General features: G+C 45.7%; 1 protein-coding gene across 1 annotated transcript; it reads left to right on the top strand.

The window, feature by feature from the left end:
* The first annotated feature begins 369 nt into the window (after positions 1–369).
* On the top strand, positions 370–67,078 carry UBE3D (ubiquitin protein ligase E3D). The gene is made up of 10 exons (XM_054162493.1): positions 370–434; positions 955–1,154; positions 3,172–3,262; positions 8,474–8,705; positions 17,030–17,099; positions 21,563–21,632; positions 22,939–23,047; positions 33,002–33,171; positions 66,148–66,286; positions 67,070–67,078. Exons 1-10 carry the CDS (start codon positions 370–372, stop codon positions 67,076–67,078), a joined length of 1,155 nt encoding a protein of 384 aa, XP_054018468.1.
* Positions 67,079–121,896: the final 54,818 nt, after the last annotated feature.

Raw genomic sequence — 121,896 nt, 5'->3', positions numbered from 1 at the left:
AAACAGGCTGGCGTGGCAGGAGGACAGGAGACGTCAGGAAGGTGTTAACACACAAGAGGTTCATGTTAGGCGTAAGAAACCCCGTGAGGCCAGCTGAGTGCTGGAGCAGGGCTGCCCGGGCAGATTGTGCAAGTCTCCACCTCAGGGCTTCGGCCACCCAAGCCCGACCCGACAGCCGCCGGCGGAGCGAGTGGAAGCAGCGGGGCAGCCACTCCGGGGCACCTTGCCACCGCTGCCACCCGGGGCGTCGCGGGGGCCGCCGAGCTGTAGGGGTCGCTGTGGGGAGCGGGCGGCCACAAGCTGCTTTCGCCGGCCGGCGGAGGAACAGACACTTCCTGCGCGGGCCGCCGGAGCTGTTTCTTCTCCGGCATGGCGGGAGGGTTTCTGCTGGAGATCAGGCGGGGGACGCAGAGCGCCTTGCTGGTTATCCGGTAGTGTGGCAGCGCTGCCTGCCTTCCGCCGCTCGGAGCGGCCAGTGCTGGCGGGGGGAGGCGGGCCTGGGTTTTAGGGTCTTTAGCCCTGAACGGCGGCGGAACCCGGGTTATGTACCTGCGCTTCCCCTTGCCCTTCCCTTTTGAAATTTGGAAAAGGCCGAGTTACTGCCTAAATAAATGCTTCCTGAGCACGGTGGTTTATTTCTCTCGTCTGCTGCTCACCTTGGTTTACCGCGTGGGGCCCGGGGCGCGACTCGGGCCGCGGGGCAGCTGCGGGCCCACGCCAGGCTCAGTCCACCGAAGCCTCGGGCTGCAAGCGGGACGCCCCACGGCGCTTCACGCAGCCCTCGCCTTGTGTCTCCATCTGCCATAGAGCTATTACTGCGTTGGGCGAGCCGCAGCACCGCTCCGGCGCCTTAGCGCTGAGGCTTCTTCCCCCCCGTCGCGGTCTGCGTGTCTAAAACAGCAGCTCGTCCTGACACCTTTTTTCTGAGGTAAACCCGTTCCTTTGCGTCCCCAGCGAGAGGGATCTCCCGGCGTCGCCAGTGGACGTTTGCCTGAGCACGGACCGTTTGGAAATAAGGAGCGGTGAGAGCTGCGAGGCGGCGGCGCTACCGCCAGAGGTCAGGCTGGCGCCGTCCTCCTGCCGCGGCTTGCGTTGCCTGCCTGGCGACGGCTTCCACCTGCGGCTACGCCTCCGCCGCCCGCTGCCCAGCTCCGGTAAGGCTGCGCTGGAGCCGCCCTGCTGCTCGCTCGGCGCTGAGCGGGCGCGGGCAGGGTGCGTCTGTGCTTAAAGCTTCGTTGCTTTGGGTTACCTGAAACCGTGCTGATTTAAGTGGCGTGCAGACAGAGACTTTAAAGTGCAGGCTCTGCAGCACACACACACCCCAACCCAAGGAAAGCAGCGGGAGTTCCCGGCTTGCGTTGTGCATATGGTGGTGTTCTGTCTAAAAAGATCTCTTTAGCTCCGAATTGGTTTAGATAAGGAACTGATAAAAAACTAATAAAACTGTCAGTTTTGAAAATCAAAAGTGCAGGAAGTGGTATAATGAAAGAGAAACACGATTGCTGAGTAAGTCCTGTGTAGGAGTTTAGAGATCTGTCCTTGTTTCTTCCCCCAAGCATTCCCATTTTACTTCAGAATGATATTATTTCACTCAGCTTTTTATTGGGCAGCAGGAAATGCAGCAATATGATTCATCGACCCTATCACACTAAGGTTGTCACTGACCATGTAATCATAAAGGATTGTGATTTTGTGCTGGGGCTTCTTGTTCTCACAGCCTCCATTTGCGGAGGTTAATGTTGCAGGCAACATCTGCAAAGTTACCTGCTTTATTTCCATGATGTTAATTCAGGTTCAGGATGTATTTGCATAGATAGGAAGCATGGTAATAGAGCTGGTGCTTGCTTTCATTCAAGCACAGTACATTTAGATTCCTATAATAGGATGGGAGACATACATTAAATGACATAAAATTGCCATTCTGTGCTTTTAAAGTAGAAATGACCACTAAAGTATGTGCCATAATGGTTTCAGCACCAGAAGTGCACTGGAGTACTTTGTTGATTTGATGATATGCTGGGGTTGCTTCTGCATGTTGAGCTGTAATTATGCACTTTGCATATGCATTTTGCATTATACAAAAATTCTTTAATGTGGCTTATTAATGAAACCTACTTTAAAAGATCAAAGACTAAGTTTTAAGCATCTACCTTTGAAAGCTGTGCAAATGAAAAACACGTATATGAGCCACATGGTATACATTGCATAACCTTAGTTACCCTTCAATGTCTTATATTAGTATGCTAACCTGGTGTTTAGCAACATATGATAAATAGTTGTTTCTTGTATTAAATTCTGGAGGGTTTAAAAGTATTTTCTCATTTGTGTTTGCAACATAAATCTCAGTGCCAGTGCCAAGTATATACTTTGAGTCTTAAGTTTGAGAAGGTGAAAAACAAACCTAGAGCTAGGCTTACAGTTTTACATTTCATAGAGTCATAGAATCATAGAATCAATAAGGTTGGAAAAGACCTCAAAGATCATCAAGTCCAACCTGTCACCCAACACCTCATGACTACTACACCATGGCACCAAGTGCCACGTCCAGTCCCCTCTCGAACACCTCCACCTAATCTCTTCCACCTAATTTTTGGAGGCTTTTGTTGCTCCCTTTTCCATTTGGAAACGTTTTCTGAGCTGGCTTTTGTGAGGCTGTTAGGTGCTTTACTGGCCTGCAGAGGGTATTGCTCACTACCTATTCCCTTGACTGCTACCACAGTGGGTGAGGATGTCTTACCTGCTTGAAAATTTCCAACTAGTGCTCCCCGACTCCCAACTATTTTGTGTGACATATTGGGGTGTACCCTCGCATGGCAGAGGAACTGATTAGCAGAAATAGCATTGCAGCAGGGTGGTATTTAATTTTTATCTATACAGCCTCTCTAATGATAGCAATACCTCAACTCCCCCTGTGGAGATTTCCACCTTGAAAATAATTATTCAGATATAACACCCCTACACAGCAGTATGGGGCATAAGGTGGAGATGAGAAGTTTTCCCCAAAACTTAGTACTTGGCTTCTGGAGAGGAATAAATTAAGGTTGTCAGCATTTTGTTTTGTTTGTTGGATCCTCATCTTGTTCGGAGTCAGACACGTGGCAGGATTTTTCTTTTCTGTTTGAGTGACTGAAAATCTTGCAGAGTTTTGAGTGTCTCTTCTTCTCTCCATAGATTTGGTGTTTAATTTGAGAGAAACCCTGAAACCCCAGAAGAATTGTGTCTTTTACTGTCAATCCTGTGGTGACATCATAGTAAAAGGCCGGTGAGTACTGCAGTGCCTTGTATTTTTAGCAATAAATGCCACAGCGATTGGTATTCGTGTTACTTTGTGTACTTAGACAGCTAAAAGGTATTTATTTTGCAATGGTTAGATAAAAACACTTCTGAAGCATTAGGAATGACTAAAAGCAAAATTGCCTGAAACAGTTTTTCACCTTGTATTTGTGTATTCTTGGTTTGATTCTGGCTGGAAAGGAGAAGTACCCGACAAAGGGAGTTTGGTACATTGCCTTGTAAGGTGGGAAGTCTGGATTCTTTTCCTGCTTGTCTGCTATGCTTTGATCAAGAGGTTTTGTTTTGTAGCTGGGCTTCCCTATGTGTGAAATGTCTGCTTTGAGATCTAGGCTTTTTTTCTTCCCATACAGAGTCTCTTTGCACTCATCATAACAGCTTCTGATTTTGCTGTGCAAATAAAAAGCTGTAACATTTTGGCCTGGAAAAATGTTCATCGTTTTCACTGATTAAAAAAAAATATTTAGTCTTTCAGTAGCCTACATCTTTGCTGTGTTGAAGGGAAATGACACTGAAAATTTGAGCCTAGACTTCTTCCTCTGCACTTCAGGGGGCCTCTTCAGTTCTGCTCAGGCTTCTAAATACCCTTCAGAATGAGGATGTTGACCACAGCTCCCTTTCTGTTAGGCAAAGCCAAACTCCAGTGCAGTTCAGGGATGCTGAATTCAGAAAGCACAGGACCCATTTCTTAACTGTGTGACTCAACCTTGTTCTTTAGAAAGACCTCATTCTTTAGACCTCCACTCTGTTCTTTAGAAAGTCTGCAAGCATTTTAATGAAAAGCTCATGCAGTTTCTGTCTCTTTCAATCCTGACAGCTTCAGGTGGATATATAAGGATTGTTAGAGATGCACATGCAGCCCTTTATGATCTGTGTCACTCCTAATACTCAAAATGGGAATACACATGTGGCATATGCTGTAAATCCTGTTACTTTCTTGTCATACATATGGAATTATGGATGGCTTGAATGTGGCTGAATGAGGATTTCCTGGCTTTCTCTTCTGAAATGTCACATCAGAAAGTCTAGTAATAAGTCTTATTTTTGATACATTCGTTGAGTAATGAAACTGCTGATTTCTAGTCAGTAATATTTGATTTCAAAAGACATTGCACTTTTATATTTTTCTCTCTGAGTGTGTGTTTGCCTAAAATTCAGTGCCTCAAATTCATATGCATGAAGTTTATTTCATTTGGTTCTCTATCCTATAATGTGATGCAGTCAGAATTGTTGAGGAAAGGAAAAGAAGGCATGTTCCTGTCTCTTTGCTTGGCATTTCTCCTTGCAGGGAACTTCTGAGCCCCTCAAATTTATCACTGAAAAAACAGTGATTAAGACAAGGGTTAGGAGAGTGGTGTTGCCAGCATATCCAACACCTTTTGCTTCAGCACTTCTGAAAGGAAGGCAGCAGCATAGTCGAATGTTCTAACTCCAGAATTTGTATGTGTGCCTCTGGGCAGAGCCGAGTGTGACATAGCAGCACTGGGTGGGGATTTATTGCAGTGTGAATTTCTGGGGAAGGATCTGTAATAAGAAAAATCTGAGACCTAGAAGATGATACCTTTGAGAAGAAAGTGAAATAAATGGCATTTAGTTTAGATAAGGCAGTAGAGAAGACATAGGACTCTTCCAGTATAAAAAGTTGCTGCAAAGAAGGTGGCAGCAATGTTTAGTTGAAGCAAGAGGAATTCTTTCTATCTACCTATCTATCTATCTGTCTATCTATTTATCTATCTATCTATCTATCTGTCTATCTATCTACCTGTCTATCTATCTACCTACCTATCTACCTACCTACCTACCTACCTACCTACCTACCTACCTACCTACCTACCTATCTAACCAAACCCCAAACTCAAAATGCTACAGCTTATTTTTAACTATTAGAGACTACATTCAAAGCCATAATTTTAAAGACTTGATTAGAGAAATATGTTAGGAATAGCTTAAATGTAAGTGCTTCCTTGATGCAAGAAAATGTAGTCTGAAATCCCCTGGCTTGGTCTTTTTCCTTCCATGAATCTGATAGCTCTTCAGAGGTTAGGGTTTATGCTCTGACTCTTCTCCATTACTCTTGTATTACCCCCATTAGAGGAAGTGATTAGACTGTGGTTGGGTTTTTTTTCCTTCCATGATTTAAGAGCTGCAAAGTATTTGCTATACTTTATTTCTGCTTTATTTCCTTCCAGTTAGGCTACATGTAGCTCAGCTATAAAATAATTCTTCAAGGCTTTATTTCTGTCAGGAAGAAATTCTTAAAGGCTGAATGCTGTGAAAATTAAATTGACTCTGAAGCAATAAACTTTGTCCTTAGCCAAAATGGTAAGAATTTGTGCTGTGTAAGTATTCTGTTGTAAAACTGACAGGAGAGAAAATCTTCTAATTGCATGTTTCCTTACATAAATAGTTTTAAGCATGACAATTAACCCTCAAGCTGGTCTGCTGAAGATGTTTCAGTAAGTAAATAAGGAGGACTGCTGTTAAAGAGAGAACAGAAGGATTATGTGTTTAAAAGTTAAAAGCCCATTTTACTTCCAGCTTTCAGAATTTTCAATAGATAGGCTGATAGTACTGGGTTCTCAGATACTGATGGTGTTAGAGATGATCTTTCTTAGTCCAATCTTAAATGGGTCTCTGTGGTTGAATACTTAGCTTAGCATGGGAGCCCTCCTGAGAATTGTATCTTATGGCAGGAGACTTTTAGACTAGTATTGAAGTTAAAGGGTTTTAAAATTAGTTACCTAGACTTCTCTCTTTGGAGATAAAGCTATCTCCAGAAGGACAGTCAGCCTGGCTATATTGGAGGTCTCAACCTAAGAACTGTTTGTTTCTCCTTGTGAAGACAGCTTAGGTGGCTATCTTGATGTAGAAACTCAGAGCTAAGTCCCCTGGGTTTATCGTATTTAGCAGCCTCAAGTTAGTCAGCACTCAATAAACTTCACATTTCTTGGGTTTTTATGTTTTGTTTTTCTGGAAAGATGTGTTTTTCCTAGTGTTACATTTTGTCAGTTCTAGTGGGTGATCCAGAACATGTGTTCCTGCCTGTGAATGCTAAAAGCCTAAAATACAGTGGGAATGCTGTATTTTCTGTATAGCTCAGACTTAGGAGGAGTTTGTTTAGCAAATTCCTACAGCTTGGAGCAAGTGCTTTTTGGGGGCAAGAATTCAAGATCTTGATGCTCTAGGCTGTGAGGGCAAAGAAGAGCTGTAATGAAACTGGACAGCATTATTCTGCATTTCAAAGTAAACTGTCTTCCCCCTCCCCTTGTATGTAACGCCATTTCTGAGCAATACCAGGTTTTTGATGCTGTAGTTAAAGGGCCATACATAGGAATGAAGACTTCTTTTTTTCAGTGTGAACCCAGGCATTGGAACTCATTGACAAATTCATAGGTTCCAACCCCCGTGGCATTGTCATTAACAGTGCTACACCAGGTTGCTCAAGGCCTCATCCTTATTGATGTCTACAACTATCTTTAGGGAGGTTGTAGCCAGGTGGGAGTTGATCTCTTCTCCCAGGCAACCACCAACAGAACAAGAGGACACAGTCTCAAGCTGCACCAGGAGAGGTTTAGGCTGGATGTTAGGAAGAAGTTCTTCATAGAAAGAGTGATTGGCCATTGGAATGTGCTGTCCAGGGAGGTGGTGGAGTCACCATCACTGGAGGTGTTTAAGAAGAGACTGGATGAGGCTCTTGGTGCCATGGTTTAGCTGATTAGATAGTGTTGGGTGATAGGTTGGACTTGATTATCTCAAAGGTGTTTTCCAACCTGATTAATTCTATTCTATTCTATTCTATCCTATCCTATCCTATCCTATCCTATCCTATCCTGCCCTGCCCTCCCCTGCCCTCCCCTGCCCTGCCCTGCCCTGCCCTGCCCTATCCTATCCTATCCTATCCTATCCTATCCTATCCTATCCTATCCTATCCTATCCTATCCTATCCTATCCTATCCTATCCTATCCTGTCCTGTCCTATCCTGTCCTATCCGGCCTTGACAAATCAGTCATTTGGCCAACACCAGAATTAAGGTCCCACCATGGCAGAGATGTGGTTGTATCTCTGACAATACAGAAGACCACAGAGGTTGAAGACAGCTCTGGGTAGTGCCAAGAGGCAATCGTTTAGTTAAGGTAAGGCTGGGTCAGAGGAGGAGCTATTCCAACTTTTATCTGCAGGTGGGGCAAGCACAGTTTAAAATGTATTGTTGAGCTAGAAAGAAAGTTTTTATGGAAGATTTTACTTTTCATCCACCCAACAATACAAAAGGGCACAGGAAACTACAATGGGAAGAACTGGCACCTTCAGAAGAGAATAGTCTGTGAACTGCAAGAAAGGGACTGTGTCTAACTGCTGGCTTAGCAGCTCTGTGTTTATTTGTGAAGCAAAGTTGTATTTGCAGATTTTAAGTAAGCAGTAGAATCAAGAAGCTCTGTCCCTTGCTGTTTCAAGCAACAGCAGAAGAAATAAAGGAATCAAAGGAAGTAATCAAGGAAATTAGGAAGAGTGCAGAAAGCAATGAAACCCAAGAAAGTAAGTTACAAACAATGCTGATAACAAAAGCAGAGTCTTGATACTGCCTGGAGCAGCCTCCTTGGTCCATGCAGCTGCCTGGGAGAAAGGGATTTAGGTTATTATGGTATGTGGCTTCTGAAAGTTGAATCTGACTCTAAATTAAGATTACATTATCCTTTTCTTTTTTAAATGTTGATTTAGCTCTTTCAGTGTCTGCTATCTGACTTTGAGGGACTTTAGGGGACATGTTCTCCCTTGCTGTGGCAGTAGTCTGTTTCTGCTGGTTTTGTATCAACATTTGGTGCAAGGGAACTCTGCAAGAAGTGGTAATAAATATAATTGCAAATGCTTCCAATACTTCTCATGACTGGATAGAACTCTGCCACATGATTCCTTCCAAGAGAAGACTATGCCAAGTTCTGCCTTACAGTCATTGGAGATTCACCTTTGGGAGATGCTTCATCACAAACTTGGCAGGAAACACTCAGCCACTGCTTTTTTTCAGAATTCATCCAAAGAAAGTACCTTTGACTGAAAGGAGCCAAGCTCTTCCTTTTGAGAAAATGCCATACCTCCCTCCCTTTTTGTGAGGAATCTAAGCTCTCATTTAGTCTCTTAGGAAAGAATGACATGTATTGAAATACAGTTCTCCTTTTTCCCTCCTAGGAAATTTCAGAGAGTTCTCCCTCTACCAAGCGAAGACTGGAGTGCCTTAGTTGAAGAGTGGTGTTGTCACCCTAACCCCTTTGCCAGGAGCACTTTGCACCCTCAGCATGATGACTGTTTTCTTGGAGATACTTTTTTCCTGCTGAGTTCAGAAAATGAATCACATGGGCCTAAATCTTCCATGTGCTGCCCAGAGACTGGGCACCACGTGTCTCAGAGTGGCTCCAACTTGGTAAAGTATTTTGTTTAAGTACTTCTTATTTGGACTTTTCTCTTGTTGTTGTAAAAGGCTTTTTTTGTGTGTGTCACTGGTCTATTTGTCTTGTATGTTTTACAGAGCTGTTGTGAAGGTCACAGGAAGCTGTTGACATTCAGTTGTGCAGGAGCCAGAAAATATTCTAAGCTGTAATTTACATTTTCTAAAGCACATGCCATGGTCTTGATACTGACCTAGATATGTAAGAAGAACTTCCTGTGCACTGAGTTAGAAACTATTTAATTAGGTTGTTCTAAACCTGAGTGTTTTCCCCCAAAGTATCCTGAGTGAGGGACATTAACATTTGGTTAGATAGTGACTGTAACAGGTTAGGTGTTTGCCCAAGGGTAGTGCAGCAAAGAATGAAACTGAAGTCACAGTTGGTTTTCTGTTAAATTATGCTTGGATGCATGTCCATAAATATAATCAAAGGAAGTGCTTGTTTTTTCTTCACTTTTTGTTTGGTTGGTTTGGGTTTTTTATCTTTAGAAAGGCTTGGAAAAATCACTATGTGTTTTGGGTTCAGATGTGTCTGATGATCTGTCTTACACTCTTAGAATACAGTAAGGAAATTGAGTTTGACTGCTTTGTGTAATGAAAGAGATCTGCCACCTCAGGATATAACTGTGTAGTTATATGTTGATGCTTCTGAGGTGCTTCAGGAGGGAGTATATCCATCAGCTAAATCTCTTGGAAGGAGGATATAATTTGGCTAAGACATACCAAAATTTGTTGCTGCCCAGAAAACAAAACAAAACAAAACAACATTTGTAGAGATACTAATGTTTCAGTGTTGGGATAAAAGTCATTAAGAAAGGAAATTCAATACTTCACTTGGCTAGGAAAACCAGCACTTGTATAACAGTTCAGGCAATAATCTTTTCTTTTGGCAGAAGAACATCCAAGAAATTGGTTCACCAAAGCCTAAATTTCCATAAAGTCCTTTCTGTTAATCTACTGCTTGTGCTTATTTAGAATAGAATAGAATAGAATAGAATAGAATAGAATAGAATAGAATAGAATAGAATAGAATTAAGCAGGTTGGAAAAGACCTTTGAGATCATCAAGTCCAATCTCTCACCCAACACCATCTAATCAACTAAACCATGGCACCAAGTGCCTCATTCAGTCTCTTAAGCACCTCCAGTGATGGTGACTCCACCACCTCCCTGGGCAGCACATTCCAATGGCCAATCTCTCTGGGAAGAATACCTTCCTAGCATCCAGCCTAAACCTCCCCTGGTGCAGCTGGAGACTGTATTCTCTTGTTTCTGGTGCTTGTCTTGGGAGAAGAGACCAACCCCCACCTGGCTACAACCTCCCTTCAGGTAGCTGTAGACAGCAATAAGGTCTCCCCTGAGCCTCCTCTTCTCCAGGCTAAGCAACCCCAGCTCCCTCAGCCTCTCCTCATAGGGCTTATGCTCCAAAACCCTCCCCATCTTTGTTGCCCTTCTCTGGACACCTTCCAGCAACTCAACATCTTCCCTAAACTGAGGGGCCCAGAACTGGACAAAGGTTGCTGACAAAGTTTGGACCTGCTGGTCACATCTTTTCTTCCAGTCCCATGCATTTAACCTAATTACTGAAAGTCTTCTACAATTATGGGAACATTTGCTGCTTTGGCAACTCATGTCTACAACAGCTTCCCAACATGAAACTTTTAATCTGTTGAGAAGTAGCACCCGAGCCCTGGATCCCTGTCTGCTGCCGCTGAGCATCATTAGGGATTTGTATTATCCTCAATTAAATCACCAGGATTCTTCTCGCACTTCAAGGGCTGCTGGTGCAATGCAGCCAAGCCAGCCATCTGCTTGGGGAGCAGTTCTGTCCTACAGCACATATCTGCAAGTCTTGCAGCTGTGGTCCCTTTGGTTTCTTGTCCCATTGATCCTTGAAAAGCAGAAGATGAGGCTGGGGAAAATAAGAACTGATAGCCTGAAAGGATAGCGGCGTGGGGGAAGCAGATTAATTTGGATTAACTCTGTGGCAATTTGGGTTATTTCTTCTTGTTTCTTCTAAGTGTCCTTATGAAGGAGGCTGGGCAGGAGATTCCAAATTTCCAAGAGGGCAATGCTTTCTGCCAGAGGTCTCCCACATCAATTATCTCACATTTCAGTAGTCTCAAAAGAGATCTTAGAACAATGGGAGCAAAGACAGGAAGAGGTAGGCTGCGTGGAGTTCGTATTGCAGCCCAAAGCCGGGGGGAGTAATCTGCCCGACACACTTCTCCAGTCAAAGGGAATGTTTGCCAGAAAAGGGTTGTTTTTGAGACAGGAACATGATAAAAGGATGTAGGACACAAATGTTATTGAGATGTGGGTCAAACCAGGATAACAGCAGAATTTGTGAATGAGGGTGGAGGCTATTTTCTGTCAGAGGCAGACAATAGTAGTTTAGTGTGATGAATCTTCATTTTTGTTTCCCTAAACAGATTCTGTCAAATCCCTCTTTCTGCATCTTTTACTCTTGCAATGAATTCTCATTTCTGTGTTTACTTGCTTCCAGTATCACTTGCTTGCCAAACAAATTAGCAAAACTCTAAGATCCAGCAGCAGAAACTGGACTAATAAGGTAAAAAAACCCCGTGTACTGAAACAGAGAATTCTTTCATAATATAAGGAATAGAAAGTTAGAGACAAGATGGATTGCTTTTGGCATAAATGTTCTCATTTCAGAGAATATTGTTGCAGTCTGCCCCAGTATGAAAGTTCTTTTTTAATTGCATTGCAGTTCTTTGGAAAGTGTTTGCTTATGACCAAAATAGTAGCAGGAATGTACCAGAGATGCTTAAACCATCTTTCCCAGCCTCCAGTGGGACCAAGACAGCATCTGTCCTTGGCAAACAAATTCTTCACATCTATTAGTCTTCTTCCAGTGTTACACAGTTTTTAAGTGTCACATGGTCTTGCAGCATCCTAATAGCATCTCTGGGGGAAAATATTTTCCCTGACACTATATCAGGCATCCTTAGGAGTAGAAATAGAAAATATTAGGCTGGTGATCCAGCTCCGTCTGCAGATTGCCAGAGTCTGCAAATTGTCAAATAGATATATTGATTTAATTAGTCTAGCCAAAATTACTGCTTTTTGTGTTGATACAATGAGCTAGTGGTGGCTTTGAGCTAAAGTATTGCACAGTTCTCTGCTATCTCCTCTAACTGCAGCCAGAACAAAAAAGGTTCAAGCTGTAGCTTTCAAGAAAGTGCTGTATGTCATACACTTGTGCTGTGTAGTATTTGTACCAGTTTCAGATACTGGTTTTCACAAAACCATGGCTACTTATCCATTGTCTTCAAGTTAAGCAAGTGGAATGGAATGGGATGGGATGGAATGGAATAGAATGGAATGGAATGGGATGGAATGGAATGGAATGGAATGGAATGGAATAGAATAGAATAGAATAGAATAGAATAGAATAGAATAGAATAGAATAGAATAGAATAGAATAGAATAGAATAGAATAGATTGAACCAGGTTGGAAGAGACCTTTGAGATCATTAAGTCCAACCTCTCACCCAACACCATCCAATCAACTAAACCATGGCACCAAGCACCCCATCCAGTCTCCTAAACACCCCCAGTGATGGTGACTCCACCACCTCCCTGGGCAGCACATTCCAATGGCCAATCTCTCTTTCTATGAAAAACTTCTTCCTAACATCCAGCCTAAACCTTCCCTGCCGCAGCTTGAGACTATGTCCTCTTGTTCTGGTGCTGGCCAACCAGGAGAGGAGACCAACCCCCACCTGGCTACAACCTCCCTTCAGGTAGTTGTAGACAGCAATAAAGTCTCCCCTGAGCCTCCTCTTCTCCAGGCTAAGTAAATTTAACTGTGTATGTTTGAGAGGAGTAGCAAGGCAGGAACTGGGAAAAGCAGAAACTGTGTGTGTGAACCAACTGTTTTGTCTGATCTCCTTAACACAGGTGCTGTACTTCCAACACAGTTAGCTTTCTGAAGCCGAAATACAGGTTGTCAGGCCCTCCCAGGGCCTTTTAGTTTGATTCCTGGTTTGTGGGGAGCAAGCAGGACTTCGTGATCCTAAGTTCAGATTGCATGTAGGATGCATCCTAGTGTTTGGGGAGCTATAGTGGTCATCTTTGATCATTTTACTATTTGCACAGTGCAGGTCAGAGAACTCTGGCATCAAATCCCTCAGTTCTGTCTGAGGTATAGCTTAAAGACATCCAGTGTGCTGGTTGAGAATAAGTTATCCATGGGACAGCAATATGGCCTTGTGGCCAAAATGGCTGATTCAGTGCATTAAGAGTGTGTCCAGCAGGTCAAAGGTGGTTCTCCTCCCTCTCTTCTCAGCCCTAGTTAGACCACATCCGGAATATTGTGCACAGTTCTGATCTCCCCAGTTCAAGAGGGACAGGGAACTTCTGGAGAGAGTTCAGTGGAGGGCTGCAACGGTGATTAAGGGCCTGTAACATCTCTCTTAGGAAAGACAGAGAGACCTGGGGCTGTTTAATCTGGAGAAGGCTGAGAGGGGGACCTTATCAATGTCTACAAATATCTGAAGGGGGGTTGTCAGGAGGATGGAGTCAGTCTCTTTTCAGTGAAGCCCAGTGAAAAGGACAAGGGGCAATGAATGTCACAGGAAATGCCCTTCTCAACACAAGAAAACACATTTTTACTGTGAGAGTGATGGAGCACTGGAACAGGCTGCCCAGAGAGGCTGGGGAGGCTCCTTCTCTAGCCTACCATTCTATGATTCTATGATTTATCACATTCCTTGATAAGCTCTCTCAGTGGTTAATCATCCTGATCCTTGCTACCTTCTTATTAACTTAAGCACACCAAGAATTGCAGTTCTGTATCTCTTCTTATCTCTAAAGTCTGTTTATTTCTTAGATTTTTTTTTCTTAGTGGTTTTCCAAACCATTTTCTGATTTGTAACATACTTTATAGATCCAGCTTAGCAGTGATCATCTCAGTAGTTCTGAAGATGATATATTTGCTTCTTTATCCAAATCAACTATTCAGTTGTTTATGCATTCAGAGATCATATTTACCCTTACTTTTGTAGCATCTCATTAGTAACTCTGCTTTGGTTAGCTACCATTTTCTATATTATTTTGATTTTCACTGCCTACCACTCTGTGTTCCTGTATTTTGCCACCTCTGGCTCTGTTGTTCCTAATTATATGGCAATATTTTAGCACAGATCATTAGACTAAGCACAGCCTACTTAATGACCCAGACTGGTGTGGTTAACTCCTCTCTCTCTGTTGTTTTCCCATTCCCTATCGCTCCAGCAGGAAGTACTTAATCTTTTCTATGGAGTAACTGAAAAAAATCAGCCCAGTGTGTCTGTTTGAGTCACCTATAATCTCTTTAATCATCAGCCTAATCACAGACCACATGTTCTTCAGGGCACTTGGATTAGAATAAATCAATTAACCAAGCCTTGTTCCGGTTGCGATCAGGATAATTGTGCTTGGAAGCCTGCCTCGTCTGAAGGTCCCTAGTACAGGTTCTGAAGGCAGCCTGTAATGGGCATACCTCAAAACCTGCCTTTGTGAGGTGAAAAGAAGGCCAATGCCATTCTGGGGTGGATTGGAAGGGTTGTGGTCAGTAGGTCGAGAGAGGTTCTCCTCCCCCTCTACTCTGCCCTGGTGAGGCCACATCTGGAATATTGTGTCCAGTTCTGGGCCCATCCGTTCAAGAAGAACCTCAGGGAACTGCTCGAAAGAGTCCAGCACAGAGACACAAAAATGATAGGGGAGTGGAACATCTTCCTTATGAGGAGAGACTGAGGGAGCTGAGGCTCTGTAGCTTGGAGAGGAGGAGCCTGAGAGGTGACCTCATTCATGTTTATCAATATGTAAAGGGTGAGTGCCAAGAGGCTGGAGCCAGGCTCTGCTGGGTGATGCCCAATGCCAGCACAAGGGGCAATGGTGGAAGTTGAGGCATAGGAAGTTCCATGGAAACAGGAGGAAGAATTTCTTCCCTGTGAGGGTGATGGAACACTGGAACAGGCTGCCCAGGGGGGTTGTGGAATCTCCCTCTCTGAAGATATTCAAAACCCAGCTGGATGTGTTCCTGTGTGATCTGCTCTAGGAGATCCTCCTCTGGCAGGGGGGTTTGACTGGATGATCATTTGAGGTCCCTCCCAACCTCTAACATTCTGTGATTCTGTGTAGTTACAAGCCATCATGGTTAATCTACTCTAAAATGACCTTCAGTTTAGGAAGGATGTTGACTTGCTGGAGCGTGTCCAGAGAAGAGCAACAAAGTTGGTGAGGGGTTTGGAACACAGCCCTGTGAGGAGAGGCTGAGGGAGCTGGGGTTGCTTGGCCTGGAAAAAAGGAGACTCAGCGGTGACCTTATTGCTGTCTACAACTACCTTAAGGGAGGTTGTAGACAGGCAGAGGTTGGTCTCTTCTCCCAGCCAACCAGCACCAGAACAAGAGGACACAGTCTCAGGCTGTGCCAGGGGAGGTTTAGGCTGGAGGTTAGGAAGTAGTTCTACACAGAGAGAGAGGTTGCCCATTGGAATGGGCTGCCTGGGGAGGTGGTGGAGTCACCATCAGTGGAGGTGTTCAGGAGGAGACTTGGTAGGGTGCTTGGTTGCATGGTTTAGTTGTTTAGGTGGTGTTGGATGATAGGATGGACACAATGATCTTGAAGGTCTCTTCCAACCTGGTTTATTCCATTCCATTCTAATGGATGCCTAAGAGTAAGGCAAGTATTGAGTGATGTTGGTTTGGGCAGTGGTGAGACTTCTTGGGTTGTTATCCACAGGCTTTTTGGGTTTTGTTTTTTTTTTAAGCCTGGACTGAACATTGCTTCTTCTGAATTTCTAAAGAGTTTTTGAACTTATGCATACTTCTCATATGAAAAGTACTTTCTATAGTGAGTACCAAACTAGTTCATGCATTGAGTGACAGGTACCTCCCTTGTCTTTGATACAAACCAGGTTACAATTTCATAGCATGAACTACGACAGTAAATATTTGTTAGCTCTTCATCTGTTCCCAAACATTCATTATTGTATGTATTTCAGTGTTACATAAAACAAACCCTCAGTTTTCCACCTTTCATGCTCTCTCCCATTACATCTGTTTGCTTGCCACATACAGAGATTTGTTTTGAACTGCTGGCAGTTCTCCTTTGTCTTTGCTTCTGCTTGAGCTGAAGGAGGGAGGTTGCTCAAGAACAGAATCCACCTCACCTTTCTGGAATCTCATGCTACATGCTGTGTTGTGTTCTTCAGCTCTTTCCTTGTAATTCAAAATACTCTGTGGACATACTCTGCTCTCTGCTCAGCAGTGAACTGCTATTCCTGTAAGACTGTCCCAAGTGCCTACAACATATAACTGAGTGATGCTAGTCACATTGCAGCATAATATTTTATGTATCTATTTTGGAATGCTTCTTTTCATGTGCATTATTTTCCTTTAGGAAAATTGAATTTACCATGTCATTTTGTTATCCAGTCACTCAGTATTAGGAGGTTCTATTAGAGGCTGTGCAGAGTATCATAGTATCAGTCAAGGTTGGAAGGGACCACAAGGATCAGGTAGTTCCAACCCCCCTGCCATGAGCAGGGACACCCTACACTAGATCAGGCTGGCCAGAGCCTCGTCCAGCCTGGGCTTAAATACCTCCAGGGATGGGGCCTCAACCACCTCCCTGGACAACCCATTCCAGGGCTTCACCACTCTCATGGTGAAGAACTTCCTCCTCACCTCCAGCCTGAATCTCCCCACCTGCAGGTTCATTCCATTCCCCCTAGTCCTATCACTGCCTGACACCCTGAGAAGTCCCTCCCCAGCCTTCTTGTAGCCCCCTTCAGATACTGGAAGGCCACAATAAGGTCACCTCAGAGCCTTCTCTTCTCCAGACTGAACAGCCCCAACTCCTTCAGTCTGTCCTCATAGGAGAGGTGCTCCAGCCCTCTGATCATCCTCGTGGCCCTTCTCTGGACACCTTCCAGCACCTTCAGATCCCTCTTGTAATAGGGGCTTCAGAACTGGAGGCAGTACTGCAGGTGGGGTCTCCCCAGAGCTAAGTAGAGGGGGAGAATCACCTCCCTTGCCCTGCTGGCCACACTTCCCTTGTTGCAGCCCAGTGGTCAGTACATAGTGCCAGATTAGAAAAACTAACATGGAACTTGCAAGGAAGTCAAAGTGTAGAAAGCTGAAGTAATGAATGGAAATCTGTGTGTATGTAAATATGAAGAGCCCAGAAACAAGACAGGGTTCACCATCTCCTCTGGGGAGTATGCTAAAATGATGCATTCCTTGTTTTAGAATAGCTGAGTGACATTTAAATGACATTTCTTTGTCCTACAGAAACCAAAGGAAAATACCAGAGTAATTTGTAAGCGCTGCAAGACGATGCTGGGAGAAAAGGTATCATCAGGTATGTGATGAACAAACCAAGCCACCCTTACCTGCATCAGCCACTGAGCACTGGAGGTTAAAACCTCTAGAGGAAAGTAGTTGATCAGGTGCAGGGCTGATTCATGTGTGTGCCTTGTTCCTGTCTGGAACACGTGAAATCGTTGTTTCCATGCTTAGTGGAAAAATCACTTGGAAGTGACTTCCAACAGGGATTTTCCTCATTATTGCTTTTGTGGCATATTAGGCCAATTCCAAGGGTTTGGAAGATTCAGTGCATAATACCAGTTTACTAGGAATCACAGTGAAAAAGAGGACCTAAGTAATTACAGGTAAGTCTCATGGTAGATGAGAAGCTCAACATGAGCTACCAGTGTACACTTGCAGCCCAGAAACCCAACCAGATCCTGGGTTGCATTGAGAGAAGTGTGGCCAGCAGGGTGAGGGAGGTGATTCTCCCCCTCTATACAGCTCTGGTGAGGCCCCACCTGGAGCACTGCATCCAGTTCTGAAAACCCTATTACAAGAAAGATTTGGACATGCTGGAACATGTCCACAGAAGGGCCATGACCATGATCAGAGGGCTGGAGCACCTCTCCTATGAGAACAGACTGAGAGAGTTGGGGTTGTTCATTTTGGAGAAGAGAAAGTGCTGAGGAGTCTTTCTTGTGGCCTTCCAGTATCTGAAGGGGGCCTACAAGAAAGCTGGGGAGGGACTTTTTAGGGTGTCAGGTAGTGATAGGAGTAAGGGGAATGGAGCAAAACTAGAAGTGGGTAGATTGGATGTTAGGAAGAAGTTGTTCACCATGAGTTTGGTGAGACACTGGAACAGGTTGCCCAGGGAGGTGGTGGAAGGCCCATCCCTGTACGTTTTTGATTCTAAGCTGGATGTGGCTCTGGGCAGCCTGATCTAGTGTGAGGTGTCCCTGCCCATGGCAGAGGGGTTGGAAGTAGAAGATTCTTGAGGTCCATTCCAGTCCTGACAATTCTGTAATTCTGTTTATTTTATTGTCAGTCCTACATATGAATGGAAACATTAATTCAGAACTTAACACAGAACTGGGAGCTAAAGACATGATTGCTGACAGCCATTCTGGTTTCATGAAAAGCAAGCCTTGTCAAAGAAACAGGTTATATCTTGTCATCATCTGATGATGAGGTGATAAAATTATTGGTTTAAAAGCTGTCATTATATTGAATCAGCAGGATTTACCTGAAGTAGTGTGAAGATGGGTCTCTGGTGGGTTTTAAAATGCAGTTATTAACAGGAGAGAAGCAATGATAAGACTGTTACTAGCAGGCTTAATTCTTTCATTCTCCCTCTGCCACTGCATGAGTCAGTATGAGCCTGACTTAGTCCAGAGATCTGGAGAATATAAAAGCTTCTCAGAAAATACAAAGCATGTTTAAGTCATGAAGAGGCACAGACAGAAGGTCTTGTGTTGCAGGAGGCTTTCTCTGACCTGTATAGGCCTCAATAAAACAAAATTTAAGGTGGGACATTTGAAAGTCCAGAAAGCAGGTTGTGACTTTGGGAAAGCAGTGGTTGGAAACATGCTTCACAGGTCATCACAAAGAATGGATGCCTTAATCTAAGCCTTCACGTGGTTGTAGCAACCACTGATTGATGTGATCAGTGTATGGGAAAAGGCAAAGACTGCATAGATGTGCAGAGATTTGGTCTGGACTCTGTATGGCTGAAGTTAGATAACAAGTCCGTTGTTTCAACCATATTTCTTCAGTGTCTGTGCAGGGGGTCAAAGAAAAAGAACAAACAAAACCTAACCAGAGATGTATGGGTTAAGTCTAGGCAGAACTCTTTCTGTGAAAAGAGACTAGAGGTCAGGCTTGACCTTTGGTGCTTCCTCTGGAGAGGTATCAATGCCTGAAAGATAAAGCTGGATCAGAGTGGTGTAGCTGTGGAGGACAGATTTGGCTTTGAAATTCCTCTCTTGGCTATCCCTGCTCCTAGACTGAACATGGGCCTGCAGTGTACCCAGGCAGCTAAGAGGGCCAATGGCATCCTGGCCTGCATCGGGAACAGTGTGGCCAGCAGGAGCAGGGAGGTCATTCTGCCCCTGTACACTGCACTGGTTAGGCCACACCTCGAGTACTGTGTCCAGTTCTGGGCCCCTCAGTTTAGGAAGGAGGTTGACTTGCTGGAATGTGTCCAGGGAAGGGCAACGAAGTTGGGGAGGGGTTTGGAACACAAGCCCTACAAGGAGAGGCTGAGGGAGCTGGGGTTGCTTAGCCTGGAGAAGAGGAGACTCAGGGGTGACCTTATTACTCTCTACAACTACCTGAAGGGAGGTTGTAGAGAGACGGATGTTGGTCTCTTCTCCCAGGCAGCCAGTACCAGAACAAGAGGACACAGTCTCAGGCTGCGCCAGGGGAGGTTCAGGCTGGATGTTAGGAAAAAGTTCTATACAGAAAGAGTGATTGCACATTGGAATGGGCTGCCTGGGGAGGTGGTGGAGTCGCCATCACTGGAGGTGTTCAGGAGGAGACTTGATGGGGTGCTTGGTGCCGTGGGTTAGTTGTTTGGGTGGTGTTTGATTGGTTGATGGGTTGGATGCGGTGATCTTGAAGGTCTCTTCCAACCTGGTTTATTCTATGTATTCTATGTATTCTAACTCTTTCCCCATGTACTCATAAGATCCCTTTCTTGGGAAATCCCACCTTCTGTCTTGCTGTAAGAAAACATCTTAATTCCCCATGGCCTTGCAACACTAGTGCCAATTCCTTACTCAGGATAACTGCTGGGAAATTGGAAGTGACTTCACTGGCTTCTTTCCCTCCTGTCTCCCAGGACTAGGCACAGCATGGAGCAGACTTAAATTAAACTTAGAGGTAAAATACAGTTTTCTAACAGTGAAGATAAATTAAAAAGTCTGGTACTTGTGTAGAGAAGTGAGGGGATTAAGTGTCTTTTGGCATCTTTGGAACAGAGTCAGTGTCTTCCTGAAATGCTTGCTTTCATCCAGTATTAATGCTGTGTGTGGACAGAGATCAGATGAGACAATCCCTTCTACCCATACAATTAATGGAACTGATGAATCTTTGCTGCTGTTCACGTGCTAAGGCTTTGTGGAATGAATTTATTACTCTATATGCTCAACCTGCTAGCCCACTGGTAAGACTGTGTTTGTGGAATTGACCCAGAGAATCACAGAATCAACCAGGTTGGAAAAGACCTCAGAGACCATCAAATCCAACCTATTACCTAATACCTCACACCTCCTGACAACTAAACCATGGCTTCAAGTGCCACATCCAGTCCTTTTTTGAAACACTTCCAGGGATAGTGATTCCACCACCTCCTGGGCAGCACATTCCAATGGCCAGTCTCTCTTTCTGCAAAGAACTTTCTCCTCACCTCCAACCTAAACCTCCCCTGGCACAGCTTGAGACTGTGTCCTCTTGTTCTGTTGCTGGTTGCCTGGGAGAAGAGACCAACCCCCACCTGGCTGCAACCTCCCTTCAGGGAGTTGTAGGGAGCATTAAGATCTCCCCAGCCTCCTCTTCTCCAGGCTAAACAACCCCAGCTCCCTCAGCCTCTCCTCCCAGGGCTGTGCTCCAGACCTCTCCCCAGCCTTTTTGTCCTTCTCTGGACACATTCAAGTGTCTCAATGTCCTTCTTAAATCGAGAAGCCCAGCACTGGACACAGTACTCAAGGTGTGGCCTAACCAGTGCTGAGTACAAGGGCACAATGACTTCCCTGCTCCTGTTGGCCACACTGTTCCTGATGCAGGCCAGGATGCCATTGGCCTTCTTGGCCACCTGGGCACACTGCTGGCTCATGTTCAGCTGCTGTCAACCAGCACCCCCAGGTCCCTTTCTGCCTGGCTGCTCTTCAGCCACTCAGGGCTTCAGTATGACCTGACTTTATTGATGGAGGTTAAATTCTATACACAAACATTGGCATTTAGTGTTAAAGGCTGTTTTTAGTGGAGCTTTTGGGGAGCATTTACATTGAAATTCAAAATCTATGCAGTGTTAGTCTTCAGTCAGTGTGATTTTTGGAAAGAAGTCCTCTCCTGCTCTTTGAGCAAAGAAGAAAATTATTCCCCTGTGTCTGCTGTTATTAAAACTGTCTCTTGTGATTCACTGCAGCGTTACTGAGCAGCATAAAATACTTATGTAAGCTATGCTGATCTCAGTGCTTTAGGAAAGTTCTTTCAATTCATCTTTCAGGTTTGGCTTGAGCTCCTGCTTGCTGTGTTTCAAGATGATTGTTCCCAGCGTTAAACAAGGATCGATGTGAATGACAAATTGCTGATCATGTAATTAGCTCAGAGGAGTTTTCTTCTGGCAGTGTGTGTTTTCTGTCATTGATTGCTTCTCCCACAAACCAGAGCAGAATTTGACCATCTGCTGCACCTCTTAATTGAGTGCTGAACAAAAGTTTAATTAGGATGGTGATAGTCTACTCTTACCCAGTTGGTTGTTCTGTTGTGCTTACAAAGATGTTTTTGTCCCTTTAGATACCATTAAGTATTATGTCACTGAGGTACTTATTCGGCCATCTGAGGGAAGTTTCAGCCCAACATCAAGGTAACACATGAAAAGAAATCAGCTTGCTCAGGTTTATACTTTAGAAAGGGTGCTCAAAATGCACTAATGTTTTCACTTCCTGAATCTGTTAACAAAGTGCTGTCAAATGTTATGCAATGGTCAGAAAATTAAGCATGGTAAAGGTAATGTAGACTGAAGTCACTTGCCCAATTTTGTTTGATTCTTATTGTGAGTGCTTGTATATAACAGAGGGGAGAGGCTGCATATGATTTGTCCCAGTGTCTCTTCAGTCAGTTAAAATTAAGTACAATTAAGTTACAATGCAGTGCCTATTTATTTTTGACTGCTTGTGTGGTACCTAATGGTGGGAATGGGAAGTCACATTATGTAAAGTTAAATTGAGTAGAATTAAAATTAAGTGAAGTTAAGTAAAGATTGAAAAGCTGCACTGAAGTGAGAGTTTTGAAGTTTTCAAGTAATTCACTTTGAAGTTAAGGCTGAGATGGAACAGAACTTGGTCTAGCCATCCTGTTTTCATGTGCTATGTGTTAGTCACAATTCTTTCCCTTTTCTGTTGCATTTGGAATGTGGGAATTGTTCTTAACTTTCTGTTCATCTATGTATAAACATATGGGGGGGGGAAGCTTTTATTTAGCATTTGACATTTAGTGTTGGTCAAAATAAAGGTTGTGGAGCAATGTGGGCCATGGGGATGATCAGAGGGCTGGAGCACCTCTCCTATGAGGACAGGCTGAGGGAGTTGGGGCTGTTCAGTCTGGAGAAGACAAGGGTCTGAGGTGACCTAATTGTGGCCTTCCAGTATCTGAAGGGGGCCTACAAGAAGGCTGGGGAGGGAATTCTCAGGATCTCAGGGAGTGATAGGACTAGGGGGAATGGAATGAAGCTGGAGGTGGGGAGATTCAGGCTGGATGTGAGGAGGAAATTCTTCACCATGAGAGTGGTGAAGCCCTGGAATGGGTTGTCCAGGGAGGTGGTTGAGGCCCCGTCCCTGGAGGTGTTTAAGGCCAGGCTGGATGAGGCTCTGGCCAGGCTGATCTAGTGTGGGGTGGCCCTGCCCATGGCAGGGGGGCTGGAACTACCTGATCCTTGTGGTCCCTTCCAACCCTGACTGATACCATGATTAAAAAAATTTGCTGTTGAAGGAAACAAGAAGTCCTCTGGTTTGGGGGGAGAGAAAGATAAACTCTGTCTTTCAATTAAAACTAATTGTGGATGTAGTGGAATTGACAGTATGGAGATATTCATATACTAGTAATGACTCAGTGAATGACTTTGCCCATGTGGTTGTTACAAAACATGTAATATGTGGTTAATTCTGCAACAGGTCTCAGTTTGTGCAGAGCATGGTTGCTCAGTGTCTTGTGGAATTGTCCTCTGCAAAAAGCACTTTTAGATTCACCATAAAAGGGGATAATGAAAAAGTCTACATTTTGGTAAGGTTTTTTTTGTCTTTTAATCTTCATCCTGTTGAAAATGTTCAATCTGTGAATCCAAGCTCCTAAAAGGCATTATTTGTGCTCTTGGTGATTGTATGTTTAAAGAAAATTAACAAATGCAGATTCTGGAAACAGTTCTGAAGAGTTCAAGTAAGAAATTCCCTCCCCCCCCTGTTTTTTATTCTAAGTAAATATACATACAGAATTTTTGTTCTGTTAATATAGTGCTGAAAGTGCTGCAGATGCACCCCAAGCAGCACAGAGATAACTCTGTGGTTTGTATTCAGAAACTATGAAGAGCTTAAGTTTTGACTTTATAATAGATCTCATCTTCTTGCTCCAGTGCTTCTTACCTTTAATCATCAAAAGTTCATCAAATTGTACAGCATCCTTCACAAGTATTGTCTTAAGTCAGCAGGGACTGCTAACATAGTACATTGCATTGCAAAGTGAGGTGGAAACAAAAATAAAATTGCCTATTATACTTAATGTTCTAATGCTGTTAAACTTGGCTAAGCCTGATATTTAAATTGTGACAGCTGAATTCCTCAAACTTTTAAGATGGATAGGAACTTGGGCCTGGAATTATCTTAATGCTGTTGCACTTGGTATCACCAGGGATGTTTTCTTTTATTCATGAGCTAAAGGGAGGCCCAGGGTTTGTAGATCTGAAGTTCATAAGAATAATTCACAGACACAAAGATAAAGAAAGGAAGGTTGTAGTTTCCTGCCCCAGATAAACTTAGAGATGCACTTGCTTGAGGTAATTAAACAAGCTGCTTTATATATACATTGTCCAGGCAATCTAATTAAATAAACTGCTTTTTACATACATTGTCCAAGTTCTGTGATTCCCAAACATCCAGATTCCCAGGTGAGTGTATATCTCTTGCTTCAAAGACATTTTAGTGCCAAGACAGCAACATTTTTGCCAATGTATTGATTAAAGGAGCAGGCTGAACTAGCCCAAATTAGGGACTCCCATTCACAGAACCACAGAATTGTCAGGGTTGGAAGGGACCCCCCAGCATCATCTAGTTCCAACCTCCCTGCCATGGGCAGGGACATCCTCCATTGGCCCAGAGCCACATCCAGCCTGGCCTTAAAAACCTCCAGGGATGAGGCTTCTACCAACGCCCTGGGCAGCCTGTTCCAGTGTCTCACCACGCTCATGGTGAACAACTTCTTCCTAACATCCAGTCTGAATCTACCCATGTCCAGTTTTGCTTCATTGCCCCTAGTCCTATCACTCCCTGACACCCTGAGAAGTCCCTCCCCAGCTTTCTTGTAGGCCCCCTTCAGATATTGGAAGCCTCCAATAAGGTCTCCTTGGAGCCTTCTCTTCTCCAGACTGAACAACCCCAGATTGAACAGCAGCGCTCCCAGTCTGTCCTAATAGGAGTGGTGCTCCAGCCCTCTGATCATCCTTGTGGCACTTCTCTAGACATGTTCCAGCCTATTCAGATCTTTCTTGTAATAGGGGTTCCATTACTATTTTTACTAGGGAGTTGTTAGTATCTTTTTTGTATTTAACCTCAGAAAGCTCTTGCTCATTCTCAGAGTGAGGTTCCTAGGTACCATATATGCACCATTCAGGAATCACGAGTTAAATCATAGGACTCAAAGGCCTTGTGAACACAAGTGTAATGTAAGCACAGTTTATATTAATGATTGAAAACAGTTAAACAGTAAAAAATGTAGGTGCTTGAGGCTGTGGGTACACAGCCAAGTCAGACAAGTGGTCTCATCACTGATGCATCATGGACCGGCTGTCCCACTTGTTTGTTTTGACAGGGAGCCAAAGATTCTCTTTCACGGTGTTTATGCTTACATACATGAATGCACACAGCTTAGGCTGTGGATGTGCTAATTAAGGCTAAGCTTTCTCAAAAGTCTTCCTAAAATCTTTTTTTAAACCACAAATATCATGTATAATCCTCTTCCTGTTTCCTCTGCATGCACCTGTTAACATTGCCAGATACTTTATTCACTCATCTCTTGAGTTTCTGTTGTTCAAGTTGGTGATAACCAAATTCCTGAAAGCTGTATACCATATATTTATATGTTGGTGTTTTTTTAAGGATGACAGTAAATAAAAATCTTCTCTTTCTTTATCTCTGCCCTCTTCACATTCTTTAAAAGGTAAATTACTTACCTCCTCTCTTTACGCCAGTGTTGAAGGGTTCCCTGCCTTGAAGTTTCATGACTTGCAAGCTAGGAATGAGGACAGCAAATGGATAATGATAGGAGAACAAAAGTAAAAAAGGAACAGAACAGAACAGAACAGAATAGAATAGAATAGAATAGAATAGAATAGAATAGAATAGAATAGAATGCCTTTGAGATCATCAAGTCCAACCTGTCACCCAACACCATCTAATCAACTAAACCATGGCAGCAAGCACCCCATCTTTTTAAACACCCCCAGTGATGGTGACTCCACCACCTCCCTGGGCAGCCCATTCCCATGGCCAATCCTTCTGGGAAGAACTTCTTCCTAATATCCAGCCTAAACCTCCCCTGGTGCAGCTTAAGACTGTGTCCTCTTGTTCTGGTGCTGGTTGCCTGGGAGAAGAGACCAACCCCCACCTGTCCACAACCTCCCTTCAGGGAGTTGTAGATGGCAATAAGGTCTCCAATAAGGTCTCCCCTGAGCCTCCTCCTCTCCAGGCTAAGCAACCCCAGCTCCCTCAGCCTCTCCTCACAGGGCTGTGCTCCAGACTCCTCACTAGCCTTGTTGCCCTTCTCTGGACATGTTCCAGCAAGTCAACATCTTTCCTAAACTGAGGGGCCCAGAACTGGACATAGTACTCAAGGTACATTATTGGTCAGCACAGCAGCATCTTAATAGATGCTGTTTTTCCCTTGTTCTGTAAAAACAGAGATATGTTTGAAAGAGGGTAATGAGTAGTTCTGTGGAGAGATACAGGCATTTGAGCCCATGGATGTTGTCAGCCTGATGTGAAAATCAATAGGTGTGTAGTAGAGTCTGGAGTGTCTGAATACTAACTCCAGTCTTTCAGTACTGAATGAAAGATGTTTTTCAGAGTGAGACTAGCCTGTAATGTGTTTTGAAAGTAAAGCAGCTTATATTTCAGGAGTGAGTGGAGAGGGAGTGGGAAGATACTCCAAGAAAATAAATATATACCGAAATGGGAGAGAACTGTTATCAGATAATGGTTCTGTGGGTTGAAATTTTCTCCCAGCATTAACTTTTAGCCACACCAACCCAGTTAGAAGCAAATGAAGCTGTATTTACAAGCAGAACAGAATAGAATAGAATAGAATAGAATAGAATAGAATAGAATAGAATAGAATAGAATAGAATAGAATAGAAATTAATTGGTTAAATTGAAGTGAAGTGAATTGAAGTGAATTGAATTGAATTAATCAGGTTGGAAAAGACCTTTGAGATCATCAAGTCCAACCTATTATCCATCGCCATCTAATCAACTAAACCATGCCACTAAGCACCCCATCCAGTCTCTTCCTAAACACCTCCAGTGATGGTGATTCCACCACCTCCCTGGGCAGCACATTCCAATGGCCAGTCACTCCCTCTACAAAGAACCTCCTCCCAGCATCTAGCCCAAACCTCCCCTGGTGCAGCTTGAGACTGTGTCCTGTTGTTCTGGTGCTGGTTGCCTGGGAGAAGAGACCAACCCCCACCTGGCTACAACCTCCCTTCAGGTCTTCCCTGAGTCTACACTCTACAATGGAATGACTGTGTACAAAATATACAGTATATACAATATTATACAGATTTTTACAATTAGCAAACAACATGAAAAAACAACCTGATCAAAAAGAGCAGGGAAGCTGCTCCACTGCCCCCTCACTCCCTGTCCCAAAAGAGAGAGGACTGGAGAAGTTAAGCAGTGGGTTAGACTTAGCCAAGGTCAGCCAGAGCACGTTATCTCTCCTGATCAAAGCAAAGCCAGCTGAGATCAGAAGAGAAGAGAAAGAAGGGAAAGAATTGTTATGGTACAGCTCCTCTTAATCCAGATATTTACCCAATGAGTTTGTTTAGAATAGCCTTTTATTTTCCTTTTTATACCCCATAGTGATTTTTTTACATTTTTCTACTTTTCAGCTCAAACCCTGTAACTCAATTTTAAAGGCATAGCCTAAAACCAACACAGGTGCTTAGACCATGTCTTGCAGGGAGAGAAAGTTTGCATTTGTCAAGGCTGGAGACAGGGGTTGTTGGCGTGATCAAGATGTGGGCAGAATCCAAGGGCATGAGATTGAACACATCCAAGTGCTGGGTTCTGCACATTGGCCACAGCAACACCATGCAGGCTGGGGTCAGAGTGGCTGGAGAGCAGCCAGGCAGAGAGGGACCTGGGGGTGCTGGTGCATGGTAGGCTGAACATGAGCCTGCAGTGTGCCCAGGCAGCCAGGAGGGCCAATGGCATCCTGGCCTGCATCAAGAACAGTGTGGCCAGCAGGAGCAGGGAGGTCATTCTGCCCCTGTACACTGCACTGGTTAGGCCACACCTTGAGTACTGTGTCCAGTTCTGGGCCCCTCAGTTTAGGAAGGAGGTTGACTTGCTGGAACGAGTCCAGATAAGGGCAACAAAGTTGGTGAGGGGTTTGGAACACAGCCCTGTGAGGAGAGGCTGAAGGAGCTGGGGTTGCTTAGCCTGGAGAAAAGGAGACTCAGGGGTGACCTTATTGCTCTCTACAACTACCTGAAGGGAGGTTGTAGTCAGGCAGATGTTGGTCTCTTCTCCCAGGCAGCCAGCACCAGAACAAGAGGACACAGTCTCAGGCTGTGCCAGGGGAGGTTTAGGCTGGATGTTAGGAGGAAGTTCTACACAGAGAGAGTGATTGCCCATTGGAATAGGCTGCCCAGGGAGGTGGTGGAGTTACCATCATTGGAGGTGTTCAGGAGGAGACTTGATGGGGTGCTTGGTGCCATGGTTTAGTTGTTTAGGTGGTGTTGGATTGGTTGATGGGTTGGATGCGATGATCTTGAAGGTCTCTTCCAACCTGGTCTATTGTATTGTATTCTATTCTATTCTATTCTATAATGAGTACCTCATGGAGACATGTCTACTCAACTCTCTTAAGAGAGGTTGATCTGAACAGACTGAATATGAGGACAAAGAGGCTGTACTGAGAGATGTTTGCATTACTGACTTGTGTGATGACACCAGCAATGGTAGAGTCTGCAGCAAATGGGAAAGAACCATCAAGGAAGAACAACAGCTTTTTTCTTGGCCCTGTTACATTTGAATTGATGCTTAATTGTCCATAAATTGCTGCTGGTGACACAGGTAGAGATTTCAGGAAACATCACAGAATGTAAATCAGAGTATTTCAGCTGTTTGGATCAAGTACCATAAAATGTAACTGAGATTTGTGGCAGCTTTTCTCCTAAGATTGTTTTTGAAGCCTATTGACAAGGTGATTTAAAACCCAAACCAAAGAAGCAATGTAAAAACTGCCAACAAAAAAAAACAACAAACAAATGCTTCCTCCTGATGCTGCCATTTCAGGAAAGGTCATCAATCTGCACCATGCATGAGCTCTAAACTTTGTATTTCTGTAAAGGTTCATTTCTTACTGGAGTTAATATGAAATGAACTCAGTTGTGCAGGCTGTGCTGTACGAAGTGGTAGAGAGGAGGGAAAGGTTATACACTGTGAATAACATAATCAAAAGGACAGGTCCAAACTGGAACTATGTGAGCCACAAATAACATGTATAGACTTTCTTTGAGCCAGCACACAAAGTTTTGATCATTCTTCATCCAGACCAAAAGCAGTAGGTCGAGGAAGGTTATTCTCCCCCTCTACTCCACTCTGGTGAGACCCCACCTGGAGGACTGTGTCCAGGTCTGGAGCCCCTATTACAAAAAAGATCTGGACATGCTGGAACATGTCCAGAGAAGGGCCACGAGGATGATCAGAGGGCTGGAGCTACTCCCCTGTGGAGACAGACTGAGAGAGTTGGGGCTGTTCAGTCTGGAGAAGAGAAGGCTCCAAGGAGACCTAATTGTGGCCTTCCAGTATCTTAAGGGGGCTACAGGAATGTTGGGGAGGGACTTTTTGGGATGTCAGGGAGTGACAGGACTAGGGGGAATGGAGCAAAACTAGAAGTGGGTAGATTCATATTGGATGTTAGGAAGAAGCTGTTCACCATGAGGATGGTGAGACACTGGAACAGGTTGCTCTGGAAGGTGGTAGAAGCCTCATCCCTGGGGGTTTTGAAGGCCAGGCTGGATGTGGCTCTGAGCAACCTGCTGTAGTGTGAGGTATCCCTGCCTGTGGCAGGGGGTGTTGGAACTAGATGATCCTTGAGGTCCCTTTCAACCCTGACAATTCTATGATTCTAAGATCAAAAACTAATTAATACATGAGGAAATGAAGAAAATTGTTACCTAAAGAAGCAAATGTAGTTCAGAAGTTCTCTCATGGCCTATGTGTCCTTTCACCTGCAAAGATTAATTTGCTTTCTCTGTATTGTGTGCTAAATTATTAATGCATTGCTGCTGAGACACAGACATGCTTTGAACAAGCAGCAGACTGTTGTTATCAGATGCCACATATCAAACACACATGGTAGAAGGAAGTATCTTTTCTGATGGATCGTGTTGCAAATAGTTTCAAAGACTCACAGAATTGTTTTGGTCGGAAAAGACCTTTAAGAGCAACAAGTCAATGATCAGTCAACAGCACCATGATCATTAAGCTATGTCCCAAAGTGCCCAGACCACACCTTTTTTGAACACCTCCAGGGATGGTGACTCCACCACCTCTCTGGGCAGCCTCTTCCAGTGCTTGAGCACTCACTCAGTAAAGAAACTTTTTCTAATATCCAGTCTAAACCTCCCCTGGACAACTCAAGGCCATTTCCTCTCGTCCTGTTGCTAGTTATCTGGGAGAAGATGCTGATATTCATCTCAACCACCTTTCAGGTATTTGTAGGGAGCAATGAGGTCTCATCTCAGCCTCCTCTTCTCCAGACTAAAGAATCCCAGTCCCCTCAGCCACTCACCGTAAGACATGTTCTGGCCTGCATTAGGAATGGTGTGGCCAGCAGGAGCAGGGAGGTCATTGTGCTCCTGTACTCTGCATTGGTTAGGCCACACGTGGAGTCCTGTGTCCAGTTCTGGGCCCCTCAGTTTAAGAAGGACATTGAGACACTTGAACATGTCCAGAGAAGGGCAACAAGGCTGGGGAGAGGCCTTGAGCACAGCCCTGTGAGGAGAGACTGAGGGAGCTGGGGTTGCTTAGCCTGGAGAAGAGGAGGCTCAGGGGTGACCTCATTGCTCTCTACAACTACCTGAAAGGTGGTTGTAGCCAGGTGGGGGTTGGTCTCTTCTCTCTAGCAACCAGCACCAGAACAAGGGGACACAGTCTCAAGCTGTGCCAGGGGAAGTTTAGGCTTGAGGTGAGGAGAAAGTTCTTCACTGAGCAAGTCGTTCGTCATTGGAATGTGCTGCCCAGGGAGGTGGTGGAGTCACCGTCCCTGGAGGTGTTCCAAGAGGAGATTGGACGTGGCACTTGGTGCCATGGTCTAGTCATGAGGTCTGTGGTGACAGGTTGGACTTGATGATCTTTGAGGTCTCTTCCAACCTTGGTGATACTGTGATACTGTGGTGTTCTCTGGACCCTTCAGCAGCTTCATTCGATTGCTTTCTCTAAACCAAGTTGCAGAATGATTCTGCAAGGAGCAGACAGCTGTTGCTGCATTGTTCCCTAGGATAGTTTGAAGAATGTTCCCCATCTGAAAAGCATCCTTAGGAGGCTTCTTCACAGGGAGGTGTTAATAACTTCAAAAGGCAGGAACTCAATTTAGTTAAGCCTGGGTGTGTTGGCAGTGGCCTGTGGGTGTAGGGACATTTCTCTTTTCCCCCCATTTTCTCCAGCACCTCTTCGACGCTTGGCTTAAAGCATCATGTGTAATGGGCCTAGCTAATGAGATATGTTTTGCACTTTGGGCTGTGAATGTGTACAGTGAGTTACCAGGGCAAAACTGATGAACAGTCCCTTGCTAAGCCCAGTGCAGTTGCTTGCCATCATTTATGTGCATATGCTAAAGTGATTCTCCTCCTCCCATCCCCTCCCAAGACATCTCTATCAATATATCTCATTCCTCCTTTATGAAACTTCCACTGTAATGTTCTGAGCCTTGGGCTCTGATAAATTGTGACTGTCACATTCAGTTATGACATCTACTCTGTGTCCTGTTAACAGTGCCTTTCTCCCTCCACAAGGGATATCATGTGTCTGCAACCTGACATCATGTAACTTGTTTTACTTGGAGCTGATTAGGTCGTGAGAAGCCGAGGATTGCTCTCTAGTGAGCAGCATTGCATAAATCCTGTTTTCTGTGATGAATATTTCATATATAAACATTTAATACTGGCTCAGGACTTGTAAAAATTGATTTCCATAGGTAACTCAGATCACTTCACTACTGCAGGCTGTGAGGACAGGAAAACACTGAATGTTTTGTACAGTGCTTAGCATGAAAGACCTGACTCCAAGTCGGAACACTGATGCACAATCACACAAAGATTGAATAAGGTCCATAATGTGATGCAAAAAGTTCAGACTTTTCAAACTCTCCCCAATGATATCCCATCAATGGCTGTGGGCAATGAGACTGGCTGAAAAGTGCCAGTTTCATTGTCAAATTTGATACAGATTTTCCCAGGTAAGGGTCTGTTACAGCCACGTCCAAGTAGAGGCCAGTGACAAGTGGAGTCCCTCAGGGATCAGTACTGGGACCAGTCCTGTTTAACATCTTTGTTGGTGACATGGATAGTGGCATTTAGTGCACCCTCAGCATGCTGGAGGGAAGGGATGCCATCCAGAGGGACCTTGACAGGCTGGAGAGGTGAGCTCATGCCAACCTCATGAGGTACGAGACCAAATGCAAGGTCCTGCATCTGGGTCGAGGCAATCCCAGGCACAAATCCAGGCTGGGCAGGGACTGGCTGGAAAGCAGCCCTGAGGAGAGAGGCTTGGGGGTGCTGGTGGAGGAGAAGCTCAACAGGAGCTCTCAGTGTGCACTTGCAGCCCGGAAAGCCAATCAGATCCTGGGCTGCATCAAGAGAAGTGTGGCCAGCAGGGCAAGGGAGGTGATTCTCCCCCTCTACTCAGCTCTGGTGAGAACCCACCTGCAGTACAGCATCCAGTTCTGGAGAAGGGCCACAAGGATGGTCAGAGGGTTGGAGCACCTCTCCTATGAGGACAGACTGAAGGAGTTGGGGCTGTTCACCCTGGAGAAGAGAAGGCTCTGAGGTGACCTAATTGTGGCCTTCCAGTATCTGAAGGGGGCTACAAGAAGGCTGGGGAGGGACTTGTCAGGATCTCAAGTAATGATAGGACTAGGGGGAATGGAATGAAGCTGGAGGTGGGGAGATTCAGGCTGGATGTGAGAACGAAGTTCTTCACCATGAGAGTGGTGAAGCCCTGGAATGGGTTGTCCAGGGAGGTGGTTGAGGCACCGTCCCTGGAGGTGTTTAAGCCCAGGCTGGCTGAGGCTCTGGCCAGGCTGATCTAGTGTGGGGTGTTCCTGCCCATGGCATGGGGGTTGGAACTACCTGATCCTTGTGGTCCCTTCCAACCCTGACTGATACTATGATACTATGAAAAAAACATTCCATTTGGTACTGAAACATGACTTGGGACTGCTGCTTTTGTTACTATCAAAGGGAATATGCTGCCACCACAAAACGAGGCAGCTCCAGAAGAATTAAGATCTTGAGAGCTGACTGTGATAAATACAGTTTATTGTATTAACCTGTTTTTTCCCCCACTAGAGGCTGTGCAGACTGTGCTGAATAATGAAATGTCAATTGATTTCTGATAACACTTTGCTAGAAACTCTGTAAGACTGTGGCTTTAGTATCATTTGGGTTAGGATCAGGGTGAAGGAACAAACTGGAATTTGTGTGGTCTGCAGTATAATAAACTATTTCTCCATTTATAGATATGGCTTTTGAATGCTGACACATTGCTGGTGGAGTCCTTAGGAAGTTCCTCCTCCCATGGAGTTTTTACACTGTTTGGAGATACTTTCATGCCTAACTCTGGATCAGTGGGCACCTGGAATGCTGTCAAAGTCCTTTACCAGCCATGCATTAAAAGCAGGAATAAGGAGTAAGTACAGCCTTTTGTCACCTCAGGTTCTGCTCTTTGATTTGGTTTGCATTTCAGAGCAAGTTCCTTGAGCAGCCAAAGAACAATCTCAGAGATGGATCTCTTTGAAACTGCCTGCTTTGTACCAATTAATTTTTATTAAATGCCAGGCAAAGAGTATTTGACCTCTCTTAAAACCAGAGAAAATCTGGTTGCTGAGTTTTTTTGCACTATGATGTTAAAATGTAGGCCAAAGAGTTATATTATTTGTAGGGGCACATGTAGATAACTTAGGTGTGTGATACAAATAGAAGTTGTCTCTTTTGCCTTTCATTTAGTCCTTTTCCCCCTGTGCTAACTCACTGCAGTTTCAGAGACTGGTTGTATTTCTGTCTCTGTTGGCAGAAGTTGGAAGGATGGTGGTGCCATGACTCCTATGGAGGGTCAGTGAGTGCTGGTCTCAGAACATATGACTTTGGAGCCATAACTCCATGTGATGGAACTCAGGGAGGAGGAAAATTGGGGGAGATGAGGAGCATGAGCTGACTCCTGAATGATGTGTAAATTTAACTATATCTTTCTTCTCACCTTCAGTTTCTGTGTTTTGTGTAAAAATCTGATCTGATGCCTGTTTATAAAGGGTTGCAGGCTTATGGGAATAGATTACACTTTCCAGTCCATTCCTGGACCTTTCTGGTCTTCCTGGAGGTCCTTAACTCTGTGGTTCTTAAAGGCATCCATCCTCAAACTGTAACACAAGTTACTTACGTGAGTAACACTCTCTGCACTCCCACAGCAAAGAATTTGGACCTCTTTGGTACAGCTGAAGCCAAGAGGGTGGAGAATGAGTGTAGTTAATAGTTTAGAAAATTATACCTGCCTGCTTGAGCTTCAGGCCTGACCTTTTTTGCCTTAAAATTGTGCTTGCTTTTGCAAGTGAAAGAGCTGTTCACAGGGCTAGAATTTATTTATGCTGAGTTATTTTCAGTACTACAAGTGTTGTCACAATAAATTAAGGGTACTGATCAGCTGTGTATACATGGGCAATGCATCTAACAGTGTCCTTGTTAAAAGATATTTGTGCATGTAGCCTAGCAGAACAACATGAATAATGCTGTAGCAATAAAGCACGCTCAGCATGTAGCACATCTCCAAAGGAAAGTCCTAGATGCTATTCAGAGGTGTGCTGTTGTCTTAATCAGCCTCTCTATGTTTGACTTGTTTGCTGTCCAGTGGTAGTGGTACTTCAAAAAAAAAAAGGGCCCTGAGAGAAGGGAAAAGAGAAGAGGAAGGTGTTGAGTGCACTACCATGAAAATGTTTTTCTTGGATGTGTCCAAGTCTGCTGGAAGCCTCATAAGTGAAACATTTGATTGCAGCAATCATTGAAGTCTACATTCTGAAAAACATGTGCTGCCTAATGTGTTAAAGCCTTTATCTGTTGGACAGCAAAGAATAGAATAGAATAGAATAGAATAGAATAGAATAGAATAGAATAGAATAGAATAGAATAGACCAAGTTGGAAGAGACCTTCGAGATCATCGAGTCCAACCCATCATCCAACACCATCTAATCAACTAAACCATGGCACCAAGCACCCCATCCAGTCTCCTCCTGAACACCTCCAGTAATGGCAACTCCACCACCTCCCCAGGCAGCTCATTCCAATGGGCAATCACTCTCTCTATGAAGAATTTCTTCTTAACATCCAGCCTAAACCTCCCCTGGCACAGCTTGAGACTGTGTCCTCTTGTTCTGGTGCTGGTTGCCTGGGAGAAGAGAGCAGAATATTGATTAAGCAGTGGCTGCAGCGTTTGCAGTGACAGGGGATGATTTCAGCATAATTCTCTGCTTTTGTTTCTGCAGTGATAGAAGAGAAAGCATTGGGTTTTATAGGGCACACTTAAAATAGTGGTTTGATTTTGCTGTTTATTCTTTAAACCCTTGGAAACTAGATGAGAGATTTAAAGGGGTATGGATGTATTTACAATTTAGAATCATAGAATCAACCAGGTTGGAAAAGACCTCACAGATCAAGTCCAATCTATTACCTAACACTTCATGGCAACTAACTGGAAGACATTCACAGGATCACAGGATGTCAGGGGTTGGAAGGAACCCAAAGAGATCATCGAGTCCAACCCTCCCTGCCAGAGCAGGGCCATACAAACTAGCTCAGGTCACAGAGGAAAGCATCCAGACAGAGCTTGAAAGTCTCCAGGGAAGGAGACTTCATAACCTCTCTGGGCAGCCTATTCCAGTACTCTGTGACCCTTACAGGAAAGAAGTTCCCCCTTGTGATGAGGTGGAACCTCCTGTGCTGCAGCTTACATCAATTGCTTCTTGTCCTATCACAGGGAGCATGAGAGAAGAGCCTTTCCCCTCCCTCCTGACACCCAGCCCCCAGATACTTATGAACAGTTACTAAACCCCCTCTAAGTCTTCCCTTTTTCAAACTAAAAAGCCCCAGGTCCCTCAGCCTCTCCTCACCAGGCAGTGCTCCAGTCCCCTAATCATCTCTGTAGCACTCCACTGGACCCTCTCCAGCAGATCCCTGTCCCTCTTGAACTGGGGAGCCCAAAACTGAGCACAGTACTCAAGATGAGGTCTCACCAGGGCAGAGTAGGGCATTCCCTCTAGATTCAGTCAGTACACTACTAATTTATAGCCCAAGCTCTCATAAAAATACAAGAAAAATGTTGTCCCATGCAGACAAGCAAATATGTGCATAAGAACTTCAGTATTTTCATAGGAGAAATACACACCTTAGAAGAACATGTGATTCATTCAGAGAGTGTTTATCTTGAATGTTGCCAAGTGTATCCTTTTGATTTTTTTGAACACATTCCATACTGCACAGCTGCAATAAATGCTAGCATAGGGAGAGAATACAACATTCTACTATTTAGAGGAAAGGCCATACTACCTTATTAATGTTATTCATGGAAGAGAAAACTTAACCTTTATTGATGTAGTAGCTTCAGAAGCTGGCACTGGGACACCTCTGTGATTACTGAATTCTAGAATCAATATGGTTGGAAAAGACCTCAGAAATCAGCAAGTCCAACCTATCACCCAACACCTCATGACTAACTAAGCTATGGCTCCAAGTGCCACGTCCAATCCTTTTTTGAACACCTCCAGGGATGGTGACTCCACCACCTCCCTGGGCAGCACATTCCAATGGCCAATTACTCTTTCTGTGAAGAACTTTCTCCTCACCTCCAGCCTAAACTTCCCCATATGCAGCTTGAGACTGTGTCCTCTTGTTCTGATGCTGCGTGTCCTCTGCTCTGTGTCCTCTGCATCCATCCCAAGCACAGTAGTCTACAGTTAATGTGATACATTAAGGAAGTTCTGAGCCACCTGTTCTCATTTAGAGTAAGTTCTGTCCCAGAAGGAATTAAGAAGTGCTAAAGGTAAAGAAAAGTTTGTTAAGGAGCAGGCAAAGCTATCCCTTCATTTTCAGCTGTAAGTATATATCCAAGAATTATGGAATTAACCAGGTTGGAAAAGACCTTTGAGATCATCAAGTCCAACCTATCACCCAACACCATCTAATCAACTAAACCATGGCACCAAGTGCCTTATCCAGAGTCTTCCTAAACACTTCCAGTGATAATGACTCCACCACCTCCCTGGGCAGCCCATTCCAATGGCCAATCTCTCTGGGAAGAACTTCTTCCTAACATCTAGTCTAAACCTCCCCTGGTGCAGCTTGAGACTGTGTCCTTTGTTCTGTTGGTGGTTGCCTGGGAGAAGAGACCAACCCCCACCTGTATACAACCTCCCTTCAGGTAGTTGCAGACAGCAATAAGGTCTCCCCTGAGCCTCTGCTTCTCCAGGCTGAAGAACCTAAACAGGCTAAATGTTACTTAGTGATCCAACAGAGATGTTGGAGTATTATCATTTAAACTGCATGTTCTCAGAATGGGAGATACTGTAAGAACCACCAGCGGCTCTAAAATGAAAGATACTTTTCTTACCACTCCTAAGGTTCACCGAAGTGTAATTAACAATTTTGCTTTTCAAGTGTCAATTCCTTATCACTGAGAACATTTAATTGCCTTAACACATCTTCAGTTACTTTGGCATGTTAGTGTGTTAAAAGTCATAGCTACTTAATCACTTAACCTGACATTCACAAATGCTTTTCTTGAATGGAGTTCTCAGCGGGAGAATTTCACTGTGAGATTATATTCAGCTCTTTCCCTTTCCCCAGGCAGACTTGTTACAAATCACTTGTTTCTGAAGATTACTTTGTATTTATCTTTGGGATTTTGCAGTGAGCAGAAGGCATAACTGAGGTGTTAATTCTCCTCTGACAGTAATTGATACCTTCCCTGTCCAGTCTCTGGACACATGCAAAAACAGAAGAGAAAGAACAGAAGCTTCTTTCTAAGCTTCAGAAGCCAAAGCTTTCCCATTTTTGTATTTCTATTAAAGAGCACTACTCCAGTCTGTTTTCATGGACTCTGAGGGGATCTAATAAATGTTTATAAACATCTGAGGGCTGGGTGTCAAGAGGTGACCAATGCTGAGAAGGTAATTACTCCCTGTGTGGCACCTACCTGTTCAACAGCAACATGCTCATTCTTGTTCAATTTGCTCATCTGTGTTGCCTGTCAAATACTTCCCAGTCTAATTCACAGCCTTTTGTGCAGTTATCCTTTCTCAAATTTCATCCTGATTTTGTTCAGAACCCTTCTCCCTGTTGGCTGTGGCAATCTGATTTCCAACATGAGGTGTACTGATGGCCCATCTCATGTTGTCTGTGAAAGGAAGAAGTGTCTCTCATGTTCCAGTGTACAGGCGAGCAAGGGAGAGGTGGAATAGGAGCAAGCTGAGAACATGCCATAGAATCACAGAATGCTAGGGGTAGGAAGGAACCTCTAGAGATTATCAAGTCCAACCACCCTACTGTGGTGGGGCTGAGAAGCTCAGATGAAGGCAAGGCTGAGAATCTCTCCCCCGTTCCGCCCCCCCCATCCCCAATAGAGAGGGAAAAAATCCACCAAGAAATAATTTGGGTTTAGCTTGGAAGTAGAGAGGCAAAGAATTTATCTTTAAACAGTATATAGATATATATATGTGTATTTATGTAACAATGACAGGCAGGGTTCACAAGGGAAAGGAACAAGGATGGATGGGAAAAGAAAAAATAGGAGATACAGAACCAATCCTTTGCAAAGTGTGGAAGCAGCAGGGAGGACCACGTGGCAGGCGAGCAGCAAGCCAGCAGCAGCTCTCTTTCATCCCCACGAAGCAGAGGGAAGAGAGCAATGGCTGCAATGTCCTCCCTTTTACACCCCTGCTGGACAAGGCAGGGGGGGAGTGGGACAGACCAAGTCAGGGGAAAACACCCTCCAGGGAGGGCCAAAAAACTCTCACAAGCCCTCCCCCCCTGTTTTCAGGATGGGCATAGCCCACCACACCTACCAAAGCAGGATCACCAAGGGCAGGTCATACAGGAATGCATCCAGCTGGGTCTTGAAAATCTCCAAAGAAGGAAACTCCACAACCTCTCTGGGCAGCCTGTTCCAGTGCCCCATCACCCTTACAGTAAAGAATTTTTTCTTCATGTTGAGCTGGAACTTCCTACATTCCAGTTTGTATCCACTGCCCCTTGTCCTCTCACAGGACACCATTGAAAAGAGACTAGCACCATCTTCTTGACACCCACCCTTCTGATATTTATAAACATTAATGAGATCTTCTCTCAGTCTTCTCTTTTCAAGGCTAAACATCCCCAAGTCTTTCAGCCTCTCCTCATAAGATAGATATTCCAGTCACTTCATCATCCTCATAGCCCTCCACTGGACACACTCTAGTATATCCCTGTCTGTCTTGAACTGGGGAGCCAAGAACTGGACACAATGTTCTGGTTGTGATCTCACCAGGGCAGAGTAGAGGGGGAGGGGAACCTCCCTTGACCTGCTGGCCACTCTTCTTAGTACACTCCAGGATACCATTTCCCTTCTTGGCCAAAAGGGCACATTGCTGTTCCGTGGAAAACTTACTGTCCACCAGGACTCCAAGGTCCTTCTTCTTGGACCCGAAGAGCAGCAAGAAGGATGAAGGCACAGAGATAAAAAAGCCATGCCCATTACCACATTCCCAGTACTTTGCAATGCTCTGAGGGGGAGGTGACAAAATGAATAGTCTTCCTCCTCTTTGGAATGCCTCAGAATGTTGATGAGGAGTGAGTAAATGTTGGGGTTTTTGTCATGCCATAAATTAAAACAAAAAAGTCATGTAGAGCCTCTCTTTCTCCAGAACCTTTCTTTTGGCAATGAATTATTAAGTTGTGCTCTGCATATTTCCTGTTTCTTAAACTGTGTTGTATAAAAATGTTCAGTAGCTTTTAAATCATTGTTAAGACATAGTCAGGCATAGCCAGACATGCTATTTGTAGTGTACTTCTTGTCAAGCCCTTTTACTCTGATCTTCCTTAGGGGAGCCTTTAAATGTTACATCGATTTGTGTCTCACTCCTTCAGCTGTGAAGCAGGTCTAGAAGCACTTAGATGTGTTGTATGTGTGATTGCATGAGTGCTGGGTAGGTCTGTCCATTGTTAGGCTTCCAGCCTTGTGGGAGCTGTATGAGCAATCCTCCAACAAATCAGTTGAAAGCCTCTGCTGTCATTTCTCCTTGTCACCTATGAAAAAATAGGATGTTGTGAGTGTAGCTGAGTCCCCTTTAGAGAAGGATGCCTGATACATTTCCTGCCCTGTTCTTGCTTAGATATTTCTGGGTGATGTGTATGTGATTATGTTGGTTCCCTCCACTTCCAGCAAGGCTCATTTTCTTCACCTACAAATCTACTGTGCAGACAGAAGAGATCTTCCTTTCAAACTATCAGGTTCCTGGCAAACAGCACCTTATGCAAACAACCTTGACTGCTGGGAGTGATAAAAGCAAACACTGCTGAAGTGAGAGTGTTATAAAAATGTGTGAAGGAAATAGGAAATATGGTTACATGGCAATTTGACCATAACTTGATCTCAGAAAATATATGTGAAGTTACAGTTAGAGGAAAATTACACTTTTCCCTTTATAGCAGTGTGCTAGGCAAAGCTCTGTCAAAAAGTCACTGATAGCTTTTTATTTCTCATGTGCATCTAGAGTCTCTTTGAATGGCTTACTGCTTTTGCAGAAGCCTTCTCCTGTGTAAAGAGTTTGCTGCTTATCATTTCAGAATTGAAAAACAACTTCCAGATTTTTGTTTGGTTTTATTTGCTTTAGAGGAGCAGAAGAAGCTGGCAAATTGAGTTTGTGGCTGGAAACCTGGAGGCAGAGTCCCAGTGCTTTTATTACAGTCCCTGTACAGTGAGCTGCTTCTGAAGCTGTTTCTGATGTATTCCAGAATGCTGCTTATTTGTCCCAAGAATGACTTTCATTCTGTATATGACTCTAGGGTAATTCAGCTCTCATAAAAGCACCAAAGTGTGTCCTGTTTCACTTATTTTTGCATCTGAGGTGGAATGCCTTTTCCTAGTGTTTCAGTCAACTCTTGTCTGTAGAAAACACATGGGAGCACGCAGGCCAGAGATGACTGACTGAGGAGTGACCAACATTTCCCTCTTCTGTGCTGTCTTTAAGGTGATTTCTGTAGTGTAATAAATTTCTTGTGCTGTGTCTGGAATGATGAAATGAGTAGATGTGATTGTAAATGGAGCGTGAAGGATCTGCTTTGTTTCACATCTTTTATTCCTGTTCCCTTCTTGAATTCTTTCCTGCTATCAAGGTAAGAGAACTGACACCACAGGTGGGTGGGTTCTCTTAAAATAGCTGATTGAGCAGTGAGGCAAGGAGTTTTGAAAGGTGCAGTCTGATGCCAGTCAGGGGTTTGGGACAGGAGGAAAAATACTTTTCAGAGGTGATAGATACATGGAAGCTGTAAGCCTTCTGAACTCCAAATGTTTGGGCTGAAACTAGGAGCAAGAGATGAAAGTCCAGAACTCAGCTGCCAGGCTGTATGTCTCCCCTTCCTATTCCTCATCCTTCTAATCTAGAACTGGGTTTCCCTCTTGCTTGCTCCATAAAATGTTAAGAACGTTCATAAAACTAAACTAAAGAGCCAAAATAATCTGCATCCACTCATCTAACTGTGTCATGGTGTGTGTGCACAAGCAAGGCAGTCCCCAAAGTGCTATCTCAGAGTGGGGGCTGATAGCCTCTGTGATTGGTGGATGAGAAGCTCAACATGAGCTGTCAGTGTGCCCTTGCAGCCCAGAAAGCCAACTGTAACCTGGGCTGCATCAAGAGAACTGTGGCCAGCAGGTTGAGGGAGGTGGTCCTGCCCCTCTACACCACTCTGGTAAGACCCCACCTGGAGTACTGTGTCCAGTTCTGCATCCAGCCCCTGTTACAAGAAGGATCTGGACATACTGGAGTGTGTCCAGAGAAGGGCCACGAGGATGATCAGAGGGCTGGAGCTCCTCTCCTATGAGGACAGACTGAGGGAGTTGGGGCTGTTCAGTCTGGAGAAGAGAAGGCTCCAAGGAGACCTTCTGGTGGCCTTCCAGTATCTGAAGGGGGCCTACAGGAAATGTAGTGAGGGCTTTTTTAGGGTGTCAGGTAGTGATAGGAATAGAGGGAAAAGAGAAAAACTGGAAGTGGGTAGATTCAGATTGGATGTCAGGAAGAAGTTCTTCAGCATGAGGGTGGTGAGACACTGGCACAGGTTGCCCAGAGAGGTGGTAGAAGCCTCATCCCTGGAGGTTTTTAAGGCCAGGCAGGATGGGGCTCAGAGCAAAGTGATCTAGTGTGAGGTGTCCCTGCCCATGGCAGGGGGGTGGAATTGGATGATCCTTGAGGTCCCTTCTAACTCTGATAATTCTATGCTTGTATGATTCCACCAGCTTTGCTTGGTGTCTGCAGCAGGACAGCAGGACTCTGGACAGCTGCCTGAGCTCTGCAGAGCACACCATCAATGTAAGCATGGATTACAGTCACTGTTAAATCTTTGCCATAATGGAAGGGGAAAGTTTCAGTAACAGCTGAAAGTGAGAACTTGGGAATTATCTCTGAGCAGAGGAGGGGTTAAAACTAGAAACAGTTTTGTGAAGGATGGTGGAGGGCTTTTTTATGGAGTATTGCCAAGCATGGAGGAAACATGACAGATGTGTGAGGACATGTACTGGCTGAGTACAGGGAAAAGGACCTAGTGGAGAGTTGATCTTTCCAGACTGGCAATTAGTCTGCTGTGAATTTTCAAAGTGAACTGTGGGATGCAGTAAAATCAGGTAGTTTGGGCATTTCTCACACAGAATCACCGAATCACCAAGGTTGGAAGAGACCTCAAAGATCATCAAGTCCAACCTGTCACCACAGACCTCATGATGAAACCATGGCACCAAGTGCCACGTCCAATCCCCTCTTGAACACCTCCAGGGATGGTGACTCCACCACCTCCCTGGGCAGCACATTCCAATGGCTAATGACTTTCTCAGTGAAGAACTTTCTCCTCACCTCGAGCCTAAACTTCCCCTGGAGCAGCTTCCTGCCCCTGCTATGCTCCTTCATGTCTTTGAATTGATGTTAAGGTGTTCTTGACTTTGGCTTTATTTACTTACTTGTTTAGGATTTAATTGCTTGTTAAATTTGACTTGTAGACAGACCTGGTATTTTAAAGTCATACCTGCATAGAGAGAGTGTCTGTACAAATTCTGTCATAATCTTATCACTGAAGAGGAAAACTATGATAGAAATAAAGTGTTCCAGGAAAATTACCATCGAGCACAAGCCCTGTGAGGGGAGGCTGAGGGAGCTGGGATTGTTTAGCCTGGAGAGGAGGAGGCTCAGGGGAGACCTTATTGCTCTCTTCAACTACCTGAAGGGAGGTTGTAGACAGGCAGAGGTTGGTCTCTTCTCCCAGGCAGCCAGCACCAGAACAAGAGGACACAGTCTCAGGCTGCCTCAGGGGAGGTTTAGGCTGGATGTTAGGACGAAGTTCTATACAGAGAGAGTGATTGCCCATGGGAATGGGCTGCCTGGGGAGGTGGTGGAGTCATCGTCCCTGGAGGTGTTCAAAAAGGCATTGAATGTGGCACTTGAAGCCATGGTTTAGTAGTCAGGAGGTCTTGGGTGACAGGTTGGACTTGATGATCTTTGAGGTCTTTTCCAACCTTATTGATTCTCTGATTCTATGATTTCAGTGGGCAAGGGCAAATACATAAAATTCTAACTGTGGTAGTTAGGCTTTTGTGTGGCAAAGTTTTAGATAGTGTGTGTAGGAATCATACATTTTGCTGTCAGTGAATTCTCAGGACCAACCAGTTCTGTGTTTGTGGTGTCCCTTGCTTTGCTTTGGCTTCATGGAATTGCATCTTGAAACACTGAATTTCCTTCTCTTCTGAAGCCATAAAACCCTCATAACTTTAGAGCAGCAAGCTGAGGGCTTTTTGTGAACAGTGATTACAGCTTTTATTTCTACATCAGGATAACTTCTCCCTTTGGATTCAGGCTTAATGTTTTTGAGTGCCTGCTATTTGAGAACGCTTCCGCACGGAATATCAGCAGCACTGTGGAAGTGATTTAATTTTACCCAAAGATTTATAAATCGGAGGCCAGAAAACATTTTCGTCTCTGTATTGTTCTGAGAATCCATTTCAACTTCAGGAATGGCCCCCTGCTTGGTATAATAGGTCTTAAAAAGGGAATTAAGGTTTATGGAGCATATGCAAATACTCATGTGGCACAGCTGGTAGGAGTAATGTGCATGAGAACATCCAGGTAGTCCAGGGCTTTATGTACAGGGCAAGAGCAGTGCTGTGCCATCACTAATCACACAGCGTCACAGAGAAACATTCAGGTTGGAAAAGACCCTCAGGATCACCAAGTCCGACCAATAACCCTACTCTGCAAAGTTCACCCCTAAGCCATGTTCCCAAGGACCACATCCAAACCACTTTTAAACACATCCAGGCTTGGTGACTCAACCACCTCCCTGGGCAGCACATTCCAAGGCCTGACCGCTCTTGCTGTGAAAATTATTTCCCTAATGTGCAGTCTAAACCTAGTCAGTCACAGCTTGAGGCCATTCCCTCTCGTTCTATCACTGATTACCTGTGAGAAGAGACCAGCAGCAGCCTCTCCACAATGTCCTTTCAGGTAGTTATAGAGAGCAATGAGGTCTCCCCTCAGCCTTCTCCAGGTGATTGTCCCCTTGTACTCAGCTCTGGTGAGACCACACCTTGAGTATTGTGTCCAGTTTTGGGCACCTCAATACAGGAGAGATGTGGAGGTGCTGGAGCCAGTGCAGGGGAGGGCAAGGAAGCTGGGGAAGAGTCTAGAGAATAGATCTTAGGAAGAGTGACTGAAGGAGCTGGGGATGGTTAGTTTGAAAAAGGAGGGGCTGAGGGGAGACCTCATTGCTGTCTTCAACTACCTGAAAGGCTAGTGCTGTTCTCTTCTCAGAGGTAATTAGTGATGGAACAAGAGGAATGGCCTCAAGCTGCCACTGGGTAGGTTTAGACTGGATATTAGGAAACACTTTTCCAGGGCAAGAGTGGTCAGGCCTTGGAATGTGCTGCCCAGGGAGGAGGTTGAGTCCCCAAGCCTGGCTGTGTTTTAAGGTCATTTGGATGTGGTGCTTGGGGATATGTTTTAGGGGTGAACCTTATAGAGTAGGTTTTTTGGTTGGGCTTGGTGATCCTGAGGGTCTCTTCCAACCTGAGTGTTTCTGTCTTTCCAACCTGAATGTTTCTGTGGTTCTGTGATCTCTCTCACTCTCTCTGCACTGCCTAGGTGTGGAACTTAGATTGCCCTGCTTAAGCCAGCCCTGCTTTTCCACTGCAGTCTTAGCTGACTTGTTCCTGTACCACCTGTTCACCCTGTTTCTGCGGCACAGACATCTGAGCCACTTGACAAGTCCTCAACTGCTGCGGTTTGGAGCATATGGCCGAAGGTAAATGGTTGCCAGTTTTGGATTGCTTAAAGACACCGCACCGTGAACCGTGGCAGTTTAGGAAATGAAGGATGAGCAGCTCAGGTGTCCAGGCAGGGCCAACAGCTGGCACCAATATTTTCATCAGCTGTCCCTTGCCTGCTCATTAATCAGGTCACTCTGTACCAAAAACTAAGTGATGCGGGTAGTTCCCAGCACGCTCACGGCGCACAGAACCAACGTGTCGCACCAGCCTGACAGCACTTGAGCACTGGTTCTGCACAGCTTCAGTGTTCTGCTGTGACTGCTTTTGCTTTTGAAAAATGAATCATTACTTAATAAACCTGTGCTGATTTATCATAATTGCATCTGTAAATCCATTTCTAATGGCTAGACACATGAATTTCAGCAGTCCCTTCCCTAAGGCCACATTAGTCAGCATGAGCTCAGCCTGAGACATAGATAATTTTTTTTCTCTTTTTCCAAAACTTATAAGGAAGTGTAAAAAATTTATGATGTTGCTTTAACAAGGCCAGCTGGGATTTGAGATTATTTACCTAAGCCCTTATTAAAGACCAAAACTTGCCTATGTTTAGCCATGCAGAGCAAAGCTGTTCCTCAGTTAGTCCAGTGCACTTCAAAAAAAGAACACAATTTGATAAACACAGAACTGAAATCGTGGAAAGAAGTGTGAAGGATCTTTCCTCTGTACCCCTTTGCTGCAAAGCCAAAGTTCTGCACATTGGCCACAGCAACCCCATGCAGTGCTGCAGGCTGGGGTCAGAGTGGCTGGAGAGCTCCCAAACAGAGAGGGACCTGGGGGTACTGGTTGATAGTAGGCTGAACATGAGCCTGCAGCATGCCCAGGCAGCCAAGAAGGCCAATGGCATCCTGGCCTGCATCAGGAACACTGTGGCCAGCAGGAGCAGGGAGGTCATTCTGCCCCTGTACACTGCACTGGTTAGGCTGCACCTCAAGTCCTGTGTCCAGTTCTGGGCCCCTCAGTTTAGGAAGGATGTTGACTTGCTGGAATGAGTCCAGAGAAGGGCAACAAAGTTGGTGAGGGGTTTGGAACACAGCTCTGTGAGGAGAGGCTGAAGGAGCTGGGGTTGCTTAGCCTGGAGAAGAGGAGACTCAGGGGTGACCTTATTGCTCTCTACAACTACCTGAAGGGAGGTTGTAGCCAGGCAGATGTTGGTCTCTTCTCCCAGGCAAGCAGTACCAGAACAAGAGGACACAGTCTCAGGCTGCGCCAGGGGAGGTTCAGGTTGGATGTTAGGAAGAAGTTCTATACAGAGAGAGTGATTGCCCATTGGAATGGGCTGCCTGGGGAGGTGGTGGAGTCACCATCATTGGAGGTGTTCAGGAGGAGACTTGATGGGGTGCTTGGTGCCGTGGGTTAGTTGTTTAGGTGGTGTTGGATTGGTTGATGGGTTGGACGCGATGATCTTGAAGGTCTCTTCCGACCTGGTTCATTCTGTTCTATTACAACTATCTCTTAACACAAAATGAAAAGTAGAGTGATAGCACCTCTTGAATTTCAAAGCCTCTAATAGGAACCAGCAGTGGAAAACTTGTCATTGTCAGAGGGAAGCTACTTGCCATACTGAGAGAAAAACCAGAAGATTAAAATGATCCTGACTCATTCTCTAGCAGGAGGATTAATTCTCCTGTACAATTAATCTGATTTCTGAACCTCTTTTTTTTCAGCACCCAAATCTCTCTTCTTTCTCTGTGAAGTCATTTTTCCTCATGTACATCTCTGGTGGGACCTTGTGGGACCTTAGTTTAGCATCCTCCCACTGCTTTCTCCTAGGAAGCTCTAGAAGGGGAACGGAATGGAATGGATTTCCTGAGATAGCTTCGTGTTCAACTCCCTCTTGTTTTCTTTCAAGTAATTAGGAAATGAAAGTGCTTCTAAGAGCTTAGAAATGAAAAAAATCTCATCTAAAGTTAGACCATTTAATTGAATTATAAAAATGGAACCTAAAAGTTGTAAGAAAGAGATTTTACAGGAGTTTGTAGTGTGGTGGGTAGAAAGTTTTAAGTTAACCACTTTCAAACCAGCAAAGCTCTGTTGGGCATTTTCACACTTTTTGTAAAGCTGAGCAGTCTGTGTATCCAGAGACTTGAGTACACTCTTTGTCTCTGTCATGGGTTCAGTTGAACCTGCTGCAATTATCCCTACCATGCCAGCTTCAAAACTGAAAGTGCTGACTGGAGTGAAGTATTACAAGGCTTGAAGTTCAGATTGTAACATGGGAGGCTTCCTGTTCTTGTTGCTGCTTCTGTGTTCTGGGTTCTTTGGGTGTTGTTCTTTTCCACTGGGATGTAGGGGGGACAAGGAGGGATGGGGGAGTAGCTTTCTGTCTTGGGCTTTTGGCTCTCTTGCGTCTGCTCGTTGCTGCTTTGCACTGTGCCTCTTCTGCAAACAGGCTTAGGTAATTATGCATTTTGTACCATGTTTACCTGATGGTTTTTGATCAGTAAATTCTGTTCTTCTATCACTTTTTAGTGGTCTCAATTCCAAGGTTTTTGTGTGTTACTTCTCCCTCACTTCTGTGTTGGGAGAATAGCCACCTTAACCCACTGGTTTGGTTTGAGCCCTTTTGTTCTGATTCAAACCATCACAGTCTCTCTGAAGGAATTTGCCATTCCTCTTTTTGTGAGAGTTACACATTGATAAACACCTGCACTGTTTCATTCAGCCTTCCTTTGGGTACAGTTCTGCCATTTTCATTTTCATTGTCTGCTGTTTTCAATGAAGCTTTGCTTCTGACCTCCTTTTACCAAAGCTGTAAGAGTGTTGCTCTACCAGCATTTCAAATTAGAATAGAATAGAATAGAATAGAATAGAATAGAATAGAATAGAATAGAATAGAATAGAATAGAATAGAATAGAATAGAATCAACCAGGTTGGAAAAGACCTTTGAGATCATCAAGTCCAACCCATCACCCAACACCATCAACTAAACCATGGCACCAAGTGCCTCATTCAGTCTCCTCTTGAATACCTCCAGTGATGGTGACTCCACCACCTCCCTGGACAGTTCATATGTGATTTCCATTCTATGCATCATTCAGAGCCACAACTGTGACATCAGACAATGTGGTACTGCAATGACATGAAACTGAGTTTCACAGGTGCTTCAGGCATGTTCACATCCTGTTGTATATGATATTAGTATCATAGTATAGTATCAGTCAGGGTTGGAAGGGACCACAAGGATCAGCTAGTTCCAACCCCCCTGCCATGGGCAGGGACACCCCACACTAGATCAGCCTGGCCAGAGCCTCAGCCAGCCTGGTCTGAAACAGCTCCAGGGACGGTGCCTCAACTACCTCCCTGGACAACCCATTCCAGGGCTTCACCACTCTCATGGGGAAGAACTTCCTCCTCACCTCCAGCCTGAATCTCCCCACCTCCAGCTTCATTCCATTCCCCCTAGTCCTATCACTACCTGAGATCCTGAGAAGTCCCTCCCCAGCCTTCTTGTAGGCCCCCATCAGATACTGGAAGGCCACAATGAGGTCACCTCAGAGCCTTCTCTTCTCCAGACTGAACAGCCCCAACTCCCTCAGTCTATGTGATGCTTAGAATTACCACAAGAGGCCAAGAATGATAAGTAGAGCTGTTTGATAGAGTTTCTACCCTGTGGGGTAAGGGAAAGCAGGGGGGGAAGAGTCTGTAAAATCATTCCTCTATGAGAGTTTGGTGGAAGTGTATCCCAGGAGACATTTTGCATTTTCTTTGGGGCTTCTAGTGTCCTGATGCCTGGAGGAGCTGAGAGACAGCCTGTAGTCTCAGCCCCTAGATGGGGAGGTAAGCTGTGTACAGGTGATGCTGGTTATTGTAGACACAAGGAGGACATGGTCCTCTGCATTTACAGTGCATCTCTAGATGGTGAGGGTGAATAGGAGTAACCACCAGAGTGGTCCATTGATAAGACTCCTTAAGTTCTTGAGATTGATTTGTGGAATAAAAACACTGAGGCAAGTAAAGTTTTCTTTCTTTGGGGAAATGCAGTGTGTATGACACTGCCTTCTGCCTGCCTTGCCAGTTATTCCCACCTTCCTTCTGCCCTTGAACTGGACTGGTTTGGAGATAAATGGTCTGAACAATAACTTTTCCCACAATTTTTGTCAGTCAGGGGGCTGTGTTTAGGAGAGCATCCTCATTAATGCCCCTGATGAGAAAAACCTATAGGCTGAAAACAGTTCAAAAAGGAGTCTGCTGAGGAAGGCAGCCAGGCCACCAGATGAGGTGGATATGCTTCCTTAAAAATACATTAATGTGTGAGGGGTGAGCTCTTTGGAATTACTTAGCATCTTCACTGATGTCAGCAGTTGCCATGAAGGAGCTCTTACATAGTACTTTGATTTTTTACAACCCTACTGTGCACTTCTCCCCTTCAGGAGATGAGAGTTATTAGAGGAGGCCTACTCCTTTGCTGGGGCAATGGCCCTTATGTTTTCTACATACTTGAAGTGTTGGAAGGTTTAAAAACCAACCAACCAAAACCCAAAGATGTAACTTAAGAATTTGATTGCTTCCTTGATTAATTCTGGGAATGGAAAATTTTTAGGTTAGTGGTACTGCTGGTGACATTTGATGTTCTCTGTAGGTAAGATGGCACCAGTCACACTTTTAGCAGTAGGTCAATAGCACTCTGCTCTGTGTCCTCTGCATCCATCCCAAGCACAGTAGTCTACAGTTAATGTGATACATTAAGGAAGTTCTGAGCCATCTGTTCTCATTTAGAGTAAGTTCTGTCCCAGAAGGAATTAAGAAGTGCTAAAGGTAAAGAAAAGTTTGCTAAGGAGCAGGCAAAGCTATCCCTTCATTTTCAGCTGTAAGTATATATCCAGGAATTGGTTGGAAAAGACTTTTGAGATCATCAAGTCCAACCTATCACCCAACACCATCTAATCAACTAAACCACGGCACCAAGTGCCTCATCCAGTCTCTTCCTAAACACTTTCAGGGATGATGACTCCACCACCTCCCTGGGCAGCCCATTCCAATGGGAAATCTCTCTTTCTGGGAACAACTTCCTAACATCTACTCTAAACCTCCCTGTGTCCTCTTATTCTGTTGGGGGTTGCCTGGGAGAAGAGACCAACTCCCACCTGTCTACAACCTCCCTTCAGGTAGTTGTAGACAGCAAGAAGGTCTCCCCTGAGCCTCCTCCAGGCTAAGCAACCCCAGCTCCTTCAGCCTCTCTTCATAGGTCTTGTGCTCCAGACCCCTGCCCAGCTTTGTTGACCTTCTCTGGACACGTTTGAGCATCTCAACATGTTTCTTGAATTGAGGGGCCCAGGCTGCAGGTGAGATTGTTGTCGAACTCTTGCTAGTCTGTGTGGTGTTTGCCACCATCAGCATCATCCTCCACCAGGGTGAGTTATCAGCAGTGATCTGGCTTGCAGCAACCTGATCTTTATTGCTTTCAGAAAAACGACTTGACTTCTTTGCACCTGGAATGCAGTAAGACATTTGAATACTGCAGCTCAAAGCCTTAACAGCACCATTAAAGTGAAGCAGCACATTCAGGAGCATTGGCCGCGCGGTTTTTACGAGAGCAATTTGCTTCTCCTTTTAGTGGGACCTCATTGCTTTGCTGCTGAGAAGCCTGCCATCACACTGTAATTTGGAGCTGCACCAGCAAGTCTGCATACTGTGGATGTTGAAGAGCAGTCGCAGCAGACTTCAGGCAGTGCCCAGCACGAGCTGAGCGCCTGTGCTTTTTTGCCTTGGTTTTATAGGAGAACTTCTAAATCAACAGCGGAGCTCCGCTCTTGTACCCAGCTGCTCCAAAATGATGTAGGGAATTGGACAAAAAAAATTGTAGTTGCAAGGAAATACATTGTGAAACTGCTGGATTCTGCCTGCTGTGTTTTCTTCCTATTGTATCTCTCTAAGTTTCAGCATCACAAGCCCAGCAGGAGCTGTTTTCTCCACCAGCTTGTATTCCTCCTGCTCCAAAGCAGAACTTCATTGTAAGTGATGGAAACTTGCTGCAGTTTTCTGCTTTTGCAGCTTCAGCTTTTGCCACCAACTCTTGATCTTGCAGCTGAATGAAGAATTTATCTCCCTGTAGGCAGTTACTATTTCCAGTATCTGAAGGGGGCCTACAAGAAGGCTGGGGAGGGACTTCTTAGGGTGTCAGGACTAGGGGGAATGGAGCAAAACTAGATTCTACCCCCTCAACTCTGCTCTGGTGAGAGCCCTCCTGGAGTACTGCATCCAGGTCTGGAGCCCCTATTACAAGTAGTATCTGGAAGTGCTGGAATGTGTCCAGAGAAGGACCACGAGGATGATCAGAGGGCTGGAGCTCCTCTCCTGTGAGGACAGAATGAGAGAGTTTGGTCTGTTCAGTCTGGAGAAGAGAAGGCTCTGAGGAGGCCTTCTTGTGACCTTTCAGTGTCTGAAGGGGGCTACAAGAAAGATGGGGAGGCACTTTATAGGGTGTCAGGTAGTGATAGGACTGGGGGGAATGGAGAAGAACTGGAAGTGGGTAGATTCAGATTGGATGTTAGGAAGAAGTCCTTCCCCATGAGGGAGGTGAGACGCTGGAACACCTTGCCCAGGGAGGTGGTGGAAGCCTCATCCCTGAAGGTTTTTAAGGCCAGGCTGGATGTGGCTGTGAGCAGCCTGATCTAGGGTGAGGTGTCCCTGCCCATGGCTGGGGGTTGGAACTAGATGATCCTTGGGGTCACTTCCAACCCTAACAATTCTATGGTTATGGGTTGGCTCTGTGGATAGAGCTGCTGCTGCTATACCTTTAATGCACTGTGATTTTCCTGGGAGGTACCTGGCAGGCTTGGGATTTTATATCCAAGGTCAGTTCCTGCAAAAATCAAATTGCCTTTTCTCTTTATTCTACCATCAGCTTAGTTTTGCTTACCTGGTGCTGGAACTAAATAAAGATGCTAATGCCTCAGTTCCACTCACTGCCCATCTGTGCATGGCGTGATTTAGGACGCTTGCAAGTGCTCGTGTTCCCACGCTTCTAGGTGCCTTGTTGAACAGAAGTCTGCTTTAGGCATTGCTGCTTGATTTAGCTTTTGATACATTCTTTTGAAATAGTATGAATCCTCAGCTCAAAGGTTGCAGAAGAGATGAACACCTGCTAATCCTTCCCCGTGATGCTCAAGCTTTATTTCAGTGTTTCTTGCAGCTGAAATTCTGCTTTATGCTCTGCAGAGAGTGTACAGTCGGTGCTGTTTGGCTGGAGGAAGGAAAATATTTTATGGGTGATAGGGTTTGCAACTTAGAATTAATGCTGTTGCAATGGCATAGCAGCCAGCTGGAGGAGGGAAGGCAATGGGAAACAAAAAATCAGTTGGTGAACATCTAAAAATCTTTAGAGAATCACAGAATCACAGACTTTCAGGGGCTGGAAGGGACCTCAAAAGATCATCCAGTCCAACCCTCCTACCAGAGCAGGATCACCTACACCAGCTTACACAGGAACACATCTGGGCAAGTTTTTAATATTTCCAGAGAGGGAGACTCCACAACCTCCCTGGGCAGCCTGTTCTAATGTTCTGTAACCCTCACAGTGAAAAGAATTGTCCTCATATCTACATGAAACTTTCTGTGCCTCAACTTCCACCCGTTGCCCCTTGTGCTGTTGTTGGGCACCACCAAGCAGAGCCTGGCTCCATCCTCTTGGCACTCACCCATTACATATTTATAAACATTGATGAGGTCACCTCTCAGTCTCCTCTTCTTACATAGAATACATAGAATACATAGAATAAACCAGGTTGGAAGAGACCTTCAAGATCACCGCGTCCAACCCATCAACCAATCAAACACCACCCAAACAACTAACCCATGGCACCAAGCACCCCATCAAGTCTTCTCCTGAAAACCTCCAGTGATGGCGACTCCACCACCTCCCCAGGCAGCCCATTCCAATGTGCAATCACTCTTTCTGTATAGAACTTTTTCCTAACATCTAGCCTGAACCTCCCCTGGTGCAGCCTGAGACTGTGTCCTCTTGTTCTGGTACTGGCTGCCTGGGAGAAGAGACCAACATCCGTCTGTCTACAACCTCCCTTCAGGTAGTTGTAGAGAGTAATAAGGTCACCCCTGAGTCTCCTCTTCTCCAGGCTAAGCAACCCCAGCTCCCTCAGCCTCTCCTCACAGGGCTGTGTTCCAAACCCCTCACCAACTTTGTTGCTCTTCTCTGGACTTGTTCCAGCAAGTCAACCTCCTTCCTAAACTGAGGGGCCCAGAACTGGACACAGGACTCAAGGTGCAGCCTAACCAGTGCAGTGTACAGGGGCAGAATGACCTCCCTGCTCCTGCTGGCCACAGTGTTCCTGATGCAGGCCAGGATGCCATTGGCCCTCTTAGCTGCCTGGGCACACTGCAAGCTCATGTTCAGTCTACCGTCAACCAGCACCCCCAGGTCCCTCTCTGCCTGACTGCTCTCCAGCCACTCTGACCCCAGCCTGTAGCTCTGCATGGGGTTGCTGTGGCCAATGTGCAGAACCCGGCACTTGGATGTGTTCAATCTCATGCCGTTGGACTCTGCCCATCTGCCCAGCCTGTCGAGGTCCCTTTGCAGAGCCTCTCTACCCTCCAGTAGATCAACTCTTTAGGCTAAAGAGCCCCAGCTCCCTCAGTCTAGAGAGAAGCATATTCAGCATTACTTTGAATTTATATGCTCCAAGGTGAAGTTAATCCTGGACAGGATTAATATATCGAGATTTATTTCCATGCAAAAAGTTGCATTGTGTTGAGATAGGTCTCTGTGCTTCAAAGAAATAATCTACTTGTAAGCAACCTTGTCTCTCTTTGCACAATGGACTGACCGAGCTGTTTGCTTTCCTGGCTTTGCCCTTTCCCACTCTGAGTAAAAAAGAACTGAATTTTGTGGGCAACACACAGGCTGTATGTGTGATAGTAGCATTTTCTTGAGACCTGTAGCAAAAGCAATGTAGTTAGATTTAAGCTAGTATGGAACAGTTGAGTCTAATAAAGATATTGGTTGGTATGCCACAAAAGAAAGAGAATTTGGCCTGGGCTTTACAGATTGGACATGTTGGAGAGCTGGGCACAGAGGAACCTAATGAGGTTCAACAAGGGTAAGGGCAGAGTCCTGCATCTGGGAAGCAATAATAAACTTTATCAGTACAGGTTAGGAGGTGATCTGCTGGAGAGCAGCCCTGTGGAGAAGGACCTGGGAGTCCTGGTGGATAACAAGTTATCCATGGGTCAGCAATGTGCCCTGGTGGCCAAGAAGGCCAAGGGGATCCTGGGGTACATCAAGAAAAGTATGTCCAGCAGACTGAGGTAAGTTCTCCCCCTATATTCTGCCATGGTGAGACCTCACCTTCATCCAGTTCTGGGCTCCCTGGTTCAAGAGGGACAGGGATCTACTCAAGAGAGTCCAACAGAGGGCTGCAAGCCTGATTGAGGGACTGGAGCACTGCCTTGTGAGGAGAAGCTGAGAGATCTGGGGCTTTTTAGACTGGATGAGAGGGGATTTAATAAATATCTGAGTGCTGGGCATCAAGAGGGAGGGGGCAGACTCTGCTCAGTTGTACACTGTGATAGGACAAGGGATAATGGATATAAACCACAGCACAGGAGGTTCCACCTCAACAAGAAGAGGAACTGTGAGGGTCATGGAACACAGAAACAGGCTCCCCAAAGAGGTTGTGGAGTCTCCTTCTCTGGAGACTTTCAAGGGTCATCTGGATGCATTCCTGTGTGACCTGTGCTAGATTCTCTGGTCCTGCTCTGGCAGGGGGGTTGAACTCAATGACCTTTGGCAGTCCCTTCCATCCCCTAACATCCTGTGATCCTGTTAGAGATCTGCTACTACTTGCTCTGACTTCCCTTAGTTTAAAATTATCAAAACATGGCCAGAAGTAGTAAAATAACTTAAAATGCATAAATAAAATGACTGTAGTTGAGAATCACATCCAGTTGTCTAATGGAAGCAAAATGATTTAACCCAGTATTTTACTGTACCTTTTAGCATGAGTTATTTAATGTGTGCTACTTCCTGGAGTCGTCAATGAGAAAACTGCATGTGCAGTATCTGTTGCCAATCACAAAAGCATTCACTGGAGCAAATAGTAGCAGTTTGTTTAAAAGGCCCTTTGAAAGATTACAGGAACATTGGATGCTTCTTATGTCAGCTCTTCTGGAAAATATGATGGCAAGGAGAAGACAGGACTCTGCTGAGGTGGAATTTGAATTTCCATCACAAGCCTTTCGTGCTGGTATTAAATAACTTGCCCTTCCAATTCAAGAAGGACTTAGATTTTTGCAGGATCAAGTATTTGAAACCTGCTGAATTGTTGGGTTTTTTTGTAATGGATTTCTGGATAGTTTCTTTTTGACCAAACTCCAGAAGTGCATAGCTTTTCCATTCAAAATATGCATTGTTCAGGAAAGGGACAGGACGCTGTTAGTGATGGTCATGGGATTGTGTATGCAAGTCTGTATAGCACTAGTGAGGCTGCAGCTCAGATAATGTGTTTAGTTTTGGTGCCCTCACTAGAAGGACACTGGGGTGCTGCAGTGTGTCCAAACAGCAGCAGCAGAGCTGGTGAAGGGTCTGGAGAGCAAGTCCTAAGAGGAACAACTGAGTGAACTGGGGTTATTTAGTCTGGGGAAGGCTGAGACATTATCACTCTCTACAGCTACCTGAAAGGAGGCTGTAATGAGGTGGATGTTGTTCTCTTCATAGTATCATAGTATCAGTCAGGGTTGGAAGGGACCACAAAGATCATCTAGTTCCAACCCTCCTGCCATGGGCAGGGACACCCCACACTAGATCAGCCTGGCCAGAGCCTCAGCCAGCCTGGGCTTAAACACCTCCAGGGACAGCGCCCCAACCACCTCCCTCGACAACCCATTCCAGGGCTTCACCACTCTCATGGGGAAGAACTTCCTCCTCACCTCCAGCCTGAATCTCCCCACCTCCAGCTTCATTCCATTCCCCCTAGTCCTATCACTACCTGATAGCCTGAGAAGTCCCTCCCCAGCCTTCTTGTAGGCCCCCTTCAGATACTGGAAGGCCACAATTAGGTCACCTCGGAGCCTTCTCTCTTCTACCAAGTAACTACCTTCTCTTCTACCAAGTAACAAGCAATAGGACAAGAAGAAATGGCCTCAGGTTGTAGCAGGAGAGGTTTACATTGGACATTAGGAAAAATTTCTTAATGGAAAGAGTTGTCAAGCTATAGAACAGGCTGCCCAGGCAAGTGGTGGAGTCACCATCCCTGGAAGCATGTAAAAGACATGTAGATGTGGTGTTTATGGATGGGGTTTAGTGATGGACTTGGCAGTGCTAGGTTAGCAGCTGGACTCAGTGATCTTAAAAGACTTGCCAACCTGAAATACTCTGTGGTTCTGTGACTCGGTGAGCCTGTCCATAGTGATGCACTGAAAAAAAGGCAAGGTTTAAAACTTAGGAGCTGGAGCTTCTGGTTTTGGCCACTGTAGTCCATTGCAAGAAAAACAATAAAGCACTTCCTCATGTGGGTCCCTGGATCACTGCTGTTTGTCTGCTTGCTTCCTGTGCTTTACCTCTCCTATGGAGACAGACTGAGAGTTGGGGCTATTCAGTATGGAGAGGAGAAGGCTCCGAGGAGACCTAATTGTGCCTTTCCAGTATCTGAAGGGGGCCTACAAGAAAGCTGGGGAAGGAGTTGATGTCAGGTAGTGAGAGGAATAGGGGGAATGGAGCAAAACTAGAAATGTGGAGATTCAGATTGGATGTCAGGAAAAAGTTCTTCAGCATGAGGATGGTGAGACACTGGAACAGGTTGCACAGGGGGGTGGTAGAAGCCTCATCCCTGGAGGTTTTTAAGGCCAGGCTGGATGTATCACAGTATCACCAAGGTTGGAAGAGACCTCAAAGCTCATCAAGTCCAACCTGTCGCCACAGACCTCATGACTAGACCATGGCACCAAGTGCCACGTCCAATCCCCTCTTGAACCCCTCCAGGGACAATGGACACCACCTCCCTGGGCAGCACATTCCAATGGCGAACGACCGTGGCTCTGAGCAACCTGATGTAGTTTCCCTGCCCATGGCAGGGGGGTTGGGACTGGATGATCATTGAGGTCCCTTCCAACCCTAAAACTTTTATGGCTGTGTGATTCTATATGTTCCTCTTCTCTTGCTCATTTCCTTGCAAGGAGACCAGTGGGTTGAATTTCCATTTTTCCTTTTGTTGTCTCTTGTGAGGTATTTCATACCTCTTGGTTTGGGGTACTGTGTGACTAGTAAAGATCCCAAGGAAGATTGACCCAAAACCATAGCATCACACAGAATTGTCAGGGTTGGAAGAGACCTTGAGGATCATCTAGTTCCAACCTCCATGGCATGGGCAGGGACACCTCACACTAGATCAAGTCACCCATGCTTGACACTCTCAGCTATTGAGGATGAATAATGATTGGTGTTCGAACCAGTCTGCAGATGTCTGGTGTAGAAGGGAAGCAAAGAAAGCATCTGCAAAGAAAGGTTATTTTTCCAAAGGACTTTGCTGTACCCAGTGGAAGCACTGCACTTCTTGGTGTTCCATACTATTTAAATTTGGGCAAATTTTTAGCTTAGTAGCTAATGAGCAGGCATTGATTTTTATGTCATTTTTAGATCACTGCAAGGATAATTAAAAGTATAAATAACTTAGCCTCCTGGTGTACTAAGTACATAGTCATCATCAGCCATAATTTAGAACTGGGTTTAGATTAAATCATTTGTACAAATAGTTATTTAATTTAGCAGGTTTGTCCTTTGGTTCAGTGAAGTCATCTGCATTGGTGTCAGAGCTGCAGCTCGTGGGAAGGGCGACTTCAACAGGATTCAGTAAGCTCTGAGAGGAAGGGCTGAGCTTCTGTCAGCTTTTATATTGGATTCTTCAGCACGGCCTTGATTCAGCAAAACACTGAAGCCACAGCTAGCAGAGTAATCTCCTTCAAGGGTTTCACAGCATTTGGAGCCCTAAATGCAGAGTGCATTTAGCTAGATTGTCACTAATCAAGTCAGGTTAATCCAGTAGCCACACTGGGTAGTGCCCTGAGAAAGGGCTTTTTCATTTCCCAGGTTTGATCTCTCTCTAGACTGCCCTAGGTTAGTGTATTTACAGAAGTAGCTTGGTAAATCAGAGGTGGTGATGGGGGTGCTCTGGAAAGGTTAAAAAAGGACCTACCTGTTCAGGCTGGATGCATAACAGAACAAGATCCATAACTGGAGGTTAGGAAGAAGTTCTTCATAGAAAGAGAGATTGGCCATTGGAATGTGCTGCCCAGGGAGGTGGTGGAGTCACCATCAGTGGAGGTGTTTAAGAAGAGACTTGCTGGGATGCTTGGTGCCATGGTTTAGTTGATTAGATGGTGTTGGGTGATAGGTTGGACTCGATGATCTCAAAGGTCTCTTGCAACCTGGTTAAGTCTATTCCCTTCCCTTCCCTTCCCTTCCCTTCCCTTCCCTTCCCTTCCCTTCCCTTCCCTTCCCTTCCCTTCCCTTCCCTTCCCTTCCCTTCCCTTCCCTTCCCTTCCCTTCCCTTCCCTTCCCTTCCCTTCCCTTCCCTTCCCTTCCCTTCCCTTCCCTTCCCTTCCCTTCCCTTCCCTTCCCCAAAACCAGGCTTATATTGGCATACTGAGGCATTTTGAGGTGGATCTGATGCACACTGGAGCTTGATTACTACTGGTAAATGGTCTTGGCACTGATGGAAGAGGTTTCTCTTGGAAAAAAAAAATCAATTCAGTGTTTCAAAATCTTGTGAGAATCCTTATTAATTTTTTCCTGGTGTTGAAATGGAATAATTCCTCTTGCTTCACTGGCATGCCATGAATCATGGAGTCATAGAATGGCTTAGGTTGGAAGGGATCCATTCTATGAATATCGTGTTTTTCATGAAGGCTTAGGATGTTACAGGTAGGTGTGGTGGGTTGAAGTTTCCCCCAGCATTAACTTTTAGCCAGACTAACTCAGTTAGAAGCAAATGAAGCTGTATTTGCAAGCAAAAACTACACTCTGCAATACAATGCAATGAATATGTACAAAACATACAATACTGACAATATTATACAGGCAATTAGCAAACAACATGAAAATCCCCCTGGTCTAAATGACCAGGGAAGCTGCTCCATTGCCCCCACTGCCCCAAACCTCCCAGACCCCGCTGTGTCAAGAGACAGAGAGAAGCTGACAGAAAGCAGTGGGTTAGGCTTATCTCAAGGTCAGCCAGAAGCACTGTTATCTGCTGAGGCAAAGCAGTAACAGCCAAGATCGGGAGAGAAGAAGAAAGGAATGGGAATGGAAATGAAATGTGAAGAATTGTGCTACAGCTCCTTTTACTCCAGACATTGATCCAGTGAATTTGTTTAGAACAATCTTTTGTGTTCCTTGTTACACCCAATAGTGATTTCTTTGTACTTTTCTGCTTGAAATCTGCAGCTCAATTAGAATAGAATAGAATAGAATAGAATAGAATAGAATAGAATAGAATAGAATAGAATAGAATAGAATAGAATGGAATGGAATGGAATGGAATGGAATGGAATGGAATGGAATAGAATAGAATAGAATAGAATAGAATAGAATAGAATAGAATAGAATAGAATAGAATAGAATAGACCAGGTTGGAAGAGACCTTCAAGATCATCGTGTCCAACCTATCATCCAACACCACCTAATCAACTAAACCATGCAACCAAGCACCCTATCAAGTCTCCCCCTGAACACCTCCAATGATGGTGACTCTACCAGCTCCCCGGGCAGCACATTCCAATGGGCAATCACTCTCTCTGTGTAGAGCTTCCTCCTAACCTCCAGCCTAAACCTCCCCTGGTGCAGCCTGAGATTGTGTCCTCTTGTTCTGGTACTGGTTGCCTGGGAGAAGAGACCAACATCTGCCTGTCTACAACCTCCCTTCAGGTAGTTGTAGAGAGCAATAAGGTCACCCCTGAGTCTCCTCCAGGCTAAGCAACCCCAGCTCCCTCAGCCTCTCCTCACAGGGCTGTGTTCCAAACCCCTCACCAACTTTGTTGCCCTTCTCTGGACACGTTCCAGCAAGTCAACCTCCTTCCTAAACTGAGGGGCCCAGAACTGGACACAGGACTCAAGGTGTGGCCTAACCAGTGCAGTGTACAGGGGCAGAATGACCTCCCTGCTCCTGCTGGCCACACTGTTCCTGATGCAGGCCAGGATGCCATTACTCTGCTCACTTTCTCTGCTGCTTCAGTTCGGTTCTGAAATGCATGCCAGAAATGCATTAAGCAGTTTTATTAGCATTCATCATATGTGGTTCTGTCTTTCTCAAAATTAAATTTAAGTGACAGTTTAATTCTATCTTTTGTCTGTTTATTGTGTTTTCATGGGTGAGACTAAAGGGTGTCTCGTAGATGGAACAGAAGAGGTGAGTTGGAAGTGTCAGTTCAATCTGCAAGAGGCTGCATCTCAGGGAACACAACAAGAAGACACAGTCTCAAGCTGTGCAAGGGGAAGTTTAGGCTTGATCTTAGAAAGAAGTTCTTCACAGAAAGAGAGATTGGCCATTGGACTGGGCTGCCCAGGGAGGAGGTGGGGTCACTGTCCCTGGAGGTGTATAAGAAAAGCCTGGATGAGGCACTTAGTGCCATGGTCTAGTTGATTAGATAGGGCTGGGTGATCAGTTGGACTTGATGCCCTTGGAGGTCTCTTCCAATCTAGATAATTCTGTGATTCTGTGATTTGGTTAACACAAGGAAGACTTTTGCTCTTACTGAGGATCAGTTTCTATATCATCAACCCTTCTTCCAGCCCCAAACTTCAGAGTCTTCTGCAGGTGTCCTGAACCCAAAAATTGAGTGCAGTTAAGTAAAAGGAGCAAGTGTCTCAATTTGGCTCACTCACTAGGGAGTATGATAGGCTGTGAAGACATTTACTTTGCTTATAGCAGTGGGGTTTGCTAAGTAGAAATGTCATATTACTGAGTTTATGTTAATATTGTCCCAGGCCAATATTACTTGATTGTCTGATATATATGTTGCTAAACTCCATCAACAGCTTTTGTCTATGGAGTAACTAATGAGTGGGTTTCTTCTCACTACTCAGCTATCAAACCCATGAAACTTCCCCTAACTTAATGTATTTGAGATCTTTCCCAAGAATATCTGTTTGAAATAGGCAAAGAGGTTTAAAAGTTCTGGGGAAGGGCAGAATAAAGGAAAGAGGGAGAAAATGAGAAGGAGGGAATGACAGACAAGATGTTTAGAGTGATTTGGGTTTTCCCGTTGGTGAGATCACTGGCAGGTAAAACTGGGTGATGATCATATACAGAGGTGGATTTAATGTCTTGTGAAAAAATTCACTTTGACATGCCCTTTCCTTAACTCAGAGCATGCTCCTAGTTTGGACCATTTTATTGAGTAGGCTTTACTACTTCTTCCTGTTCTAAAGCCAGGTGTCTAAAGCTGACTCACATCTCCCTCAAACACTGTCAAGGTCAATAGGTAGTGATGAGATTTTACCTGTCATAAATTCAGTCCAAAGGAGATGAAGTCTTGTGCCCTGTGATGACTTAGGGAATCTGTGTGGAATTTATGAATTGTATTTCATACTGAGGGTCACAATTATTTTTGGCTGACTGAGAAGCCCAGAAGCTCAAGGCTTCTTTGCAATGTAGAAAAGTGGAATGTTTGCAGAAGGAAGAACATAATATAGCATTATTTCCCTTCTTAACCTCACCTTCCTCCAGCTAATCTGCTTTATCTCCTTTAAGCCAGCAGAAGCAAGCTGTGCTGTACTCTGGGAATTGTGCTAGCTCTTGCCTTTATTCACAAAAGTAGGAGGCTTGGCCCAGCCTGCTTTCCTTCAAGGAAATCCATTGCTGAGTAAAGGTATTAAGGAGTAGGGGAGGAGAATTCATGAATGCAAAGTCCTGTCTACATGCAAAGTTAACCATCTGCACATCTGTCCTGCTGGCTCCTTTCCCATCCTCTTCCTCAGCTGTCTCAAAACCTCTTTCTGATAATTTGCCCTATCTTAATGTCAAATTGATTTATTATTTTTATTTCATGGCTGAGCAGGTCTCAGCCAGCTCAGACTGCTGGCATTTGTGATTGATTTAGGAGAAAGCACTGAGCTGGTGGGGCTGAGTCGTCCTCTATGGGTGCTCACTCTCCTGAGGAGCACTATCAGCTAGTCTGCCTCTTTCAGTGAGCAGAATGCAGTTTCCTCTCCAGTACTGGAAGTGAGACAACTGTCCTTATACAAAAAGGTTCAGTGAAGCTAAGGTGAAAAACCAGGGAGAGAGGTTGTGATTTATTTTATTTAAGCACAGATTTTTTTTCTCTCCTTCTTTTACAATGAATATTATAGAAAAATATTCCCAGGAGTAGCAGGGGTAAAGAAGAACAATAAGACATGATGTAGTAAGTGACTTCCCACAAAGACTTGGTGCTAAAAGACTAATTCCTAATATAGAATAGAATAGAATAGAATAGAATAGAATAGAATAGAATAGACCAGATTGGAAGAGACCTTCAAGATCATCATGTCCAGCCTATCATCCAACACCACCTAATCAACTAAACCATGCAACCAAGCACCCTATCAAGTCTCCTCCTGAACACCTCCAGTGATGGTGACTCCACCACCTCCTCAGGCAGCCCATTCCAATAGGCAATCACTCTCTCTGTGTAAAACTTCCTCCTAACCTTCAGCCTAAACCTCCCCTGGTGCAGCCTGAGACTGTGTCCTCTTGTTCTGGTGCTGGTTGCCTGGGAGAAGAGACCAACCTCTGCCTGTCTACAACCTCCCTTCAGGTAGTTGTAGAGAGCAAGAAGGTCAGCCCTGAGTCTCCTCTTCTCTGGGCTAAGCAACCCCAGCTCCCTCAGCCTCTCCTTAGAGGGCTTGTGTTCCAAACCCCTCACCAACTTTGTTGTCCTTCTCTGGACACGCAGTAAGTGCTACTACACCCATGGTTTGTTTGCAATGAGGGGATACACTAGAATCATTTCAGGAAAGACTAATAACTGAGCCATTAATAAAGAAGAATTGCAGAATTAGGCTACATGTCTTTATGCAAAGACTCTGAAATAAACCAACAGCCACCCAAAAAAAAAGCCCTTGTGCAGTGTCAGTGCTGTAGGAGTTGGACCTTAAACTGAGGAGGCAGCTCCAAAAAAGACCAAGTCAACCAAGTCGAAACACAGTAATAGAATAGGAGTACTGAGGGAAGTTGTAATGGTTTGAATATTGCTACAACTTCTGGAAAGTTTCTTTGCAGAGTGTTGATCTGTGGAAACACTTCCCCAAGACCTGTAACTGTGATGTATCACCTTCAGTCTCCAAACTCTCTAGCTGTGTTTGAAGCTGCCTGCACAGTGCTTTGTTTAGACTTTCTTTGGAAAGCCCTAGTTTTGCTAGCTGCCACTCTTAAATTGTGCTAAGCAGAACATCTTCTCCCAAGTAACTAGTGAGGAAATGGCCTCAAGATGCAGCAGTGGAGGTTTAGATTGGATATGAGGAAAAAGATCTCTACTGAAAAGTGGTCAGGTGTTGAAACAGGCTGCCCAGAGACATGGTGGAGTCACTGTCAATGGAGGTGTTCAAAAAACATGTAGACATGGCACTTTGAGACATGGTTTAGTGGGCATGGTGGTGTTGGTTGATGGTGGACTTGATGATCTTAGAGGTTTTTTCCAACCTTAATGATGCTATGATTCTCAAAGAGCTAAGACACTAGGAAGAATGTCTAATGGAAGCATGTGTACAAAAGTGTGTATGCTAGCCTAGAGCTATGAAGTGGGGCTTTACAGAGAAGCAGTTGGGTTTTGAGACTTGAGAGAATGAGAACCATCCAGAAGTAGGCATAATGCAAAGTTGCTTAGTTTTGAGCACCCTGAATGTTAGGGTTATGCCTACTCTTTTAGGTGCTTTTAATAATGCAGCTGGTTATGGATAGGTCATTAAGACAAGTTGGTATGTTCATGACTGGTGGTTTGCAATCTATGTCCAGAAGGAACTGAAAAATGAAAGATGATGCTGAAATCAATGGTTTGACTCATGAAGTCTTTGACAATGAAGGGTAGCAAACATGGTCAGGGCAATTCCAAGGCTGATATAGGCTGGACAGTGACTGGCTTGAGAGCAGCCCTGAAGAAAAGGGCTTAGGGGTGCTGGTGAATGAGAAGCTCAACTTGAGTTGCCAGTGTGCACTTGCAGCCCAGAAAGCCAATCACATCCTGGGCTGCATTAAGAGAAGCATAGCCAGCAGGGCAAGGGAAGTGATTCTCCCCCTCTACTCCACTCTGGTGAGACCCCAGCTGGAGTAATGTGTCCAGTACTGGGGCCCCTATTACAGGAAGGATCTGGAGGTGCTGATATGTGTCCAGAGAAGGGCCACAAAGATGATTAGAGGGCTGGAGCTCCTCTCCTATGGAGACAGACAGAGAGTTGGAGGTGTTCAGTTTGGAGAAGGTTCCAAGGAGACCTTATTGTGGCCTTCCAGTATCTGAAGGGGGCCTTCAGGAAAGCTGGTGAGGGACTTTTTAGGGTGTCAGGGAGTGATAGGACTAGGGGGAATGGAGCAAAACTAGAAATGGGTAGCTTCAGACTGGATGTTAGGAATAAGTTCTTCCCCATGAGGGTGGTGAGACACTGGAACAGGCTGCACAGGGAGGTGGCAGAATGGAGGTTTTTATGGCCAGGCTGGATGAGGCTCTGAACAACCTATCTAGTGTGAGGTGTCCCTGCCCATGGCAGTAGGGTTTGAACTGGATGATCCTTGAGGTCCTTTCCAACCCTGACAATTCTATGATTCTATTATCTGCTGGTGATTCTCCCAGGTCTGTTGAGACTCATTGGTGTCCATCTTGCTCTGAAGTGTTGGATACTAGCTGCTCAGATAAAATGACTGAACTAACTGGACCACTGATCAGTCTGACAGTTTGTGCATTAAGGAAGAAACAAGCCTGAACAATAGGAAGTGGAACATTCTTGTCTTTGAGTTAATCTTGTTGAACTTGCCTTATGCTTTAGCACATGGTAACAGGAACAGTTTATAAAATGTGCTTCCAGAAGGTTGTTTTTATGACTAGGCTCTGGAAATCTTAATTATTTTAATACATCCTACACAGAAAGCTGTATAAAATGAACTGGGATTGTTTTGCCCTTGGTATAGATTTTTAATAGGGTTTCAGTGAGAGCATCGTAAATACCAGCTTTGAAATTCACGCCTGACCTCCTGTTTTTTCAGAGCTGAAAAGACATTTTTCTTTCCAGAAACAAAATAAGAAGGGCAGGCATTATGTTCTCTGCAGAGTACTCTATGTAAAAATGCTGTATGGTAAGAATTTGCCAGGGACAGATGCAGTTTGGTGCAGAAATCATCAAACTTCGAGTTAGAAACGTGAGAGCTCGCTCTAATGTATGCTTGGTTTTACTTTCACCTTATGTATCTCTTTGTAAGATTAGTGGTATGGTTAAAGTACTTTAAATGTACCTTGAATTTCTGGTAAAACAAGCTTATCTGTGACTTCTAGAGAGAAAATATGAAGAGAATCTTCTATCACAATACTAGAACATTCTAGTGTTGACCCTTCAGGGCTGGGGCTGTTCAGTCTGGAGAAGAGAAGGCTCCCAGGTGAACTAATTGTGGCCTTCCAGTATCTGAAGGGGGCCTACAAGAAGGCTGGGGAGGGACTTCTCAGGATATCAGGTGGTGATAGGATTAGGGGGAATGGAATGAAGCTGGAGGTGGGGAGATTCAGGCTGGAGGTGAGGAGGAAGTTCTTCCCCATGAGAGTGGTGAAGCCCTGGAATGGGTTGTCCAGGGAGGTGGTTGGGGCCCCGTCCCTGGAGGTGTTTAAGCCCAGGCTGGATGAGGCTCTGGCCAGGCTGATCTAGTGTGGGGTGTCCCTGCCCATGGCAGGGGGGATGAAACTAGATGATCCTTATTGTCCCTTCCAACCCTGACTGATACTATGATACTATGATTGAGGGCTGGCCTGGATCATCTTTGAGATCTCTTCCAAGCAGATGTATTCTGTGATTCTGTGATGTATTTGAATCTTGGATTCTAGATATCTTCTAAGAGAAAAAAACTCACACCTTTTTCATTGTTGGGTTTTAACTTTCCAGCCTTGCTGATGCATGGGAGAATGATATTGGAGTTCATTCCTTAAAGTTTCCATCAGAAACATGTTTGGAATTGCTGCTGATACTGGGCTTGAGTACCACCTCTCTGCCACCTTCGCTTCGATGCATGAACGCTTTTCAGGTAAGGAGCAGCTGCTAGTTCAGTATAAAAGTATTATTTCTAGGAAAAAGAGAGATCTCTAGGGCTCATAAACCCTCTAATACCAATGGCATCCTGGGCTGCATCAACAGATGCATTGCACCAGATCCAGAGAGGTGATTCTGCCACTTTGCTCTGTTGAAACCTCAGCTGGAGTACTGCATCCAGGTCTGGAGCCCTCAATATAGGAAGGACATGGAGCTGATGGAGAGGGTCCAGAGGAGGGCCATGAAAATGATCAGGGAGTTGGAGCACCTCTGCTATGAGGACAGGCTGAGGGAGCTGGGGTTGTTCAGCCTGGAGAAGAGGAGGCCCTGAGGAGACCTAATAGCAACCTTCCAGTACCTGAAGGGAGCCTACAAGAAGGATGGAGAGAGACTGTTTATGAAAGCCTGCAGTGACAGGATGAGGGGCAATGGCTTCAAACTAGAGAAGGGCAGATTTAGATTGGTTATCAGGAGGAAGTTCTTCACTATGAGGGTGGTGGAACACTGGAACAGGTTGTCCAGGGAGGTGGTTGAGGCTCCTTCCCTGGAGATACTCAGGGTGAGGCTCGGCAGGGCTCTGGGCAGCCTGATCTAGTTGGGGATATCCCTGCTGACTGTGAGGAGGTCGGACTGGATGACCTTTGGAGATCCCTTCTGGCCTGGACCATTCTGTGATTCTGATTCTATGAAAAGAGTTTCTGTCTGCTCAAACCCAAGACAGTATCCTAAACAGTTTCTAGCACAAAATCCAGTAGTTCCTGTTTGTCCATACTTCCAGTTTGAGTAGGGAACACTAATGAAATGTGCCTTGAGTTATGTTTACTGAAAAATAATCTTATTGTAGAATTTTGGAGCCAGAAGGAACATGGTCATAAACCAAAATCAAGTGATTTATTTTAATGGAGTTACACTGATGTACAACTGAAGAAAACACATCTAGATGCTAAGAAACAAACCTGCTCCCTTTGCATACTGTGGGCTTGGAAATAGAGGATCTGTGCATGTTGAACTCTGAGGTACAGCAGCAGCCATTGATCATTTCAACATGATATTTTAATACCCAAGGTCAGAATTTTTATTGGGTTGTACATTCAGAGGCCATAAAATTGAAGAGTCTCCTGGGTGCCAGCAGAGTGAGCTTGCAAAAATTACAAGTGTCAAGGATTGGCCAGTTCTGCTTATCCATGCAGTTGAACAGTCCACGTTTCCTCTTAAGAAGTGAACATTTTGGTTGTTTAAACCAGGACAGTGTGTTCCTTGTCCAGTACACTGTGAGTAATCTGTGGTAAAATCTTCTCTGCCTTACCCAGGATAGGTTTAATTTCTTTCTTCTGAGGGTGTATGCCCTGTCTTGTTCCAGTGCATTTAGGATTTCCTTTGATTTGGATGTCTGGGTAGAGACTGGATGTGATAAATGACTGCCAACTGGTGCAGATATGAATCTTGAAACTTAGGAAGGGTACACGAGATACCAGACTCTTCTTTTTCCTTGTCAGACTCTCCATAATTGTGCTTGATTGCTCCTGGGTCATGTTAGCTTTTTTGAGGCTGTCTCTGGAAGTGAACTGTCACCCAGGAGACCCACAAGGCAGGGTGGAAGCAAAGCAGGGGTAGGGTTATGTCAGCTGAGGGGCAGGAAGGTCCCATGCATCCCCTGGAGACCCTCTGACTGTGGCTTTCGAGCTCATATTTAGTGCATGGGAGCAGATGTCACAGTGCTTTGCTGAAGTACTGTGAGGGATGCACAGCTCTTCCTTTGCCTTCCTTGTGCCAAAGTGGGTGATGTGACAATGTCAAGTCATGGTTGCAAACATTTCAGGCTGAAAACACCGTATTTTAAGCTGAAAGTACCATATTTTCAACTGATTCCCAGTGTCTTTGCTTTCATATCAACACAAAAGGCAAAAAGTGATAGTTTCTTTTAAGCTCAAGCTCTGAAACCCCCTCCACTAAGATAATCTTCTATTTTGCCAAGTGGGAGAAAAGGAAAATGGCTGCTTTAACAAATGGCTGCCTCCAACTTTCATTCTCCTTACCAGACAGTATCACCAAGTGTTTGTCCTGGAGGGCAAACTCTGTCCAGGAAAATACTGGTTTGTTTATTTTTATCCTTGCAAACCTTGTTTAGATCTTAGTTTGTGAATCCATGAAGCAGAAACAAAGTTTGCTCAGGCTTTTCACTGGTGCTTTACAATGTGCTGTCAGCCTTATCAGGTTTTTCTTTCTTTCTGGCTTGCTTCTCTGTACTCCTGTTCAATTTTCTGTACAAGTATTGGAATTACATGTCCTAGATTTGCTGTATTTGTCTTGGAAAGAAGAAAGACAGTACCTGTGAAGAGTTTGGATAAATATATTATTTGCACTGTTACCTGACCAAAGGATCCCTCTTCATTCAAAATAGTGACAGCTGTGAGTCAAACAGGAAATAGTAAAAGGGCACTAATTGAAAACTGGATGGTTGCATCCAGTTCTGGGCTCCTATGTCCAGTTCTGGGCCCCTCAGTTTAGGAAGGATGTTGACTTGCTGGAGCGTGTCCAGAGAAGGGCAACAAAGTTGGTGAGGGGTTTGGAACACAAGCCCTATGAGGAGAGGCTGAGGGAGCTGGGGTTGCTTAGCCTGGAGAAGAGGAGGCTCAGGGGTGACCTTATTACTCTCTACAACTACCTTAAGGGGGGTTGTAGACAGGCAGAGGTTGGTCTCTTCTCCGAGGCAACCAGTACCAGAACAAGAGGACACAGTCTCAGGCTGCACCAGGGGAGGTTTAGGCTGGAGGTTAGGAAGAGGTTCTATACAGAGAGAGTGATTGCCCATTGGAATGGGCTGCCTGGGGAGCTGGTGGAGTCACCATCATTGGAGATGTTCAGGAGGAGACTTGATGGGGTGCTTGGTTGCATGGTTTAGTTGATTAGGTGGTGTTGGATGATAGGTTGGACACAATGATCTTGAAGGTCTCTTCCAACCCTGTCTATTCTATTCTATTCTATTCTATTCTATTCTATTCTAATCAGAGGGCAGTGCTCAATGGCTTGAAGTCCAGATGGAGAGCAGTGACAAGTGGTGTCCCTCAGGGGTCTGTACTGGGACCTGTGCTGTTTAACATTTTTGTCAATTATATAATATGAGAGTGAGACTGAATGCACCATCCTCAAGTGTGTAGATGACACCAAGCTCTGCGGGGGTGTTGATACACTGAAGGGACAGGATGGCATCCAGAGGGACCTGAACAAGCTGGAGAGGTGAGCCCAGGTGAACCTCATGAAGTTCAACAAGAGCAAGTGCAAGGTGCGGCACCTGAACTGGAACAATCCTCACTATCAATAGAGGCTGGGGGATGAGGTGTTAGAAAGCAGCCCTGTGGTAAAGGACTTGAGGATGCTGATGGAAGAGAAGCTGGGCATGAGCAGGCAGTGTGAGCTTGCAGCACAGAAGGCCAGTGGCATCCTGGGCTGCATCAAAAGGTGCGTTGCCAGCAGATCCAGAGAGGTGACTGTGCCACTTTGCTGTGGTGAGACCTCAGCTGGAGTACTGTGTGCAGGTCTGGAGGCCTCAATATGGGAAGGCCATGGAGCTGAGGAGGGCCATGAAAATGATCAGGGTGTTGGAGCATCTCTGCTATGAGGACAGGCTGAGGGAGCTGGGGGTGTTCAGCCTGGAGAAGAGAAGGCTCTGAGGAGACCTAGTAGCAGCCTTCCAGTACCTGAAGGGGGCTACAAGAAGGATGGAGAGAGACTGTTTACAAAGGCCTGCAGTGATAGGACAAGGGGCAATGGCTTCAAACTAGAGAAGAGCAGATTTAGATTGGATGTTAGGAACAAATTGTTTACCTTGAGGCCTCATCTCTAGAGATGTTCAAGGTGAGGCTCAAGAGGGCTCTGAGCAACCTGCTCCATTTGAGGATGTGCCTGCTTACTGCAGAGGGGGTTGGACTGGATGACCTTTGGAGGTCATTTATGATCATTCTATGAAAATTGCTATTTCTTGTGTCTTAATGGAATAATGGCCAAAAAAACACCTACAACAAAACCAAAAAAGAAAAGAATTTTATTTTATTGTAGTTCTAGAGCTGGTACTAGGCTAGAACAAGAAATAAATCATTTTAGTTCTGTATTACAATAATGCTTGTATTTGAACTAAGAGCAATCACAGAGGTCCCTGTTAACCACACATGGCAGTTTTGTTCAGCAGGCCAGGCTCTTGCAGCTGGATGCTGGGGGGAATTAGAAGGTAAATGACCACAGCAAGTGCCAGAGTTTTCTCCTTTTTGATATGTGGTATGGAGCTAAAGGGATCACTAGTTTCCACTGTTACTTTTCTTTAAGGTTTGGTGTTTTGGTGCAGCATTTGATAATGCATCTAACAGAGAGCTCTATATGTACTGTGTCCAGTTCTGGAGCCCCTATACAGGATGGATCTGGACATGCTGGAGCATGTCCAGAGAAGGGCCACAAGGATGAGCAGAGGGCTGGAGCTCCTCTCCTATGAAGACAGACTGAGGGAGTTGGCATTATTCAGTCTGGAGAAGAGAAGGCTCTGAGGAGACCTTCTTGTGGCCTTCCAGTATCTTAAGGGGGTTACGAGAAAGCTGGGGAGGGACATTTTAGGGTGTCAGGGAGTGACAGGACTAAGGGGAATGGAGAAAAACTAGAAATGGGTAGATTCAGATTAGATGTTAGGAAGTTCTTCCCCATAAGGGTGGTGAGACACTGGAACAAGCTGCTCAGGGAGGTGATGGAAGCCTCATCCCTGGAGGTTTTTAAGGCCAGGCTGGATGTGGCTCTGAGCAACCCACTGTAGTGTGAGGTGTCCCTGCCCATGGCAAGGGGGTTTGGAACTAAATGATCCTTGAGGTTCCTCCCAACCCTGGCAATTCTATGATTCTATGTAGTGATCTAACAGTTTACAATTTAACTCCTGGAATCATGTCAGTATAGCTTTCAAAAATCCAGTTGTTTATCATTAGGTTGCCAAAACTGATCTCACCCACCCCCACGTGTTGTTTGAGCCTGTATTTGCCTTCCCTCCCTATTATATTACAATCCTGCAGTCTTGACAATCCACATGTATGCACTGAATGATGTTTAGGTTGTAAAAAGCACACAAAGGAAATGTGCTTACTTGCTAATCATCTCTGTTATAAACTCTGTTCTGCTTTATGCTCTAGAGGTGCTCTCTGGGACTAGCTTAGCTGACTCTGTATCTGTGCTGAGACATAAATTACATTTTATTTTCCAGTGGTGTGCTACTGCTTAGTAACATAATATTTGAAATCACTTTTCAATTCCATTTTGACCCCGTGAAGATCTTTCAGTGTGATTTATGTTGCTGGAGGAGCCTGGAAGGGAGCTGCAGCAGCAGACTATCCTACATAGCTAGCTTTTCTGCTTTAAGGTGCTCATTGTAGCCAGCTTTTAAGCTTCCCTGGCTGTAGGTTGTAGGTACTAGATTGTCTTTAGCTCATCTCTTCTTTTACCTGTGCAATAACATTAGCTTTGTTCTGGTGGACTGTAGAGTTAAACCTTAGCGAGCCTGAGCCTGGAAACTCTTGAGGGACCAAAGTGGATAGCCTAATTCTTGCTGGTTGATGTCTGTTCCCCAGGTCTGCTGGAGAACATGGATTTGCAGCTTTGACTTGCACCTTCCCAGGCTTGTAGTCCCTCACCCTTACTAAGGGTGTCTGAGATAAAGGGAAAAAGACTGACTGAGGCACTTGGCATTTGTCCTGGAGCAACACAGAAAGCAGTAAGAATGGAGAGAGAGTTTGCTGGGTTTTAGCTCACTTTTGCTGTGAGCATTGCTTTGCTGCTCCCTCCTCAGGTCCATTATGCTGTTCAGAAAGCTCTGTTACCTTTTTACACCCTTGATCTGTCTGGCTCTCCACTCACTTCAGCTGTCAACTGCTTCAGGAACAGTTGGGCTCGACTGTGTATTATTCTTAATACTTGGAAGCACTTGTAGCCAGCACCCACTTGAGTTATCGTGTACTTTATCACTAAACTGTTGAGCTGCTACTCCTCAAGGCAGTCTGGGAGGATGTGGTGGTACTTTAGAGCCTACAACCCAAAACAGTTAACTGGGAGAGATGCTTTAAAGTGACAAGTAATCTCTGCTGTGTTTTGCTAACCTTATCTTGCCTTCCTCTAAATTCAAGCACAGTGAAGAGAAAATGTCCTGGATATTGAATTCTTATGATGATATATGAGGCTCTTCATATTCTCTCTCACTGCTGTTATTGTGGGGAACTAAGCATTTTACTTCCCATATCAAAGCACTATTCATAAAGCCAGAGACTGTAACAAGAGTCTCAGAGTTAAAGAAATCATGGGGTTTATTTTTATTTTCACAATTGCATGAAATTGAAAGAAGGTTGTGATAAGAACTGCCAAGGAGCTTCAAAATGCCCCCTGATACAGCTAGCCCTTGGTGCTGCACTGAATGCCACAGGTAGCTTATCAGCACACTGTCCACTTTGGTTAAGAGAGGTAGAGCCAGTGTTTAAGGAAAACCCAAAAAGCATTAATGCTGGTGTTGAACTAAGCGTTCCTAGAGGTGTCTCTGGAGGAAAAAAATCATCTACAGTTACTCAGCTTCCAAAAAAATCAAGAAGGGGAAAAAATTTCTCTCTTAGAGCAGCCTGTAAAATCTTCTCTCATTTGAAGACTTCCAAATCCTCTGTCATTTGAAGGCAACCAGCACCAGAACTAGAGGACACAGTCTCAAGCTGTACCGGTGGAAGTTTAGGCTCGAGGTGAGGAGAAAGTTCTTCACTGAGAGAGTTGTTAGTCATTGGATTGGACTGCCCAGGGAGGTGGTGGAGTCACCATCCCTGGAGGTGTTCAAGAGGGGACTGGACGTGGCACTTGGTGCTGTGGTTTAGTCATGAGGTCTGTGGTGACAGGTTGGACTTGGTGATCTTTCAGGTCTCTTCCAAACTTGGCGATTCTGTGTGATTCTGTGACTTCCAATGAAGTGCAGAAAACTTCCTAAGAGCAATGGGTTTAGACAGATTAAGTAGCAAGTTGCTCAGTTCTGGAGCCCCTATTCTAGGAAGGATCTGGACATGCTGGAGCATGTCCAGAGAAGGGCCATGAGGATGATCAGAGGGCTGGAGCTCCTCTCCTGTGAGGACAGACTGAGGGAGTTGGGGCTGTTCAGTGTGGAGAAGAGAAGGCTCTGAGACCTCATTGTGGCCTTCCAGTATCTGAAGGGGGCTACAAGAAAGCTGGGGAGGGCCTTTTGAGGGTGTCAGGGAGTGATAGGACTGGGGGGAATGGAGCAAAACTAGAAATGGGTAGATTGAGATTGGATGTTAGAAAGAAGTTGTTCACCATGAGGGTGGTGAGACACTGGCACAGGTTGCCCAGGGAGGTGGTGGAAGCCTCACCCCTGGATGTTTTTAAGGCCAGGCTGGATGTGTCTCCAAGCAACCTGATCTCATGTTAGGTTTCCCTGCCCATGGCAGGGGCATTGGAACTAGATGATCCTTGAGGTCTCTTCCAATCTTAACAGTTCCACGAAAACATAAGAATGGCTAAACATAGCACTAATTTACCATTTAATGGCTAGTAGTGTCTTGAGTATCAAAAATATTCAAAAGACTTGTGGAAAGCAAAATAGACTGTTACTGCTGTCTGAACTGAAGTGTGCCCTGCAGTTCAGTGAGCTTTACTATTCATACTTTTATTTTTTATGTGTTTGTACATTTTATATATATATATATATATATATAAAACCCACTTTCAAGCTTCCTTATCTCAAAATGGATTTAGCTGAAGATGGAGGACACTTGCAGATGGACCTCTGCTCTCTGACAGTCCTCTTTGAAGCAAACAGCAGAGCAAAATTGATAAAAATCTGCTTAGCTCAGCTCCTTTTGTTCCATTCTGGACATTCAGAGCTGGAGAAGTTGCTCAGGTTATTTTAAGATAGACTTTGCTCCTCTGGGGCACTGTCAAACAGCAGCAGAGTCAGGACAAGGAGCTACCCTGGTTCAAAATGATGTAGGAAATGATGATATAAGAAATGAAAATATCAAAAGGGAAGGAATGGCTTTCAAAATGTTGACCCAGAAAGAAAAAATGAGTCCATGTATGCAGTAAAATAGCTTATCTTTTAAAACAGTTGCTTTAATTACACTCTGTATTACCAGAACAAGAGGACACAGGCTCAGGCTGTGCCAGGGGAGGTTTAGGCTGGATGTTAGGAAGAAATTCTACACAGAGAGAGTGATTGCCCATTGGAATGGGCTGCCCAGGGAGGTGGTGGAGTCATCATCATTGGAGGTGTTCAGGAGGAGACTTGATGGGGTGCTTGGTGCCATGGGTTAGTTGTTTAGGTGGTGTTGGATTGGTTGATGGGTTGGACGTGATGATCTTGAAGGTCTCTTCCAACCTGGTTTACTATTATTGTTATTATTATTATTATTACTACTTACTTGATGAGGATCTCCCACAAAATGAATTGCAGATTTGAATATCATAGAATCACAGAATGGTCTGGGTTGGAGGAGACCTCCAAAGGTCATCTAATCCAAGCCCCTCTGCAGTCAGCAGGGATATCGTCACCTAGATCAGGCTGCCCAGGGCCCTGTTGAGCCTCACCTTGAATATCTCCAAGGTTGGAGCCCAAACCACTTCCCTGAGCAACCAATTCCAGTGTTGCACTGCCCTCATGGTAAAGAACCTGTTCCTAACATCCAATCTAAATCTGCCCTTCTCTAGTTTGAAGCCATTGCCCCTTGTCCTATCACTGCAGGCCTTTGTAAACAGCCTCACTGCATCCTTCTTGTAGAAACCTTCAGGTACTGGAAGGCTGCTATTAGGTCTCCCTGGAGCATTCTTTTTACCAGGCTGAACAACCTCAGCTCCCTCAGCCTGTCCCAGCCTATAGCAGAGGTGCTCCAAGCCCCTGATTCTGTTCGCACTGACTGGAAAAGGTGGGGAAAAAAACACTTCAAGAAGGGAAAGAGGGATGACTGAGAACACTACAGGCCAGTCAGTCTCACCTCTGTGCCCTGTGAGATCATGGAGCAGATCCTTCTGGAGGCATGGCTGAGGAAGAAGAGTGACAAAGACGTGTTTGGTCACAATCAGCATGGCTTCACCAAGGGCAAATCCTGCCTGACAAACCTGCTGGCCTTCTATGACAAGGTCACAACATTAACAGAGGAAGGCTGAGCAACTGACCTCATTTACCTGGACCTGAGCAAAGCCTTCAACACTGTCCCACACCACATCCTGGTCTCGAAGCTGGTGCACGATGGGATCCATGTAGGGACCATTTAGTGGATAAAAAACTGGCTTGAGGGCTCACCCAAAGAGTGGCTGTCAATGGGTCCATGTACAAATGGAGGCTAATGACAAGTGGAGTCCCTCAGGGATCAGTAGTGTGACCAGTCTTGGGGGTGCTTGTGAATGAGAAGCTCAATGTGAGCCACCAGTGTGCACTTGCAGCCCAGAAAGCAAATCCCATCCTGGGCTGCAACAAGAGAAGCATAGCCAGCAGGGCAAGGGAGGTGATTCTCCCCTTCTACTCCGTGCTGATGAGACCCCACCTGGAGCACTGTGTCCAGTTCAGGAGCCTCTATTCCAGGAAGGATGTGGAGGTACTGGAATGTGTCCAGAGAAGGGCCACAAGGATGATCAGAGGGCTGGAGCTCCTCTCCTATGGAGAGAGACTGATGGACTTGTGGCTGTTCAGTCTGGAGAAGAGAAGGCTCTGAGGAGACCTTATTGTGGTGTTCCAGCACCTGAAGGGGGCTACAAGAAAGCTGGGGAGGGACTTTTGAGGGTGTCAGGGAGTGATAGGACTGGGGGGAATGGAACAAAACTAGCAGTGGGTAGATTGAGATTAGATGTTAGGAGGAAATTCTTCCCCATGAGGGTGGTGAGACACTGGCACAGGTTGCCCAGGGAGGTGGTGGAAGCCTCATCCCTGGAGGTTTTTAAGACCAGGCTGGATGAGGCTCTGGCCAGCCTGATCTAGTATGGGGTGTCTCTGCCCATGGCAGGGGGGTTGGAGCTAGATGATCCTTGTGGTCCCTTCCAACCCTGACTGATACTATGATACTATGAATTTCTAAATTTGATAGAAATCAGTTTATTTTAAACAGGAAATAAGTGCCCAAGCTTTATATAGAGAAGTAGATGTATTTCTGTTAAATATGCATATAAATATTTCCTTGACTTTAAAAATAAAAGATGTGATAGTGTGTGCATATTCTGGGGGGGGTTGTTTGTGTTTGTCTGCATTTACTAAAAGCCATAATAAATCTGTTGAAACACTGCCAGATAACACACAAACAAATGCAAAACTGTCTTGAACAAATGCTCAGGGGAGCAAGTGATATTAAGAGTGTTTCAGAGGCAAATCTAAGTCCTGCTTTGCAGAATGATAAAGATTTCTAGGTTCAGTTAAGAGACTATTGTCTTATTTTTCTTGTCTGCTGCTTCATTTTCCTTATATTAAGTTGCTTTTTATTACGCCACTCAGGTTGCTTTACTTGGTGTTCACTGTGAGCTGTCTTAAGAATTAAAAAGTGTTCAGTTGTGCTTTTTTCAACCCTGAGACCTTCTACTTCTTTTAGCAGGGGGCCTCAAGCTGAAACAGAACACTTTTTTGTTGTTGAACTATGAGCCTGCAGTGTGCCCAGGCAGCCAGGAGGGCCAATGGCATCCTGGCCTGCATCAAGAACAGTGTGGCCAGCAGGAGCAGGGAGATCATTCTGCCCCTTTACTCAGCACTGGTTAGGCCGCACCTTGAGTCCTGTGTCCAGTTCTGGGCTCCTCAGTTTAGGAAGGAGGTTGAGTTGCTGGAAGGTGTCCAGAGAAGGGCAACAAAGCTGGGGAGGGGTTTGGAACACAAGCCCTATGAGGAGAGACTGAGGGAGCTGGGGTTGCTTAGCCTGGAGAAGAGGAGACTCAGGGGTGACCTTATTGCTCTCTACAACTACCTTAAGGGAGGTTGTAGACAGGCAGAGGTTGGTCTCTTCTCCCAGGCAAGCAGCACCAGAACAAGAGGACACAGACTCAAGCTGTGCCAGGAGAGGTTTAGGCTGAAGGTTAGGAAGAAGTTCTACACAGAGAGAGAGGTTGCCCATTGGAATGTGCTGCCCAGGGAGGTGCTGGAGTCACCATCCCTGGAAGTGTTCAAGAGGGGATTGGACGTGGCACTTGAAGCCATGGCTTAGTTAGTCACGAGATGTTGGGTGACAGATTGGACTTGATGATCTCAGGTCTTTTCCTACCTTATTGATTCTATGATTCTATGACTCCAAGTCCTCCTTATGTGTCCCATATGGTGACAGGGCCTGAATAGTAAATCTTATGAGGAGCATCTGATGGCACTGGGGCTGTTTAGTCTAGAACTGAGGGGAGACCTCATTGCTCTCTACAACTACCTGAAAGGATGTTGTGGAGAGGTTGGTGCTGGTCTCTTCTCACAGGTAATTAGTGATAGAACAAGAGGGAATGGCCTCAAGCTGTGACTGACTAGGTTTAGACTGGACTTCAGGAAAATAATTTTCACTGCAAGAGTGGAATCTTCATTGTCCCTTGTCCACTACGAGTGTGGCTGCTGGGCTCAACTGTCTTGAATCCAGCTGACATTGGCTCTATCACAGTGGAAGCTTCTATGAGCTTCTCACAGAAGCCACCATGTAGCCCCTCCCTGCCATCAGAACCTGGCCATGCAAACCCAGTGCAGTCATTTACTGTTTGGATGTGAATGTACAATTGATTGCAGAAATCCAGTTTAGCTCGTCTGGTACAGACCGTGTTATTAACCACTTGGAGGAGGTGAAGACAGAACTAATTAGGAATGAAAATGCCTCATTGATACCACTCCTTTTATTTCCTGTTTGCCTCTGTTGTGAAGATTCTGCTTTTCCCAAGTACTTTTGAAATCTCTAAGTGTATCTGTTACATCCTTAATTATCCAGTACTTGTGTCTGTGATGAGCTATTAAACACAGGGTGGGAGTTTGTTCTTTAGCAGCAGGCACAGCACTCTGAGAGTGCTATGGACCAGACAAATAACTGTGTTTTATGTACCTGAATATATACATGAAGAAGAGTCTTATGGGAGGCATGACACACTTTTAGAACATCTATTTCTGTTTGTTAGCAAGGCTGTTGCCTTTGTGACTGAGAAGCAGGCTCTGCTCAAATGAAATATTTAGCCCTGAACACAACCAAATAATGCTGTACAAGTTCAACGTGGTTCATAGCTAATTTATCTCTTTAGAGCTGTTTGCTTCCAAAACCTTGGTTTGTCTGAGTTAGTCTTAACTCTGGCCTGGTCAAGTTAAGACATTGACTTACCATAGAATCATAGATTTTTATGGGTTGGAAGGGACTTCTAGAGATCATCTAGTCCACGCTCCCCCCCACTAAAGCAGGACCACCTAGGGCATGGCACACAGGAATGCATCCAAGTGGGTTTAGAAAGCCTCCAGAGAAGGAGACTCCACAACCTCTCTGGGCAGCCTGCTCCATTACTCTGTCACCCTCACTGTAAACAAGTGTCTCCTCATGTTGAGGCAGACCCTCTTGTGTTCCAGCTTGGAAATGTTGTTCCTCTTTCTGTCACTGGGCACCATCAAAAAGCGACCATCACCCTCATCTTGACACCCACCCCTCAGATATTGATAGACATTGATCAGATCCCCTCTCAGCCTTCTTTTCTCAAGACTAAACAGCCCCAGGGCTCTCAGTCTCTCTTCACAGGGGAGATGCTCAAGTCACTAATCATCCTCATGGCTCTTCATTGGATTCTCTCCAGCAGGTCTCTGTCTCTCTTGAACTGGGGAGCTCCAAACTGGACACAGTATTCCAGGTGTGGTCTCAGCAGGGCAGAGTAGAAGGGAGAAGAGCCTCTCTAGCCCTGCTGGACACACTTTTCTTGATGCACCACAAGATACCATTAGCCCTCTTGGCCACCAGGGCACATTTGTGTCCCATGGATAACTTAACCTGCTAACCAACCAAGTATAGAAATCCAGTGATCAGCTGCATAGAGCCAGCTGTTGCTTGAAAGTAACACTGAGTCATAGATCAGCAAGGATTCCATAATGGAAGTTTTCCTTTAAAGTTTCATGTTGCTATGCAGTGTGCTTTGTTAATGGGTGTTGTTATGGAAAGCTACCACACTGTTCATTTCCATTAAGATTCTGGATGAAAGCTTTGAAGCTACCTGTGAAGTCCAGAAAGCTCTGCAGAAGATACAGTTATATGGGTGTTTCACAGCAGGTACACAGGTACTTTAAAAACAGATGGATTCAACCCTATTGTAGTTCAGCTCTAGGCTGGAATGGGTAGGATCTTGTCACAGATGTCACGTTGAAGTTTTGGGGGTTCCTGGAGGAGATTGTCACCGAGTTCTAGCATTGGATTAGTAGATGAGGAGGGGGGCAGCCTCTTCTCCTTGGTGTCAACCAACAGGAATAGAGGAAATGGTTTCAAGCTGCACCAGGGGAGGTTTTGACTGGGTATTAGGAAATATTTCTTCACTGGAATGGTCTGCCCAGGGCAGCATGTGGACTGGGCACTTAGAGATATGGTTTAGTGTTGACCTTTCAGTGCTGGGTCGAGGGTTAAGCTGGATGATGTATGAGGTCTCTTCCAGCTGGATGTTTTCTGTGATTCTGTGATGGGGCAGCTTGTCAAGGCAGAGCAGCTCAAGAGTGTTATGTATGTAAGAGTTGGAAATGGTGATGATGTCTTCAAGGAGACAAATGGACAAATACACAGAAGTGTGCAAAGAGAGAGCATAATAACTGCTCGATGACTCGACAGTGATAAAGTATGCAATGGACAAAAAGGAAGAGAGTTGTTAAGTTCTCCCTTTTTTATTGTCAGTTGAAAATGAGTCTGAAATGGATCTTTTGGAATAGTCAGTAATGCCTCCAGTGAGAAACATATGGTTTGCCTTCCCTCTGAAGCAGAAGTCCATCATTCTGTTGTGATGCCAGTAAAGAGAGCAATGTGCTCTAAATCTCTGCTTAAATCATAGGTCCTGTATCTGGGAGTGGTGGCTGTTGACAAATGGTGGTGCTTGGAAGCTTTTGCTTGTTAAGGATGAAAACTTCAAGTTTGGGTTTTAGAAAAGCTACAATGGACACAAGCATGATGTGGGGAAACAGGTCAGGGCTGTCTCTCCACATTCAAGGGTCAATGGCATTGTGGGGTATTAGAAGGGCTGTGGTTAGTAGGTCGGGAGAGGTTCTCCTGCCCCTCTACTCTGCCCCGGTGAGGCTGCATCTAGAATATTGTGTCCAGTTCTGACCCCCTCAGTTCAAGAAGGACCTCAGGGAACTGCTTGAAAGAGTCCAGCACAGAGCCACAAAAATGATGAAGGGAGTGGAACGTCTCCCTTACGAGGAAAGGCTGAGGGAGCTGGGGCTTTTAAGCTTGGAGAAGAGGAGACTGAGAGGTGACCTCATTAATATGTGAAGGGTGAGTGTTGGGAGGATGGAAGCAGGCTCTTCTCAGTGACATCCAATGATAGGACAAGGGGCAATGGGTGCAAGCTGGAGCTTAGGAGATTCCACATGAACATAAGGGAAAACCTTTTCAACGTGAGGATAACAGAGCACTGGAGCAGGCTGCCCAGAGAGGTTGTGTAGTCTCCTTCTCTAGTGACATTCAAAACATGCCTGGCCACTTTCCTATGTGACCTACTCTAGGTGCTGCTGTTTTGGCAGGGGGATTGCACTAGATGATCTTTCGAGGTCTTTTCCAACCCCTAACATTCTGTGATTCTGGGATTCTGTGGTAGACATGAAGGGAAGTGTAAAGAGAGATGAAGGTGTTCAAGAGGGGACTGGACATGGCACTTGGTGCCATGGTGTAGTAGGCATGAGGTCTTGGGTCACAGGCTGGACTTGATGATCTTTGAGGTCTTTTTCAACCTTGTTGAGTCTATGGTTCTATGATTCTGTGATGAACCAGCTCCTCTTTCAGTAGGCTGCTGCTGTTCCCGTTGACATACACCAGCTCAGTTCTGACAGACCATAGAGAGAGCAGGATTACTTCCATTGTCTCTAAGTTGCTTGCAGCTTTGAAGAGCAGAAAAGATCAGCTGTGCAAATATTCATTTGTACTGTAGCTCCACTACTTCAGAATTAAAGGAAGCTGTTCTACACATGGGTGTGTGAGGAGGTACCTCAGCACAGGCATTTTATAGTGCTCCTAAAATGAGATCTGGAATACTCCTAGAGGAAGAAGAAAAGGGCATGTAAGGATTAACATGACCTACTGAAATGGGGAGACCCTTTAAGCCTTCAACAGAAGGCTGTTAGGCCTTGAGGTGTAGCAAAACTTGCAGGAATCTGAAGATGCCATAAGCCAAGTGAGATGCCAGGGTGTGCTGGGTGGGCAGAATGTGATTGCTGTCTGGACTGTTGCTAGGCATTCTGGTTAATGTTTCTTTATCTGTCTCCTGGCAACTTGACAAGTAAAGTAGGAAGTGATTCTGCCTTATGGAAAAGAAGAATATAAAAATATTATTCCCATCTTACTGCCATGGACTATAAAAGCATAGTCTGTAGAGAAAGAGACTATTATAAAATGCCAGATCCCAGTCTTCATTATTTTTGTGAGCTGTGGCATTGTGAATTGATGGAACAGATCAGGGAGCTATATTCCTTCTGTTGCTTCTAGTGAGCTTGCATTTTATAAGGAACATAGAAGAAAAAAAAGTATTAAGTACCTTAGCTGCATGAAATAAAGGCTCTTGCCTGCAAACTTGTGCAAGTAAAGACGTTACTTTAATCTTCCTGACTATTTTGGCTGCTCACTTCACTTCCAAGTTCTTCTTCCAGGGTGCCTGGAATTCCTAAATATGATCCTTAAAATGATTGAACATTGTTCAGATGTTCTCAGTGTCATAGACTCATAGAATAGTCAGGGTTGGAAGGGACCCAAAGGATCATCTAGTTCCAGCCCCGCCTGCCATGGGCAGGGACACCTCACACTACAGCAGGTTGCTCACAGCCACATCCAGCCTGGCTGCAAACACCTCCAGGGATGAGGCTTCCACCACCTCCCTGGGCAACCTGTGCCAGGCTCTCACCACCCTCATGGGGAACAACTTCTTCCTAGCATCCAATCTGAATCTACCCATTGTTAGTTTTGTTCCATCCCCCCCAAGTCCTATCACTCCCTGACACCCAAATGTCCCTCCCCAGCCTTCTTGTAGCCCCCTTCAGTACTGGAAGGCCACAAGAAGGTCTCCCTGGAGCCCTCTCCTCTCCAGACTGAACAGCCCCAACTCCCTCAGTCTGTCTCCATAAGAGAGGAGCTCCAGCCCTCTGATCATCCTTGTGGCCCTTCTCTGGACACCTGCCAGCACCTCCACATCCTTCTTGCAATAGGGGTTTCAGAACTGGACACGGTACTCCTGGTGGGTTCTCACCAGAGTGGAGCAGAGGGGGAGAATAAATATCACTGATCCAAGGTTTGGTTCTTATTAATAACTATTTGCCTGCATAATTCAGTCCTGGGTAGAATTTCTTCTTGCTGTTGATACTCCAGTCTCTGAAACACTTTCTATTTGCATATGTAGGTGTCCCACTGAATCAAAACAGAATTCCTGTCATTGTATAATGGGGGGTGACTAGCTAACACATTTATTTTTGAGCTCACTAGAGAGCCTGCTGCTAGCTTTTTATTTCATGGTTTTGTGCAAAGTCTATTCCATTCATGATGTGACAGCTAAAATTCTAGGACTGCCTTCTTTTTCTGTGGGTTGGCCACTTGGGGTTTTCTGCATTTTTGGGCTTCCTTGAGGAAAGGCTGAGGGATCTGGGTCTCTTCAGCCTGGAGAAGAGGACACTGAGGGGTGACCTCATTCATGTTTATACATATGTGAAGGGCAAGTGTCAGGAAGATGGAGCCAGGTGCTTCTCAGTGAATAGAATAGAATAGAATAGAGTAGAGTAGAATAGAATAGAATAGAATAGAATAGAGGAGAGGAGAGGAGAGGAGAGGAGAGGAGAGGAGAGTAGAGTAGAGTAGAGTAGAGTAGGGTAGAGTAGAGTAGAGTAGAATAGAATAGAATAGAATAGAATTAACCAGGTTGGAAGAGACCTTCAAGATCATCATGTCCAACCTATCATCCAACCCCACCTAATCAACTAAACCACAGCACCAAGCACCCTATCAAGTCTCCTCCTAAACACCTCCAGTGATGGTGACACCACCACCTCCCCAGGCAGCCCATTCCAATGGGCAATCACTCATGTAGAATTTCTTCCTAACCTCCAGCCTAAACCTTCCCTGGTGCAGCTTGAGACTGTGTCCTCTTGTTCTGGTGCTGGTTGCCTGAGAGAAGAGACCAACCTCAACCTGTCCACAACCTCCCTTCAGGTAGTTGTAGAGAGCAATAAGGTCTCCCCTGAGCCTCTTCTTCTCTGGGCTAAGCAACCCCAGCTCCCTCAGCCTCTTCTCACAGGGCTTGTGTTCCAAGCCCTTCACCAACTTTGTTGCCCAGTGATGCCAAGTAGCAGCATAAGGGGCAATGGGTGGAAGCTGAGGCATAGGAAGTTCCATGGAAACAGGAGGAAGAATTATTTCCCTGTGAGGGTGACAGAATCCTGGAACAGGCTGCCCAGCAGGGTTGTGGAGTCTCCCTCTTCATGACCTGGATGCATTCCGGTGTGACCTTCTCTAGGTGATCCTGCACTGGCAGGGGGGTTGGACTTGATCTTTCAAGGTCCCTTCCAATCCCTAACATTCTGTGATTCTGTGTTACTTTCTCATTTCTTTTGGCTGCTAGTTTGTTTTGTTTCCCTTCCATTTATGATCAAGCAGCCCTGTAGTTCTCTTACCAATTTTCACTGGTTAGAAATTAACTTTGAGTACTTAGATTAATCTGATTGGATTTGCCAAGGGTCCAATACTGGACCCCATCCTCTTTAACATCTTCATTGATGATCTGGATGAGGGGATTGAGTCAGTCATCAGCAAATTTGCAGATGACACCAAGTTGGGAGCAGATGTTGGTCAGTTAGAGGGTGGAAGGGTACTGCAGAGGAACCTTGACCAACTGGACAGATAGGCAGAGTCCAATGGGATGGCATTCAACAAGTGCAAGTGCTGGGTGCTGCACTTTGGCCATGGCAACCCCAGGCAGAGCTACAGGCTGGGGTCAGAGTGGCTGAGAGCTGCCAAACAGAGAGGGACCTGGGGGTGCTGATTGACAGCTGCCTAAACATGAGCCAGCAGTGTGCCCAGGTGGCCAAGAGGGCCAATGGCATCCTGGCCTGCATCAGGAATAGTGTGGCCAGCAGGAGCAGGGAAATCATTGTGCCCCTGTGCTCTGCATTGGTTAGGCCACACCTTGAGTGCTGTGTCCAGTTCTGGGCCCCTCAGTTTAAGAAAGACATCGAGACACTTGAACGTGTCCAGAGAAGGGCAACAAGGCTGGGGAGAGGCCTTGAGCATAAGCCTTATGAGGAGAGGCTGAGGGAGCTGAGATTGTTTAGCCTGGAGAAGAGGAGGCTCAGGGGTGACCTCATTGCCTTCTACAACTACCTGAAAGGTGATTGTGGCCAGGAAGGGGTTGGTCTCTTCTCCCAGGCAACCAGCACCAGAACAAGGGGACACAGTCTCAAGCTGTGCCAGGGGAGGTTTAGACTCGAGGTGAGGAGAAAGTTCTTCACTGAGCGAGTCATTCGTCATTGGAATGTGCTGCCCAGGGAGGTGGTGGAGTCACCGTCCCTGGAGGTCTTCAAGAGGAGATTGGACGTGGCACTTGGTGCCATGGTCTAGTCATGAGGTCTGTGGTGACAGGTTGGACTCGATGATCTTTGAGGTCTCTTCCAACCTTAGTGATACTCTGATACTGTGCCACTTTTCAGGTAAGATGGCAAAAAATGAGACTGGGAGGGCTGTGTGTCCTTCTCTGTAACAAAGCAGAATCAACTTCACTTTTAAATAATAATGAAGTCTGCTGAACACACAGAATCCTTCCTATTTGAGGGCACATTCTCTGCTTCCACCGAAAGGAAATGCATTTTCAGCTGGATTTTTATAGAGCTGTAGGTAGAGACTAGTTAAATTAATCAGAAATGTCTATTCTGGGTGGTTATCCTGGGGATATGTTTCATTAAGTGCCTTCTTTTTTTATTCTTTTTTTTTTTTTCTATTTTAAGGTGATATTTAGAATGTGACAAAATAGGATCTGTAAAACCTACCTGTATTCTATATCTGTATGCTTTTACTCACCTGTTCTGCTCTTCAATTTCTCCCTTTTTTTGTCCTTCTTGCATAGTATTCCTTCTGAAACCTGGACTTGATCCTGCTGCCAGGGAGCAGAGGTATTTTCTTTTCTCAGTTTGAAATGTTCAGCCTAGAATTCTTTGGGGGAAAAAAAAATGAGTCAGCAAATAACATTAAATCCATATGGTATCCCACATAGCTAATAAATCCCCCAGGACTGAAGTTTGGTTAAATTGGTGTCATTAAATACAAGTTTCAGATGATTATTTTTTTTCCCTGCTCAAGTGCCCGTGCTGTTGGAAAATTGGAACTTGAGAAGTAGTGCACTGCTCCAGAGGGAGGGGACAGGCTCTGCTCAGTTGCACCCTACTGCAGCACTGGAGGTTCCACCTTAACATGAGGAGGAGCTTCTTCACTGTGAGGGTCACAGAGCACTGGAACAGGCTGCCCAGAGAGGTTGTGGAGTCTCCTCTGGAGACTTTCAAGACCCATCTGGATGCATTGCTGTGCAACCTGTGCTAGATTCTATGGTCCTACTCTGGCAGGGGAGTTGGACTTGATGATCTTCAAAGTCCTTTCCAACCCCTCACATCCTGTGATCCAACAGTGTAATAGAATCATAGAATCATAGAAGTGTTAGGGTTGGAAGGGACCTCAAGGATCATTTAGTTCCAACCCCCCTGCCATGGGCAGGGACACCCCACACTACATCAGGTTGCTCAGAACCACATCCAGCCTGGCCTTTAAACTGCCAGGGATGAGGCTTCCACCACCTCCCTGGGCAACCTGTTCCAGTGTCTCACCACCCTCACGGGGAAGAACTTCCTCACATCCAATCTGAATCTACCCATTTCTAGTTTTGTTCCATTGCCCCTAGTCCTGTCACTCCTTGACACCCTAAAAGTCCCTCCCCAGCTTCCTTGTAGGTCCCCTTCAGATACTGGAAGGCCACAATTTGGTCTCCTCAGAGCCTTCTCTTCTCCAGGCTGAACAACCCCAACTCCCTCAGTCTGTTCTCATGCTGCTCTGAATGCCCCTAGGATGAGCCAGGATACTGAGGAGTCCAAAATAAGAAATGTTGAGCCTCATCATCAGCTTAATGCTAGTATTGATTTTGAAAGAGCTATTAAATCTCATTCTACATTTTTTTAAGCCACTTTTGCATAAGGAGTTTGGGAAATGACCAGCCTCCTATTTGCCTGGATTCTCATCTTCTGAGAGCTCTGCCATTCAACAAGGCTGTATCCATTTCCACCTGGAAATTACCATGCTCCTGTGATTTAGTCAAGATGAACTGTCAGAAGCAAGATGCTGTTTACATATTTCTCTGTGTAGCTCAGAAGCTGAAGCAAGCCCTGGTGACACCTAGAGCTAATCATTTTATGCTAATCATTCTATGTCAGCATTGCCTGTTGAGGCAGAGCACGCATTCCTAATACAAAACAACGCAGAAGTCAAATGTGGCTCTTCCACAGCAGCACTGATACCGGTTGAAGTGCTGATAGTTCTTTAAACTGCAGATGGCAACACCTGAAACTGTCACTGCTGGATTGTATTCCTTTCCCAACCTACATTCAGGTAATTTTCAAGAGATCTGAATGCCTGTGGTGGGTTTACACCACACAGAGTGTGGAATTTGCCCTAGAAGGGTATATAACCACATCCACTCAGGATTGGGAAGCTTAAATGAAAATAGTATTTACAGAAGTAGATGAGAGGGGATCTGATCAATGTCTATCAATAGCTGAGGGCTGGGTGTCAAGTGGAGGAGGCCAAGCTCTTTTTGGTGGGGCACAGTAATAAGACAAGGAACAATGGATACAAACTTGAACAGAGAAGATTTCACCTCAATGTGAAGAGAAACTTCTTTACAGCAAGGGTGACAGAGCCCTGGAACAGGCTGCCCAGAGAGGTTGTGGAGCCTCCTTCTCTGGACACATTCAGAAACCTGCTTGGATGCATTCCTGTGTGGACTACCCTGGGTGATCCTGCTTTGGCAGGAGGGTTGGATTCAATGATCTCTGGAGGTCCCTTCCAGTTTCTAAGGTACTGGTATACTATGAAATACCAAATACACTAAATACAAAAGGTAATAAACATACACAAATACATCTGTACATATACAACTAGACAATAGCTCAGCTATTCCTCCTGCACAGACCCTCTTGTACACAAAGGAGCCCACCTCCCACCCCTCCCCTGGACAAAGCCCAGAGAGCTGTGTACCAGATAAGTTCTCTCCCTCTCATCCCAGCCAGTGTTCTTACCAACAGCCCAAACAGTGATCTGCAGAGATAGAAACAAAGTTCAGAAAGGAGGCAGGGAGGGAAAACAGGAGAAAGAACATGCAGTGTTCCCAAACTATATAGAATTTTGCAGAACCAATGAAATGAAACAGATTTATCTTTTTCTATATTCTCTTCAGTCCCTTGAGGTCATCCATCCCCCTGGACTCGAATTCTCTGCAAAAACTTATTTGCAGCTAGGAAACTAGTCCCTTAACCTGGAACAGTGTCTGAATAAATCTTGCACAATAATGCTCAAAACAATCCATAGTATTTTTTTTCCAGTGTAATACTCATGAAGAATCACAGAATCACAGAAACATTCAGGTTGGAAAAGACCCTCAGGATCACCAAGTCCAATCAAGAACCCTACTCTACAAGGGTCACCCCTAAACCATAGCCCCCAGCACCACATCCAAACCACCTTGAAACACATCCAGGCTTGGTGACTCAGCCACCTCCCTGGGCAGAACATTCCAAGGCCTGACCACTCTTGCTGTGAAAATTATTTTCCTCATGTCCAGTCTAAACCTACCCAGTCACAGCTTGAGGCCATTCCCTCTTGTTCTATCACTAATTACCTGTGAGAAGAGACCAGCACCAGCCTCTCCACAATGTCCTTTCAAATAGTTGTAGAGAGCAATGAGGTCTCCCCTCAGCCTCCTCTTTTCCAAACTAACCATCCCCAGCTCCTTCAGTTGCTCTTCATCACATTTATTCTCCAGGCCCTTCCCCAGCTTTGTTGCCCTCCTCTGCACTGGCTCCAGCACCTCCACATCTCTCCTGTATTGAGCTGCCCAAAACTGAACACAATATTCAAGGTGTGTCCTCACCAGAGCTGAATACAAGGACACAATCACCTCCCTGCTCCTGCTGGACACAGCATTTCTAATCCAAGCCAGGATGCCATTGGCTTTCTTGGCCACCTGGGCACTCTGCTGGTTCATATTCAGTTGCTTGTCTATTAGAACCCCCAGGTCTCTTTCTGCTAGACAGCTTTCCAGCCACACTGTCCCAACCCTGTAGTGTTGCTTGGGGTTCTTGTGACCCAAGTGCAGGATCTGGCATTTGGCCATGTTGAAGCTCATCCCATTCACGTTGAAAATGCAAGTCACAGGGAAAAGAATTTCATGTAAGACATTATCTTAGTCTCACATGCTGCTGTCTTTATGCAAACCTGGCTTGTCAGCCTCTTTTTTTGGCCATTCCACTAAAAATTGCCAGTACTTTAGATTACCTGAGTTCTTATTCAAATGAACAAATACTAAGTGTTTTTGAAAGTCAGGCAATCTATTCAGGTTGTCCACCTGAAGATACAGGAGCCTGGTCCTCATCCTGTAAGCTTAAAAATGCTGGAGATGGTCCCTTAGTAGTTGCAGCCTTGCTTTGATTCAATTGTGCTGCATTGGTGAGAGGCCTCAAGCACAAGCCCTGTGAGGAGAGGCTGAGGGAGCTGGGGTTGCGTAGCCTGGAGAAGAGGACGCTCAAGGGAGACTTTATTGCTCTCTACAACTACCTGAAGGGTGGTTGTAGCCAGGAGAGAGTTGGTCTCTTCTCTCAAGCAACCAGCACCAGAACAAGAGGACACAGTCTCAAGCTGCACCAGGGGAAGTTTAGGCTCGAGGTGAGGAGAAAGTTCTTCACTGAGTCGTTGGCCATTGGAATGTGCTGCCCAGGGAGGTGGTGGAGTCACCGTCCCTGGAGGTGTTCAAGAGGGGATTGGACGTGGCACTTGGTGCCATGGTCTAGTCATGAGGTCTGTGGTGACAGGTTGGACTTGGTGATCTTTGAGGTCTCTTCCAACCTTGGCGATTCTGTGATTCCAGAAATGCACCTGAAGCGTTTGTGATGATAGCTCCAGCATTGCAGGCAAGGACCTAAACCTATTGAAGTTAATGTCAAAACTCTCTTTGGCTTCAGTGGTGCAGAACTGGGCTTGCAAATGACTAAACCAACCAGCTGGATAGATTGTGGAGAAATAATTATTGCAGACTCTGAAAGTTCCTCATTAACACTCTTGCATGTGAACTTTGCAAGCAGATGCTCGGAGCTGGTCTCGGAGCGCTATTCGTTAGACAAGTGAATTAATAACTGTGGCTGCTGGCTCCTGCAGAGAGTTTGCTGTTATTTTTTCCAATTTCTTTGAAGACTTGAAACAGCATAATAGATTTAAAGGCTTCACTCCACTAGATAGGGAAAAAAGATGTGTAGAGTGTGGGACTTGCTTACCCTCTGCAGTTATTGATATGATGTAATATTTTTACGCCCGGCTAAGTATAGATTTTGAGTAAAAGAATTTAATTAACACTGAATAAATGCTCCTCATGAGGGGAGAATTCTCTAGTTTTATTTCATTAATGCTTCATGCTTCTAGCAGTTAACTAATTCCATTTTACTCTACTGTTCAAGGTCTATGCTTCTTCTCTTTCACTCTGTCTGTCTCCTAAACACACTTTGGTTGTGTTTTATAATTGGGAAGAGATCAGCCAGGGAAATAGAATAGAATTAGACTAGACTAGACTAGGAGAAGAGAAGAGAAGAGAAGAGAAGAGAAGAGAAGAGAAGAGAAGAGAAGAGAAGAGAAGAGAAGAGAAGAGAAGAGAAGAGAAGAGAAGAGAAGAGAAGAGAAGAGAAGAGAAGAGAAGAGAAGAGAAAAGAGAAGAGAAGAGAAGAGAAGAGAAGAGAAGAGAAGAGAAGAGAAGAGAAGAGACGAGACAAGGGAAGAGACGAGACAAGGGAAGGGAAGGGAAGGGAAGGGAAGGGAAGGGAAGGGAAGGGAAGGGAAGGGAAGGGAAGGGAAGGGAAGGGAAGGGAAGGGAAGGGAAGGGAAGGGAAGGGAAGGGAAGGGAAGGGAAGGGAAGGGAAGGGAAGAGAAGAGAAGAGAAGAGAAGAGAAGAGAAGAGAAGAGAAGAGAAGAGAAGAGAAGAGAAGAGAAGAGAAGAGAAAAGAGAAGAGAAGAGAAGAGAAGAGAAGAGAAGAGAAGAGAAGAGAAGAGAAGAGAATAAACCAGGTTGGAAGAGACCTTCAAGATCATCGAGTCCAACCTATCATCCAACACCACCCAGTCAACTAAAGCATGCAATCAAGCACCCTGTCAAGTCTCCTCCTGAACACCTCCAATGATGGTGACTCCACCACCTCCCCAGGCAGCCCATTCCAATGGACAATCACTCTCTGTGTAGAACTTCCTCCTAACCTCCAGCCTAAGCCTCCCCTGGCACAGCTTGAGACTCTGTGCTCTTGTTCTGGTGCTGGTTGCCTGGGAGAAGAGACCAACCTCTGCCTGTCTACAACCTCCCTTCAGGTAGTTGTAGAGAGCAATAAGGTCTCCCCTGAGTCTCCTCTTCTCTGGGCTAAGCAACCCCAGCTCCCTCAGCCTCTCCTCAGAGGGCTTGTGTTCCCAACCCCTCACCAACTTTGTTGCCCTTCTCTGGACACACTCCAGCAAGTCAAATAAAGCAAAGGGAAAAGTGCAAAGCATTTTTTTGTTCTTGATTTGTGTAGTACACAGTGAAACATGTATCTGTGAATGCATAAAATGTAGGTAAGATAGATAAGATGTATATAAGAAGATAGATTTTGACTGGGTATTAGAAATAAATTCTTTACAGTAAGAATGCTGAGACACTGGAACAGGTTGCCCAGGGAGATCGTGGATGCCCTCTCCACAGAGGTGTTCAAGGCCAGGTTGGATGAGACCTTGAGCAATCTGGTCTAGTGGAAGGTGTCCCTGCCAGTGCCAGAGGGCTTGGAGCTAGATGCTGTTCAAGGTCCCTTCCAACACAAAGTATTCAATGAATCTGTCTTCAGGGAGATTTCTGAGATTTGAAGACTAGAAAGCCTGGTTTTAAAAGTCAACTAAAGGAAAATTAATTACTTTCAATAATTAAAGGTAGGGAGGATCACTCATATTATAGAAGTAGTCCTTGGACGTGCAAACAGCCATGCTTATTTAATCTGGCTCAATGAGGGATATCAGGGGTTTGGGAATCAAAATCCCCTTTGGGATTACTCTGTTGAGTTTATTTGTCTATGCAGTACAATAGGATTTTGAATAAAATGCTTAAATTCAGGTTATAAAATAGAATAGAATAGAATAGAATTGAATTGAATTGAATTGAATTGAATTGAATTGAATTGAATTGAATTGAATTGAATTGAATTGAATTGACCAAAATGAGTGAAATGTGGGTGCTTGGTGCCATAGTTTAGTTGATTAGAAGGTGTTGGATGATAGGTTGGACCTGATGATCTCAAAGGTCTTTTCCAACCTGGTTAATTCCATTCCATTCCATTCCATTCCTTTCCATGCCATTCCTTTCCATTCCATTCTATTCCATTCTATTCTATTCTATTCTATTCTATTCTATTCTATTCTATTCTATTCTATTCTATTCTATTCATGCAGCAAGGTTTTTGTGTGAGAATCATAGAATTGTTAGAGTTGGAAGGGACCTCAAGGATCATCTAGTTTCAACCCCTCTGCCATGGGCAGGGACCCCTCAAACTACATCAGGTTGCTTAGAGCCACACACAGCCTGGCTGCAAAAACCTCCAGGGATGAGGCTTCCACCACCTCCCTGGGCAACCTGTGCCAGTCTCATGCCCTTGGACTCTGCCCATCTGCCCAGCCTGTCGAGGTCCCTCTGCGAAGCCTCTCTACCCTCCAGCATATCAACTCCTGCCCCCAGCGTGGTGTTGTCCGCAAATTTACTGATGATGGACTCAATGTCCTCATCCAGATCATCACTAAAGATGTTAAAGAGCATGGGGACCAGCACTGATCCTTGGGGCACATCACTAGTGACTGGCCACCAACAGGATGTGGCACCATTCACCACCACTCTCTGGGCTCCAGTCCAACCCCCCTGCCAGAGCAGGATCACCTAGAGCAGATAACACAGGAATGCATCCAGGCAGATCTTGAATTTCTCCAGAGAGGGAGACTCCACAACCCCCCTGGACAGCCTGTTCCGTTTTTTTGTCACCCTCACAGGGAAATAATTCTTCCTCCTGTTTCCATGGAACTTCCTATGCCTGAACAATGCAGTAAATTGAGATTGATATATCCATTCCCTGTGCATGTGGGTGGATATAAAGGAGATACATATTTCAGGCACACAGACATGTATCCTTACACCTCACATAAGCTTGGAATGCATTACTAGGTTGTTTTGGTTTGGGTTTTTGGTGTTGTGTTTTGGGTTTGTTTTCATCTTTTGTCCTCCAGTCTCATGCTTGATGCTGCTAATGGGACATCAACTTTGTCCAGAATCACAGCCTCACAGAATTACAGAATGTTACGGCTGGAAGGGACCTTGAAAGATCATCCAGTCCAACCCCCCTAGAGCAGATCACTCAGGAACACATCCAGGCATGTTTTGAATATCTCCAGAGAGGGAGACTCCACAACCCCTCTGGGCCACCTGTTCCAGTGTTCTGTCACCCTCACAGGGAAATAATTCTTCCTCCTGTTTCCATGGAACTTCCTATGCCTCAGCTTCCACCATTGCCCCTTGTGCTGTCATTGGGCATCCCTGAGCAGAGTCTGGCTCCATCCTCTTGGCACTCACCTTTTATGTACTTATAAACATGAATGAGGTCACCCCTTAGTCTCCTCTTCTTCAAGCTAAAGAGCCCTCAGCTCTCTCAGTCTCTCCTCATAAGGAAGATGTTCCACTCCCTTCATCTTTTTTGTGTCTCTGTGCTGGACTCTTTGAAGCAGTTCCCTGAGGTCTTTCTTGAACTGAGGGGCCCAGAACTGGACACAATATTCCAGATGTGGCCTCACCAGGGCAGAAGAGAGAGGGAGGAGAACCTCTCTTGACCTGCTAGCCTCAGCCCTTCTAATCCACCCCAGGATACCATTGGCTGTCTTGGCCACAAGTGCACTGTCCTCAAAGTGAGAAAAGAAAACCATTTTATTGTGTTCAGAGAGAATTTAATGCTGTTTAATTTGTGCATATTGCCTCTTGTCCTGTTAGTGGGCACTGCTGGGAAGAGTCTGACTTTTTCATCTTCACTCCCTCCCATCATTTATTTATACATATTAATATGATCCCCTTAGACCTTCTCTTTGCCAGGCTCAACAGTCACAACTCTCAGCCTCTCCTCATATGAAAGATGCTCCAATCCCATAGTCATCTTCATGGCCTCTTGTTTGAGCTCACCTCACTTCAGTAAGTCTCTCTCTCTCTTGTACTGGGGAGCCCAGACATTGACCCAGCACTCTAGATGTGACCTTACCAGTTGGGTGAGGGATCACCTTCCTCAAATTGCTAGCAACACTTCTCCTGATGAAGATACATGTCCACTTCAAGTGTTCTGTAACCTGGTCATCCTTCTGGAGCCCTCCATATAGGAAGGACATGGAGCAGGTCCAGAGGAGGGCCATGAAAAAGATCTGGGGGTTGAAGCACCTCTGCTACAAGGGCAGGCTGAGGGAGCTGGCAGTGTTCAGCCTGGAGAAGAGGAAGCTCCAGGGAGACCATTAGCAGCCTCCCAGTACCTGAAAGGGGCCTTGTGGTGGGTTGAAACTATGCCCCAACATAAAATTGCCAGACCAGCTCGGCTGAAAGCAAATGAAGCTGTATTTACAAGCAAAACTACAATCTAGGAATGAAATACAATGAATATGTACAAAATACACAGGCTGAGGGAGCTGGGGGTGTTCAGCCTGGAGAAGAGAAGGCTCTGGGGAGACTTGAAGAGATCTTCCAATATCTGAAGGGTGCCTACAAGAAGGCTGCAGAGGGACTCTACAAAGGCCTGTAGTGATAGGACAAGGGGCAGTGGCTTCAAACCAGAGAAGAGCAGATTTAGGTTGGGTGTTTGGAACAAGTTCTTTGCCATGGGGGTACTGGAACACTGGAGCAGGTTGTCTGGGGAGGTGGTTGGGGCCCCCATCCCTGGAGATACACAAGGTAAGGCTCAACAGGGCTCTGGGCAACCTGATCTAGTTGAGGATGTCCCTGCTCACTGCAGAGAGGGTTGGACTGGATGAGCTTTGAAGGTCCCTTCCAACCTAAACCATTCTATGATACTGTGATTCATCCAAGGGTAAATCTTTTGTTCCAGATTTGCCCACTGCTCTCAGGAGCATGGGATTCCTGCAGTCTTGTCATACCAGTAAAGACTGGGGCAAAGATGTCATTGAGTACCTTGGTCTTTCTGTGTCCTAGGTCAGCAGGGCCCCTGGCAATGTACAGGCCAATGCTGTGCTGCCTACTGCTTGTGTCTCATTGAGAATCTGGAGAGAACCACCTTCTGGGTCCTTTGCTGCTCATCCAGTTTGCTGTTGATGGTGATGGCTATCCTTGCAGTTAATCATTTAATTAGAGTGAGTGGGGACCCAAAGAAGCCATCTCCATTCCCACAACGTAGGGCAGCCTGTACTCCAGGTCTGTTCAGCCAGGGTTAGGTGGAGAGTGCAAATAAGTGATGAGTACAGCAAGACTTTTTTTTGCAGTGGCTATAATACAGAGAGTAACACAATGTGTGGACTTTGAGTTATGTGTTTCCTCAGGCAGTAGTCTCTAAATAATCTCATTATCCCAGCCCACTGAGACAAGTGGCCCCTAAATATCCCATACATGCCTGCATGTATGTGTGATTGCAGTTCATGTCTTTTACAGGCACCAGTGCTTTAACATCTATTTTATTCTGAGATGGTCTCATTTCAGCCAATTAGCCAGAGTGCTGCCAAAGCCCACGTGTGAGCTGTGCTTTGCAGTGATAAATGAGTGTAACTCCTCTCAAAATCCTTGGGTTTGTTTTTTTTTTTTGCTTGGATCCCTTTTCAGAAGGTGATGGGTGGCCTACTTTTGTGAGGATGAAAAATTACCTTCCCCTTCCTTTGTAAGTTTATGAGTCTTGTAAACTGTTGCTGAGTCTTTTGGAGTAGATGGCACTATCAGGTTGGATATTAATTGCTTTCAGGCTGCTGCTACATCACCTCTGTGTATGATCTGGATTTGTCTTTTGCTTGTTCCTCATCTCTCCCTAATTATAGGTGGTCTTGAGCTTCCTCAGTTAAATCAGCTGGTGGAACACACAGATTGTTTTTGAAGTGTACACAAATGTCATGTCACCTGTTTTCATGTTCACACCCTCCAGATTTGTTCACAGTTTGGGGTCAGCATACACTAATTGACAGCCCAAAGAGTGGCTGTCAATGTTTCCATATCCCAGTGGAGGCCAGGGACAAGCGGAGTCCCTCAGGGATCAGTCCTGGGACCAGGCTTGTTCAACATCTTTGTGGGTGCCATGCACAGTGGCATTGAGTGCACCCTCAGCAAGTTTGCTGATGACACCAAGCTGTGTGGTGCAGCAGACATGCTGGAGGGAAGGGATGCCATCCAGATGGGTCTTGACAGGCTCATGAGGTTCAGCAAGACCAAGTGCAGGGTCCTGAATCTGGGTCGAGGCAATCCCAGGCACAAATCCAAGCTGGGCAGTGACTGGCTGGAAAGCAGCCCTGAGGAGAGAGACTTGGGGTTGCTGGTGGATGAGAAGCTCAACAGGAGCTCTCAGTGTGCACTTGCAGCCCGGAAAGCCAATCAGATCCTGGGCTGCAGCAAGAGAAATGTGGCCAGCAGGGCAAGGGAGGTGATTCTCCCCCTCTACTCAGCTCTGGTGAGACCCCACCTGGAGTACTGCCTCCAGTTCTGGAGCCCCTATTACAAGAGGGATGTGGAGGTGCTGGAAGGTGTCCAGAGAAGGGCCACGAGGATGATCAGAGGGCTGGAGCACCTCTCCTATGAGGACAGACTGAAGGAGTTGGGGCTGTTCAGTCTGGAGAAGAGAAGGCTCCGAGGTGACCTAATTGTGGCCTTCTAGTATCTGAAGGGGGCCTACAAGAAAGCTGGGGAGGGACTTCTCAGGATCTCAGGTAGTGATAGGACTAGGGGGAATGGAATGAGGCTGGAGGTGGGGAGATTCAGGCTGGAGGTGAGGAGGAAGTTCTTCCCCATGAGAGTGGTGAAGGCCTGGAATGGGTTGTCCAGGGAGGTGGTTGGGGCCCCGTCCCTGGAGGTGTTTAAGCCCAGGCTGGATGAGGCTCTGGCCAGGCTGATCTAGTGTGGGGTGTCCCTGCCCATGGCAGGGGGGTTGGAACTAGATGATCCTTGTGGTCCCTTCCAACCCTGACTGATTCTATGATTCAAATGCTGCTACTCACCCTACTGCTTCCTAAATCCTCTTGTCCTGGAAGGATTGTCAGTTCCCTTCTCTTCCATTTCCAGGCTGGTTGAGCCAACTGGTTATTTTGTTTCTGTTTTAAGAACTGTCAGATTTTTGTCTTTTTGTTGCTCTTTAATATTTTCCTTTGTTCTAATCAGTGCTTTTTTTTTGGTAAGTTAGCTTAAAGCTTGTCAGCAAATTTTGCCATTACTGTTCCAGCAGTCACCTGAAACTGAGAAGGCAAAGAGCTTGTGTGTGGTTTTTGCTGGTTGTTTTGCTCATCTAAAAACGTCTCCCTCCTCAGGTTTTTGTTCCTCCTTTCTTTTTTAATTCCCCTCACCTGCTGGCCCCCAAAAACTGGAAACATGAGAGGCCTTGCCTGAGCATTGGGTCGAGAGCCAGGAAATCCTGACTCTTTCCATGACTCATTGTGTGTGTCCTTGGGCAATCTGTTACTATTCCAGACGAGAGCTGTGCATAGCATTTGGCTGAAAAATTAGAAGCAGAATCCGTGAACCAAGGAGATTATTTTCAAATTTACATCAAAGCATGGCAAAAGTGGACAGAGAGGCTGCAGATGATGAATACTGAAGAGCAGTTTATTTGTGCGCTGCATGAATTGTCTGGCGAAGGGCTCACAGTCGTTCCTTTCTTGTTGAGGCCTTTGATTCCATCGCAGTGCAGGTGTGTCCTGTGGCAGATAATGGGGACAGGACCCTCAGCTTCAGAGCTGTTATGTTCTTATTTGAAATGAAGAAGGTAATTGGAAGTGATGGCAGAAGAAAGGATGGACTATTGCATAGGTGAACCGGCATTCAGCTGTGTAAATCTGACCCTCTGAAGGTTTTCCTGGGAGATGGGTTTGGATAAAATCTATGTAAGTGCCTTGAGGTTTTTCTGTTGGTTTGCTTTTCTCTTTTCTGTTTCACATCTTGAAGGATGTGAACACTTCCTCACAGTTTAGAAGAAATAATGGAGATCTTTGAAGAGAGTTAAAGGCCTGGGGTTAGTAGGCAGCGTCGCTTGGGAGGTCAGGGAAGACAAATGGGACCATTTACCTGTATTTTCTGTGATAAATCAGGCATGAAAATAGCTTCCAAAAGTAACAGAATATGATACAATAGAGAAAGCTGCCTTCTGTGCTGTGTGACTTCTTTGGATGAGGCTGAATGACATGAAAAGCTGTCCACAGGACATGCTGTTCTCAGAGTGTATTTCCTGACAGTTTAATACCATTCCTGCTCAGTGTTCATTATGGTGACACTACCTGTAGCTTTATTTTGACTCTTTCAATGTCCTGTACATTGGCTCCCATTGCTGTAATATTGAGGGTGATGGTTTTATACTCAGCAGCAACCTATTTGATCTGGCTTAAGGTAGCACTTGCATCTTCCCTGAGCACTTGTTCATTTCACAGTATCACAGTATCACAGTACATTAGAGGTTGGAAGGAACCTCCAGAGATCATCAAATCCAACCCTCCTACCAAAGCAAGATCACCCAGGGGAGTCCACACAGGAATGCATCCAGGTAGGTTTTGGAAGGCTGCATAGCAGGCGACTTCACAACCTCTCTGGGCAGCCTGTTCCACTACCCTCATGGTAAAGAACCTGTTCCTAATACGCAATCTAAATCTGCCCTATTCTGTTTGAAGCCATTGCCTCTCATCCTATCACCATAGACCTTTGTAAACAGTCCCTTTCAGTCCTTCTTCTAGGCATCTTCAGGTATTGGAAGGATGCTTAGGTCTCCCCAGAGCCTTCTCTTCTCCAGGCTGAACACCCCCAGCTCCCTCAGCCTGTGTATTTTGTACATATTCATTGTATTTCATTCCTAGATTGTAGTTTTGCTTGTAAATACAGCTTCATTTGCTTTCAGCCGAGCTGGTCTGGCAATTTTATGTTGGGGCATAGTTTCAACCCACCACAAGGCCCCTTTCAGGTACTGGGAGGCTGCTAATGGTCTCCCTGGAGCTTCCTCTTCTCCAGGCTGAACACTGCCAGCTCCCTCAGCCTGCCCTTGTAGCAGAGGTGCTCCAACCCCCTGATCTTTTTCATGGCCCTCCTCTGGACCCTCTCCATCAGCTCCATGTTCTTCCTATATTGAGGGCTCCAGACCTGATGCAGTACTCCAGCTGAGGTCTCACCAGAGCAAAGTGGCAGAATCACCTCTCTGGATCTGCAGTGCATCTTTTGATGCAGCCCAGGATGCCACTGGCCTTCTGTGCTGCAAGCTCACACTGCCTGCTCATGCCCAGCTTCTCATCCATCAGCACCCCCAAGTCCTTTTCCACAGGGCTGCTTTCTAAGCCTCCATCCCCCAGCCTGTACTGATAGTGAGGATTGTTCCAGCCCAGATGCAGAACCTTGCACTTGCTCTTGTTGAGCTTCATGAGGTTCACCTGGGCACACCTCTCCAGCTTGGCCAGGTCCCTCTGGTGTATCAACACCACACAGCTTGGTGTCATCTGCAAACTTGCTGATGGTGCATTCAGTCTCACTGTCTATGTCATTGATAAAAATATTAAACTGCACAGCTCCTAGTACAGACCCCTGAGGGATACCACTTGTCACTGCTCTCTGTCTGGACTTCAAGCCATTAAGCACCACCCTCTGGATACAACTAATTCCTTATCCACTGAACAGTCCACCCACCAAATCCATATCTCTCCACCTTGGCAAGCAGGATGTTGTGGGGGACTGCATCTAAGCCTTTGCAGAAGTCCAGACAGACCACAGCCATAGGTCATCCCTTATCAACTGACATAGTCACTTTGTCATAGAAAGCCACAAGGTTACTCAGGCAGGACCTGCCCCTAGTAAAGCCATGCTGGCTGCCTTGTTGAGGGAAAGATATTCCCAAAATGGTCAATATCTTATTTTCTTAGGAAGCTTCAAGGTCAGTAACTCTTCTTCTTTTACTGAGAGAAACGTGTGTTTTCCTGAGTTTGAGCCTTGAAATGTGTTCTTTTAGCTCTTCTTCTGACTGCAGCTGGCAAAAGAATGTCCTCAATCCCTAAAAATAAAAATCAGTTTGGCCTTGTCATGACTGTAGGGTTCTTAGAGGCCAGAAACCCACACTGTACAAATGCCTGATGTAATTTAGGATGCCAGATCTCACTGCTAGTGGCCTTAAGCTCCTACATCTTTCTGAGGCTTTGAACACGTTTTGTTACCCAACCAGCATGAAGCAGGGAAACTGCTGTTTACTGAGCACCTGGCTTTTTAACAGTGTGGTGGCTTAAGCCTTAACTGGGAGCTAAGAGCTCAAATGGGGGCAAGGCTGAGAATCTCTCCCTCACTCCCCCCTCCTCCCTCCCAACAGAGAGGGGGAAAAAAGGAAAGGAGCAAATCCACCAAACAGTAATTTGGAGTCGGCTTGGAAGTAGAGAGGTAAACAGTTTTGCTTTAAACAAAACAAAACAAAACAAAATATGTATATATCAGTAACAGGAAAGGTTCACAAGGGCACAGAACAAGGATGGATGGGAGGGGGACAAAAAGGAAGAATACAGAACCAGTCTTTCTCTGAAGAGGCGTGGAGGCAGCAGGGAGAAGGATCAGGCCCGACCACATGGCAGAGGAGCAGGAGGGCAGCTGCAGTAGCTCTCATCCAGGGGAGGCAGGAGCCAAAAGGAGAGCTAATGACTCCAGTGCCTTCCCTTTTATACCCTAGCTGGGCAGGGAGCGGGGAGTGCAACAGACTCAGTTTCCCAGGGGGAAAAACACCCTGCAGAGAGGGCTAAGCACTCGAAAGCCCTGCACCCTGTTTTCCAGAAAGGGCATTAACCCACCACAATCCACCCCTCTCTTCCACTTCCACTCTCCTGTCACAGCCCCCTCACGAGGTATTTGAATCCTCGATGCAAGTCCCCTGTTATGCCGGCTCGCTCTCTCCCAGGGCAGTCTCTCTCTCTCTCTCTGGTGATGGTCAATGTAGGTGGTGCCTAAACCACCACAAACAGACATCATGAGGTTGTACAAGAACAGGATGCCCTGGGTCCAAAGGAGAGCTCTGCTCAGGTGTCCTCCTGTCAGTGAATAGCATTAAGCAAAGACATCACAGTATCACTAAGGTTGGAAGAGACCTCAAAGATCATCGAGTCCAACCCGTCACCACAGACCTCATGACTAGACCATGGCACCAAGTGCCACATCCAATCCCCTCTTGAACACCTCCAGGGATGGTGACTCCACCACCTCCCTGGGCAGCACATCCCAATGACGAATGACTCGCTCAGTGAAGAACTTTCTCCTCACCTCGAGTCTAAACCTCCCCTGGCACAGCTTGAGACTGTGTCCCCTTGTTCTGGTGCTGGTTGCCTGGGAGAAGAGACCAACCCCCTCCTGGCTACAACCACCATTCAGGTGGACATTTTCCTAAGTATCCCTTAGTAGTTGTGATTTTTGCGTTCTCTTCCTGGTGCCTCTCTATTTTACAGGCTACTAGTGAATGCCATGTTTCAATTATTTTTTCCCTTCATCTGCTTGGTTAGTGCTTTTATTGCAACCATATCATCTTCCAAACACCTGTTCCCGTTTTAACTCAATCCTAATCTCTTGCCAAAAGCTGAACTCGGGTTGGAATGCAGTAGTCCCAGGGAGGTGTTTAAAAATAAAATAGTAGTTGATACTTAAATACCCATTTATATACACAAACAAATTAATCCTCTCCTACCTCATGCAGGGAGGTATTTATTCTCATTCCAGTTTTAACTGCCAGGAAGCAAAGAGAGAATTTATGCAGCTATTTTTCAGACTTGCTTTTTTACCATGAAGTTTTCAGAAGATAACCAAATGAAGACACCTGTTCAAACTCCCTGGTTTCAAAGTGTTACTTAACAGTGACACATTCTCCTTTAATCTCCTCTACCTTGCTCTTTTGAGTTGTTTGGACCACATTAATTGCATGTAAATGTGAACATATAACCAAATCCCTCTCATGAAAAGGTATTGCATCCAGTTTTGGGCTTCCCAGTTCAAGAGAGACAGGAATCTACTGGAGAGAGTCCAGTGGAGAGCTAGGGACTTGAAGAAAGACTGAGAGACCAGGGACTGGTTACTCTTGAGAGGATAAAGCTGATGGGGAATCTTACCAATGTCTATAAATATCTGAGGGGTGGGTGTCAAGATGAATAGAATAGAATAGAATAGAATAGAATAGAATAGAACAGAATAGAATAGAATAGAATTAGAATAGGATAGAATAGAATTAGGATAGAATAGGATAGAATAGAATAGAATAGAATAGAATAGAATAGAATAGAATAGAATAGAATAGAATAGAATAGAATAGAATAGAATAAGAATAGAATTGAATTTGGATTGAATTGAATTGAATTGAATTGAATTGAATTGAATTGAATTGAATTGAATTGAATTAGCCAGGTTGGAAAAGACCTTTGAGATCATCGAGTCCAACCTATCACCCAACACCATCTAATCAGCTAAACCATGGCACCAGGTCAGTGCTCCAGTCCCTTCATCATCCTTGTAGCTCTCCATTGGACCCTCTTGAGCAGATCTCTGTCCCTCCTGAACTGGGGAGCCCAGAACTGGATGCAAAATTCCAGGTGTGGTCTCATCAGGGCAGAGCAGATGTGGAGGAGAACCTCCCTGGATGTGCTGGACACACTGCTCTTAATGCACCCCAGGATCCCATTGGCTTTCTTGGCCACAAGGGCACATTGCTGACCCATGGAGAACTTGTTGTCCACCAGGACTCCTGGGTCCTTCTCCACAGGGCTGCTCTCCAGCAGATCACCTCCTAACCTGTACTGATGCAGTTTGTTATTCATTCCCAGGTGCAGGACTCTGCACTTATCCTTGTTGAACCTCATTAGCTTCCTCTGCCCAGCTCTCAGTCTGTCCAAGTCTCACTGAATGGTGTCTCCACCTTCCGGTGTCTCAGCCAAGCCTCCCAGTTTGGTATCATCTGCAAACCTGCTGAGCAGACTCTGTCTGTCTGTCCACTCATCAATCTCATTGATGAAGATGTTGAATAGGATTGGACCCAGCACTGATCCCTGGACGTGGATGTGTACAAGATACTCAATCAGGCTCAGCATGACTTGATGGTGTATTCTGCTCATGTAGCATTTGCCAAGGGAGACTTCTTACAAACCCAGCAGATGTCTGTGTGCAGCTTCTGTGGCATCACTAGACCTAAACACTGCAGGAAAAGATCACAGACTTTTCATTAGCTTTCAGGTTTTGGCAGATTTTCTTTTGGTACATAAGTGGAAAACTGTTTGGCAACAAAAGCAAAACCAAACTGCCAGCAGGCTGTTAACCAGAAATGATTGGCTTGTTACTTTGTTGTCCCTTTGTTTTTAAAGTACTTTGTCACAATAGGTTCTAATATAGCTCTTCCTGACAGCCAGTTTGAAGTTGGAGGAGGTGACTTAGAGAGAATAGGCACTTGGAATTAACCAGGTTGGAAGAAACCTTTGAGATCATCAGTCCAGCCTATCGTCCAACACCTTCTAATCAACTAAACCATGGCACCAAGCACCCCATCCAGTCTCTTCCTCAACACCTCCAGTGATGGTGACTCCACCACCTCCCTGGGCAGCACATTCCAATGGCCAATCTCTCTTACTGTGAAGAACTTCTTCCTAACATCCAGCCTAAACTTCCCCTGGTGCAGCTTGAGACTGTGTCCTCTTGATCTGGTGCTAGTTGCCTGGGAGAAGAGACCAACCCCCACCATCTAATCAACTTCCCTTCAGGTAGCTGTGGAGAGCAAGAAGGTCTCCCCTGAGTTTCCTCTTTTCCAGGCTAAGCAACCCCAGCTCCCTCAGCCTCTCCTCACAGGGCTGTGCTCCAGACCCCTCCCCAGCTTTGTTGCCCTTCTCTGGACACATTCCAGCAAGTCAACAGCTTTCCTAAACTGAGGAGCCCAGAACTGGACCCAGGACTCAAGGTGTGGCCTAACCAGTGCTGAGCCCTTCTGGTGCTGCTCCATAGTTTCTCTTGTCACTTTTGCCTGTCCTTTGGGTTTTCTATAGTATCTTGGTGTAAGAGATGAGAAGGTTGTCTTATGAGCAGCCTCACAGAGGCTCTTAGCATGTAGCTAAATTTGGACAAAGAGTGATGGATTGATTTCCATTGAATTGATATTCAAAAATGCATTGACCCACAACATGAAGATCCAATGCCTCTGGTGTCTTCCCAGTGCTGAATCCTGCAGATAGCTGTATTGCTATTATACTGTGAGTCATAGAGACCATGAGGGAAAGCCAAACCATTTATTAGTTGATACTTGTATGGTAGCCCTGATAATGCAGCACTGTTTCATTTAGTGTGAATCCTTGTCTACTCTTCAGTTTTAGCAGGAGATACTTCTTTCTCCTCCTTTCTCCTTATGTTTCCAGTTAAATTCCTTGTTCTCATTAGCTTTCTAGTGTCTTGCTTCTAAAAATGAAATAATCTTAGCCTTTTCTCCTATTGAAGGAGGATGCAAGAAAGACAATAAACATAAGCAAGACACAGGCATCTCCAGCCAGGTCCTGAAGAGGTTTCTGCCTTGCAGGTTTCACCTGCTGCTGCAGCTGGGAAAGAATCATTTTTGTAGTAATCTTGCTTTCCCCAGGGAATGTGGTGGGTTGAAATTACCCCCCAAATAATTTGAGAGAATTGCCCCCCAAAATCAAATTGCCAGACCAGCTACAATGGAAGCAAATGAAGCTGTATTTACAGCACACTGAACTCTGGAAATATGGAATGCAAGGAGTATGTACAAAAGATACAATATTGACATATGTTTACAAGATATAAACAGCACAAGAACCCCCCTGGACAAAACCAGATTGCCAAGGCTGCAAAGAATCATAGAATCACAGAATCAGTCAGGGTTGGAAGGGACCACAAGGATCAGGTAGTTCCAACCCCCCTGCCATGGGCAGGGACACCCCACACTAGATCAGCCTGGCCAGAGCCTCAGCCAGCCTGGCCTTAAACACCTCCAGGGATGGGACCTCAGCCACCTCCCTGGACAACCCATTCCAGGGCTTCACCACTCTCATGGGGAAGAACTTCCTCCTCACCTCCAGCCTGAATCTCCCCACCTCCAGCTTCATTCCAATCCCCCCTAGTCCTATCATTACCTGAGATCCTGAGAACTCCCTTCCCAGCCTTCTTGTAGCCCCCTTCAGATACTGGAAGGCCACAATGAGGTCACCTCAGAGCCTTCTCTTCTCCACACTGAACAGCCCCAACTCCTTCAGTCTGTCCTCATAGGAGAGGTGCTCCAGCCCTCTGATCATCCTTGTGGCCCTTCTCTGGACACCTTCCAGCACCTCCATATCCCTCTTGTAATAAATGCACTGGGACTAGAGCTGCAGACCAGAGCCTTGGACTGACACAGCTTTCAGGAAATCAGCCTAGGGCTAATCCTGCTGAGACAGCAGGTTGTCTGTGCCAGTATGAAAGGATGAGCTGTGCATCAGAGTGCAGGCCTTTGAAAGGGTGGCAAACAAAACCTTCTCTAATTCAGCCTTGTGCCCTGACTTTCAGCAAGACTAAAAAAGATTTTAGGAGCTGTATTATATCATAGAATCATAGAATGGTCTGGGCTGGAAGGGACCTCCAAAGGTCATCTAGTCCAGCCTCCCTGCAGTCAGCAGTTGGACTTGATGATCTTGGAGGTCTCTTCCCACCTAGTTGGTTCTGTGATTCTATGACATCCCCAACTAGATCAGGCTGCCCAGGGCCTCATTGAGCCTCATCTTGAAATCTCCAGGCAAGGGGCCTCAACAACCTCCCTGGGCAACCTGTTCCAGTGTTCCACCACCCTCATAGCAAAGAACTTCTTAGAATCATAGAATCATAGAATCAATAAGGTTGGAAAAGACCTCAGAGATCATGAAGTCCAACCTATCACCCAACATCTCATGACTAACATCATGATATCCAATCTAAATCTGCCCTTCTCTAGTTTGAAACCATTTCCCCTCATCCTGTCACTACAGGCCTTTGCAAACAGTCTCTCTCCAGCCTTCTTGTAGCCCTCTTCAGGTACTGGAAGGCTGCTATTAGGTCTTCCTGGAGCCTCCTCTTCTCCAGGCTGAAATGATTGCAGTTTGGTGTGCCAGTGACTAATTTGTTCACATGTCTGTAGCTTTAAGTTGTAGCTGGCATGTTGTGAATTGACACAGCAGCTAGCAGGGCCTGTTTGTTTTAGGTGAACGTGTGCATTCCAGCTGCCCATACATGTATGTGCTTAAACAAATGTCTCTCCTCCAGCAGTTTAAAACCACCTGATGCAGAAAAATCTGTGCTGCTCATACTGCCTGATTAAGTGTGAAGTTTGGCATGGTAACTACTACAGTAAAACCCAAACATCATCTGCTATTGACTAAAAAAAGCCCTAAATTCCATGGATTTTGCAGCCCAGTTTGCTTTGGATTGGTAATTGCAATGCACCATTAGTGCTGAATTCCATCTGCCACTGGGGTTTGCATTCAGGACAGAAACTCTATTTAAGACTAACCTCCAGCTGAGTAAGTGAGGTATGAGTCCTTTGCAATCATAGAGTCATAGAATTGTTAGGGTTGGAAGGGACCTCAAGGATCAGCCAGTTCCAACCCCCCTGCCATGGGCAGGGACACCTCACACTACAGCAGGTTGCTCACAGCCACATCCAGCCTGGCCTGAAAAACCTCCAGGGATGAGGCTTTCAACCCCTCCCTGGGCAACCTGCTCCAGTGTCTCACCACCCTCATGGTGAAGAACTTCTTCCCAACATCCAATCTGAATCTACCCATTTCTAGTTTTGCTCCATTCCCCCCAGTCCTATCACTCCCTGACACCCTCAAAAGTCCTTCTCCAGCTTTCTTGTAGCTCCCTGCAGATACTGAAAGGCCACAAGAAGGTCTCCTTGGAGCCTTCTCTTCCCCAGACTGAATAGCTCCAACTCTCTCAGTCTGTCTTCACAGCAGAGGCACTCCAGCCCTTTGCAAATGTCCTCTCCTCCACAACCAAATCTGAGCCCACAGTTCTACAACCTGTGCTTCTATTGCCTGTTGCCATCACCATATAGTCCTGTGCAGTACAGTGCTGCTGGGTTTAGCTCTCAAAGGGTTCAGGGTATATTTTAGTTTCTGCCTCCACTGGAATAGTTCCACATGGGAATAGTTCCACATGGGAATAGTTGGCTTGTCCAACTGTGTGTCTTTGGTCAATCTCTAGTATTGTAGTATTGTTTCAATGACTTATTCCAGGGATTCATATTCCTCTAGTGACATTTCTGTTTGAAATTGTTTGGTTTCCATAGTAAAGTATTTGAGCCTAGTGGTGTGAAGTTCTGCTGCTGCTAGCAACACAGGTTGGTGGTTCTTTGGTTTGCTTTGTCCAAAAATGTTAAGGAAGAGTAGCTACATAAAATACTTTCTCCATGTTCTGATTCATACTCAAAAGGAGACTTCTAACACGTGGCATTTAGAGCATGTTGGGAAAGGTAACCCTGTCTGAGAGAACCTGGGTGGGGGTTGGTCTCTTCTCCCAGGCAACCTGTGACAGAACAAGAAGATACATTCTCAAGCTGTGCCAGAGGAGGTTTAGGCTGGATGTGAGGAAGAAATTCTTCCCAGCAAGAGAGATTGGCCATTGGAATGTGCTGCCCAGGGAGGTGGTGGAGTCACCATTACTGGAGCTGTTTAAGAAGTGACTGGATGAGGCACTTGGTGCCATTGTTTAGTTGATTAGATGGTGTTGGGTGACAGGTTGGACTCAATGATCACGAAGGTCTTTTCCAACCTGGTTAATTCTATTCTATTCTGTTCTAAATGAAATTAGTTTTGGTGTGATGTTGTAAGTGGCTATCATTGATTGGCTATGGAGGGGATATAAGAGCAGCCAAATGAGGGAACAGAGAGCACTGTCAACAAGTTTGCTGATGACACCAAACTGGGCAGAGTGGCTGACACACCAGAGGGTTGTGCTGCCATTCAGCAGAACTTGGACAGGCTGCAGAGCTGGGCAGGGAGAAATTTAATGAAGTTCAACAAAGGCAAGTGTAAGGTCTTGTACCTAGGAAATCACAACCCCATGTTCTGGTATAGGTTAGGGTCTGACCTGCTGGAGAGCAGTGAAGGGAAAAAGGACCTGGGGATCCTAGTGGATGGAAGGTTGACTATGAGCCAGCAATGTGCTCTTGTGGCCAAGAAGGCTAATGGTGTCCTGGGTTGTATTAGAAGGGCTGTGGTCAGTAGGTCAAGAAAGGTTCTCCCCCTCTACTCTGCCCTGGTGAGGCTGCATCTGGAATATTGTGTCCAGTTCAGGGCCCCTCAGTTCAAGAAGGACCTCAGGGAACTACTTGAAAGAGTCCAGTCCCACAAAAATGATGAAAGGAGTGGAACATCTTCCTTATGAGGAGAGCCTGAGTGAGCTGGGGCTCTTCAGCTTGGAGGAGACAGAGGTGATCTCATTCATGTTTATAAAGATGTGCAGGGTGAGTGCCAAGAGGCTGGAGCCAGGCTCTGCTCGGCAATGCACAATGACAGGACAAGGGTCAATGGGTGGAAGTTGAGACATAGGAAGTTCCATGGAAACAGGAGGAAGAATTATTTCCCTGTGTGAGTGACAGAACACTGGAACAGACTGCCCAGGGGGATTGTGGAGTCTCCCTCTCTGGAGATATTAAAAATGTGCCTGGATGTACTCCTGTGTACTCTGGCAGGGGCTTGGACTGGATGATCTTTCGAGGTGCCTTCCAACCCCTGACATTCTGTGATTCTGTGATCTACTTAAATGACCTCTGTGGCACAGGAGGGTCAGGCACTCAGTGACATAACATTGGACTTTCATCCCTGGAATGTAGAAAAAAGGGAATTGAGATGGAGTGCAGCATTGCAGCTGGAGTACAGGGAGGGAATTTGCAAGCTACCAGGAGGCCATCTTAAGTAAATCCTGCACTGTCAAGGAAGGGACATGGCTGGCTCTTCTCATTCCTCAAGTAGTGAATATGTTGCCTTCCTCCCTGATTTCTTCTAAAAATGCCTTTGCACTTCCTAGGAGCAGCCTCAGGGATGCAGGGGTAATATGCAAAGGCTTAGTAGCATTCAGTCTGGGAAAGACAGCTGCTTTTTTATGGGTCTCTGGATTCAGTGGGGACGAGTGTAAATATAGCTGCTAATGATCTCTCACGTCTCTGCTCATCTGATGCCATCTGCTTTCTGTCCATTCATTCACAGTGGTGCCAGGACGTATTTCTGGAACAGGTTATTTGTGCATCAGTGGACGTGGTCCCTGACTGCTAGGTGAGAGCAAATACATAAACTCTGCAGACTCTTAAGTTTGAATGTGGCCATTTCTAATCAGCCATGGCAAATAGCTGCTAATCCACAGGATGATGGGAACAGCTAGGAGACATTGCTGCTTCTTTCTGGTGGTGGTGCAGGAATGGGAGGAGCACCGCTGCACCTCAGAGAAGGCAGCATTCCTCTGGCTTCTCCATCCCTGGCTGACAGCTGTGGGAACACCAAACTTCCAGCAGAGTTTATCAGAGATGAGATATTTATAGAGCTGGGGCCTAGACGTGGTGCACATGCTTTAATCCTCCCACTCCTTGATCTGTCTTTATTTTACAGGAGTGAGAAATGTGTCAGGCAGGATTTTGGCCTTCTCTGCCTGCGTACACAGATTGTCGCTCTCGTTGCGCCCATGCATTATTAAGTGCAGGGGGTGGTTTGTGTGTAGGCTCAGTTATGCTCACACAAACTCATTTAAATCACATTCTCTGATCCTTTTTTTCAAGGCAGAGTTCTCTTCTGTGTACAGGATGTCTTGATTGCACTGTAATTGCAACCACTCAAGCAGTTGCACTAGCTGTAATTATTAAGGTTTAAAGTGTAAAATTGGCACTAGCCATAGCTTTCAGAATACAGAGTTAACCAGGTTGGAAAAGACCTCAGAGATCATCAAGCCCAACCTATCACCCAGCACCATCTAATCAACTAAACCATGGAACCAAGTGCCTCATCCAGTCTCTTGTTAAACACCTCCAATGAGGGTGACTCCACCACCTCCCTGGGCAGCACATTGCAATGGCCAGTCTCTCTTTCTGGGAAGAATTTCAGCCTAAACCTCCCCTGGTGCAGCTTGAGACTGTGTCCTCCTGTCACAGTTTGCCTGGGAGAAGAGACCAACCCCCACCTGGCTACAACCTCCCTTCAGGTAGTTGTAGACAGCAAGAAGGTCTCCCCTGAGCCTCCTCTTCTCCAGGCTAAGCAACCCCAGCTCCCTCAGCCTCTCCTCCCAGGGCTGTGCTCCAGACCCCTCACCAGCCTTGCTGGCCTTCTCTGGACTTGTTTGAGCAGAGCAATACAAATCTCTCTGTGAACTGGACTTTGGTTGGAGTCTTTGAATTTATGTTATCTTCCAAACACAGCTGTCCATGTAGGAAAAAACCCACCCCTGTTCTCAGCTTTTCACTCTTGTTTCCATCAGAGCTTAATCTCTCCTCTATAATCTGCCAGCAGCATTGTTTGTGCAAGCCCTCCCTTTCTTTGTTTCTAGGATAAACAATCTGGTTAGTGCAGACCACAGTTTAGTTCATCAGTCTGATTTCACCAGACATGAGGTAGGAAGCTCAAAATGGTGTTTCAGGGGGAGAGAGGAACAGCAATTTGAACAATTTGAACACTTGAGCCTGTGAAGTTAATGTCTTCCACCGGCACAACTGATCTAGGAGCAGAGATCTGCCCACAGGGGTCGGTGTGTTTTGGGGAAGGTTATTCTCTCCCTGCACACATGGATGCCATGGCACTGCCTGATTACCTGTCATCCTTGAGTGGAAATGAGTACAGCATTTGATGGTGATTGTAGGCTGTAGCCTCAGTGGTGTATAATCAGCATTTCCTCTGCTGTCATTCAGTCACGCCTGATTTCACACCAGCACATGTGCAGGATTAAAGCACGAGTGTCTGTTTATGTACAGATCATCTGCTTGCAGTAGAGGTGATTGGAAAGAGCCACAACAGTTATGTTCTTCTGAAACACAATGCAGTGTTGTGAACTCTGTGTGGTAGTCATTAGAAGTTGGTCTAATGTTCAAAGGAGACAACATTAAAATATCTGTGAGTGCTTAAGCTTCAGCTCTGAGCCTGGTGGTGGAGTTTTGTTCTTTGTTGTGGGATGGAAAAGCAAAACCAGAGCAGTCACATTTCAGGAAGCAGTTGTAGGTTTAATAGGTTTATTTGCTTCTGAAACTGAAGCATATGTAACTGCTTCCAACCCACAGTTTTCCTTTGCAGTTATGTAGGAGGAAACAGAGTACAATTCCCTTTCTAATACTGAAGAAAACTTCTTTAGTCTGTCTCCTGCTTACTTTTATGTAGGTTTTGGGGGGAGAGGCAGGTATTAGAAGTTGTGTCTTCAGCTTTGAGAGACATACCCAGAGATCCTGCACATGGGCTGGAACAATCCTCATCATCAATCCAGGCTAGGGGATGAGGTGATAGAAAGCAGCCCCACAGAAAAGGACTTGGGAGTGCTAGTGGATGAAAAGCTGGAGGTGAGCCAGCAATGGACACTTGCAGCCCAGAAGGCAAATCATATCCTGGGCTGCATCAAAAGCAGCATGGCCAGCAGATTAAGAGAGGTGATTCTGACACTTTACCCTGCTCCAGGGAGAGCTCCCCTGGAGTGCTGTGTCCAGCTCTGGAGCCCTCAACACAGGAAGGACATGGACCTGATGGAGTGGGTCCAGAGAAGGCCATGCAAATGGTCAGGGGGTTGAAGCACCTCTGCTATGAGGACAGGTTGAGGGAGCTGGGGAAGAGAAGGCTCCAGGGAGACCTAATAGCAGCCTTCCAGTACCTGAAAGGGGCTACAAGAAGGCTGCAGAGGGACTGTTTGCAAAGGCCTGCAGTGACAAGGGGCAATGGTTTGAAATGAGAGAAGAGCAGATTTAGACTTGATATGAGGAACAAGTTCTTTACCAGGAGGGCGGTGGAACACTGGAACAGGTTGTCCAGGGAAGTAATTGAGGCCCCATCCTTGGAGATATTCAAGGTGAGGCTTGACAATGCTCTGGGCAACCTGATCTAGTTGGGGATGTCCCTGCTGACTCCAGGGCTGTTGGACTAGATGACCTTTGGAGGTCACTTCCAATCCAAACCATTCTATGATTGTATGATCTTTATTTATGCACTATTTGGCCTCTTTTAAAGAGAATGCAAACATTAAGAACAGTTTAAAAGTCTGTGTTAGAGCATGGGAATGCATCTTCTGGCATATGGGGCTTGTTCCTATTTTGTTGAACTAAGAATCTGGCTTCTTCTCTGGTTCTTGCAGCTGATTGAAAGATTGAACTGCTTTTCCTTTGCTTAGCTGGAGAAATAATTCTCTTTTAGTGCTGTGTTTCCTCTTGTCTCTTGTCAGCCCCACAAGACAGATCTCCTGCACTGCATTTGCAGATTGCATGCCTGTAAAATACATTGTTTAGCTGCCTCTAATCATGCTTCTGCTTCTCTTAAAGCAGTCATCCACCCTGCCTGCTCACCCAGTGTTACCACTTGGGTAGAAGAGATTTCTTCTCAGCAGCTTCTGCCATCTGGAGCTGTCGTCTTTGATCTCCCTAGTTCATTAGGTCTCCATAGCTGTTAAAATATTTGCTGAAATTATAGCTTTTTTCTTCCACTTGTTACTGCTCAGTGTTTGATTCTGTGACTGGTTGCTTAATTCAGTAGAAGAGGTCCTTACTCTGCTGTTTCCCACAAGATTTTCAGCATACAACATCAGGGACACGTTGATGAAACCATGGAACCACACACACACAACCACAGAATGGCTTGGGTTGGAAGGGACTATTAAAGATCATCTTGTCCAACACCCCTGCCATGGGCAGGGACATACTGCACTAAACCAGGCTGCTCAGAACCCCATCCAGCCTGGCCCTGAACACTTCAAAGGGCATTTCCAGCTTCTCTGGGCAGCCTGTTCCAGTATCCCACATCCCTTATCATACAAAATTTCCTACTTATGTAGGAAATGTCCAGTTCTGGGCCTCTCAGTTTAGGAAAGATGTTGAGTTGCTGGAAGGTGTCCAGAGAAGGGCAACAAAGCTGGGGAGGGGTCTGGAGCTCATAACTATGAGGAGAGGCTGAGGGAGCTGGGGTTGCTTAGCCTGCAGAAGAGGAGGCTCAGGGCAGACCTTCTTGCTCTCTACAACTACCTGAAGGGAGGTTGTAGCCAGGTGGGGGTTGGTCTCTTCTCCCAGGCACCCAGCACCAGAGCAAGAGGACAGAGTCTCAAGCTGCACCAGGGGAGGTTTAGACTGGATGTTAGGAAGAAATTCTTCATAGAGGGACTGATTGCCCACTGGAATGGGCTGCCTGGGGAGGTGGTGGAGTTGCCATCATTGGAGGTGTTTAGAAGGAGACTGGATGGGGTGCTTGGTGCCATGGTTTAGCTGATTAGATCGTGTTGGGTGATAGGTTGGACACAATGATCTTGAAGGTCTCTTCCAACCTGGTCTGGTCTATTCTATTCTATTCTATTCTATTCTATTCTATTCTATTCTATTCTGTTCTATTCTATTCTATCTAAACCAACACTCTAAAATAAAATGTTACTAGAAAGTGTAGGCTGGGTGCCTCCTGTTGTGGCCACACAAGCTACATCTCCAGTGTTCTGAGTGTCCAACCCAGTAGGTGGACACAGGAAAGAGCCTACTTCATACCCATAAGATCCTGCTCCCTATAAATCCATCTGCAAAGTCATTCTCTTCCTCTTTGTTCCCTCTCTGCTCCCGTGGGAGATGCTCCCTATGGGGTAACGGTGGGGGAGTATCTCAAGGCCTCTTAGACCTGGCTAGGCCTAATGCCAGGAGGAGAAGCGGGGAGGGGCAGTCCCAGACCTGGACAGGCTGAGACTAGCCTAGCAGTGGGGGAGGGAGGGGGGGAAGAAAGAGCCCTGGAGGTTTTGGGTGTACCAACAGGTGGGGAGATGGGAAAGTTGGAGACCTTTGGATGGGTTGAAAGGGACAGGTGGGGAGATGGGAAAGTTGGGGACCTTTGGATGGGTTGAAAGGGACAGGTGGGGAGATGGGAAAGGTTGGGGACCTTTGGATGGGTTGAAAGGGACAGGTGGGGAGATGGGAAAGTTGGAAAGTTGGGGACCTTTGGATGGGTTGAAAGGGACAGGTGGGGAGATGGGAAAGTTGGAAAGTTGGGGACCTTTGGATGGGTTGAAAGGGACAGGTGGGGAGATGGGAAAGTTGGAAAGTTGGGGACCTTTGGATGGGTTGAAAGGGACAGGTGGGGAGATGGGAAAGGTTGGGGACCTTTGGATGGGTTGAAAGGGACAGGTGGGGAGATGGGAAAGGTTGGGGACCTTTGGATGTGCTGTATGCTTCGGGGTATCTTTGTCACTGTGCTTGTAGTTTCTGTAAAACACTCATTGCTTTTCCATTTAAACTGTCCATCGCTTCTTCAATCCATTTGTGTGAGTCTCATTCTTTTGCCCCTTTCAGGGGCAAAGAGAGAATATGCCTGGCCTCAAACCAGGACACCCCATAATTACCTTCTCTCTACTGAGGAAAGAATATTGCCAACCTCTGGGTTTGTAGCTTATAGTAGAAGAATTTCCACCAGCACAGTCCTGCTGTTTCATTTATCTGTGTGCCTGTGTACATACAGAACTATCAGAGTCACAGAATGGCTGAGGCTGGAGGGCATCTCTGGATTCTGCCTCATCCAACCTCAGTGCTCAAGCAGAGTCAGCCAGAGCCAGTTGGCCTGGGCTGTCTCCAGTCAGATATGGAGTCTGCAGAAGACAGATGGAGATTGCACAGCTGGTCTGGGCAACATGTTGCAACGTCTGACCACCTAAGTCCACCCTCTGCCATGCTTTTCTCAATCTTCAGGACCATTCCCATGTAGTCAGGAATATGCTTAACAGTTTTATGTTTCACATTTACAGCCCAGGGAGGTGGTGGAGTCACTGTCCCTGGAGGTGTTCAAAAAGGGATTGGATGTGGCTCTTGAGCCATGGTTTAGTAGCCATGAGGTCTGGGGTGACAGGTTGGACTTGATGATCTTTGAGGTCTTTTCCAACCTTATTGAGTCTATGATTCTATGATTTTCCCAGGAAAGCTAAGAGACAACAGCTTCTAGAACTGGACATCACTGCCTGCATTTCTTGACTTGCCCTGGCTCTGAAGGCTTCTAACAAAGGGGTTGCTGCTTTATTGTTTACAGAAAAATGATGTTGTGAGGGATATCATTTGTATGTCTGTTGTACTCTGCTGCTGCCTCTGTATTGACACCTCTGCAAGTGCTTGAAAATGTGGAATTTATGGTCATTCATTAGCCAGAGGTCTTGGCAGCTTCTGGCTCTGTGGAAACTAATGGGCTGAAGTGCTGAGAGGTGCTTGATACTCTGAGCTAGTCTAAGGTTATCATCTCCAAAACTAATTGAGAGACAGTGAAATTAGCATTGTCTCCTCTCACAGAAGTAAGGGTGTTAAGAGTACAAAAAACAGTTTTCAATGAGTGCTTTAAGGGAGGGAACAAGGTGCTGAGGGAAGGTCAATTAAAAATATATATACATCCTTGAGTAGAGAACTGATTTCTATTCTGAATGTAGTGATAAACCTCAGGTAGATCAGATGGCTGTTCAGCACACTGGTTTTCTTTCAGAGTGCACCAGCAGTGGTGAAATACTGGGTTTGCAGACTTTGCTGAAAGAGTTGCTACCAGGTGTGGAAGAGGCCAGTAGTTATCTGTCTTGCACAGAAAGTTTCCTAGTAATTTATTTATTGTATAGGACTGTGCTAGGTGCCTTTAAGAAACCACAGAGCTGAAGACCTCCAGAGGCTAGAGAGTGTCCAGGAGGTGGACTGGGAGGCATATTTCATTCCCTTAGTGCCTGCATCCCTATAAAACTGGCAGCAGTTTCAGTGTTCTTCCCTTTTCCCCTCCCTCTCTCCTCTCAGGAGGACACACAGGCTGGCCAACTAAACTGGCCACATCAGAGATGAGACAAGACCTGTGGCTTCTGCTTCTCACTCTCTGACCCTTGGGCTGGTCCTTTCTTATGCTGAGCTTCAAATTCTCCTTCTGTAAATGTGCAGGACTCTTCTAGGTCATTGCAGCATCTGGGACCTACATGTGGTGTGGGAGCATAGCTGAGACAGAATACCCTCCCTCTTGTAAGGTATTGGCCTCGGCAATGCTGCCAGTCAGCCCTGAAGCTGCCTAATTGGGGCCTGGAGTGGCCAAGCCAAATATTTGCTGCATCACAATGGTGTGGTATGGAGGGTAGAGTGGCATTGGGGGGCAGCAGGGGGGCATGAAGGCTTGGGTGTGTTGGTCTGATTTAAAAGGAGGTTTGTGTGAAGCTTTGACTTAATAAACTTCTGTGTTAAGCCCAGACTATGGAATTTAGTGTGTTTTATATGCTTTGTACTGTTTTAGTTAGTTATGAGTAGCAGGTCAATGGCATCCTGGCCTGTATCAGGAACAGTGTGGCCAGCAGGAGCAGGGAAGTCATTCTGCCCTGTGCTCAGCACTGGTTAGGCCACACCTGGAGTCCTGTCTCCAGTTCTGGGCCCCTCAGTTTAGGAAGGATGTTGAGATGCTGGAAGGTGTCCAGAGAAGGGCAACAAAGCTGGGGAGGGGTTTGGAGCACAGCCCTGTGAGGAGAGGCTGAGGGAGCTGGGGTTGCTTAGCCTGGAGAAGAGGAGGCTCAGGGGAGACCTTATTGCTCTCTGCAACTACCTAAAGGAAGGTTGTAGCCAGGTGGGGGTTGGTCTCTTCTCCCAGGCAAACAGCACCAGAACAAGAGGACACAGTTTCAAGCTGTGCCAGGGGATGTTTAGGCTGGATGCTAGGAAGAAGTTCTTCCCAGAAAGAGAGATTGGCCATTGGAATGTGCTGCCCAGGGAGGTGGTGGAGTCACCATCACTGGAGGTGTTTAAGAAGAGACTGGATGGGGCATTTGGTGCCATGGTTTAGTTGATTAGATGGTGTTGGGTGATAGGTTGGACTTGATGATCTCAAAGGTCTTTTCCAACCTGGTTAATTCTATTCTATTCTATTCTATTCTGTTCTATTCTATTCTATTCTATTCTATTCTATTCTATTCTATTCTATCATATTCTATTCTACTCTATTCTATACATTCCAACCCTAACCAATCCTTTGTGTGATCGTTTTCCTTTTGCCCTTTTTGGAAGAGGTAAAAGAGCTCTAACCCAAGACAAGAGTCTGCAGTTTACTGCTGTTCAGAAATCCAAAAGCATCCACAGTCACTGGCACAATCAAGAAATGTTTGATTTGCTTCATGTTGAACTTTGGATAAGCTGGAACTTAGTAAATGGTTTAGTTTCAGGTGATTTGTTCTCAGACATCTTCATGTGCTGCAGGTGGTTTTGAAATGTGTCCTTTCCATGTGTTACTCTCTTTTTGTTGTTGGCTGTGTCAGCTGTAGGGGTGATCTAATGTGCTCTTTTCACTCACATTGGTAGTAAATATAAATGCAGGCAGTGATAAATGATTCTTTTTAATGTTTTTCAATTTATTAGGTAGTGGAGGAGCCTGGCAGTCTGGGGGAACATTATGTTGCAAATAATCTTCTCAAAGGAGTGCAAAAGTGTATTTCATGCATTATAAAATACAGCAAGTAGTCAAATTAAACAAATACATCCACACTAGTGAGGCCTCAAAACTGGGTATCAGAGGAGCCTGCAATCTTGGGTAGAAAAATCTGCTTGCAATTTTGATATGTTTATTGCTTTTCTTGATGTTCCTTTTTCTTCCTTGCAGTGGAAAGTTCTTAAATCTTCTTAAAGTCAGTGTCAGTTTTGTCTTTGACTTCACTGTTGCCAGGATTTCATCCCTTTTCGGTATTACTTCATAGAATAGAATCAATGAGGTTGGAAAAGACCTGAAAGATCATCAAGTCCAACCTGTCACCCAATACCACATGACTACTAGACCATGGCACCAAGAGCCATGTCCAATCCCCTCTCAAACACCTCCAGGGATGGTGACTCCACCACCTCCCTGGGCAGCCCATTCCAATGGCTAACAACTCTCTCAGTGAAGAACTTTCTCCTCACCTCCAGCCTAAACTTCCTCTGGCACAGCTTGAGACTGTGTCCTCTTGTTCTGGTGCTGGTTGCCTGGAAGAAGAGACCAACCTCCTCCTGGCTACAACCACCCTTCAGGTAGTTGTAGAGGGCAATAAGCTCTCCCCTGAGCCTTTTCTTCTCCAGGCTAAGCAACCCCAGCTCCCTCAGCCTCTCCTCACAGGGCTGTGCTCGAGGCCTCTCCCCAGCCTCGTTGCCCTTCTGTGGACACATTCAAGAGTCTCAATGTCCTTCTTAAATTGAGGGGCCCAGAACTGGACACAGTCACTGTCCCACATAGGTAAGGTTTTACATTTGCTATTAATTATTGTTTGTCTCCATTCACCTGAGTGACTCAATCACGAGAATGGTGACAAATACACTGATTTTCCTTACATTTCATGTCTTTGAAGGTGGCAGACTTTGGCCCCGTGGATGAAATTGCCTGCATGAGGAGCAGACTTTAGCTTTTACAACACCCCTTGGATGAGCTGATAGAAATGTTTTTGATGTAGCAGTTTAATGTTGGGAAAATGCTGATTGAGCTGAATTAGAAGACTCAGTGGGAGTATGTCAGTGTGATGAGACTTTCCTGGGGAAACAGGCAGTCTGGCCAGCTGGCTAGTTGATGGCCAGCTTTGCCTACAGATGTGTCTGGAAATGTGTGTTCTGCAGGAAAATTCATGCAGCTGAATTTTAGATCACAGAATCATAATCATAGAATCATTAGGGCTGCAAGGGACCTCAAGATTCATCCAGCTCCAACCCCCCTGCCACGTGCAGGGACACCTCATACTGCAGCAGGTTGCTCAGAGCCGCATCCAGCCTGGCCTTCAAAACCTCCAGGGATGAGGCTTCCACCACCTCCCTGGGCAACCCTCACCACCCTCATGGGGAAGAACTTCTTCCTAACATCCAATCTGATTCTACCCATTCCTAGTTTTGCTCCATTTCCCCTAGTCCTATCATTACCTGACACCCAAAAAGTCCCTCCCCAGCTTTCTTGTGGCCCCCTTCAGATACAGGAAGGCCACAAGATGGTCTCCTCAGAGCCTTCTCCCCACACTGAAGAGCCCCAACCCCCTCAGTCTATCTCCATAAGAGAGGAGCTCCAGTCCTATCATCATCCTTGTGGTGCTTCTCTGGACATGTTCCAGCATGTCCAGGTCCTTCCTGTAACAGGGGCTCCAGCACTGGACACAGTACCCCAGGTGGGCTCTCACCAGAGTGGAGTAGAGAGGGAGAATCACCTCCCATGACCTGCTGGCTATGCTTAGCTGGATTCAGCCCAGAATTTCTGGCCTGCAAGTGCACACTGGTGGCTCATGTTGAGCTTCTCATCCCCCAGCACCCCCAAGTCCTTTTCTTCAGGGCTACTCTCAAGCCAGTCCCTACCCAACCTATATTGGTGCTTGGAATTGCCCCGACCTAAATGCAGGACCTTGCACTTGGTCTTCTTGACTTTATGAGGTTGTCATGGGCTCACCTCTCCAGCCTGTCCAGGTCCCTCTGGATGGCATCCCTTCCCTCCAGCCTGTCAGACACACCACACAGCTTGGTGTCATCAGCACACCTGCTGAGGGTGCACTCAATGCCACTGTCCATGTTTGGAAGCAGAAAAGGGTGATTTGGAAATGTGGAAGCTTTGGGGGGGTGTCTCAGTTGTCTTCCCAGTACAAACTCAGCCATGCAGTAACCTTGCAGCTTTCTGGTAGTTTACTGCTCTTAGGGTTGGAGTAGCCAAAGAGGTGTTCAGAATGAGGTCACTTATTCTTTCCTTTTTATTGCCATGTCCCATTCATACCTCATAGTCATGCTATTTGTCATAGTTTAGAGAGTGAGACTGATGCTCTTTTACCTCTTCCAAAAGGGGCAAAAAAAAAACCCACTCACCCAAAGGATTGGATAGGATGGAAAGTGTAAATGGAAATTCTGTTCACAGCTACACAAAACAGTATAAAGCACATAAAATGCACTAAAATCCATAGTCTGGCCTTAACACAGAAGCCAAAGCTTCACACAAACCTCACTTTAAACCAGTCCAACAAACCCAAGCCTTCATCCCACCCCACCCCACCACCCCTCTCCCCAAACCATGCCTCTCTAACCCTCATGCCACACTACTCTGAAGCAGCAAAAGTTCATCTTGGCAGTTCCAGGCCCGGATTAGGCAGCTCCAGGCCTAATTGGCAGCATTGCCAAGGCCAACACCAGGCCTCCCCCACATGAGATAACAGCCTGTGCTTCCTCCCAGGAAGAGAGAGGGAGGGAAAAGGGAAGAAAACTGGAACTGCAGCCAGTGTTGGAGGAATGCTGGGCTTCTGGGAATCAAATCACAGTCACAGTACCACCACAGCAGGAAGAGACCTCAAAGATCATTGAGTCCAACCTGTCACCACAGACCTCATGACTAGACCATGGCACCAAGTGCCACATCCAATCCCCTCATGAACACCTCCAGGGACGGTGGTAAACCACCACCTCCCTGGGCAGCCCATTCCAACATCATTTTAATAACATCATTTTCTGTGCCCACCCACTGGCCTGGACTCTCTGCACCTCCTGGAGCTCTGTAACTCTATGGTTTTTAAAGGCAGCCATGTCAAACCAGGACACTACTTTAGGCATGAAACCTTTGTATGAATGATTTTCTGAGAAGCCTGTTAGATATGTCAAAACTTGCTTAAGTTTTCTCATCCCTTATGGCAGCCATATCACTCCTAAACATTCCTTGGGCACAAGGATCCAAAATAAATGTTTTCACCCTGTATTGCCCTCTGTTCTGAACACTCAGTCCCATTTTGAGTCCTGTGTCCAGTTCTGGGCCCCTCAGTTTAGGAAGGAGGTTGACTTGCTGGAGCGTGTCCAGAGAAGGGCAACAAAGTTGGTGAGGGGCTTGGAGCACAGCCCTGTGAGGAGAGACTGAGGGAGCTGGGGTTGCTTAGCCTGGAGAAGAGGAGACTCAGGGGAGACCTTATTGCTCTCTACAACTACCTGAAGGGGGGTTGTAGTGAGGCAGAGGTTGGTCTCTTCTCCCAGGCAACCAGTACCAGAACAAGAGGACACAGTCTTAGGCTGCATCAAGGGAGGTTTAGGCTGGAGGTTAGGAGGAAGTTTTACACAGAGAGAGTGATTGCCCATTGGAATGGGCTGCCAGAGGAGATGGTGGGGTCGCCGTTGCTGAGGGTGTTCAGGGCAAGGCTTGACAGGATTGCATGGTTGCATGGTTTACTTGATTAGGTGGTGTTGGATGATAGGTTGGACATGATGATCTTGAAGGTCTCTTCCAACCTGGTTTATTCTATTCTATTCTATTCTATTCTATTCTATTCTATGCTTTAATTCAGTTCCTGCTGGTTGGTCCTGCCTCATGCATTCTTTAGTCACTGTATCAAGTGAGGAGAGGCTGAGGGAGCTGGGATTGTTTAGCCTGGAGAAGAGAAGGATCAGGGGTGACCTCATTACCCTCTACAACTACCTGAAAGGTGGTTGTAGACAGGAGGGGGTTGGTCTCTTCTCCCAGGCAACCAGCACCAGAACAAGGGGACACAGTCTCAAGCTGTGCCAGGGGAGGTTTAGACTCGAGGTGAGGAAAAGGTTCTTCACTGAGCGAGTCGTTCGTCATTGGGATGTGCTGCCCAGGGAGGTGGTGGAGTCACCGTCCCTGGAGGTGTTCAAGGGGAGATTGGATGTGGCACTTGGTGCCATGGTCTAGTCGTGAGGTCTGTTGGAACAGGTTGGACTTGATGATCCTTGGGGTCTCTTCCAACCTTAGTTACTATGATACTATGATACTATGATACTAAGTAGAGTGGCGATGGAGGGTCAGCCCTGGAAATCCAAAGTGG

The sequence above is a fragment of the Dryobates pubescens genome, chromosome 6, assembly GCF_014839835.1.
Source record: "Dryobates pubescens isolate bDryPub1 chromosome 6, bDryPub1.pri, whole genome shotgun sequence".
Classification (NCBI taxonomy): Eukaryota; Metazoa; Chordata; class Aves; order Piciformes; family Picidae; genus Dryobates; species Dryobates pubescens.
This window is presented reverse-complemented; position numbering and strand designations above follow the sequence as displayed.

Coding starts and splice junctions, on each gene's coding strand:
- UBE3D (XM_054162493.1), top strand. CDS start 370: ATGGCGGGAGGGTTTCTGCTGGAGATCAGGCGGGGGACGCAGAGCGCC. Junction 17,100..21,562: donor GGGAGAAAAGGTATCATCAG/GTATGTGATGAA, acceptor TTGTCCCTTTAG/ATACCATTAAGTATTATGTC. Junction 21,633..22,938: donor AGTTTCAGCCCAACATCAAG/GTAACACATGAA, acceptor ATTCTGCAACAG/GTCTCAGTTTGTGCAGAGCA.